The 120,709-nt window shown below is 46.5% G+C and overlaps 2 protein-coding genes across 7 annotated transcripts; one reads left to right on the top strand and one right to left on the bottom strand.

The window, feature by feature from the left end:
• Nucleotides 1-4,813: 4,813 nt before the first annotated feature.
• Nucleotides 4,814-22,023, top strand: TSLIG2 (tRNA splicing ligase complex subunit 2). Of its 3 annotated transcripts, none has more exons than XM_045771740.2 (5): nt 4,814-4,981; nt 7,136-7,302; nt 10,721-10,847; nt 10,994-11,096; nt 13,164-13,186. In XM_045771740.2, the coding sequence occupies exons 1-4, from the start codon at nt 4,883-4,885 to the stop codon at nt 11,075-11,077; spliced, it is 477 nt and encodes a 158-aa protein (XP_045627696.1). In that variant the 5' UTR covers nt 4,814-4,882; the 3' UTR covers nt 11,078-11,096; nt 13,164-13,186. The 3 variants fall into 3 exon arrangements, with proteins under 3 accessions (XP_045627696.1, XP_045627694.1, XP_045627695.1); XM_045771739.2 differs by having other exon boundaries at nt 4,815-4,981; nt 10,974-11,096; nt 13,164-22,023; XM_045771738.2 differs by having other exon boundaries at nt 10,721-11,096; nt 13,164-22,023.
• Nucleotides 22,024-23,074: 1,051 nt separating this feature from the next.
• Nucleotides 23,075-93,019, bottom strand: FHL2 (four and a half LIM domains 2). 4 transcript variants are annotated; one of them, XM_045771643.2, is made up of 8 exons: nt 92,890-92,979; nt 60,655-60,840; nt 60,206-60,404; nt 47,319-47,498; nt 38,830-39,004; nt 31,754-31,923; nt 29,524-29,710; nt 23,075-25,462 (listed from the first exon to the last, which is right to left on the bottom strand). In XM_045771643.2, exons 4-8 carry the CDS (start codon nt 47,472-47,474, stop codon nt 25,311-25,313), a joined length of 840 nt encoding a protein of 279 aa, XP_045627599.1. In that variant the 5' UTR covers nt 47,475-47,498; nt 60,206-60,404; nt 60,655-60,840; nt 92,890-92,979; the 3' UTR covers nt 23,075-25,310. The 4 variants fall into 4 exon arrangements, with proteins under 4 accessions (XP_045627599.1, XP_045627602.1, XP_045627601.1 ...); XM_045771646.2 differs by having other exon boundaries at nt 60,285-60,404; XM_045771645.2 differs by lacking the exons at nt 60,206-60,404; nt 60,655-60,840 and having other exon boundaries at nt 92,890-93,019.
• Nucleotides 93,020-120,709: the final 27,690 nt, after the last annotated feature.

The following is a 120,709-nucleotide window of genomic DNA, read 5'->3' as shown; positions in this document are numbered from 1 at the left end:
TTGCTTTGCGAAAGGATTTCCCGTAGGATTCTTAAATGGTAAGTTCAACATGTGCACAGGATTCCACCCAGAAACATTTGTTCTTCCTGGAACTTTCTGAGAAGTCTATTTCACATATGACACACACTTGGATGTAAATAACTATTCCATAAACAGGCAAAATCTGCATCAGGCTAATTCTAAATTCCTCATGTTGTTTTGATTGGTCACAGTGAAGAAGAAATATCAAAGCCATATGTTTTTCAAAAGAATTTTCAACTTCATTTATGAATATTTAATAAATATCCCTTGGGCCCATACTGAACATGTTAAGAGTATTTTATAGAATGTGCAAAAGATGAGTTCTAACAGATGAATGATGATTAGGAGTTGAATAGATACAAGTGAATCCTTTCATAGTTGTTAGCCATTCCCCAAACTTAATGTCCTCTACTTACACCTGCTCATACTTCTTCTGGATTCCTCACTTCCTCACGGGCTATAAGCTCCTGAGGGTAAGTGTGTCTACCATGTTCTTGCTGTGTCTATCTGAATGTAGGAAGCTCGTAACCAATTTTGAAAATTCCTGATGCTCAATATTAATAAACTAGGTTATCTTTAAAAGAGGCTTTTAGTGCTAACATTCTGCTACTCATTTATAAGCAGTCTTGTTAAGAGTATACCTCTTGAATGTTTGGGTATCATGGTGATAAGCAGAGAAAGGTTACATTTATTTTTTTAAGCAAACTTAGGTCTACATGCCATGTTTTAAGAGCTTTTGTGTATATTAGCTCATTTAAGGATATATGTACATATATTCATATATTCATATACCTGTAATCTTAGATTCAGTAAAATAAACTTTTTGAACTATTGCTCAAGTCAACTATTTCTTGAGCTACTCCCATGTCCCAGGTACTATGGCAGAGGCTGCCGGGAATCCTGAAATGAGGAAGACATAGCCCCCTCCCTCAAGCAACTCAATTTTGTACAGTGGTTTATAAAGTATGGTCGATAATCAACAGTATCAACATCACCTCAGAGCCTGCAAATGCAAATTCCCATGTCCCTACTCCAAACTTCCTAAATCAGAAACTGTGGGTCGGGGCCTAGCAAAGAGTTTTTCATAAGCTCTCCAGGTGACTCTAATACTCACTCAATTTTGAGAACCCCTGATTTAGTGGAATATGTGGAAGAGAGACCTACCTAATCATATCCTAAGGCAAAAAATAATGTGTTCTAGAAGTTTGGTCACAGGAGAGCTCAGTTAGGAAGTGCCTGAGGATCAAGAAAGGTTTGCTCATACTCATTCAGCACATGTTATTGGTCTTATACTGTGTTCCAGGCACTGTGCTGGGTACCGAGAACCCAAAGACAAAACACTGTTCCAAGGAGCTCGTGAAGGGGTGACCTATGGGATGAGTAGTTGAAGTCTGCGAATGCATCTTTATTACGATCTGATTGTAAAAGGAATAAGAAATGACAATAAAAAATAAAACCATCAATTATTATTGTGGTACTGAAAGTAGTTATTTAAAACTCAAAGCAGAAGTGTGGTTCTAAACACCTAAAAACACAGGTCAAAAATGTGCAGTACTCAAATATATTTTTGACAACTAATATTAAAGTATTTGTAACCTAAGTATCTTAAATATTGCACTACCAAGAAGAAGAAACAACACCCAAAGTTTTCAGTGCCTATTTTGTTCATGACTCTTTAATTCAATATTTACTGAGTACCTACTAATGTAAGCATCGTCTGTGCTACTGACCAGGTGGGAGATTCAAAGGAAATATATGGACCCTGTCCTACAGGAACTCATAACCTAGTGAGGTGATGATGCCAGGCATGGCAGTGTTTGTTGATGTCCCTCAGTTTGTTTTTGTCAATTATAGGCACCAAATAAAAATGTTAAAAAATGAAACCTCATGATCTTTGAGTAAAGGAAAATCTTATAACATTGAACATAAAGACTGTTGGTTACGATAGAATACTCACAGATAACAGCAGAGCAGGAATGAGCTTCGGTCTACAACTCAAATGTGTAACAAATAGAATTTTTTTCTGTAACTGAGTTTTCTTTTTTCAAGCCCCCACTCAGCTGCAGTGACAATAATCTTATCAACGGAAGCCCTCTCTCTTCCCCAGGGCTGTGTTAATCAGGTCGGGGAATTTCTAAAAGTGCCAAGATAGGAAGCAGGAGATGTCAGGTCCCAGCATCACTGGTCCCCACAGCGGTTTGGAGATGTTTTTTGTCCACTCTGGAGTTTGATTTTCAGTCTCATGGTTTTGGTGCTGACTGGCCTGGTCCTTCCAATCAAGGCAACTGCCTCGCTTGAGGGTCGGGGAATGTCTGTGGCTTTCTTGCCCTGTGATGTGGCAGAAATCTCTTCGAGGTGGCCCTTCTGCCTAGACATATTTGAAACGTTACCTCAGAACTTGTTACAAATGCAAATTCCCCCCACCCAAATTTCCTACATCAGAGACTCTGATTAAAGCACAGTCACCTGACCACAAATCCTCTGAGGCTCCACTCTTCCAGGCTTTGCCCAGGATGGAGTGGGGGCAGGCTTTACCAAATAGTCTTGCTTTCCTTTGGGGAGTGTTAGAATCTCATTCTACTTCCTCCTCTCTGAATCTTGATGTTTTTTCCTGCCCCAGGGGACACACCCTGTAGAGACTTTTGGTTTAGAGGCAACTGGAATTATCTTAATGGGTTTAGTTTTAAAGCAGAGAAGCACTTCTGGGAAATTAAAAAAACAGAAAGAGAGAGAGAAAAAAAAGAACAGATCTTACCTGCCACAAAACATTTTTGCTGATAAAAAGCTTGAGGCTTTAGGTTAGGTGATTGGTCTAGAAAACCACAGGGTAGAAGAGCACAGCAAGGCTGAATAATCATATTTTCAGACTCTTAATCTCAATTTTTTCCCCACCCACACCACCATCCTGCCACTTACTTTCTTTGATGACAGTCAATAGGCTACAACAAATCTCCAGGTAGTGGCAACAGAAGAGGCACTTTACATACTCTAGCTCCAACCTCACAACATTGTGGGGTGGCCTTACAATATCAATTTCACAGGTGAGGACACTGCAATGGGAATACATAAAATATTTGTCCTAGGTGAATGCTGGAGCCAGGATCAGAATCCAAGTCTGGGCCACTCCAAAGCCTGCCCTTTTGCCAGTGCTCTAGACTGTTTCATAATTATGGTCGAATACTTTCTAAAAACCAGCTACCAGTTAATAAGCACCATCTCCGTGCCAAGTGTGTTATATAATCTGTACTCCTTTGATAATTCTTCACAGATGTTAGTACAGCAATTTTTTTCTGAGAAGACTGAGGCTGAGAGACTTAAGTAACTCACCCAAGGCCTCGTTTTGCAGCAGAACAAAATTTGAACTAAGGTCTAGTTTTCAAGGCCAGGCTCCTTCCAAGACAACTGCTTTTGCCATTAAAATGACATGCCTTCTGGAGAGGAAATGAGGATAATATCAGTCACACTAATTTCACTATTGTTATGAAAATGTAATCAGATTTTGGAGGAAAAAAACCCCATGATCCTAATACCATGAAGTTAACGTACTTAACTCCAAATAAATTAGAACATCCAAATACCTGCCTCAGCTCAGGTCTAAAACTCTGTTCTATTTTGGGTGAGTCATTTAAATGTCTTTCAGGTCAGCTTCCTCAACACTAAAATGAAAGAAGGTTTTGCCCAGTTCTGAAATTCAATTTCTAGATAAAGTATCATATACATAAATGATTAAGAAAAATTGCAAAACATTTCTCAGCTTTATCTTTTTGATTTAGCATCTCGCTTATTTTCCAATGCTTCTTCAAGGATTATCTTTAAGCACCCTCAGAGCTGTTCACGTTTTACTGCAATAACTTTCAAGAAGATGATACATCATAGTTTGCAAACACTAAGCACTTAGAACATGCCCGCAAGTTTTAAATGTGTCTAAAATTTGGGATGTATATCCCTTCCACAAAAGATTAAAGAGAAGTAGAAGAGATTCCTTGGTGAATTATCAGGGATTAGATCATCACTGAAACCTACAAGAATTTGTTTAAACTGTTATTCATAGTAGTTATAACTGCAGAGAGAACGTACTTGAGTGGCAGTCTTGCTACTTCCTCATTCTCTGATCTTCAGCAAATTGCCCTATGCCTCAGTTTCCTCACCTGGAATATAAGCATTCTCGTAACATATACCTCACAGCGCTGTTCTGAGGAGCAAGAGTATTCATATTAAATCCAGTACCTGACACATCGTTAATGTCTAACAAATATCTGGCTGTTTCACTGGCGATTTTGTTATTTTCATACATGAGCAGGTTAATTCGGAGTATTATTTCAGGGAATACTTGAGCGCCTACTATGTGTGAGGCCATGGGGTTACAAGGAATTAAAGTGTCTGGCCTAAGATCATCATCATCTTGAAGGAGGATTAGGAAACAAAGAAGCCGGTTTAAAAAAGAAAACTAAGACAATTTCAGAAGCGACCAGTTCCATATATACGGTAACGGACATCTGGCTACCCCGCCTCCTTCCCGCGAGACTGCCCTAGGAATCCCTTTGGCATTGGCCACTGGACGTCACACGAAGCGCGACCAATCGTGGCCCGCTTCGGGAACTTAGTTTTTCTTCTCTCTTCTTGCAAGACGTCAAATGCCAATCGTTTTCTCTGCAGACATCCCTTCCACTTCTTTCGGGACTGGGAGTCTCCCCTCAGCAAGATCTATCCCAGCATCCCGGCGCGCCACCAGAGAGGCGGAGCGGTACGCCTGGCGCACCAACAGTGACGTCACACTCAAGGCCCCGCCGGTGCGTCACTTCCGGGACGCTTCCTTCGTGGAGCCTTGTGGGTAGCCGGCCGGGGTCTCCTGGCGACGACGATGGCGGGGGATGTGGGCGGTCGCAGCTGCACGGATTCGGAGCTGCTGCTGCATCCGGAGCTGCTGTCCCAGGAGTTTCTTCTCCTCACCCTGGAGCAGGTCGGGCGCGCCGGGGCGGGTGGGCCTTTTTGGGAGAGAGGTTCGGACTTGAGCTGGTCCCAAGTAATCCTCAGTGGCAAGCGGACACACCCGCCGCCGTCGCCCCTCCCGCCTGGTTTGTGTCACTCTCCACTCCACACGGACCGACCAGGTCTCCCCATGCCCCTATCCGGGAACGAGACGTCCTTAGAATATCAGGAATTCCTGGGAATTAGGACATATCCTTTTGGGTCTTTGATGGCCCCGACAGAGGAGTCTTGGCGACCCCCGCGGCCTATATGCGAGCAAGGGCCGGGGGAAAAACGTAGTAGAAATGAAGGGTAGTAATCAGGGACTGCCAGGGCTGGAAAGCATCGTAGAAATCGCCCTTTGTTCATATTCTCACCTCGTTTAAAAATGAAACTCAGTCTCAGAGAAGTGAAGTGGCTTATTTAAGGTCACATCATCGCTAAATGGTGCAGGCAGGCAGAAGTCAGGACTCCTGACTCTCAATGCAGCATTTCCTCTTTTCGAGCTAATGTGGCCTCAGATAATAAACAAAAAATAAGACAAAAGAAGTGGTGAATTTGGTTTAAAGTGGTGGAGAATTACTGAAAGTTTCCTTGTGGTTTTAAGTAGCATGTTTTGTTGCTTTCCCTGTGTTTTCCCCTCAGTACTCTTTCTCTCATTTCCTTAACCCCTGCTAAGTAGTTTTATTGACATCAGTTACCTTTCACCTGTGGTTCTCAAACTTCTTAGGTACATCAGAATCACCCCCAGGGCTTGTTAAAACACAGATTACCAGGCTCCATCCCCAGAATGTCGGATTCAGTAGGTCCAGGGTGTGGCCTGAAAATAGGCATTTTCAGCAAGTTCTCGCTGCTAGTCCAAGGATCGTACCTTGAGAACCATCACCCTGGAGCAGTGCTTCCCAAACCAAGGTGCCTATGAATTCTCTGTGAATGTTATCCAGGAGATTCTCACAGGGTTTTTCCATGTCTCTGAGTGAATAGAGGGTGAAAACTGATAACAAAGGGTGGTCAGGTATAAGAGAGAAAAGTAACATTTGTACTTTCAAAATTTTGAAGAAAAAAGTAATCGGGGTAAGTTTATCAGAGGACATAGATTAGGCTTGATTTGCTAGTTACACTGAGCACATATGTTTCCAAGCCTTTCTGAACTGCAGATGAAGAGTCCATGATCTTATTTCCATTCTCATTTTCCTTCTTAAATCCAGACTCTTTATCCGTAACTACTCCTTTTCCTTATGCTCATGTTTTCCGTGATGTTGAGAGCAAAATGGAACGTGAGGGAGAATGAGGTAATTTAGACACAGATGGTAGGACAGTGACTGGAAGCTATTTGAAAGGACTGGTGAAAACATGAGGGGCAGGTTGTAATGATGCATTGTTATCAGTACAGTCATCAGGTAGGGGACTGCAGTGCCCATCTGTAGGGCCATTTGAAATCTTGGTAGTTGACTTCGATTTAAGACACATTATTAGAGAAGCGTGGGAAACAATACTCGGGGTGAGACCTCTAGCCCACTACTTTGATCATGATAGTCACACTCTGGATAATTTTTTTGACATGTAGTAATTGTTATTGTTGTTGGCTTTTTTTTTGGTCTGGTTTCCCCAGGCAGTCTCCCATTTTCAGTTTACTTCATGGATTAAGATGATGCTACTGGAAATGGTCTCCATGCCTGATTACTGGCTAACCAGTTGTGGAATGCAGTCCTTGTCACACTGAGGTCATATGACCATTGTCTTTTAAGATGAGGCTGATCCTAATTTGCAGAGGTTAACTTCTGTAATACTACTTCCTACAGAACTATGTAGGACGGCAGTCCTTTTAAGTCCCTTTAAGACTTAAATAGCAAACTCAGATTTAAATAACAAATTCTGTAATTATAGTAAATACACAATAATTGTATAATTATAGAATTATAAATATAAATTATGAGTTAAGTTATATTAAATTTTATGTATTGTAAATTATAAGTAAATAAAATAAGTTATAATTATTAAATTGTATAGTGGTAAGTTATAAAATATACAATTATTAAACTTTGTAATTATTAAATTTGTTACTTAAGCAGGAATGTTCTACCCTGTTGGTAGGTAGTAATTAACATGAAGGATGTTATTTTGAAATTTGTTTCCTTTTCCACAGAAGAACATAGCTGTTGAAAATGACATAAGAATAAACAAAGACAATCTCACTGATCTTTATGTTCAGCACGCAATACCGTTGCCTCAAAGAGATTTGCCAAAGAATAGGTGGGGGAAAATGATGGAAAAGAAAAGAGAGCAACATGAGATGAAAAATGAGCCTAAAAGGTACTTTTTAGCAGTTCTGGTTTTTATCTTTTATGACTTAACAATTTTGCTTTTCTTTTTTTTTTCTCCAGGTAAACTTAGGTAAGAAAAATTCATTTACTCAATAACTATTTATTGAGCACCAGACACTGTGCTTATAGCATGAATAAAACTGACAGAATTCCCTGCTCATATTTTAATTGGGAGAAACATAATTTAAAAAGCTAGGTAAGATACATGGTATGTTACATAGTGATAAGTATAAATGCTTATAAAAGTAAAGTAAAAGTAAAACGGAGAGAGACTGCCATTTTCAGTAAAGTGGCCAGGAACAAGCTCCCTGAGAAACGGCATTTCAGTACAGAAACCTGTGGGTGATGGAGAGCAAGCTAGCATTCCAGACAGAATACAAGAGCCTGGGTCAGGAGTGTGCCCATCATAAACTCAGAACAATAAGGAGGCCATCAAGGCCAAAGTGGAGAGTCAAGGGGAGAGTGGAGAAAAGAGGTTTATTGGAGGTGAGTAGGGGAGATTGTTGGTTAGATCGTGTAAAGCTTTGTAAGTCATTGTAAGAACTTGGGCTGTGCTCTGAGATAAGAAGCCATTGGAAGATTTTGAGCAGAGTGATGACATCATCTGATGTGCATTTTAACAGCATTACTCTGGCTGCTGTACTGAGAAGTGATTTAAGGTGGGGGGAGGGGAACAGGGAAATCAATCAGGAGGCTGTACTGTGATCCAGGTGATAGATGGTGGTGACTTCGACTGAAGTAGTGAACTTGGTAAGAAGTTGTTGGAGTCTGGGCACCTGGGTAGCGGAGTCGTTAAGCGTCTGCCTTCGGCTCACAGCGTGATCCCGGCGTTCCGGGATCGAGTCCCACATCGGGCTCCTCCGCTGGGAGCCTGCTTCTTCCCCTCCCACTCCCCTGCTGTGTTCCCTCTCTCGCTGGCTGGCTGTCACATAAATAAATAAAATCTTTAGAAAAAAAAAAAAGAAAAAGAAGTTGTTGGAGTTTGGATGTGTTTGGGAGAGATTTGCTGAATTGTGAGGAAAAAAGTGGAGTCGAGATGTTAAGGTTTTTGAATAATAAAGAAATGAAGGAACTGTCAAATAGCTTCAGGGACACTGAGATTTTTAAATTTCAGGAAATTTTTCATAAAACCACAAGCAAATGAATTTCCTTTTTAAAAGAAGGTTATGTTTCTTTAACAATGATAGATGATTTAATGAGGACAAAGCATCCTAAGATCCCTGAGTGAGCTAGTTGTTTCTTTTCCTGTGTCTATTTTATCACAAGTGGGTGCTATTGATGAATTACCGAATGTATTTTGAGAGCCTTCTGTTTGTGAGGTGCTGTCATTGGGAGCGCAGCAGTGACTGTGGGAGAAGGTGGAATGAAGGCTGAGGGTGACGGAGGGTGCTGGCTCCGAGTTGATGAGGGCTGTTAATCTCTAGGTACAGAGAAGGACTCCTTCTTGATGGGGACAGTATTCCCCAAGTGCGAAGAATATAACCTGTGCGTTCATAGTTTTTAGAAAACAGTCTTTCTTTTGATCAGGAGCACATCCAGTTGGGATTGAGTATCATTTTAGCTTGCTGGTTATGTATTGGCACAGGCTCCGTATTTAGTGTCAGCTTTTGTATGTCTGTGGGTTATGCCAAATACATCTTTAGTTTACTTTTGTTGATTCATTCTTTTAAAAAGATTTATTTTAGAGGCGGAGCTTGAGTGAGTGGGGGGAGGGGCAGAGGGAAAGAGAGAGAGAATCCTGAAGCAGACCCTGAGCTGAGTGAGGAGCCCAGAGCCCGATGGGCTCCATCCCAGGACCCTGAGATCATGACCTGAGCCAAAATCAAGAGTTGGCTGCTTAACCAACTGTGCCACCCAGGCGCCCCTTACTTTTGTTGATTCTTAATAAGAAAGTATTTTCTTCTTGATCTGCACATTCAGGCGCATTATCCTAAGCAAAGCTTCAGTACTGTTTTTTCATATGACAATCCCTTTAAGCTCCTCAGTATCCTATTGGAAAGGATTTGTGACCTTTTTTTTTTTTTTTTTTTAAAAGATTTTATATGTTTATTTGACAGCACAAGCAGGGGGAGCGGCAGGCAAAGGGAGAGGGAGAAGCGGAGTCCCCACTGAGCAGAGAGCCCAACGTGGGGCTTGATCCCAGGACTCTGGGATCATGACCAAAGCTGAAGGCAGATGCGTAACCATCTGAGCCACTGAGGTGCCCTGGATTTGTGACTTTAAAAAAAAAAATCACAAATTTGACTCTTGAATCAAAACATTAAAGCTGGAGGATATAAGAGATCGTTAGGTATTGCTGAATTGCTTACTTTTCTGGAGGAACTGAGCTCCAGAGAAGTGGTGTGATGTGCCCCAGGTCACACAGAGCTCGGCCCAGATCAACCGTACAGTGCTTCTCGAACTTCAGCATGCCCCTGAGATCTTAGGTTGAACTCTCACAAGCTGGTGAGCCCTGCTCTCTCTGATGAGTCCTGTGTTTCCCTTCCGCAGCGGCAGTGTGTATGTAGGGAACTCTTTTTATCTTCTACCAGATGATGTTTAGTGGTGACTTGAGAATTGGTGAGTTTGGCCAGTCACCCAGGATCTGATTAAAATGCAGAATCTGAATCAGTACAGGTTGAAGCCCCAGATTCTGCATTTCTCAACAGGCTCCCAAGGTGATGATTATGCTTCTGGTCCCTCAACCACACTTTGAGTGGCAAGGCTGAAGTGTTCTATTAACTGCTCAAGTTCTTGTTACATGTTTAATTAAAAGGTTTTTCCCCCCATAAATCTGTTGTTTCACTTGAGGTATAATGAATAGTGGACAAATAAACGCTTTTATTATTTATCTTTATAATTCAGAGTGGAAATTAGGTTTTCAGAAGCTAAACATGAAGACTTGCCAGATTTTAAAATTAACATTACACAAACGTTATAGTTAGAATTAGAGAGTGCCTTGGCTTTAGAGACCATTGATAAATAGAATGTTCTCATTGTTTGTAGACTGTAACTGTGATAGTCTTGCTGTAGTTTTGTAGTTCATCGTCCTTTTTAAATAATAACTGATAACCCTATCAATTAGATGGGTTGATTTTTAAAACTTAAAATTTTTTTTAGTTACTAGGAAATCTTGTTTTAAGTTCTGGGGTTAATTGGTTGGTTGATGTTTTAAAAATAATCCATTTTGTGTGTATATTAAAGCTAACTTAAGTTTCTAGTCAATAAATATTTTACACTTTAAAGCATTAGAAAATTGTGATTTCATTTAGGGTGAACATAGACAATTTCATTCCCAGTAGTCCTACTTGCAATAGATCAAGTCTTACCAGTAAATGTTTTCTGGTCACTGTTTTAGCTTTGAGTTTCTGCAGACTGGTTTGCCATTGCAGATCGTATTTTTCAAGAATACATCTCTTTGATTTCAGGACTAGCACTGTAGATGGGTTAAGGAAAAGACCCCTCATTGTGTTTGATGGAAGTTCAACAAGTACAAGCATCAAAGTGAGAAAGACAGAGAATGGAGATAATGACCGGCTCAGGCCTCCCCCTCAGGCAAGCTTTACCAGTAATGCCTTTCGAAAATTGTCAAATTCCTCTTCAAGTGTTTCACCCCTAATTCTGTCTTCCAATTTGCCTATGAACAATAAAATGGAACACAATAATAATGACACTAAACAGAACCATGACTTAACGCATAGGAAAAGTCCTTTGGGTCCTGTGAAGTCCCCACCTTTGTCCCCTGTTGGAGCTACTCCCGTGAAGTTAAAGCGAGCGGCCCCTAAAGAAGAAGCTGAGGCTGTGGTAAGTGCGGGGCGGCTTCTGTGCTGGTAAGCAAGAGGGATGAAGTCTCTGAGCGGGGAGGCCTGGAGGCCTCGTGGTGCCGGAGTGGGCCAGCCGGGCCACAGGCAGCTCTTGAACTCTTACGGGTCCTCTCTCATGTTGACTCCTGGAATTAGAAAATCCATGATGATAAACTAACGTTTTTTAAGTCCACTCAATTTATTTCTGCTTAAAATATCTTAAGCACTTTTCCTAGACTTTTCTCATCTTGATCCTGTAACCATCTTTGGAACTAAAAGAGAAAAATACTCCTTTGTTAGTAAAGCTCAGAATGTTAAGCGATTTGTCCAGAGTCACATATTTATTAGGTAGCATTTGAGAGCTTGACCTTCAGTCTGTCTGTTTTACACTTACCTGAAAACCACACTAGAGTGTTCAGGATTTATCACAGACCTCCACTTCCCCTCCAATTTAACTATCCTTGGAGGGATAGGGGAGGTTTGGGAACATACTGTGTTGGGCTGTATTATAGTTAAGCATTTGGATGCTTGCATTTCATATACTGCAAATGGTACTGATAGGCGATGTACTTAGAGTTATTTAAAGTTTAATTTATGAAATGGTATATATACATATATGTACACACACACATATACATACTTGATTCTTCCCTAGGCTCCTCAGAAAATGATTTTACTTTTAAACATCCAGCAGTTCTATAGGTTTTATTCCTTGTCTTAGTCTCTTTGGGCTGCTATACCAAAAAATAATACTGACTAGATGACTTACACAACAGACATGCATTTCTCACAGTTCTGGAGGCTGGGAAGTCCAGAATCAAGGTGCTGGCAGGTTCATTGTCTGGTGAAGGCCCACTTCCTGGTTCATACTTGGCTGCTTCCCACTGTGTTCTCACGTGGTGGAAGGGGCAAGTAAGCTCTCTGAGGTCTCTTTTCTAAGGGCCCATTCATGAGAGTGCCTCTCTTGTGATTTAAGCACCTCCCAAAGACCCCACCCCCAATACCGTCACGTTGGGGATTAGGTTTCAACATATGAATTTTGAGGGGACACACGCATTCAGTCTATAGTATTCCTATGTTATACTCTGACTTTATTATCCTCTTCGAATTGTGTGTCAAAGGGATCAAAACTCAGAGTAGTTCAAAGATTCTAAAATAGTAGCAGAAAGAAGACTACCTACTGTAAATCTGACCAGCGCTGGGATCTTCCCTTAGTTTATTCTTTCAGCTACCCGGTGACATAGCACAGTTCTTTTTCTCGTTTCACAGATGAGGAAATAGAAGCTCTGATAGTTTAAATAAACTTGTCCAGGGTTTCAGAGTTAGTAAATGGCCAGGCTGCAGTTTGGATAGAGACCTGTTTGACCTCAGCGCACGAACTTCTAATGACACCAAGCTGCCGCTCTACTTATTTCGGTCACTTTTGTGGGAAGGAGGAGGAGGGTGTCAGATAAGAGTGGGGGGGGGGAAAGGATGGATAATCTCGACCTCAAATATTATAATTAAAGTGTTAGCCTTGAGGATCTTTTTTTCGGTCTCTTAAAACACATCTTTCTACTCAGAAAAATTTTACTCTTTCAGAGATGTGATTTTATTTTTATTTTTAAGTTTACTAGTATTAAGATCTTGGACTGTGAGGTTGAGGAAGGCGATGGGGTAGGCAGGGAAGAAGCAGGTCTGGAGTCCTCAGTGGTTTTCAATTCTGAATGCACCTTAGGATTACCCGGAGGAGCTTCCAGAAAACCCAGACAGAAGGCAGACTCTCATCCCCGCCACCTTGCGTGGATTCTGACTTAATTGGTTCTGGGATAAGACCCAGGTCTGGGCATGTTTGTAAGTGCTGTGGGTGATTCTAATATGCAAACTTTTGAGAACCACAGCTGGAAAAAATGGGTAGCAGGGGGACTTGCTTTTTTTCCCTAATCTCCTAAAATCTTCTCCCACCAGATGGCAGCAGTGATCTACCATTCGTATATTAGTAGTGAGCTTTGGTGGTTTAAAGTACTTATTTCAAGCTATCCTCTGACATTTCTGCAAGTATAAACTGGTTTCTGTTCATGTTTTTCAGAATAACCTGAAGCCCCCAGAAACAAAGAGGAAGATACAACATGTTACATGGCCCTGAAGGAAAGTTTCCAAAAATGTAAATATAACTGTAACTGTAGTTTTTCAAGCAAGTTCACATATATTGACAGTATTTACAGAGATCCTGATTATTGTGAAATTTTCTTAAGAGGTTTAAAATTAGGTTTGAAAAAAATAGTTTTTCCTCTCCCCTCCTCCCCCCGTTTTTTAAAAAATTTTTGCCTTTTGTGCCCTTATTAGGAAAGAATTTCTTTTTAAACAAATGACTTAGTTTAAGTCATTTATATTGATCCTAGTCAATCATTAGCTGCCAGTCTGATAAGCATCTGATGAATTTTAGGAGTTTTCATTACTGTTTCAGTGTTTGGGTAAACTTGAGATTTTGTTTAAACTCAAAATATTTTAGAAGTTCACAATTTTTATTTCTTTTCCCTAGCAAAAGAATTTAACAGTTTATCCTAATATTTTAGTAAATACTGCCAAACTCCTCCTCAAGGTTCACCAAAAAAAGCATATTTGTAGTGCTGCCAATAAAGTATTCAGAATATACAGATGAAATTGCTGTTCTTTAAGTGCTTACATTGCTTTTTCCCATAAAAATCAAAAGGGAAATCAGTGCTTGCTGTTGCTCCTTCCCTTGAAGTCATAACAGAATTGGTGTATTGGGAGTTGACTGGCCAGTCTCACAGCTGGTCCACCCTTAAGATGTCCTGGTCACGCAGCGGTCCTCACTGTTTTCATGAGCAGTCTGTGGTCTCACTCTGGGAGCTCAGGTGTCACTCGTTCCTAGGAGCTTCATCCTTTCCAAAAGAAGCCGACTTTAAAATCTTCTGGTGACATAGTCACGTTCGAGGTGGTGCCTGATGGCAGGAGGGTTAGAGAATAGGAGGAGGGGGATGGAATTCCAGCACTTCCGAGAGTCCAGGAGGGAGAGCGCTGAGGGGGAAGCTCAGCATGAGCTGGAGTAGGCAGAAGAGAGGGTGCGGAAGCCGGCAGTCACCGCAGAGTGACGGCGTAGAGGACGCGTACCAGCCGGACGAGGCTCCCTGCTGCGGTAACGGGCAGCTTCCCACGGGGCTGCCATGCACACGTTACCCACTGAGGTTTTGTGTTCATGTTAAAGCAATGTTACCATCCCAGTCGTACAGTGGAGATCAGTGGGAACATAGGGTATTCCTTATAGCCACACGCTCTCCTGTCCACTTTTTTGCCTTGTATTTCTAACCAAGTGCAGAGGATACTTTATACTTTTTTCTTTATGTGACTGATCTTCAAATTGGGGTTCACCTTTTCATTAACTTTTTACAGCAGTCTCATTCCTCTTTTGATTTGTTGAAACAAGTATTTTAGTTCAGCTATTAAATAGCCTTACAAAAAATTCATTCAGCCTGGCAGGTAAGTACTGTACTAAAACTTGAACCCTACAGTTTTTAGCCATTCTGCCTTTATTCAGACTATAAATCTGTACAAACAAGATGAAATTGATACATACTATGTGTTGCATAAATTATTGACATTATGCCAAATGAGTGAATATATAGTTATCTGCAGGGCTGATAATGTGTAATGTTATTGAGGGACGACTGTAACCCTTTACATAGCTGTATGTTAAGGAAGATTTTAAAAGTACAGATTTTAGGGTAGAATGACAAATTATATTTGATAATTCAGTTGTCCCTTCTGCTTTCATCTGCATTCTCTCTTAGTTAAGAGAGAGTTAGCCATTTGACAGTTTTAAGTCAGTGGAAACTTATTTTTAGTTACTCAAAATTAATTTTTAATTTGTATATTTAACTTACAGAGTAGGTTGGTAATAACAGCTGAACTGTGTAACATTGTTGCTTCAAATTGAAGTTTATATTATGAACCTTCAGAATCAGTGCTCATATAGCAGCATATTATTGAGCTATTTTGAGTTTGAAATGTGGAGAAGTGCTAACCCACATACTGTGTATTACGTAATACCAACATCTTAGAGTGCTGTGCCTTCTCAAGGTGTATAGATACAGCTTGTCTTGCAGTGTCTTCCTCCATGTCATGAAGCCTCCCGAATGATGAGAATCTGAAGCAGAAGTGTCGGGAATCTTACGATTTGAAGGGTTGCTTTGGTGTGCTTTCAAGTTTAGAAGGACCTGATTTGAATGGCAGACAACTTTGGCATACCCTTGACTCACTCACGTGGGTTAATGTTGTTGCTGTTGATTTCATATTCCAGCAGAGCCACCCTTTTTTATTATTGGGGTAGGCAACTGAATGGTCGAGTCCGTGAGTGGCTTCTGAGGTGTAGTTAACAGGCACTTTACCACTGCCTGCCGTTGGCGGGTGGTCTTGTTCTTTTCTTCCCCTCCTTCTTTGTCCCCCGTTTTCTTTTTTCTTATTCCCCTTTCCCATATTTTAACTTCTTTGGCTTCCATTCTCCATCTTCCTTTCTGCAGACCCTAAGTGTCAGGCTTAGGTTTGCGCGTCATAATGCATTCATTGAGGAGTTAAGATAGGCTGACCCCCGGTCCTCTTACATTTGAGGGATCATAGACTGCTGCGTGAATTCTGGAACTCTCAAGCCCCTGCAGCAAGGGCCCTAAATTGCTTCCCAGTGGCTGTAAAGGCAGTACAGTTTACCAAAATAGCTTTATTAATCTCGACAGCTACCAGGCACTTTGGAAAGTTGGTTCAACTACTACTGTGAGGCTGTAATATTTTTGCTAGTATTAAAATCCTTCAGAATTGTAATTATTATTTGAAATAATATTTTGGTTGACTTAAGTTTTGAGAGAGGATTCAAAAACTGATCTAGAGACTCACTCAATAGCAATGACCTTTTTTAAAACTTACATCAAGTAAAACTGCCAGTAGATGAAATCATATGTATGTAAGAGCTTCCTCTATTTACTACTGTGCCACTTCAGTAATTTTTAGAGGCTACGAAATGGTCAAAATGTTTAAAGTGTGCTCTTTTATTAAATGCTTGTGCAGGTTTTGTAATTCAGTACAGAAAGTTTAACCTTGTCATGTACATTTTTGTATGTAAAAGGTCTTTTAAGTAGCCTTATCCTTATTTAAATAAACTGAATAAAATTATTGAGTAGGTCTGTCATTCATAAAAAAATAAAGTGAAAAACCATTCTGTAATGACTTGATCTCTTTTTATTTGATCAGACTGTATGGTGGGAAAATTATGCTTTACAGTCCACCCTTCTGTAGCAGGATTGATTGGGATCAGGCATCATGCCAGTCCGGCCACGTCCCAGGGCCCGTGCTGTGAAGCAGTGATGGACTAGAGTGGCCCGGTGTTGGGATAGCCTAATGCCGCTGGGGCTGCCACGCTGACTGCCACTGCGCTTTGATGGGTGGAAACAAGTCCCTCGAACCTTAGCCCGAGGGAGCTTTCTTACAAACTTGGAGCAAATGAGAAGTTCAGTTGAAGGATCATATATTTGTGTCCAGGGTGGTCTTTAAAAAGTACACTTCTAAACTGGTACGTTAATGTTGGAGACTGAAGCCCTAAATTTACTGACTTGGAAACATTTTAGCTTACTTTCTACCTTGAATTTTAAAAAATAGATAATTTTTTTTGTCTGGACAGAAGAGACAAAATTTATTTTAATTGTTTTGCTCTTGCAGTTTTTGTTAAACCTATTTGTCTATCCTATTGTGGCAGAAAAAATAAAGATGTGAATTAATTATGTTCCTGCTCAATGACATGATGGGTAATTGTAATGACAGAAAGTCAAACCAAGAAATGAAATAGAGATGGGGACGGGAGGGTGAAAAGCTACTTTAAATGTAGTGGTTAGGAAAGGCCTCTTTGAAGAGATTATTTTAAGGGGAGACAGTTTTGGAAAGCTCTCAGGAAAAGCATTTTTATCGTAGACTTTAAACGTCTACGTATTTGTCGCTCCTTCCATCAGCAATGGAGTCTGTTTCTCACTACTTGAATATGGACTGGCCTTGTAATTTGCCTTCATCAAACAAATGCTTCTCTCACACTGGGACCCTGCTGCAGCCACCTGAAAAGGCCTGCTAGAAAAACATCCAGGAAACAGCACTAACCACCAGATGTGACTTAGCCCCCCATCCCCACGCTGGCTGCCAGCTGACCACAGCTCCATGAGTGGCCCAGGTGAGACCAGCCCAAACATCTGACTTAGAGCATCCTGAGTGAACAGAATAGGGGTTGTAATAAGCCACACCAAGTGTTGGGGATGGTTTGCTACCCAGCATTAGATAACAGCCACCAGTTAAGAGCGGAGTGAAGGCGCTGAGGCTTATTACTAGGATTTTAGAACAGAAAGAGCGTGTGGCTCCAATCCGCGAAAAGAGCAGGCGGAGTATATAAAAAGCCAAAACAGGTAGGCAGGAGCAGGATTCTGAGGATCTTACCTAGGCCATGGTAAGGACTTTGATTCTACAAGCAGTTGGAAGCTATTAACTATGTTCAGATTTAACCAAGCATTAGTTTAATCAAAAGACAGAAATAAGACTAGCTAAGTAAGTATATAATAGCCCTGAACTATTTTCTCTAGTAAAATTATCCAAGTTTTTTCGTTTTGTTTTTCAGCTTATTTGAACTAAAATATTTATATTTGCTTTGACAAATGTTAGGAGACTGAAACACCAATTATGGCAAAAGATATTTTTCGTAACTATAGAAACACCACATCTAGCTAAGCTTTTTGTTACATCTGTCTCGCTATGTAATTTTTAAAAATAAGCTTTTAAAAAATAAACCTTTTATTTTAGGGAAGTTTGAGGTTTGTAGAAAAATCACCAAGATAGTAGAGTTCCCATACACCACACCCCGAGTTTCCCCCATTACTGATACACATTAATATGGTATGTTCATGGAAGTGAATACCAGTACGTTATTGTTAGCCGACATCCATAATTTTACTCATATTTCCTTAGTTTTTACTTAATGTTGTTTGCCATCCCAGGATCCCATCCAGGACACCACCTTATATTTAGTCATATTCCCTGTGCTGTAATTACATCCCCATGACTGACTGACTTTATAACTAAGTTTGTACCTCTTAGTCCCCTTCACCTATTTTCCCCATCTCCCTGTGGCAACTACCCATTTGTTCTCTGTATCTATGAAACGGTTTCTGTTTTTTGTTGTTGTTGGCTGTTTGTCCGTTTGTTTTGGTCCTGGGAGATTTTTTTATTCATAGGCTTCTAATTGTGTAACTGCTAATAGGTGTCTGGGGATGAAGTTACACTGCTCTTATTTTTGTAACAGGGTTTTATTTGTTACTCTCTTTGCCGCTCTTAAAAAGGTCAGTTTCTTAGTTTATGCACATTTTGGCATATGCATTACCTGGACATTTCCTCAGGGTTTCAGAAAAATTTGTATGTATTCAGAGATGGCATTTCCCCCACAATCATCTCTACATGTAAGAAAATAATTTGTGTTTTATTTTAGATACCCTCCCTGAAATTTATCAAGTCACATTATGGATTTTGCTAGTTCTTCTCCAGTGGGGGTTATTTAGACTGTAACCACAATCTAATCCAACATTCTGATTTACAAAAGAGGACGCTGAGGCCTGGAGGAAGAGTGACTTCTCTAACGGCATGCAGTTTGTTGGTGGCAGAACAGTGACTAAAACCTAGATCTCTTGCTCTTCTGTGTGAAACCAGAGATAGGGCCCTTTCTGGAAGCCACCCCCTGCCCCGCCCTGGGAGTAAAGTGTACAGTGGTGCCAGCTTTTAGAAAAGCAGTCATTCAAAAGGACAGGCAACTTGGCTGCTGGAGAGAAGAGATGTAAGTATTGTAAAAATGTACAGCTGCTGGTTTTTACTGCCGTGGGGAAATTCTCAGAATGGACAGTGAGCTAGGAGTCAAGAGACCTGCGTTCTGGCCCGTAGGCCTCTGTGTCTTGAGTAAATTTTATTCTTTCTGCACCCCTGTGTCCTCCTGTCAGCATATGAGAGGCTTCCTCAAGTCTGAATGGGCTTCACTAATGACTGACAATTGATTTTATGTTTTTATGTATTTTAAGTTCCCAAAGGAATACGATGAACTGAGACACAAGTTAATTTCCCTTTTATTCTGCTTTAGTACAGCTAATTTTTTAAAAAAACCTTCTCAAACGGAATTCGGGCTTATTTATTAGGCTGATTTATGACGTGAGGACAGCCACCTGCTTACATATTGGGCTGTCCATTTGTGGCGAGTCAGTGATACGTTCTAAATATATTCTGGCTTCACCTGTGTTGATGACAAGGCTTTCTCTGCTCCTGGGTCTCTAGGGCTCTGCTTTACAGCAGCGCTGAGGTCTTTCACAGACACTTCTTGGAAGTTTTACCAGAGATTAAGCTGTCACTAAGGACAATATGGAGACGGTAGTCACAGGCCTAGCTCCGGGGTCCTGGTATCAGAGCAAGTACATTTACTGAGCTGCTTGCTACGTTCAAGGTCCATGCAAGGTGATGTGAAGTGGGGAGCTTCCCGGGTGTCATCTGAAACCGTCTGCCTTCGGGGGCTGGGAAGACTGAAGAGAGAGGCAGGCCGCCCCAGGTGGGTCGGTGGCAGTTTTAAGAAGCAGGGGGAGCTCACATGTGAGGCTTATCTTGGGCGGCAGCAAGACGGAATGGATCCCCGCACCCGCCCTCTCAATCTTAAAAGTTCATAAAGGGGCCTTAACTGGGTTCGTTCACGTGTACTGTGCAGACGTTCTCACCACCGCCTCACTGTCTGAGGGCTGTGTCCTTGGAACAGCCTCCAGGGGCAGGCAGGCTACATTCCCACATGCCGTGGACAGGGGAGGGGTGAGGAGCCTCCGAGCACCTGGGTCCGGCTCGTGTGTCAACTGGCAGTCCCTTCTCTCTGATGACTTCCCCCAACAGGGAAATGGGTTGCTTTCCGTTACTTCACTGACTGGAGTTCTACGGTTTGGGCTGAAGGTAGACTAGTTTATGAAGAGTTTTATAATATCCTAAATATTAAATAATACTGTGAAGTTTAAGTATATAATTCTAATAAATATATAACTTATTCTACAAGGTAGTTACGCATTTTAACATCAAAGCTCCAAGTTACTAAAATCAGAGGTAAAATCAACGTAAGTCTGGATTTTGTAGACTGTGACAAAGAGGAATTAACAATGTTTATAGTTAGGGTTTCTTATGCCAAACAGTAGAGGAAAAAAGCTGGCTCTGACTTTTTCAAATGTAAGGAACAATTCTGCTGGGAAAAAGTGTTGAAGGAAGAAAAAGCACCGAAGAGCTGACAGTCAAGAATCTAAGAGAACCCAAGAATCCAGAGAAGTCGGCCGCTTGGATGCTCTGGCGAAAGTGAGCCATGGGTTTGGTGACCATGACACAAAGTACAGAGAAGTCAAAGCCCCGTGCCCCCCAAGAAAGGAAACCTAATAGCTATGACCCCAAAGAGCAACCCCATGTGCTAGAGGTAAAGAGAAGTAAGCCTGGCCTGCTGAGGGAGGGAGGATAAGAGGGAAAGAAAAGAAGAAAGAACAGGAAAATAGGAAGGAAGAAGAGCTGTGGTGGAGGCTAGAAGCATGCAAGCCGGCTCTCACAGATTCCTGACCACACCTGACAACCCCCCCTCCCCGAGGATGGCCAAGGCAACACAGCAAGTGACTCAAGTCGTTCCAGGCTGGCGGAGGTCCTAGAAATGATCTCTGTGGGAAGACAGTTTCGTCCTGAGCCCGAGGAAACCCCCACAGATCATTTTTTTAACGTCAGCGACCAGCACTAGTTAAAATTATGCAAGCATGCAAGGAAACACGGCCCCAGGCATGAGGGTCAGTAGAAACGTCAGGTGGTACGGACACCCCCACAGCTACCATGTACTAGAATAACCACGTAAAGATCAAGTTTGCTTTGCTTCAAGAATAAGGTAAGCTTTAAAATAACTGTCCAGTACAGGGAATTATAGAACATACACGTCTTTATTGAGGGTCTCATAAATACCGTGAAGTTATAAAAATCCTATATAGAGTGAACTTACATATACCTAACTGTAACCGCTATCCAAAATCAAGGTTTAGAGCAAGGGTCGGCAAACTTCCTGTCAAGGGCCAGATAGGAAGAATGTCTCGTGGGCAGGATTTAGCCATGGACCATGGTTTGCCAACAATAATACAGAACGTTTCCAGCATTCCAGAAGCTTCTCTTAGGTCCCTTCCCAGAGAGGTAACCACTGTTCTGACTTCTATCTCTATAGTTTAGTTTTACCTAAAAACACCTGCGTTGTGTACTTCTTACATACATTTTATTTCACAACTTAAGTCTTGCTTAATAAAAAGGATTATCATAGAGCCATTCCGAAATAGCATGTAGTGTCATGATACACAACTGATAGAGGGTTGAGTAGGGTTGGGCCGGAGACAGACCCAGATTTTGTGTGTGGTTGGACTCAAACTTCAAACCCTCTCCTCCAAGTTTGTCCAGGTTCTTGGACGTGTTGTTGTTTTTTAAGATTTTGTTTATTTAAATAAATAAGAGCGCTTGCAAGCGGGCACGAGCGGGGGCTGGGCAAAGGGAGAGGGAAAAGCGGGTTCCCCGTTGATCCCAGGACCCTGGGATCATGACCTGAGCTAAAGGCAGACGCCTAACTGACTGAGCCACCCAGGTGCCCCTTGGATGTGTTTTTAGATTAAAAATTTTTCATCAAATTTGGGGAAGTGTTCAGCCACTCTTAAAAAATTTTTTTTCTGTCCCTTTTCTCTCTTTCTGATACTCCCATTCATTATACCTATGTTGGTTCACTTAACGGTATCTCACATTGCTCTGAGTTTGTTAATTTTTCTTCATCTTTCCCGTTTTCCAAATTTCATAATCTCTGTCGGTCTATATTCAATTGCACAGATTTTTTTTTTCTTCTCTCAAATGTATGATCCCCTCCTGTGGATTTTCCATTTCCGTGATGATACTTTTCAGCTCCAGAATTCCCATTTGATATTTTTATACATTTCTCTCTTCATTGGTGTTCTGTTTGGTAAGCATTGCTGTCCTGCGTGTTCCTTTAATTCTTTGAAGCTGCCAGCATTTGGGTAGAGGTTCTGCTTAAGCACTTTGAGTTGATGAGACTCCTGCTTTTTGCTTATGATCTGTGTGTGGCGTAGAGAATGCTTTCAAGTCCGCTGCATGTCCCACTCTGGTCCTGAGCGGGTGTGACCCAGTCCACGCCCACCGTATCCTGGCCCCAGGGATAAATGGGACCAGGAGGGCTCTTCCCAGCTGTCTCTTTCCCTGGTTCTCTGTTAAACTCCTGGCTGGTCTGCCATTTTGCCTTTTGCTGCTAGTATCACGCAGCTAGCAACCCCTTCTCAGCCGCTCGCCACCGAAATCCCCGTTGTTTTCGATGATCCCCGGAGGCATAGATCCCTCCATTCCGGGTACCCGAGAGTCCCTTCCTGTAGAGCTGCTGAGCTAGTTGCTCACGGCGCTGCCACTCCCACCCACAGCATCCTGCTTCTGGAGCAGCACTCCTCTGCGAGCAAGTGCTGGATGGGGAAGGCTGGGATTCCCCTCAGCAGAGTGTGCCGGCGTCGTCCCAGTAGGTGCCTTCACCCAGGCCTACTCCTAGCGCATGGGAGCCTCTGGTCTTCTCGGACTGCCCCTCATCATGCGGAGCCTCTACCCGATGGGCAGGCTGGGACAGGAGCGCTCGGAGCCCCAGGGTCTTCAGACTGTCATGCCTGGGGCACAGCCAAGACAGGAGGAGCCCTTACCTTCTTGGCCGCACTTGCCCAGAGTAGAGCTTCTGTCTCGTGAAACTGGGGGTGGGGGGGATGGGATCAGTCCATGGCTCAAGTGCCGGACTCTCACTCTTCTTCTTAGCATGTAGATTTTCCCGAATGTTCCTCCATTTGCTGCACGCGTTTAGGGTAACTTTCCAAGATTTGAAGGTATTTATTTGGTATGTACACACACACACACACACACACACACACACACACACACACACACACACACGTTGTCCCAGTTAAATGGTTGTCAACGTTGGGAAGACAGTCACTGAGCTCTGCACACCACCACCCTGAGGTCCCACCCACTTTGTTCTTCGAGCCTTAGCTGGGCTGCTCAGGGTCTAGCCTCTGCATGTGTGGTTCAGTTGTCAGCCAGAGATGGGTTGGGTTTTCATACAAAGAACTTGGGGTTCTTTTTCATACCACTTTCCCTCTTAACTTTCCAGATGCTGTTTGTCCCAAGCTCTGGCCTCCTGTTCTTCAAGCCAGTAAGGCTGCAGGTTTTCTAACAGAGTTTTACCTCCATTTTTGGGGCCTGCCCTTGGGTAAAAGCCATAAAAATGGGAAACCTACCCATTCTTCAAGTGTCCACTCCCCTCCCAAGTATTCCTGCTTTGGCTCATGCTCCAATGTTTTCAAAAGTTTTAAAAATATTTCATCTGGGGGCGCCTGGGTGGCTCAGATGGTTAAGTGTCTGCCTTTGGCTCAGGTCATGATCCCAGGGTCCTGGGATCAAGCCCCACGTCCTGCTCTCTGCTCTGCGGGGAGTCTGCTTCTCCCTCTCCTCTGCCGCTCACCCAGCTTGTGCTGTCTGTCAAATAAGTAAAATCTTTAAAATATACATATCCCAGAAGATTACTGGAGTCCAGTAGGAGCTACCTAGTAGAAGTGGAATCCCCCCTTCCATTGATTTAAGGTCGGGTGCATCCGTTGTATCTGTGGTTCTAATGGGGAACAAGAAAGCTGTTCCACAATGACATTTCCAAAGCATTTACCTTTTGTTTTGAAATTTGTTACTTTCACTTTAAAAAGCACACCTGCAAGAATGCTTTCACTTTTACAACATGATTAGGAGAAGGCAAGAGAACTACGAAGTCATGGAGTTCTCAGAAGGCCTGTCTCAGACATCGTCAGACACTTCTCACGTGGTCCAACACTCAGATTAAGAAACTGACTTCACACATCCTCAGCATGGCTAGGACTTGATTTCCACTCGATTTTTCTGTTGCACGGCCTATCGTTTTATGGTACTGCACTGTCTTAGAAAACCAAGGACAAAAGTCACTACTGTTAGCATTCTAAAAAGGGAAATACGCAAAGCTTAGCTCATAAATTGGCTCAGTGCTTTCCAGTGGTGTACGATGCTTTCACGGATGCTTTTACAGACAGTGCCAAACTAGGAGCTCCGCTCTTTATAGCTGTGAGTCTCTCCCTCTCTCTCCTTTCAGAAACACTGGAGGCTTCCAAAGCATGCTCTAAATTGCTAGGGTATTGGGAGTACACAGCAAGAGGTCATCTCTGACCTCGAGGTGCTTGTATCCTTTTGTGACCCTTCACTTTATGGATGAGAAGGCAGGTCAGGGTAGGATAGGGACCTGCGGCAATGGGAAAGCACCGAGCTCTGTTAAGAAAAGTGACCCCTAAACTGCCTCCGTGTCATTAGTTTATACTCTGCTGCTCATATCCTGGAGTTTCTGTTACGCATCCAATGCAGAGCATTAAATTCTGAGAGAAAGAAAGTTTGGGAGAGAGGAACAAAGAGAAGGGAGCCAGGAAGAGGTGGTGGTGCTGACTGAAGGCTTTCTTTGAAATGAAAGGTGTGCTGGATCTCCGTGAACGCTGCCCCAGCCCGTCTGAGCTTCATACAGTGATCGGTGGAACATACAATATAGTGCTTTATACTGCAATGCTCAGAACTTCAATGTTTAATCGTTATTTCACACGCTGTGTGTGGCCAAGGATTTTGTTCTGGATCACTTTATTGTAAGCTATATGATCTCGCTGTAGGTCTTACATGACAGGAAGCCACACAGTTGTAAATGCCCACTCTTCATTATCTCACGTAGTTTGGAAAACTCAAGTTCGTGACATGTTAATTGCACTTAAAAATTAAATACACAGTGAAAGAAAGATAAATGTATAAAGATGTCATTCAGAAGGATTTTTACACTTGGATTTGCCTTGCTTGATTACAAAATTTCCACACCATCTTCCCACCAAGGGTTTGCAGAAGGGTTTCCTCCTTCCCTGGGACTGAGCTACCACAAAGGATTAAAGGGTTTAAACAAGCGTGAATATCACTGAGAAGCACAAGAGGAAGGTCTCAACGTGGCCGGTGGAGAGCAGACGCAGTACTGCCTGGTGGAGAATCAGAGCGTCTAAATCCGTGCGTGTCACAGGCAGCTGTGGGGGCTTCAGATGTCTTTTCCGCAGTCGGGGCACAGGATGTCATCTCTTTCTGTGAGGAAGCCTCGCCCCACCAGTGAGAGGGAGCACTTCTTACAGTTAAAACAGTCGTTATGCCACTGCCGTTCCTCAAAGGAGATGTACTTTGTGCCACCAAGTCCTGTTAACAGAGAAGAAAGAACACCGGGGGGGAGAGAGAAAGGGAACATTGCTGGTTAGAACCCGGCCCCCAGGAGCGACAAAGGAGTTCTGGTTTGAGCCATTTCAAAGCTGGATTGTGTAGTCTGGAGAGTGTGAGTTTCTAATGGCTGGGTGCTGGCGACCCGCATGGAAATCAGAGACCCTGCACAGCCTCCAGGAGCTCGTAAGTATCAGCAGGAACAGCTGTATAAACTGGCTCCAAAACTACATGATCACTGCTGTAATTATGGAGGGACAACTGTGTCTCTTTGTTCCACCAGAATGAAATCTGGAGCTGATTTCTCCTATTCCTTCACTGGGTGCCTCATGTCTGATGCTCTAATATTTCGTGATTTAATGAATGAAGTACTGAAGGGAGGGAAGAGGAAAATACTAAGTTTCTCTGGAATGGCCAGGAAAGGCCTCACAAAAGAAATGGCGTGTGGACATATTGGGGGGGGGGGACATTCTTGCAGAGCGAATATCATATAGAAGGTACAGAAGCTACAGAAGCATGAACTTAGGTGTGAGGGGGGAAGGTGGGCTGCTAGGGTGGCTGGGAACGCAGACTTGGCTACACGGTGTGTAGGCAGGAGAGAAGACCAGCTTATATTTTAAACAAGAAAAGCAGTAACTCAGTTCAGTGCTTGACTCTTGTTTGATGACTACTCCTCATCAAATGTTTAAGGTACACTGGCCGCCTATTACCAAATGGTTGCTTGGTCCTGCCACTGAGCCACCTGAAATAAATAATCAAATACACAGGGTTATTCGGAGTTGTCGTTGATTCTAGTGAAATCTGGATCATGAATTCCAATTACAAGGAGTTCTTTCCAGAAATAATGGTTCGATCTACCACAGTAAAAAGAAAGCAACCACAATGACCGCTCCATTTGTAACAGCTTGAAATCTCAGGCGAACCTGAGATGTCTGTAATTCAACAAACAGCTAGTCCCTTTTGTAACGGACTTGGCTAGGCTGACGTGGGGCATGAAGTCTTTCACCTGGGGGAGACCTTCGAGCTAGTGCCCCTTAGCTCATTAGAGACTGAAGCAGTGCAAGTTCAGTGCTCCTTCCAATGCCACCCCAGCCCTGTGGCTGGTGGGGTATGCACTAGCACAGCTTTTCAACTCTTTTCCTGAATATCCCACAGCTTTAAAAGCAGAGGTACACTGAATACCCAGTGCTGCTAAAACACTTGATTGCCTTTACGCATCCCGGACTCCTAAGGGCTGCGATCACATCGGTCCTGCGCTGGCCCTGAGGTGGCACCAAGCCAGTGACTTAGGCCCGTGGGTCTCAAACTTTCCTGCAGCTTTGAACCACCTGGGAAGCTTTTCAAGCTTCAACAATCACCCAGGTCGTAGCCCCTACCAATTAAATCATGACCCAGGCAGCAAAAATCTTTTAAGCTCTTCAGGCATTTCGAATCTGTAGCCAAGTCCGAAAACCAGAGGTTTAGGCAACACTTGATTTAGGGCCAGGGACTGCAGAACACCTGAAAGGCCGTCGTTGTTCTTCTCAGCACTGAGCAAACTGAAAAGCCGAGAAAGCAGCTGGGATGCCCTAGCATTTCTACCATTCCATGTTTCTCCTTTCTCTCACCTCTGGTAAGTCCCGCTACACTGGAGATCTGGGGCGGGGAGGAGCACTGGCAGGGAGAGGATGAAGAAGGATGTTAGTGGGAGGTGCTATGTCGGGTGCTGTCCCAGGGGATGGCCTCATTTTAGAAACTCCACTCCTTCCTTGAAATGCTAGTCAGTGGAGCAAGTCACAGAAATGAGAGCCAAAAACAGCCCTAGGAGGATGAATCCTCCTAGAGGCAAAAGGCGTACACAGTCAACTATTGTTATTTGAGGTTTACAGCCAGTGGCCCCAGAACTCCAGCCTGGACAGAGCTCATGCACTAGGTGCCTTTTCTCCACATAAGGCACCTCACAGCCTGCCTGTGCTTAGGAACACAGACAGCCTGTCCGCACTGCCCCTTGGGAGCCATTTCCGGCAGCGAAACTGCCTACAAAAAGCACAAAAATGCCAACAACATGGCACTAAACAGACCAAGAAAAGGACCCTTGGTTCTAAGATGAGAATTGAAATGAGGAGGCAGAGTGTCCCCTCGCCTCATCTCCGCCGGGAGCGTTCGCGTCAGACGACTCAAATGTCTCGCCACTCTGTGGGTGTCTGGGAATGAGCAGGAAAGCAACTCGAGTGTTGAGTTTAGAGTTACAAGTCCATGTTAGTGAGTGGGCGAATTTGAAGATCTGGACTCTGAGTAAGGAGGACTGACTGTACTTATGTGCGAACTTCGCATCACTGCACACAGAGTGCTGCGAAGTAGAACTTCCGATTTGTTTACAAAAGTCATTTAAATTTTGCTAAAGAGAAAGTGCTAAGTAAGGATCTGTTAAAAATCCAGTCTAAAGTCACAGTCTCACATCATTGTTTAGAGATTTGGCTACACGTACATTTTAGCTGCAATTTCAAAATTCCTCTGTAGGTTCCAGAACGTGAGTCTCTGTGTTTCAGAGAAGTAACTCCTCTTTTGGAGGAAAGTGTCCATTGTTTTCCTCGTGTTGCACTCTTTTTTTTAGTGCTACAATGGGAGTAACAACACGTAACTGATACTTTACATTTAGAAGTGCTTTTATCTAATTCTATGGCTTTATAAAGTTTAACATCATAAACATTTACTTCTGTAGACGTTACCGTGAAAACAGCATGCAAGATTAATATGTTAGGGGAAAAGACTGCATTTCTTCCCTCTGAACGATTCCAATCTGGTATATAAATGGCTGGAATCGGGTTAGCAGAAAAATGTAAATGCTGTGCTTCTTTTCTTTGTATTTTAACTTCATATGGAATATGAGCTCTGGATTACACATGAAAGGATGATTTTAGTGACCTGGGGCTTCCCACATCTGGGTGAGTCGGCCGAGTTAGGGGCACTCAGTTCTAGACTGGAGGAAAAAGAAAGTCAGGGACAAGCACACGGGTTGTCAAATGTGTGATTACGTTGCAACGCTACCCAAGGATGCCATTTGGCCAGGCTGCTGTGCTTATACTGCACGTGTCCGCCATCTGCCATCGACAGGGATCAGCCAGTCACCTGAATGTGGCAAAGCTGGGAATCCCACGTCCGGAACTCTTCTGTGTCAATACGGAATTCTCTTTTCCTTCCAGCCCAGTCACGGATTTGTGTGGTGATGGGTGGTGCACGTTTACAGGACTTGAGTCTGACCAGCCATCTGTCCTCCACACTCAGTTTCTTGACACACTAACAGTTTAGTGCAACGCCAGTCTGCACCCAACCAGACCTTGGGCTCTCGCTCTGCCTGCACCTTTGGGCAATAAGAAAGAACCACCCAGAATGTTGCCCTTTGCCCTCATTTGGCTATAGCCTTGTGGTCAACAAGTCCCTCTAAGATGCTAGGGAGTGCCTTTATTATTCTTTTTTAAAAGATTTATTATTTTGAGAGAGAGAGAGAAAGGGAGCATGAGTGGGAGAGGGAGAGAGATTCTTGAGCAAACTCCACAGTGAGTGGAGCCCCACACGGGGATCTCACCACCAGGAGATCACCGTACCAAAGAGCCAAAAGCAAGAGTGGAGGTGGCCGGCACCGACTGCCCCATCAGGCGCCCCTAGGGAGCCCCTTTAAAAATGCAGCTCGGCGGCTCAGCCTGGACATGCCAGTTCCCGTGTGCTTACCCGCGGGCCACGTACTCACAGACTGCGGTTTGGGAGATAACCCAGCCGAAGCAGAAATACCAGACCTCTTGAGAACAGGCCCTGTGGTCTTCAGGGACCGGGTGAACTAGAGGGGAAGGGCTCCCTGCAGCAGCGTTCCCAGCGTCCCAAGGCCAGGCAAGCGAGGACGCAGAAACACCCGCTCCGTTCGGAACCTCAGTGAGGCCCCAAGTCTCGTCTCAGCAGAGACACCAGTTCAGGGGCCGAAGTCGTGTCCCTTGTGCACCCCCGGGGGTGGCTACGTGGGGAAGAGCCGCCGGCCCTGCGCGCCGAGCGGGAACCCTGGGGACGCTCACCGCTGATGGGGTTGGTGCAGCCGGCACACTTCTTGGCGTACAGGTCGCAGAAGCAGCTCAGGCAGTAGGCGAACTCCTCCCGGGACGTGAAGCGCTGGCCGGACAGCGGCTTCTTGCAGGCCGTGCACACGAAGCACTCCCGGTGCCAGGGCTGCTCGCGGTACGTGACGCCCCCGGTGGTAATGGGCTGGAGGAGGCAAGACGGCCAGGGTCAGCGTTCCGACGCCCCGTGGGCTCCGGATGGCGCGAGATCCCCATCCAGAACAGCCCGGGGTGCGTGAAAAAGGCACCGAGAAACGGCTCGGCCACCTCTAGTCCTTAGGGAAAGTACTGCCCGGACCCTCCAACAACACGGTTTGAAGTGCGCTGGGCCGTGTCTGCGCGCACTTCTTCCCGTAAACACAGTGCAGTGCTGTCAGTGGTGTTTCTCTTATAATTTCCTGCATAACCTTTTCTTTGCTCTAGCTTACTTCGTTGTAAGAATACGGTATAGGGTACGTAAAAACTACCACGGACGTGTGCATCGATCGTTTATGCCATCAGTGAGGCTTCTGGTCAACAGCCGGCTCTCAGTAGGTAAGTTTTTGGGGAGTCAAAAGTTCCACATGGGTTTTCAACTGCGCAGGGGACTTGGTACCCCTGGCCCCCGTGTTGTTCGAGAGTCAACTGTATAAAGGCCCTTACATAATATAGACATTATTTCCATTTTACAGGTGAGTAAACTGAGACCCAGAGAAATTAAGAGCCTTGCCTGAGAATTCATAACTAAAGACAAAGCAGGTGCTGGGTTCAGGACTCTTTCTATCGTATATTCTTTTCATTAAACTATAAAGCGTTAATGATCACTCTATAAATTTCCCCTTTGGAACAGAATGTATGTGACATATATTTGGCTGCAAGTTATCTGTGTGGATACAGAAGGCGTGTGTAGTAAGAGGTTTGCTCTGCCTGGCATACGTGCCCTTGACCTCCCTGTGTCTGGATTCCAGGTCCCCCACCCCACCCCCATCATCCGGCTAGCTCAGAGCTGCTCATGGGGTTACCTTCTCAGAGCATCCTCCTTAAACCCCAGCCTGGCTCCCACTCCTTGGCTTAGCTCAGACCATCCCCGTACACACTCTGTTAAGACTGTTCTCCAAAGCACACTTGTCGATAAGCACTTGAATGTTTGCCACTGGACAGCATTCCCCCCCCCCACCCAAGTAGCCCCGAGGGCCTCCTTCACTGCAGGGGAGGGGGATGGATGTTTCTGGCGTGCATGCTTTCACGCATCCCGGTGAACACGCACAAGGGTGTGCGTCCCAGAGGGTGCGTTACCTGCACTCCCGCAGCCAAACGGGGTGGCGATAAGGTGGGGAGGAACATAGCGGAAGAAAAGCAAATGGCATGAACTTTCTCCTTGGATCTTGATGAGAAAGAGCAACCGAACAGAAAGGGAGTGAGCAGAGAAGAGGCTTCCGGACATAAAGGCAGGAATGAGCGGGTCATCCAAGGAGGCAGGGATACACAGCAGATAACAGGATAATCTTACAAGCAGCAGTGGGAGAAGTGGAATTTAGAACCGTAGTTAGTACTATGCTGCCCTTTGAGGAGGTGCCAGCAGGACGGGCATTCGAGGCCCTGCTGACCTGCCCAGGGAATGGCAGCCGGAGGCCAGGCTGGGCCCCCACAGGCCCAACAGCAGAGTCCGTAATAGGGCCGGAGCCAAACAGGGTGTGCTCTACGACGGGCTCCTTTTCCCTCTTGAACCCAGTGCTGCGACAGGACGGCACCGGACCCAGTGGGCAAGCGTGCAACTAGCCGCCCGTGCCTTGTCCACGGGGCACAACTCTCCGTTGCTTCTCACATCTCTCACTCCCTCCCGTGAGGTTTGCTGTTCACTGACGGAGTGCAGTGTAACAGGACCGATTTGGGATGGTACGTTTTCCTCCCCTTGAACGTTATGTCATAAACAGGAGCAAATATTTGGCAGTGTTCTAGGAGGGGGGACACAGGATTTTATCTCCGGGCACAGTGGGGCGCTCGCGGGAGGGAGGCCTGGAGCAGGGGTCCGTCCGGTGGGTAAGTGCACAAGCGTGTGCAAGAGTCTTGGGCTGGAGGGTCAGCCTGGCAAGGACCTTGTGCCCTTCAAGTACGACGGGTGTCGGCCCTTGGGGGAAGGAGGGCTGGCAGCAGAGGCTTGGAGGCAAACGGACTGCAACGGACAGGTCCAAGGGGGGATGAGAGATACCTTTTGACACTGAACACACTGCAGGGCGTACTGTTTCTCATAGCAGGGCACGCAGAAGTTCTGGTTGTCTTTCGGGATGAAGCTCTTGGTGCCGATGGGCTGCTGGCAGCGGCGGCAGACGAAGCAGGTCTCGTGCCAGCTGCTGTCCTTGTACTCCATCTTGCGGGTACCTGTCACGAGAGTCGAGAAGAAGCAGCAGAGAGCTGATGACATGACTGGCTGGGAGTCCCCGCAGGCCGCGCCGAGAACCTGCCACTCGCTGGTTTTGGGATTACAGCAAGTCACAGTGGCTCTCAAAGGCTCGCCTCGGAATGGGACTGTTTTGGAGAGGGCGGGGACTCTGTCTTTCTGGGGTCGCAGCTGTACACGCCGCTCCCAGAACAGTCTCTGTGTGTATACTCGGTATGTATCTGTCCAGCAGGGTGCTTAAGGACGTGAAGTGGAAAAAGTATTTGTCTCTGTCTCTCAGTACTGCACAACAGAGAGAGAGTTCTGGCAGAGCTCAGACCCGTCCAGACGGAGTGGGAATTCCAGAGCACAGAGGCCTGTTAATGAACACCCTTCTGTTCTGCAACGGGATGGAAACTGGTGGGGCGGACCTGAACCTAGAGTCTCAAGCCTGAGTCCGCAAGGAGCCTCCACGGCACTCGCTTCCTGTGACCCGCCTTGGAAGCCAAGCTGTGGTGTGTCTGAGTGCTGTCGCTAGAAGTGATAACTGAGTGCTGTCACTGAAAGCCACACGGACGGGCGCCTGGGTGGCACAGCGGTTGGGCGTCTGCCTTCGGCTCAGGGCGTGATCCCGGCGTTGTGGGATCGAGCCCCACATCAGGCTCCTCCGCTATGAGCCTGCTTCTTCCTCTCCCACTTCCCCTGCTTGTGTTCCCTCTCTTGCTGGCTGTCTCTATCTCTGTCAGATAAATAAATAAAATCTTTTAAATAAATAAAAGCCACACGGAGGGCACCTGGGGGGCTCAGTCGGTTAAGTGTCTGCCTTCGGCTTGGGTCCTGATCCCAGGGTCCTGCAGTAAGCCCCATGTTGGCCTCCCTGCTCAGCAGAAAGTCTGCTTCTCCCACTCCCTCTGCCCCTCCCCCTGCTTGTGTGCACGCGCACGCTCTCTCTCTCTCTCTCAAATAAATACATAAAATCTTTAAACAAAAAAGTCATGTATAATACTCAGATGTCCCATTTAGCAATTTTCTGATCTGATCTTACGACATTGCATTTCCTTTCAAATAACTGTTATCATTTGATATGTTTACGTGATTTCTTCAAGTAGATCGAGAAGCTCTAGAGAACGGAAACGCTGTTTGGTTCACCCCCACCACCAAGCTGGAGTAACAGTATTCAGTATTTGTTGATGTTTTCCCCATACGTCTCCAAGAGAATAAAAGCATGTGTATTTATAGAAACAGATGGTTCAAGACAGATGGGTATGCAAGCCCTCTTTGCATGCAGCCCAAGGTAAGTTTGGGGGGGAAAGGAGGATAAGGAGAGAAAAAAACAAAATGCTCCCTCTACCTGAGCTAGCTCCGGCCCCGGCACACCGCCTGTGGCCTGCACGCTGTCTGTGCCATCCCGAGATACAGTCGGGGTTTCCGGGAGCACAGCCACACCTGTTCCCTTACTTCAATTGTCTACGGCTGCTTTCACACTACGATGGCAGAAACGGGTCATTGCAAAAGAAACCATGGCCCTCAAGGCCCTAAATATTTGTCTGGTTCTTTCTGGAACCATGTTAGCCAACCCGTGGGCTCACTTAAAGTTCGGAGCTGTAGTATGAAGGACACAGTGGTTAGAAGTCACAGCGGGATCAGGGCAGGGGGCAGTTAGGCGGCGAGCAGGAGCTCCAGCTTTGAACCAGGGCGGCGGCATGCTGGCCTGACGCAGGCAGCCAGACGCGGGTGTCTAGAAACTCACCTTTAGCTTAAGTCCAAAGGTGATATGGTCAAAATGACAGGCTAGGGGCTGCATTCTGGCTGCTTGCAAGGTAGACAAAGAGATGTCCACCTCTCAAGAAATTAGGATATGTGCAGAGAACGGTTGCAAAATTATTTTATTTGCTGTCACTTTCGGGTCCCTTTCTCAGCTTCCTGTACTTCCCAGCCAGGACATTTGGGCACCACGTCCCATAGAGTATGTGCAATACTCAGGATGTGTGTAGGTGCTGGAAGCTGCGGGTGTGTGTGCGGGGGGAAATTCACATAACGATCTTCAAAGCTGTGGAGTCCAGTCGTGGGGTGATGAACCCTGATACAAGGGGCAACTGAATTTCAAGTAAAGAGTGGAAGATTTGTGATCTGAATCTGGAATGATTTTCTTTGTCTCCAGGGGATTATCCTCCCATATGTATTTTTGCCACTTGCTGTTTTAATCTCTGACCTTCCCCTGATTAAAGCAGCTCAAAAACCAAAGAATCTTGTCAATGAACATAAGGCGATCGTATGCTCACTAAAGACGGCAAGCAGGACGGTGTGAGTGCCTCTCAGTGTGTTCGGGGATAACAGTCTCCTATCAACACCAGTCTCAGAGAATTATCTCGCGTCTAGTTGGAACCCGGCGGGCACTTGCAGCCCAGAGGGGTGGTGGGCGCACATCTGGACGGCACCGTTTCCAGCCCCCTCCACGGACCTGCATCGTTTATTGTACAACACTGCCAGCAGGTGGCAGCAAAGGTCCTTCTTCTGACAAGTGCAGCTTCTCCAGCTGATGGGAGTACAGCAAACAAGTGAGGAACCAGCAACAGTGGTGAAGGATTAGTTCCTGTGAGCCCGCTCAGAGGAAGCAGTGCACCTGCAGGAATCTTCTGCAAACAGAGGCTCAGCGCTTGGCAGCTGAGAAGCCCGGGGAGCCCTAGCGCAGAGGCTCCTGGAGGACTCTAGTTTCCTGACTACTTCGGGGGAGGGACTTTTGTCAGGTTTGGGGCCAGTGGGCGAGTTTGTCAGCACAGGCCTCTTGATCAGCCAAGCTGATGACCTGTGCGCCCATTCATCATGATTTCGTCGTAGCACTTTCAAAAATCAGACCAAAGAAAGGCAGCAGGCGCTATGATTCAGCACTTCCTCTCTTTCTTCTTTTCCTTTCCTTTCTTGTCTTTCCATCCCTTCCTTCCCCATTCCTCCCCTGTCCCTCCCTCTGTCTTGTCTCAATCGGTCTCACCAAGCTGCTTCTACACACTCAGTCTTTGGCGCTGAGCCCATGTCCCCTGCCAGAGTGCCCTTCTGGGACGTCTCCATCAGGTGAAGCCCAGCTCATCCTTTGAGACTGCTCAGATGTGACGTCCCCGGGGCCCCTGCCTCCACCGTGGCGGGTATGAGCCAGGCTTCTCTAGTGAGGTCTCGGTGAGCAGCAATGACCAGTGAAAGGTCAGAGCCAGGAAACAGGAAGGCTGACACCCAAACCTGTCGGTTTCTAGGTTTTGCCTGAGAACTGATGGTTCAGGGAAGGAGCGCCACAGTGAGGGGGAAGCCGGGACAGACACTACGGTGGGAAAATGACATTTGCAGGACTGCTTTTGAATTTTAAGTGACTCAGACTGGCAGGGGCACTGGCGGGGAGACCGAGGCTCCCCCAGCTCCCAAGTGGCTATGCTCACACAGCTACTGTGCAGCAAACAGGGGACCCCCCCCCCCAGCCTGTCGGCCCTGCATCCAGCGCTCTTGGACGACACCAAGCCGTTGAATTGGAGGACACGATGCCGACACTGCTGTTCTGTCCTCCTTCTAGGGAAGCTGTGAGCACCCCATTCCGTGAAGCTTAATCCTGCGTGTCCTGTTACTCCATCTTCTGAATTAACCTCCATCCAGACCCCCGGCTCCTGGTCCACCTTCTTGAGAAGGCCGATCAAAGCTCTGAGACCAGAGCACTGGACAAGGTCCTAATCCTGGCTGGGCCATTGACTGTAGGCAGGTGCCTGCCACCGAAACTTCTGGTCTCTTCAATGGTAGACAAGACAGATGAACTTTAAGGTCATTTAACCATAAAACTGTCAATGCTCTTACGATTTTGTGTTCCGTGATTCAGCTGTTTCTCATTACAAGCGCCTGAGCTGGGCGGGGGGGGGGGGGGGGTCTCAAGCGCCCACACGGGGCACCATCCAAACAGTAAACTTCCCCGGCTGTCTGAAGGGTCTGCGGCCAGCCCCGCAGGGGCTAGGTGTATGCATGACCTCCCACTGCACCCTAGAGTCCTAGTGGGGTGGGAGACTGTCCCCACCTGGTCCTCCAGGTCTGCTGATGAGGGCAGGGAGATGCCGACAGGCCGGCAGGAGTGCCTTGCAAAAGGCCAAAGCACTGCTGAGGGGGGCAAACGAGTAAGCAAGCAAAACCAAAAAAAGGTGCAGAGTGAGCATGAAGAAAGGGGGCCCCAAGAGCCCGCTGTAGGGGAGCAGGAGTCTTTGGCAGCCCGGGACCCAGGGAGGTGTGGCAGGGGATGGGGGAGTCTGCTATGAGGCAGAATGGAAAGTCCCTTGGGCTCTTGTCATGAGAACCTGGTAAAGATTTAATTTGGTTTTAATTAGTTTCGTGTTTCTCACCGTGCCGGGACCACTCTGTCTCTGTGGGTGACTCCCTGTGGGACAGGACCAGGGGTCAGCCGGCTTGATGCGGGCTCTGGTTTTCATTTCGCGGGCCCTCGTCACGCATCTGCAGTGCTGACACAACTCTGTAAGAGGCCTTGGTCTGGGGGTTTTGCTCCTTGTAATAGCGTGGAGTCAGCTATCTTTTCAGATGTCTCAAGCACCGAAACGTAGCAGCAATGAGAAACCATCTTAATGAAGGCCTAATTACGCCCTTGCCTTTTTAAAACGTACTCTTTCTTATCCAATCTCTCTCCCTATAATAACACTTCCCACACGTTAGTCTCTTGCTCAAAAACTCCTCGGTATCTCTTCACTGCCGACAACGAAGCAAACCAAAAACACAAGGAAAACTCCAGGCCACAGCCAGCAGCCTTCCACTACAGTCTGGCTCTAGATGACCGTGGGAGCCCTAATTCTCGTCACACGTCAGCCTGAGCCCAGCTACTGTGTGAAGTATGGTGACTCAGCCAGCTACTGCGGTTTTTAAAAATGAGCATTCCATCAGCTGATGCGACCAGCTCAAAGCCCTCAACCCCAGTTCATCTGATGCATCTTAGCATTCGTGAGTAGGGTGAAGTTTTAAAAATCACTTTTAAGGGACCTTTGTGTTTGCTTCTATTTATTAAGGTACAGACCTCAACTCCTCTTTTTTCTTAATTTAATTTTTCTAAAGGTTTCTTTATTTATTTTAGAAAGAGAGAAAGAAAATGCGCACGCACGAGAGAGCGAGCGAGCGCACAAACGTGCACTAGGAGGGGCAGAGGGAGAGGGAAAGAGAAACTCCAGCAGACTTCTCCTTGAGCTTGGAGCCTGACATGGGGCTCAGCCCCGTGACCCTGAGACCACGACCTGAGCCCAAACCAAGAGTCGACGCTAAACCGACTGCACCACCCAGGTGCCCCTGATTTTATTTTTTAGAGAGAGAGCGCGTGTGTGTGCCCGTGTATGTGCATAAGTGGGGGGGGGGAGGGCGGGGGAAAGAATCTTAAGCAGACGCCACGCCCAGGGTGGAGCCCGATGTGGGGCTCGATCTCACCACCCTGAGATCACGACCTGAGCCCAAATCGAGGGTCAGATGCTCAACTGACTGAGCCACTCAAGGTGCCCCCAGACCTCAACTCCTTTAAACCTACACTTGAAAGTTTCACATATTTGATATCCCTTTTAAAAACCTCAACCAACAAACCAAACCTTAAGTTCTTAAGTGAGTGTTGCTGAAATGAATTAAGCTTGTGAATACGATGAATCATAAAATCCCCTGAACATCACGACAGGTGATAAATTAAGGTAACTCGCCTTTGAAATCACAAGCCTGAATCATGTACACTTAATTTACTCTTCAGACCACATTTTTTTAAACCTTCCCATCTACTTCAGCAGACTGAACACCTTATTGCTGTGGGTTAGATTTCCTCCTGTGTCTGCCCTTAATTCTAAACCTCCCTGGGTTGAAGGACGTTTACCGGCCGCAGCCTCGGCCTGTCTTGAGGGTGGGCACCCTCCCGGTGACGTGGGGGGTCCCGGCCGGCTGACTGCAGCTTCTCAGCAGCTGGAAGGCTGGCCTGACCGGCGCCCCTCCTGCCACCCTGAGCCTGATCTGGGAGAAGCTCTGCCAGCGCCTGCCAACGGGAGGCTCACGGCAGCATCTCTCCAAGCCCTCCACGGACTCACGGCAGGCTGGGTCCCCAGCCACCTGGCTGGATTGCAGGGGCCTAGCCACGGCTTCATGCCAGTCTGTCTTCCATGAGGGCTACACCTGCCGCAGACGTTCACTGCACAGAGTTCTCCCCTGGGGTCCTGGGACTCTCTCGTAGGGACGCCAGCTTCAAGACGTCCCACATGGGCCAGAGGCTAAAAAATTATCTACAACCCAGACTGAACCGGGAGTCCGTATTTTTATTTGCTGACTCTGGCGAATCTACCCTCTGGTACCATTTAGCGGTGATGCAGACGACGGACACGCGGGTTGTCCATGGCTTGTGAGCCGGGTGCCGCCGGCACGCGAACCTCTCACTCGCCCAGGGTCCAGACCTCAGGCTCTTCTCCTGGTGGTTACTTTCCTTGCCCTCATTTCTGGATGTGGCAGACGAGACTTTTTTGATCCCGTATTTAAAAATTTCTATATAATCACGTTCACTCAATTTTTAAAAATAAGAGCTTCCTCTCTCCCACAAAACAGAACCAACTTCACCCAAGAAACAAGGGACATGGTCCCATCCTCCCCCCTAAGAACAAGTCACCTTATTACTTGTCATAACACTTGACCCAGCTGTGATCAAGTCTGTCTGCTGAGAATGAATGTCTGTCTAGAACATGGGGTCCGGGAGCACAGGGGAAGGGCTGTGCCCCCCACTCACTACTCCATGAGCGCCCGGCTCCCAGGCCAGCTCCGGGTGCGCAGCGGGGCACAGTGCCATTTGCTGAATAGCCCACCGAGGACGAGTTCAGCAAGTGGAAGGGAAGACAAGCACATGGTGAGGGAGAAGGGCCATTCCTGACCTGGCATGATGGTCTTCTTGCATTCCTGGCACTTGGACGAGTACTCGTGGGAGTAGCAGTCCGTGCAGAGCAGCTGCTCCTCCTTGGCGGCGAAGGGCTTGTCCACCAGCGAGCTCTTGCATCGCGAGCAGTGGAAACAGGCCTCATGCCAGTGTCGGTCCTTGTAGGACAAGTCCTGCAGACCAGACATGCGACACAGTGATAGGGTCGGAGGGGGGCCCGCGGCTGCCCTGCCTGACCCACAGGCTAGGGGAGTCCCACCCATCCCGGGGCAGACAGAGAGCAGAGAGGGGCCGAGGCCCAGAGAGTGGGCGTGCCTGGACAGTGACCCTGCTGGTGAAATGAGGAGGGCTGGGCTGCTTTCCTCCGGCTGTGTTTCGGAGCTGCCGTTTAGATGGGGGGAGGTGTGTGTCTGTGTGAGAAAGAGATGTTTTCCAAAAACCCAAGGATTTCCCTTAGGTGTGGTCGGTAAGAAAGAGGAACACAGAACATGCAACTCATGACTCCTGCTCGTGGGCAACTGGTGAGGGGCAAACAGAGCACAGGGCATGTCAGAGAAGCGGCTGCGAGGACAGGGCTCTGGTTTCAGCTGGGGAGAAGGGGGTCAGGAGAGACTTCCAGTGCACGTGCCACCACCTGAGTGTGGATGGCCCGTGGACAGCAGGGTGGGGGGTAGAAGGGGTCGGAGGGGGACTTTCAGGCAGAGACAGAGCATGGGCACAGCAGAGGTGGGAGTGAGAGGGGTCCCCGGCAGAGGTGTGGTCAGGCTGGAGGGACAGCCCAGGGCCTGGCGGGGGAATTCAGGTCCAGGCTGGGGCGGGAGGGCCCTTTTAGTTCTGCACGGAGGTTAAGATGATCCTGAAGGCAGCGGAGAGGGGATGAACTGTTTAAACGGGAGGGGGGAAAAATCACCCGTGCCCGACTCGTTATTTTGACAAATGAAACAAAGTATAAACTTCTATGATTTGACTTCGCGACTATAGAGGTAAACTCATTATACACCGTGAAGCCCATATATTTCCAGGAAGAAATCATTCTTTTTCTCTTTCTGGAACATGTGTCATGGTACTCATTGCCAGGCTGTGAGTTCAGGCCCCGTGCAGCCCTGCGAGGTAAATATTATTACGGAAGCTCAGTAGTGGGCCTGCAGTCCCACACCGGCACAGAGCTGAACCAAGCAAGCTTCGAGCTCGTGTCCCTCTGATTCAAAAGCTATTTGCAGTGAGCCATTCCAGGTAAACTCCTTGTCGAGCCTGCCTTACTCTTTGCTTTCAAAAACTGTACCCTTGATGAGATCTGTACATTTCCACTGAAAACATTCAGAAATAATGCCACATTTTGTGAATGAATGCAGCTCAGCACTGCCCCTGTTGAGACTTTGAATAAAGTCAAACAAGCCACCAAAGCCCTGTCCGATAAGAATGGGAATCAGCCTCATTTAAGAAGAGTTGGGAGGTTTTGATCATTATCATTGTGGTAATGTTGACTATGGAATAAATGCATTTAACCTTTTTTTTTGTTATGGAAAACAGTATTGGCAGTTCCTCCAAAAATTAAAGACAGGATTACCATATGCTCCAGCAATTCTTCATCTGGGCAGATGCATAAAGAATCAAAAGCAGGAATCTGTAGACTAGTATTCATAGAGTATTATCCACCATCGCCAAAAAAGTGGAAGCAATCCAAGTGTCTGTCAACGGATGCACAGATCAGAAGAATGTGGTACGTACTCACAAGGGAATATTATGCAGTCTCAAAAAGGAAAGAAATTCCGAAATGTGCTACAATGTGCAGGAGCCCTGAGGGCATGACACTTAGTGAAATAAACCAGACGCAAAACGACCAATACTATATGAGTCTGCTTGGACGAGGTACCTAGTAGTCCAATGCAGAGACAGGAATAGAGTGGTGGGAGCCAGAGGCTGGGGGAGAGAGAGACGGGGAGTTGTTTCCTGGACACAGAGTTTCAAATTTTGCAAGATGAAGAGTCCCAGAGGTTAGCCGCACAACAAGGTGAATGCGTGTGGCACTCCTGACCTGCACTCTTCAAAAAGGCAAAGATGGTATATTTCAGGTTATGTGTATTTCACCACAATTAAAAAAAAAAAAGGTTCTGACTATTACGCAGCCGGTGGAAAAGCCTTTACAGATGTTAGGTGGGTTCCCTCTGTGCAGACCAGACACCTTGGAAGGACCGCCCCTGTGGAAAAGCTGCAAGTATTTTCTGTGCTCCGTGCCTCGCCCACTGCCGGGCTGAGAAGAGAAGCCCGGGGAGGGCTCGAGGGTTGAGAAGAGGTAGTCCTGGGCTCAGCACCGTCTGTGGGCTCTACCCAGGGCATCGACATCGACAAACGGGCTGCGCTGCATGTTAGTGGAACAAGAGGGAAAGGAAATACGGGTTCAAGGAAACTTGCCTTCCAGGCTGGTCTTCAAAAACCTGAGGGAGGAACCTCTATGGGCGACATCGTGACAACAAAGGCACCAGATGTCACCACGGTCTCCACTTAGGGAGGCCCCAGATGGGAGGAAAGAGCGGCAGAGTGGTCAGTGCACGTGGACAGCCGTGACACAGTTCGTCTCAGGGTCCCCATGGGTCGGAAGCACTGCAGAAACCCGTTTTTCCTCCAGTGAACCTGAACGCACAGCAGCTGCAGGTTACGCTGATGTGCTGGCAGCCACGAGGCACTAGAATGTGCTCCTCCATGCTCGGGGTTCCAGACACATGACACTAGACCTTAGCCATCAATGCAAGACTTCTGGACCTTCCAAAGCCCAGCTCCCAACCCATGAGACCTCTGCGCCCCGGCCCACGGTGCGCCTGGCCTTGGAAGGCCCTTCCCCTCCTCTCCAACTGGCAGAACCCAGCCCGGCTGTATGGCCCAGCTGGCATGCCACCTGCTCCGTGAGCTGCCCCGGCCGGAGGGAAGTCACGCGCCACCCCCAGCGAGCACGCCGCGGCTGCGAGCCCGGGTCAACACCTTCTGCAGAATCCTGGTGGAAACCCTTATCTAACTCGCTACGCTATCAGGTTTCCCCGTAATTCCCTCTCTTGGGCTCTCGGCTTGTGCTGTCTTTGGAAATCGGAGTTAAGCTAATAAATTCATGTCACAGCTTCCTCTTGGACTCACTTCTTAAGAAAGCCCACAATACACAGGAAGTGAGAAAAGACTTTATGGCCAGAGGAAGGTAACTAAACACTGGTTTGCTTTCGGAGGGCACGCTGAGGCTTCTGGCCAAGACAACACGCTCCTCTGAGTCTCGGCGTGGGGCGGGGTTTTAGGCACAGGAGTGCGCAGCTGAGAGGTGGGCTGGAAACTACCACCCAAAGGCCCAGAGGCCGTTACAATGGACCACACCCGTGTGCGTGGACCCGAGCTTCACATCACACTGAATCCTTCTCTCCAACTCTTGGTACCTGGAGGTCCTTCTCCTTTCTTGCGTTCACAGCTCTAAACAGATGGTTAGTTTTCGTTCTTAGGACGAACTGAGTCCATCTAGCTTAATTCTGTTATGTATCGAGTATACTGTGTGGTCCCCAAAGGACACAGTTTCAGTGTTGGAAGTCACACGGTTAAGAAGCATAGACTCACTGACTTTGAAGAACCTCAGAGTGTCCGGAAATATCGTGGTTTTTAATGTCCTCTAAGTGAAGAAGGAAAGAGAGGAAGAAAAGAGAGAGAGAAAGAGAGGGTAGATCTTTTACACATTCCAGAAAACATACCAAGGCTAATTTTGTGCTCACGGAAATGTCATAAATTGCAGTAAAATGTTGATAAACAACGTAAGATTAGCCCCAAACACTTCCCTTCAGATTTCATGATTTTTCCACTTCAGAAACATTCTTAATATGGGAAGCACTTGCTGTCTGACTCTGAACTTGCACTCACTGAGACTACAGCCAGGGGGACGAGCAGGTGGCCTGGCGGGACCCTCGCCCTCTCGGCCGGCTGAAGATGGCCCCAGGCAGCAGGGTCCCTCTGACTGAGGCTGGTCCTGGCATCACCCCTCCCGGGCTGGAGGAAGTTCAGACACGGATTTCCCAAACCCACCCCTCCTCAAATCCATGGGATTTCACTTGATAAATAGATTCTCAGAACCCATCAGGCTCCGCACTTTGAAAAGATATCCTACGCTTTGAGACTGCCAGGGTATCATGTTTCCAACTCTATGTTCCTTCAAATACTTAAGAACAAAGGTCCCGAATAACGGACGGTGACAGAAAAGACAGCACTCGCTCTGCGGAGCCCCGTCTCAGGTGTCCCAACCGTGGTTAACTCACTTAATTCCTGTGACAGTCTCGATGCAGGCAACCCTGTTTTTAGAAACAGAGGCTTGTGGGCGCCTTGGTGGCTCAGTCGTTAAGCATCTGCCTTTGGCTCAGGGCGTGATCCCAGAGTCCTGGGATCGAGACCCACATCGGGCTCATCCACTGGGAGCCTGCTTCTTCCTCTCCTGCTCCCCCTGCCTGTGTTCCCTCTCTCACTGGCTGTCTCTCTCTCTGTCAAATAAATAAATAAAATCTTTAAAAAAAAGAAAAGAAAGAAAAAGAAACAGAGGCTTGTAGGAGACATCAACGTCTCCACTCCTCAGCTGGCTGAAGGTGGACCCAGGCCCGTGTGGCTTGAGGTCCACCTTGGGCAGGGGAGGTGTCACTGCTGAGTGTGGCGTGCCTTCTGGGTACCTCTGGTTTTTCAGGGCCTAAGAGGTCCTTCCTGCGTGACCCTCCTGGTCAGCCTTGTTCCCAGCTCTGAGGATCCTGCTTCCTTCATTTTCCTTTAGAAACAGATTTTTCTCTCACGGGAGGATGTCCAAATAAATAGATTTTCAGTGCTCATTACAAACTCTGTGGACAAATTACATGGAAACTCTAAAAAGATGATTCACTCACTAAGCACTTAAAAATCACTTCAACAAATAAAAAAGTGCTGGGTGTGGGAGTTGAACTGTGAGGACGTGTCTGGAACGTGTCTGGAATAGTAGCCTTTCTCACAAAGGCCCAGAGGGTGGGCGGGGGAGCCTGCGTCCCGCTCGAGGGCAGGACAAACAGGTGTTTCCAATTGGACCTCATGCCTCCTACACCGGCCATGGTTAGGAGCCTTGTAGAAGTATAGCAGAGACTGCTAGATTTCATGTGTTGGCGTAAGAGCCTCTGCCTCCCCTTTCAGTTCCCTGGCTGCCTTCTGCCCAAGGACCCCAGAGATTTTCTGATCCTTGAGAAATTTACAGACGTTTGCTGAGAAACTTAGTTTGGTGGGTGGCCTTGTGTCAAACTGATTCTCAGTTCGATGTTTCCCACTTAATTACTCAGAAGCTGGAAAGGATGTTGTTTTTTTTTTTTTTTTAAAGATTTAATTTATTTATTTGACAGAGTGAGAGACAGCCAGTGAGAGAGGGAGCACAAGCAGGGGGAGTGGGAGAGGAAGAAGCAGGCTCATAGCGGAGGAGCCTGATGTGGGGCTCGATCCCAGGACTCTGAGATCACGCCCTGAGCTGAAGGCAAATGCTCAACGACTGAGCCACCCAGGCGCCCCTGGAAAGTATGTTCTAGAAACAAACTGAGCTAGCCATGCGGCCCAGAGTTTGTTCAATCCCTGATTTGTGAAGTACCCAGTACTAGCAGCTGTCTCTGGAGTTATGGGCCCCGCCTACATTTTCCTTAGTTTCTTGATTTTTTGAAGCCCCGAACATAAGTAGACCCATCCAAAAATATCTGTCATCAGACCAAAATTCTTTTTGCTGGTACCCACAGACATCCGAGAAAAATTTCAGGAACGGGGCAATGTTAGAGGAGCATGAAATTTTATTTGCATTACCTGTTCTCACCTATTCCACTGGTCCTAAAATGAATGATTTCTCTCCTTTGAGAGCACAGCATATCCTCAGAGTAACTAAACAGAAATAGCAAATACCACTGCGTAAGTGCATAGAAACATTTTCAAACCTATGTGAGCTAACTGCCGAAACAGGTCCTGAAGTCCCATCTCTATCACACACAAGTCTCTCAATACCCACAAAACGAGCCCGATGCCCATCGACGTGCCCGTATTTTAAATCTATACCCAGGCACGTGTCCTTCTGAGGAGGAGCTGAGCGGGGCTCCTGGTGCTATTTGGAGACAAGGGAAGGGCCAGCAGCTCTGCCAGCTCAGTGCCCCGCCTGCCAGGACTTTCAGCTTTACTTCCTGAAACAGCAGGAATGTTTTTCCTATCATTGCTTCCTACCCAAAGTCAACAACATCATGACTTCTGAAAGTCAAGCTAACCGTTCCAAATATTGAAGAGCCCCAAGCAGCCAAGTCCAACTTCAAGGAAGCATCCCCGTTCCTTCCACAACGCAGAAAACCACATGGCAGAGCTCCACGTATAGTAACCCGTGAAGCGGGTTGAAAAGTTCAGCATGATTAACGCACGGCTTTGCAGCGGTCTTGTTGATTTTGGCCCCATCTGGGGGACTTTGTTTATCTGCTCAAGTGTGTGCCGAAGGGTAACTAGTTTTAAGGGTCTTTGCACTACATCGTATTGGAGAAATGAGGAGAGACTGCTGGTTTGTTTTTACTTTAGCCACTGGTCAAGGACGACTAGCCCCAGATATCCGAAATGTGTTGTTCTTTGTTGAAATAATATCTGAGCCTCTCACCCACTTAAGCCCATTCCAGGTTAAATTTTTATAAGAGATCATTTTTTTTCTTTTGTCTCTTAGTTCTTCTCAAACCGGACATTTTTATTGATGTTCCCATAATGCAAACAGAGAGAGAGCACGAAACTCCCAGGGGGTGTGTGGAGGGAACGTGTTGCAGAAAGAACAGGGAAGTAGTCCGCTGGAGTTTACAAGACCATCGGCTGCTATTCGGAGTGCTGAGGCTTGGGATCCACGTACTGTAATAACCCCATCACGTTGGCACCGGTTTCATTTGCATGTCATAAAGGCAAAGACAGGCACAGAAGGGGCGAGTCATCACCGCAAGCTCACACAGCTAGTGAGACACGGAGCCAGGACTGGAACCGGGCAGTCTGGGGTCGGAGTGGTTATGCCTGGCCTTGTAAATAAAGGAACAGGGACTAAGAGTCTTCTAAGAATCCAGGAGGGACAATGAGACATACATCAGACAACGCTAGAGACAGGACGGTATGTAGCTTTTTAGATCAGCGGTGTTCTGCTCAGGGCAGCCCCACCTCTGCACATTTTGAAGTTTATGCAGGACTGCTGCTGTTCGGTTTCTTTTAGGCAGGCTTCCCCTGTTGTGTAGCCAAAAGTTACGTGGCTGAGGCCCGGCTTCAAGTGGCCCAGGCTGCAGAACCTTTGTCTCTGCCTGGGGCAAAGGCTTCCCTCCACACAGAATGGAAGTTATTCCCCAACTGTCACCAAATACCCAGCGGCAGAAACTGACAGGGTAGCCCTCCGCGTCCCGCCATTCCTGGGAATGACGTGACAGAGGAAAGAAACGTCACACCCGCGCACTGGCAGGGTCACACGTGCCTCCTGCAGGCACGGCCTGACCCGATCAGGCAGCAGCTACGTACTGACGTTCGTAACCACGGAGGAGAGAGGCAAAGCTCCCAGCAGAGTGCAAGGGAAGAGAGCGGAAAAGAGACACCAACATGACCCGAATCGCCTTGAAGTCTGTTAAGCTGGGAATCCCTTAGGAGCTCCCCAAGGGACCCCAGTTTGTACCAATTCTGCAGCTCCGAGGAGGACAGTCCCTAAAGTCTTATCCAGTGTGTCTTAGCAACCGGTTAGCAGGTGAAGATATCAGAGATCTTATCGTCATGGGGACCTCCAGGGGGACTTCTGGGTGGTCCAGCTTGGACTAAGATGTGCTGAGAAGCACGGGCCAGGGTCCTCAGCACTCAACCCCAGCCAATCAGCACCAATGACCCTGCTGTTGCCATCCACAGCAGGGAAAGCTGGTCATCCCTTAGGCGAGAGCCTTTCCACGTGAAAAAGAAACACTACCAATCCTGATCTTCTCTCACTGAAAAGAAAAGAGGCCCTAATGTTCCAATGAAGTTAGTGTTTTACGTGCCCATTCATCTGGGAATCAGTTCCGGGTCACCCCAGTACACATTCCCTCCCCCAGTATTTACTCAGCAGCACCTGCAGCTCCTGAGTCAGCACGGGGTGAACACGAGTGAGACGGCATTGCCCTCCAGAAAGCCAGAGTGCTGCGAGGCAGGGGGTGTTCGGCCGGGACGCCAACAGCCAGAGTGTAGGAAGTGTGCTCAGAACGCTCGGCGCCGAGCGTCCTGGAAATGTACTCACTAAGCGCTCCGGAATCAGGAGCGGGCACAGAGCAGCTGGAGGGAGGAGGCTCAGAAAGGCTTCTTGGCTGCAGGGGACAAGCCCACCAGAGGGGGCTCAAGACACGGAATTTCCACGGGCAGGAAGGGTCAGAGATTCAGCGCAAACCACACAGAAGCCCGTGGTTTCTGGGGAGCACTGAGGGATCCCGGAGTCGCGGGCACGCTGCCCCAGGGGAGGTCCAGGGATACCTTGCAGTCACAGCCGATGGGCTTCCCGCACTCCTCGCAAGAGCTGGCATAGAGGGCCTCAAAGCACGCCACGCAGTAGGGGCTCTCCTCCCTCAGGATGTACTTCTTGCCAAAGAGAGATTCTTCGCAATGGTGGCAGTCAAAGCGCTCAGTCATCGTGACGCCGGGCTCTTCAACAACCTATCAACAAGCAGAGAAAGAACAGGTTCCCGTGAGCACGCTCGTGATGCCGTCCTGCTGCCTGTTGTCATCTTTAGCCAAGGGATGGGATCCCCTCTGGGTGAAGAAATGAAACTCACCCTTCCAACAGTTGTGACTTTCAGTGATACTGACAAAAAAAAAAATTAGCCTGGGGGCAGTTTTGTTGTTTGCACGCATTTCACTTCCTTGAAAGTCCCCATGTTGTGGACCGTGTCACGAAAGCTAGGTGGACCTTGGATACAGGGAGAGCCAGCATCAGAGCTCTCATCCTGGCAGGGCGGTGTGTCTGCTTCAAACATGTGACGCTGCCTTACACCTTCCCTTTCTCCCTGCCCCCAAAATAGAAAGGCCAGGATAGAAACAATATGTTCATTTCTATAAAAAGATTTTCCATGAGCTCCCCTTTATGATGCATACATTTGAAGAGTAAGAAACCACGGTGTCCAGAGGGATGGGGTGTCGGAGTTGGTAAACCTGAGAGGGCAAAAGAACATTACCCTTGTCCTTGACGTGACATTGAGAAGCACAACCTGCCCTAAAGTTTTCTGAAACTGCTGTATGTCTGTGGGGGGAGGTGACTTCTCCCCAACGAAAAGATTACCCTTCCGCTGCCCAGGTATCCAGAGAGCAGGATAAAGGGGAAGGCTGGCTTCCAAGGACAGAGATTATCACGCAGTGGGAAACGCAGTGACCATGGTCAGTGGCTCTCCAGGCAACACCTCAAGCCCTTCAGAGAGGAACAGGAAGGCATCTCTGTGCCAGTCACCCTGCATTTTTCCAGGGAGCGCACAGAGCGTGCAGGGGCGGAGGGGGGAGGAGGAGGAAGTGCAGGAAGGTGGGAGGAGCTTCTCAGCCTCGTGTGCTGTCCCCATACAAACAGGCTGGAACTGCCGGAAAAAACAAGGCCACCGTGGGCGTACTTGGTGTGGAGACGTGTCCCTGGGGTGTGAAAAACACGCCCTCAGTCTTCTTCAGACAGACGTTCTCCAGTGGCAATACTAATTTGCTAAAAGTGAAAAGTCTTACCAATTATTAACTAGGGAGACTGACTACGGAATTCTGAGCCATGTTTTGCGAACTCTCATTACACTTGGCTCGATGTTCAGTGCTTTCAAACCATTTAAGAGTGAAATTCTGGGATAGCTTGTGACTTGCTGCATGGTTTATGATAACAGCAAATTTGATAGTGTTTATTAATTTTGTGCTCTTGTGTATACAAGGCCCTGAAACGGTAAGCAAAGAAAGAAACATCCTTCAAGCATCCGTACTTGGTGATTTCTGTGTTTATAGAACAATTTTTTCCAAGAGTATTAAACATGCAGCTGGACCCATGTGGCAGGATCCAGCCTTCTAAATTGCTCTTCCTGGAGTTAAAGAAAACATTATCTGGACATTCTTGTGATAACAAGATGAGGCTCTTGTGCATTTGAATTATTCTTCTGAAACCCAAAGTATAAATATCCTTTGTACTCAGGCCATCTCGGGTTACGGCAGTTATGCTGGCAGAAGATTCAATGCTTTCCTGTAATTCCTTGGTTATTGGCCCTTGAAAGTGGCAACTGTTTATGTCATCACAATTGAGTGCTGTTTTTTCCAACATATATATTTTTCCAATAAAGGTTGCCATTTACCTGTGGGGAATGAGAGACTGATTGCCTGTTCTTCTCACAAAAATAGACGAATGATTTGAGATTTTGAAATACTAACAACAAAAGGAGACAGAACTATAAAGTAGAATTTTAAAAGCTGGAAACAATTCCCGAGATTATCTACTACGACAGCTACCTCATTTCATGGATGGAGAAACGAGAGCCCACGAATATTAGTGAAAACAGAAGATCCACATGAGCGTTCCCGAAAAAGCCATGTAAGTTACAAAACACAAACTCGAGATCGAAGTCAAAAACTGGTTCCGTGGGGGCTCAGACAGAGCCCAGATCCTGCTAGAAGGATACAGACTGGGGGCATCTGGGTGCCTCAGTCGTTAAGCGTCTGCCTTCGGCTCAGGGCGTGATCCCGGCGTTCTGGGATCGAGCCCCACATCAGGCTCCTCCACTGGGAGCCTGCTTCTTCCTCTCCCACTCCCCCTGCCTGTGTTCCCTCTCTCGCTGGCTGTCTCTATCTCTGTCGAATAAATAAATAAAAAATCTTCAACAAAAAAAAAAAAAAAAGGAGGATACAGACTGTACCAGTCATCTCCTCAGAGGCCATTTCTATGTTCCTGAGCCAGTGAAAAGGGTGAACTTCTCCCATCAACGTAATGACTATGATGGTGCTTGTGTACCTGGCATGTACGCGTTTTCTACCTCCTAGCTCCACGGGGCCCGGGACATAACTAATCGAAGGGAGTAAACTCTGAGAACAAGTAAGGCTCTGCATCTGCTCAAAGTATGACTGAGGCTGTCCAGAGACAAATGTCATCAGCCCTGACGCCTCGTCCTGGCAGGATAGTGCCGAGGCTGCCACCTGCCCAGAGGGGCTGAATGAGATTCTCATGATGGTGGATCTCTCTCCCGTCTTCTCTAAGAAGTCGCTGCAATTCTAAGGATTAGGAAAGAACTTCTGTCAAACCAGTGGGTTCGGGTATAAAATGAGCACCGGTCACTGATGAGGAACAGAGCAGAACACGCTTGATCTGGAAAGTCCTCTTCTAGATTCCCAGAGAATTACATGAAGCACATACCCTGAGAGTCAAAAGAGGTAGACCAAAAGCTAAAATGAAAATGAAGGCTTCCCTTCTATCACGAAGTATTTAACACCAAGTCTCCCTTAAGTAGATGCTACCAAATAGAATACTCTATTTTTAAAAAGTGTATATTTAGGGGCACCTGGGTGGCGCAGCAGTTGAGCGTCTGCCTTCGGCTCAGGGCGTGATCCCGGCGTTTTGGGATCGAGTCCCACATCGGGCTCCTCCGCTAGGAGCCTGCTTCTTCCTCTCCCACTCCCCCTGCTTCTGTTCCCTCTCTCGCTAGCTGTCTCTCTCTCTGTCAAATATATTAATAAAATCTTTAAAAAATAAAAATAAAATAAAAAAGTGTATATTTAAATGTACACTATCAATCTCAAGCTTCCTTTCAATGGGAAAAATGTATCTATCGCTCTACATTAGAAGGTCCCCATGACTTTGCATTTTTTAATCCTATGGAACACTGATTATTTATTCATTCCAGAAGCATCAGTTGAGCTGGAACTGAGTGTCAGACGGTATACAAAGTGCTGGAAATACAAAGGTGAATACGATACAGGCCCTCCCTGAAGGAACTCGTAGTCTAGGAGGAAAACCGATACCCAGTTGATCCCTGAAAAACACAGGAGTTGGGGCATGAACCACCTGAGCCATCAAAAATCCACATACAACTTTTGACTCCCCCAAAACTAGCTACTAATAGCCCACTGCTGACCTGCAGCCTTGCCAGTAACACAAACAGCCGATGAGCACATATTTGTATGTTATATATATTATATACTGTATTCTTGCAATAAAGTAAGCTAGAGAAAAGAAAATATCATTTAGAAAATCACAAGGAAAAGAAAATACATTTATTGTAGTGTACTATGTTCACTGGCTAGTACATCCGGGTATAAGGGGCCCTGCGTGGTTCACACCCCCGTCGCTCAAGGGTCAATGACGTATCAGACAGATTATAAATCTCCACACGCAGGACAGTGACGGAGAGACACAGAGGGTCCTAGGGGCAGGCAGGGCCGACAGAGATGTCTCCCTGTGCTGGAAAAGGACAAGCCGGGTCATCCTGCAGGCCGGTGGGCTCACGACGAAGGCGTGATGAGGAGCAGAGAAGGCCGAGCACAGGAAGCTGAGAAGGTAGTCAAAGTTCAAAGAAAGGAGAGCCTGTGCGCCTGACCTCGAACTTGGCTCTGCCCCGTAGGCAGTGGGTATCTTCACGAGCCTCAGCTGAGAGTTTACTCTGTGAAGTCCCGATTTCCATGTGGGGATGAGGAAGACAAAACTTAGGGGCAGTGACTCTTTAAACGTGTTTCCAGGGTGTCGGGGTCTACTTCAGAGTCATTTCTTTAGAAAAAAATAGGACGTCTTGGATCTGTAAGGATTCTCTTTCAACCTGCTGGAGTACTATCGCCTCCCCCCCGTCTGAAGCTCTGCATCCTCCTGATGGGTTAGACCAGGCTCCTGTCCATCCCGTGGGACCCAGAAGTGCTCAGAGAAGTGAGCTGCGGCGTGCAAGCAGGCACCTGGGCACGAGGCGTGGCTGCTGACTTGCTCCTTCCTTGAACCGACTCCAAATGACAGTGGCCAGGAGTTCTGCCTGAACTCCCCGCCCAGGGCTAACTCATCCTCTGATGTCATTCCCCTTCGGCTCTGAGCAAGCAGGGTACTTGACAGAGCTGGCTGGTAGGGGCCAGGCGTGGCTCCAGGCCCTGCTAACTGCTCTGGGTGAGGCGAGCCCCAGGGCACAGAGGGCTGGGAAGCAGGCGAGGAGACACCCGGCTCTCTCTCTCGGGGTTGGGGTCTCCTGCCGGCCCAGCTTTGGGGCAGGTAGGAAAAGAAAGGCTCCCTGAGCCCTGGAGCGGTGGTGCACAGGCTCACCTACCAACCACATTACTATTATTTTAAGTCCCCAGGCTTATAAATGCGGGTTATTTTTATCTCTGCAGATTTAAAAACTGTGAAACAAAGTTTGAGAGGGTGGAAGTGTCAGAGCTGGGAACACTGAAAAGAAACACAGAGAAGGGGAGGAGGAAGGAGAAGTAGAGATGGGAAGAAGCAGGAGAAAGACAGGAGGGTGAAGAAGGTAGAAAGACACAGGGACACTAGGAGCCAGGAAGCTCATGCACTTTCTTTTCTTTTCTTTTTTTTTTTTTTTTTACAGGAGAGCTGTCTTGGGAATACAGGGAGGAGGCTGGCGAGCCGGCCAGCCCATGAGTGCCAGGTACCTGGCCTGTCCTTCCCAGGAGGAGGCCTACTGGGCCCCAGGGCTTGCCTAAAAATGCCAGATTTGCAGAAGAGGTCTCCCTTGAGCCTCTTTATTCTTCATATGTCTTTGAAGCTTATGTCTTCAAAGCTCCCTTTATTCCACTACGGACTTTGATCTGACCCCAGATATGCCATTGTCGTCCTTCTCCTCCTCAAGACCCTCAGTATCACCCTGCTTTTCTAACGTAGTCAGTTCTTAAACAGAAATCTGCAAATATTCCCGAATCCTTCCCACGACACGAGCAGCCGCGTCCCTAAGTCAGTCTCTGCTGAAGCCACATCCATCTTTAAATGACGCTAGTGGGAAATTCCATTGCTTATCAACAGTCAGGACTTTCTGGAGAGAATTCAGAAAATCAGCCTGCTGCTCTTTTCAAAGAATGTTTTAAAAATGCAATGATTTCATGACATCATCTGACACCGCAACCACCTGTGTCCCCCACCAAACCATAAGCCCTGTGAAGGCAGGCATACTGCGGTGGCCTCGCCCCCAGGTGATAAACACAGGGTCAGCCGCTTGATGAATACTTGCGGAATGAATGGACAAACGGATGAGGGGTACAAACATGTGGGCAAAAATCAAGAATGAAAATGAGGAATGTTTTATGTGAACCATCCCCTTTGCATACCAAACCCGAAATGTAATGTGGTTTGGCATCCGACGCTCTGAACATTTCTAATGTAACAGACCGCGAGCGTCATCGCTTCTCCTGTGTCCCTGGCCTCTGTCCCCCTTCCAGATAAACCGCGGCTTCCACAGCGGGTAGACTCTCTCTTACTGTGTTGGGACTGCACACCGCTGTGAACACACGGCTGCACGGTCCCGGGGAGGCCTGGTCAGGTCAAGGAGCGGAAACCCACCGGATGCTTCCAAGCATCTCTGCAAAGAAAGCTCTAGATCCCCTGACACAGGCTCCAGATACCAGGGAAAAGTCCTGGATGTTCTGCAGGGACACAGCTTGCCTATAAATCCAAGATACTCTGTCCAAGGGCTCAGGTTCTCACACCTGCAGCTGTAGCCGGACAGCAGCCTGCACACTTTGCTTTCCTGTGCACGGAAGTGTTGGCACAGAAATGGGGCTCACCTCTAACACTCTAGTGTCTAGCTGAACTGTTTCTTTTAAATAAAAATCCCAGTGAACAAAAGAGAGGTGCAAGTACAAGGAGTTTGCTATTTGAAAGAATAAAAGTATGCATTTAGAATCCATTCGAAATTGATTGGTTTTAAAATTTTTATTTATTTGAGAGAGAGAGAGAGCATGAGTGGGGGAAGAGGCAGAGGGAGAAGCAGACTCCCTGCTGAGCATGGAGCCCGATGTGGGACTCCATCCCAGCACCCTGGGATCATGACCTGAGCCAAAGGCAGACACTTAACTGACTGAGCCATCCAGGTGCCCTGAAATGGATTTTTAGATGGTTGGTAAGGTGTAAAATTAACTAGGCCTACTGCTATTATGATAAATGTCTGGATTAATTTAATGAGACTTTACCAAGTATATGGGCAGGGATCAGGGATGTTTTACAATTTGGTATAGAAACAGGTAACTTTAAAAAAATTTAAAAAATTTTTTTATTTTTCTCTGATGGTTTTATGAAACGTTCTGTGTGAGGGCTGCCTGGGAGGCTTGGTCAGTTGGGCGGCACGCTCTTGATTTCAGCTGAGGTCATGATCTCTGGGTCCTGGGATGGAGCCCCAGCATCGTCGGGCTTCGTGCTCAGTGGGGAGTCTGCTCAGGGATCCTCTCTCTCCCTCTCTTTCTGCCCCCCACCCTCCTCTAGTGTCCCCTCCTTTCTAAATTAAACAAATAAATCTTTTTTTTTTAAAGGGAATACTTTGTATGAGAGACAACGCTTGACTAAGGAAAACTGCTACCTTCCCGATTACCTTTGGAATACTGAATAATGAAAAGAAATGGGAAAATAATAAATGCAAGGTTTTGGACCTTAAGTCCATGAATACAAGAATGTTGATGCTGATATGATGTATTCTCCACGTACTATTTTAGGCACTGGGAGAAAACTGGGAAAAAATATAGGATCTCTAAAAGAGTTCCAGAATAGTTCTAGCTCCAAAGAATTTAAATCACCTTTAAGATATTATCTTGTCATTTAATCTCAAAACATGTCAGTTCAGCCAACGAAAGACAAGCATAATTATGCAGGCGAGAATGGTGGGCTGACTCGGGCTCATAAATCACCCCAGGGAAGGGGCTTTGGGGGGGGCCCCACCCTAGAGCTCTACCACCGCCTTCCTGGGAACATGTGGACACATTATTTATGCTTTGCTTCCACAGGAGCAAAATGAAATCCACTCACTCTCATCAGTCTCCCCCAATCTCCAAAAGGCAGCTCATTGTTTGTTTTCTGTCTGCCCGGCCTTCCATCTGCTGTGAGCACCCCCAGCCTCCTCCTACGGCGACGCCCAACGTCCACGACGGACTGGCCTCTTCCCTCTCCCGGTCCTGCTCCTTCACGGTGCTGCTTTAGCATACGGCGTCGGGGGCCTGTCAGCACAGACTCGCACATCTCCGGCTAATCCTCATTGGTTCCAAAAGTTGTGTCATCAAACACGCACAGATCCATTTTCTTTTTGACTAAAAACCTAAATATTTCCACACGTCAAGGATGCCCTGTGACATTCGTTTTCCTCACCCACAACTCTTCTCTTCCTGGCACAGACATCCCCTGCCTCCCTTAGTACCACAAGCCTAAAGATCTTTAAGCCACAGACGGACTCAGGGAAGGAAACGTGCGGATTACAGAGGCCAAGGACGAGTGTGATGACACACGACGTCCAAGTTCAGACTTGGTGTGAGAATCACTCAGGAGAACTGAACGAATGGTCGGGAGGCCAGACGCTGCCCCCGGCCTCTCATCAGATCTCCAGGAAGGGGCCGTATTTTACAGCAAAAGGAAAGGCAGCACCACCAGCAGCCAAACAGTCATGGAATCGTTAAAAAGCAAGACCGATCGCTGGTGGGAAAATTTTTTTTTTAAAGATTTTATTTATTTATTTATTTGCGAAAGAGACAGAGAGAGAGAGCAAGTGAGCACGGGGAAAGGCAGAGGCAGGGAATCTCAAGCAGACTCCATGCTGAGCGGGGAGCCTGACATGGGGCTCGAATTCACGACCCATGAGATCATGACCTGAGATGAAACCCAAGAGTCAGACCCTTAACTGACCGAGCCACCCAGGTGCCCTGTTGGCAGGAGAATTTTTAAGCAAAGTTACTAGAGCACTGTATTAGTCAGGTTCTCTAGAGAAACAGAACCAGTAGGATATATACATATGTATACATAGATATATATATATGTGTGTATATATATATATACACACATATATACACATGCACACACACACACACACACACACACACACACACACACACACATATATATAAAGAGATTTGTTATAAGGCAATGGTTCACACTATTATGTCCCAAGACCTGCAGAAGGCCTGAGAACCAGGCCTTACAATGGTATGTTACAGTTCAAAAGCCAGCAGGCCCAAGACCCAAGAAGAGCTGAGTTTCAGTTCGAGCCCAAAGGCTGGAAAGGACCAACGTCCCAGCTCTGCAGTCAGGAAGGTCGAATACCCTCTTACTAGTTTTCTCTTAGCCTGAGTCTGAAGGCCATAAGAGACTGATAGCCCAGCCCAACAGTCAGGCAAGAGGGATTCCCAGCTGCTCTGCCTTTATGTTCAGATCTTCAACTGCTTGGATGAGGCCCACCCATATTGGGAAGGGTAGTCTGCTTCACTCAGTCTATGGATTCAAATGTTAGTCTCACCCAGAAACACCCTCTCAGATACACCCAGAAGAAATGTCTGAACAACTGTCTAGACATCCTGCAGCCCAGTCAAGCTGACATAAAATTCACCATCATAGGGCCCAAAGTCGAAATCCACAATTCAGGACTATAGAAGCACCTGGTGACTCCACCCCAAAGTCACAATGCTTGCTTGGTCTCCTGGAAGACCAGGTTCTTGGTCACTAAAGAAGAGCCTGGGCATTTTGCTCAAGTTGGTCATGTTTAGGAAGTGGCTTCTCAGTATGATTCCATGTGATAATGGGCTTTGATGGAATTCTCATAATAAAACTACACAGGAATTATCCAATATCTTTTTTGCTCACTCAAGCTCAAGGAGCTTTTTACCTCATGACATCTGGGGCAGAGAGAAGCTTACCTACTCCAGCCCCCTTGTTGACAAATGAAGCAGTCCTAGCCCCAGGGGCTGGGTAATAAATCCTTAGATGCAGAACAGGGATAGAACTCAGTCCTCCTAGGGCGCCTGGGTGGCTCAGTCAGTTAAGCACCTGACTCTTGATCTCAGCTCAGGCCATGATCTCAGGGTCATGAGATTAAGCCCTTCATGGGGCTCTGTGCTGGGTGTGGAGTCTGCTTAAGATCCTCTCCCTTTCCTTCTGCTCCTCCCTCCCCTTGTTCTCTCTCTCTCTCTCTCAAATAAATTTATTTTAAAAAAAGGAACCCAGGCCTCCTGATGTCCAGCCTGACTATTTTTCAATCTCCTATAAGGCTCTGTTTGTCTGTAGCTCAGACTTCTTTCAGTACCGGAGGTGGTTTAACAAGCGACTGTGGACCAAACTATGCATCAGAAGGCCTCCTTGAAGTATTCAGGTATGACCCCAGTACTTTAGTGATGGGAACTCAGCCTCTCCAGTCACGCTGCCTGGGGTCAGATCAAAGGGCCACCACGTACGGGCTGGGAAAGCTTGAACAAGTTACTTTGATCTCTCTGTGCTTCAGTTCCTCCGCAAAGACAAGGATGATATTGATATGTATACTACTTATGATGTGCAGGCTTGATGACACCCCTTCAAGCCACGATCGCCTCTCTGTTTCCCAGCTGAAGAAACTGAGGTACCAGGGATTAGGTGACTCAGTTAAGGTTGCACAGCTAGATGTGGAGGCATGTGAAGTCAGGCAGCCTTGCTCCAGCCACACATGCCCACTAGCCTCTCCCACCTGTCTAATAGCATATCTGTGAGGATTAAATGAGACTGTGAATGTAAGTGCCCAAAACAGTGCCTGGTCTATAATAAGCCGATTTAGCCCTTATGAATATGCTGCTGTGTGAAAAGCAATTTAAAGCATGGAATGATAATAACCTCTGTGGAAACCCAATTCTGTATACAGTTGGCACTCCAGCAACTCGGGTTTGAACTATGTCCACTTACATGTAGATTTTTTTGCATAAATACAGCACTGTGAATGTATTTTCTCTGATGATTTTCTGAATAATGCTTTCTTTTTTCAAGCTTACTTTATTGTAAGAATACAGTGTACAATACATATAACATATGTAATACGTGTTGACTAAATGTATGTGATTGGTAAGGTTTCCAGTCAACCGTGATTAAATTTTGGGCGGGTAAAAAGTTATACTTGGATTTTCAACTGCACTGGGGGGGGGGGTCAGCATCCCTAACCCCCATGTTGTTCGAGGGTCAAATGTATTAAGTGATAATCCTTCGGAATTCAGAGGAAAACACTGTGAAAAATATTTTACATAAATGCACAACTGAAATGTTCTTCATTGAGTTTGGTTCTATGGGCGTTTAATCATCAGGCTAGAAGTCCTTGTACTTCTAAGACTTGCCTGAAATGTTCGGTGTAAATCACCCTCAGGATATCAGAGCTTTCCCCCTCTAACATATTAAAACACAGGTAAGCAGAGCTAGTGCCAAAGCTCCATATGGCCTTGTGTTTCGAACACAGTTCTCCTGCTTATGAGCCCCAGCTGTGATTTATTACCTCCCAAAATAAGTGCAAGGCAGTGCACACGTAAGTGCACATTATGGAAGGCAACAGTATACATTTCATTTAACCTGGGTTAGACTAGTTAACGGAAACCCAAACCGGGATCTGAAAAGAAGCATGATTGATTCTTAATTTAAACAGGAAACAACATTTAACATTTCTTCCCAAAATTTCAGGTATGCTAAAATAGCACCCGGGTACCGCTAAGGAGGATCAGAATTTTTCTCGTTTAAAATAAGCCCACATTTTAAAATCTGATAGTTCAGTCTTTTAAGTTCTACCCGAGTCAATGCCTGAGGCCACATCGGGAGCTCCACATCTTTGGACCGCAGGGGAGTGCCCCGGACACCCCCACAGGCAGATGGCAACCGTGTTGCTCGCCGCTGGGACAACTCGCTCACACTCCCAAGTCTTGGTCCCCAGGGAGGGCAGGGGCGGTCACCTCCCCGCACTGGGACCGGCGGCCAGCCTTTGCCCAGGGCTCTCCCGTGGGTGGCAGTGACCCTGCTCCCACCCCGTGGTGACCTGCCTGGCCAGGACTCGCTGGGACTCGGTCTTCCTTCCTGGCAAGGGGCGGCGGGTCCCTTCTGCCTACAGCGCCCCCCCCCCCCCCCCGGCTCTCCCCAACATGGTTCAGCTCCCCTTCCCTCCGGTCTCCTCCAAGGCTTGGGTCCCTTCTCCCCGAGGCTCAGCTGCCCAAGGCTCAACTTCCCTCTCCTGCGCTCCCCCAAGGTTCGATCTCCTCTCCCAGGTGTCCTCCTTCTACCTAGCTCCCTTCTCCCCGCCTTTCTCGGGGTCTCCCCTGCGACTCCGTGTCCCTCTCCCCGGGTATCCCCCACGGTTCTGCTCCCCTCTCCCGGAGTCACCCCGCAGCTACGCTCCCCTCTCTCAGGTATCCCCACGGTTCTGCTCCCCTCTGCCTGGGTCTTGCCCAAGGCTCGGATCCCTTCTCCCCGATGTCCCCACAATTCTGCTCTCCTCGACCCGGCTTTTCTCGGGGTCTCCCGCGCGGCTCCGCTCCCCTCTCTCTGGGTAACCCACGGTTCTGTTCCCCTCTCCCAGGTGTCCTCACGGTTCTGCTCCCCTCTGCCCGGGGTCACCCCGCAGCTATGCTCCCCTCTCCCCAGATCTCTCCAAGGTTCAGTTTCCCTCTCCCGGGTCTCCCCCGCATCTCGGCTCCCCGGTCTCCGGGTCGCCTCCAAGGCCTGGATCCTCCTCCCCAGGTGTCCCCCACGGTTCCGCTCCCTCCCCCCAGGGCGCCCCCTCGGCTCGGTCCCCCTTTCCCGGGGTCTCCCCCGCATCTTCGCTCCCCTCTCCCGGGTGTCCCCCACGCCTCGGCTCCAGTCTTCCCGGCTCTTCCGCGGCTAGCCTCCCCCCACCCCGGGTCCCCAAGGTGTCGGCTTCCCGCGGGGGGCGCGGGCGGAGGGCACTCACCGCGCGGCGCGGGCGGGCTCTGGGGACCGGGCGGGCGGCGGGCGGGCGTCCCGGGGCGACGGCGGCGCGGGGCTGCGGCGGGGCGGCTGGCCGGGTGGAGCGCGGCGGCTCCCGCCCGCGAGAACCCCCGCCGTGTCATTTGACCATATAAGGAGACGCACGCCTCCGAGACGCCGGCGGCGCGGGCTCGGCGCGCGGGCCGCGGCGTGGGGGCGCGGGGGAGGGCGCCCGTCCGCCTCCCGGTGGCCGGGGCGCTCGCGGACCCCGACTCTTTGTGCGCCTGGGGCTCCGATACCCCCGGGTCTCTAAGGCGCGGGGTTACCGGGGCTCCGTCCCTGGCATGGGCTCACAGGGCCGAGTGGGGGCAAGGGCCGCGCGCGGGCCGCCGCGGCTGCCACCAGGGTCTCCCCACGCCGGGGCGCAGTGGCAGGGGTCTCCCCACGCCCTCACTCTCCACCCGGGTCCGGGGAACGCGACGCCAGCTGAAGCCTGAGAACGGGTGGGGGTGGGCTGCCTTACGGGGACCGCCGATCCGGTCTTGCAGGGGCAGGAGGCCGGCGTCTGGGATGTATCTGCGCCGTGGGCTTTTCCGCCTTACCCCGCAGACCCCTCTCGGTCACGAAAGGAGCCGAGCAGATGGCCAGAGAGAATGGATCGTGCCAGGTTCTTTGTTCCGCTAGGCAGGGGCCAGGGGGCTGTTTAGACGTTCTGTTGTTCCCTTGGGGCGAGAAAACAAAGGTGAGCTGGAGAGAGTGCCTCCCGGAAGCGCAGCCCCTGCGCGGGCAGCCCACACTTAGCAGGGACAGATGCACCCCTGCACCCGCAAGAAAGGGGGCATCGGGGTAGAAATGCTTGCTCTTGAGTGGGTGGCCAGCCTTCCCTGCCCCCCCCCCCCCCAGAAGATGGGCTGATGCGAGGACAGCAGCGGGAGAGAGCAGGAATACTGGGGGCAGACATGTTATATTTACCAAGCAGTGGGCCTCAGAGAAGGAAGAGCTACGGGCTTCTTCTCTCTTGGTTGACGCTCAGTGTCTGGGGCTATTCGAGACTCTGTGGGTCTCCATCATGGAATCACAGATCTTGAGAGTCCTATAAGCTACGCTCATTGAGCACGAGCCCCGCATGTGATATCCTTTGCTTCTCACCCCTTGAAGCTAAGGATTAATACCCCAGTGTTAAGGTGAGGAAATTTCAGCTCAGAGAGATTTGCTCAAGGCCAGCTGAGATTTGACCTGGAGTCTGTCAGATGGCAAAGCCCTGCGAGTAGCTTACAGGACAGGACATGCCCCTCATCCCACCAGTCACTCCGTTGCCCTCCAGAGGGCCGAGATGGGCTACAGCAGTGAGCCCAGACAGAGCTGGATGTGGGGAATCCAGCCTTCCTTCCCCCATTCCTCCCTGAACCTGACAGGTTCTCTCCAAGGACGAAAGTATGGGCTCCAGACCTGCACTCCCACCCATAGTCAAAGCAGGTCAGTATCTTGAGCAAAGCCTGTGTAGACAAGCCTCTTCCCGCTGACAGTTATCTAGACTTGTTGTCTGTATAGTTGCAGGTGACAGAATGATCTTCCAGAGAGAACAAGAGAGAGAGAGAGAGCTGAGGGAAAATCAAAACACTTAAGGAGCAGCAATGAATAGGATGGACTTGAATAGCTGCTGGAACAAAGAGCACACTATTTCAAAAATAAATTTTCATGAGACAGTCTGGGGAAGTGTGACACTAACAAGGCAGTGGATGACATTGATAAGTTATTATGAATTTATTTTAGGTGTGATAATGAAATAGTACACACACGCACGCACATATTCTTAAAGCCCTTAGCTTTCAGAAATAGAGCCAGAATATTTACCAATGAGATTACATTATGTCTGAAATTGTTGCAAAATAATTTGAGGTGGGGGAATGAATAGGGCCAATATATAAAAGAGTATCCACCATGGATTAATGGTAACTGGAAGCTGGGCGATGGGTGTGTGGGGGTTCATTCTACTAGTCTCTTTCCTTTTGTAGTGCTTGAAAAATTCTGTAATGGAACATTTTTTAAAGTACAGATGCACATACCATTTGACTTTGACCCAGCGTTTCCCCTTACAGGAAATTATCTTACAGATAGACGTGCTCATGTGTAAATTGATATACATACAAGAGTAAGCCTTGTGGAATTCTTCATAATAGCAAAATATTGGAGCATGTTATATGTTCAACAACAGGGACTAGTTAAATATTGTTTGGTACATTTTACAGTTATTTCTATATGCAGCTGTTAGAAAGAACAAGGTAACTAACTATATTTATTGATTTGGCATGATCTCCAAGTTCTGTCTATGGAAAGAAAAGTAGCTAGTAACCAAATATTTGTATTAAGAAAGGAAGGGAGGAAGACAATGTATACATATAATAGTGGTTGCCTCTGGGGAGATGTGGGGAGCTGGGGCCAGGAGTGGAAGGAAGATTAAGTTTCACTCTTTACTCTTTTGTTTCTTTTAAATTTTGAGCTATATAAATATATCATTCATTCAAAAAATAAAAATATTTTAGGGGCGCCTGGGTGGCTCAGTCGTTAAGTGTCTGCCTTTGGCTCAGGGCGTGATCCCGGCGTTATGGGATCGAGTCCCACATCGGGCTCCTCTGCTGGGAGCCTGCTTCTTCCTCTCCCACTCCCCCTGCTTGTGTTCCCTCTCTCGCTGGCTGTCTCTCTCTCTGTCAAATAAATAAATAAAATCTTTAAAAATAAATAAATAAAAATAAAATATAAAAATATTTTAAAAATTAAAGCAACACATGCTCCTTTAAGACAAATAGGAAACAAGTTTGTTAAACAGACTTTATAGAAAATCAAGGAAGTTTGCTAGAAATAGAGGCAGGAGGAATATAGTTCTGAGCTGAATGGTACATACTTTTGGGAACAATTTAAATCAAAAGACAAACTATTTTTAAATTAAATTTTTGGGGTGCCTGGGTGGCTCAGTTGGTTAAGAGTCTGCCTTTGGCTCAGGTCATGATCTCAGGGTCCTGGGATGGAGCCCTTGTGGGCTCCTCGCTCAGTGGGGAGTCAGCTGGAAGATTCTTTTTCTCCCTCTCCAGCTTCCCCTCCCCCTGCTCATGCTCACTCTCTCTCTCAAATAAATAAATAAAATCTTTTAAAAAACAAATTTTTAGGAGCATCTGGGCGGCTCAGTAGGTTGAACGTTGGACTCTTGATTTCAGCTCAGGTCGAGATGTCTGGGTCCTGGGATCAAACCCTGCTTCAGGCTTGTGCTCAGCGGGGAGTCTGTGTATCCCTCTCCCTCTGCTCCTTCCCCTGCGTGCTTATGCACTCGTTCTCTCTCTCTTTCTCTCTCAAATAAATACATACATAAAATCTTTCAAATAAAATAAAATATATTTTTAAAAGGCAGGATGGTAAAATGTATTTTGAAACATTCTATCTTTTATACCATTGTATTTGCAGGGCCTAACTATAGCGCATGGCACATAGTATGTGCTTAATTAAAACAGATACTGAATGAATGGATGGATCACAGAAGACTTGTTTAATATGTGGCAAGTCTTTCATTTTGTAATTGATTATTCTATAGTATAGCAGATAGAATATTATAGAAAATAGAATGCTATGACGATATAACTTGCTCTCTGGAATCAGGTCTGGATTTGAATCCCTGTCCTACCTAGGATTTACTGAGGTGGCCTCAGGCAACCACAAAATCTCCCTAACCTTCAATCCACTCATATGTAAAATGGGTGAATAACATATACTTTGCAAAATTCTTGAGAGGATCCTTTGAGATGACTCATGTAAACCACAAAGCAGTGTTAGTATAGTCCTTGGCACATAGTAGGGCCTCAGTAAATATTAGCTTTTATTCCATGGTATTTTGTTTGACAGTAAAGGGAAGATGAATTCAGAATAAGAAGGAAATGTGAAGGTGGTGAAAGGTACAATTTTCCAGTTATAAAATAACTCAGTCCTGGGGAGGTATGTACAGCATGGTAACTAGAGCTAATAACACAGTTTTGCATATTTGAAAGTTGCTAAGAGAGTAGATTGTAAAAGCTCTCACCGCAAGAAAAAAATGTAACTGTGATAGATGTTAACTAGACTTATTGTGGCGATCATTTAGCAATATCTACAATTATCAAATCACCATGGTGTGCACCTGAAACTAACATAATATTATATGTTCATTATATCTCAATAAAAAAGGAAGGAAAGAGACTTAATTCTCATCAGAAGGAAGGATTAAAGTTGAGATTGTATTCTAAAGGTAAAAGATTGTTTTTTTGACAGAAAAATTCTCTGCTATGGATAAAAGGTTAATTTGTGGAAGAAAAGAAATTAAGAAATTATATTTCCTGGGAAGGCATAGAGGCAACTCTGATAGATAATTCAAGCAATTCAAACTTCTCTTATTCATTTCAATTCTGTAATTCCCTCACCAGCCAGCATCACCCTGACTTCTTCCTCTTTTATGGGGGGTGGTTTCAGGAATGGGGTAACGAAGAAGCAGGGAAAGAAAGGGAAGGCTCTGTGGCATAGGCCAGTGGTTCTCGAAGTGTGGTCCAGGGCCAGCAGCATCAGGATTACCCAGACACTGATTAGAAGTAAAACATTCCCTGTGTTTTAACAAGCCCTGTAGGTAATGACTAATAGTACCTTGAGGTAAAATACTCCCTACTGATTCCAACTCTGGACTCAGTAATTTACCAGAAACCCAGATGTTAGTTTCTAGGGGGGTTGGGGAAGTAGAAACAGATACACTAAACACAGACAGGCCTCTGGAACTCTAAAATTCAATTACAAGCATTACTTACTCTGCCAGGTACTTCACCGGAGGGAAGCACAGGTAGAAATGAACTCTCAAATCCAATGGCAAGTATTACTCCGTGGGATACTTCATGGGAGGGAAGCACAAAGTAGAAAACTTAAAGGCAAATCCTAGCAGCCTGTGTTTCAGTGGTACAAATGCTGAAACCTAATTCTCTCCTCCGAGAGGGCCAGAGAGGAAGGCACAGCTTCCAGAAGTGTGGTCAGCTCTGGTGGTGGGGGAGCAGGTGGGAGAGGGGGTGGTCAGCCCGGGGTCTCCTCCTGACCGTGGCCACCTCGAGGGTACTAGGAGACCTCACCAGCACCAGGAAGAAAGGGAACACATGAAAACAGGCAGAAGTTCAAGACCTCCCTATGTCCCTTACCCTAACTGACAATTTCAATGAGGATTTTTACAGCACTCCTCCCATTTCAGAAGCAGAACTTCTCACAGGCAGTTCTGCCCACTCAAACCGTGGGCAGGAAGCTGTTGGAAGATTTGCCGTTGATTCAGAGGTAATCATTCTTAATTGCCTCAGATGGTTGGAGGGTGAGTGTCTAAGATCATAAAAGCTGGCGGTAAGACCTGAGTTCTTGCTCTGTTCCTGGGAAGGGAGCGGGGTGAGGGGCAGGTCTGTGCATGCCTCCCTATGACACAGCAGCACCTCAGTATGCTGGCTCAGACCCCTGGCTCACTTTTTTAAAGCAGGATTTGCCTGAATGGAGAGGGAACATTTCTAACAGAGATGACCGTGCAGGCAGGGCATTCACCTGCCTGTGCCCCTGAGCTTGGGAGCTCGGGCACCTCCATGTCCCCTGGAGCAAACCAAAGGAATTTGGTCTGGTTTACAGCTGTGTTCTCATAGGCGCCCAGATGTTGCCCCTGTGCCTGTTAAGACTTTCAGGAAAAACCTAGCCCTTCAGGAGACACAAACTCTTTTCCTTCTCCCCCCGCCCCCCAGCCTTGCTCTGATTGGGGAGGGGGGAAGCTTGGCTTTTTCTTAAGACACAGAGTTTCCATATCCTGGTTCTTTGTTCTCTCTTTTTCCAAACTGATTTAATGGATGCAAATAGTCACAGTGTTCAAAACCTCAAAACATGTCTGACTTCGAGCCAAATCCACACACAACTCCATGATTTTCTGAGTTTGCCATCATTGGTTAAAGCTGGTCTGGAGTATTTCATGCAAGTTTCCGTCGTGGCTTTGATAACTCATTTAAGAAGGGTTCTGTTTGGCAGCCTCGCGGCCAATAAAACGAAACCATTCACACTGCGGTTCGTTCCTGTGAGGCGCAGAGGCCAGTCGTGGATCAGGAAATGCTGCTGGACTGTTTCAGATGAAAACAATTTCTCATGTGGGCCCTGGAAATGTTTGCTGCTTCTCTGAGACCTTTTTGTCTCTGATTTCAGCCCTTTTCTGCAGTAACCCAGTCACTTCTCTGTTTGCCAACAGTTTTACTCTGTTTTTCCTCTGTCCGCTCTTCCAAAACCCATTGAAAAGAAGTGTAAATGTCCGAGGCCTGCGCAAACCTAGCAAAATTCTGTTTTGAATGAACCATGTTTGCTTCCCTACAATCCCTGAAGTGCTTTTCCCGGTGGCCTCTGCCAGTTCTTCCTGGAGGCCCTGAAATGGGAGCATCTCATGCCCACTTGGTTCTCAGAATGTGAGATTTGAACTACAGTGAAGTCACAAGTATTCATTGTGAATTAACTTTATGAATGAGCACCGCAACTTTAAAATCCCCAGTGCGCCCTCCCTGCCACTCAAGTCTTCTCTGTGCTATTTCCACTTTGATTAGGGTCCTTAACAGAAAATCCAGTGGTCTAGCTAGGAAGAGCCCGGGCTGCCAGGAGGGGCGGAAAGGACGGGGCTCCAGCCCAGGCGCACCTGCCGGGCTGTATGTGCGTGCCACCCGCCACCCGTGCGTGTCCTCTTTACTTAATTTCTGAAACAAAGGATGGCCCCTCTTCTCACTTTGAAGGGTTATTTGAAATTACGTAATCCTTCTTGAAGTTATTTTTATAGTTAATCAATCCCTGAAAAATTTCCAAAGTGTCTCCTGCCATAGAAATGATTGTGCATGGCACGTATTGCATGGAGCACTGGGTGTTATACGCAAACAATGAATCATGGAGCTTTACATCAAAAACTAAGGATGCACTGTATGGTGACTAACATAACAATAAAAAATTTAAAAGAAAAAAGAAAAAAAGAAATGATTGTGCAGCGTGGTATGTGACGTTTGTGGGTGACAAATAGCTGTATTTTATGTTGCTTTATGTTCTCCTAAAAACACAAGTGTTTCAGAAGGTGCTTTAACGTGGGGCCTGAGAGTCACGAGAGAGCTTCCTGGGACCGCCAGGCTTTGTGGGACAGCACTGCAACGGTCCTTGACTGCTGGGAACCAGGAAAAGATTTCCTAAAATGTCTGACCTTCGCTGGATCCTGGCAGTACTATTTGCCCCCCAAAGAATCTTTTCAAATTCTGGCCCATCCTAACCGCACACATATTTTTGGAAACTTCTGCACAGTTAGAGATGCTGAGGAATGACTCTGTAACTGTTCCAGATTCGTCATTGCCTCCTGCAGGGATGGAGGGGCTCCAGGGGCAAAACACTGTCAGATACCCAAATTGTTCCTTAGCTGTCTTTAAACTCAGTAAGTGCCTCTTCCTTTCCCTTCCTTCCTTCCTTCCTGCCTGGCTGTCTTCCTCTTTCTCTCCCTCTCTCCCATTCTCTCTCTCTTTCCTTCCTTCTTCCCTCCCGCCCTTCCCCTGTCTTTCTCTGGTTTCGTTTCAATAATCTGAAATTACGCTTTCCTCTTGCAGATGGCCTTACCACAACCTGGCTCCCTGATCTTGTTACCGTTTTAGGGACCCAGTTCTGTCTCCCACCCTGTCTGTGTGGCATGCCTATTTCCCTATATTGTCACCGGTCCCTGGAGTTTCCAGGTTGGGCTGAAAGCAGAGGAAAGAAATGCTTGGAGGTTTTCTGTTTTGAAGAGTATGTTTGGAAAGTCATCAAGTCAGGAGAACAGGGGCTTCCCACGTAAGTCGGGAGGTCCTTGAGACCCCTTTCCACCCGGTCTCTTGACTCCCTCATGCTCCGCCTCCTCCCCTGAGCAAAGATGGCTTTCCACACTCTGTTCTGCCCCGAGAACTCCTGAAACACAAAGTATCTCCCCTGGGAAGGCTGCGAGAAGTACCATCCCTACCCCTGTTTTTTGACCATTCCATACTGTCCCATCTTTCCCTTGTTTATGACAACAAAGGAAAGAGTGGGAGACCCTTCTGGACAAGGATGGACACATTCATTTTTATATTCTCTGCAACTCGGTCAGTATTCACTGAATTCAATTCAGGTATCGTGAAAATGCCTAAACCAAAATAGGGCTGCCATACAAGGGCTCATATGGGCCTACCTAAACCAAACAAATCAACCCTATTGCCCATTTGGGCAGTTCGGTTATCTGGGCTTTGCACGGAGATCCGACTTGCAAGCACTTGCATTAAAGCGCAGTGGAGGGACGCCTGGGCTGCTCAGTCGGTTAAGTGTCTGCCTCTGGCTCAGGTCAGGATCCCAGGGTCCTGGGATCGAGTCCCACATCTGGCTCCTTGCTCAGCAGAAAGCCTGCTTCTCCCTCTGCCTGCCGCTCCCCCTGAGTATGTTCACTTTCTCTTTTGCTCTCTCTCTCTCTGACTAATAAATAAATAAAACCTTAAAAAAAAAGAAAGCGGAGTGGGGGGCCTGTCCTCTCAGGCAGCGGGGGATGGGAGCCAGGAGCTGCTCTTTCTGCAGGAGCTGGAGCCCCCCCCCCCCCCCGCCAGGTGTACGTCCGGCAGGTGCCCTATGCAGCTGAAATCAGCCCGCAGGGGGTCAACCCGTGGACCTTCCTGGGGTAGCGCTTCTGCCCCTGAGAGTCTAGCTCTTCCCGAGGAGGCACCTGCTGCTCCGGACCTGCCCCTGCCACTCCCGCCTGGGCCCTGAGGGACGTGCAGAAAGCAGCTCCCTGAGGGACGACCTGGAAGTGGTCATGTCAGCGGAAGCCACCGCCTTCATCTTTAGCAAACTAAATGTAGTGAATTCACGTCTTAAAATTGGGGCTGGGGCATGCCTGGTTCGCTACTAAATGCTTTAAGACAGTCTGTCTGTACAGACGGGAGATTGCAACACAAAGCTTGTGTCTCCCAGGGAGACCGGTGAAGTTCTGTTCTCTGCCGCCACGTGAGTGTGTCCGGTGGGCCACTTGTCAAAGCAGGTCTAATTGCTGGAGCCTCTTTAGTGGGATAGCTCTGCTGTAGCCCTCGAGAGGGGCGTCCTCACCCCCAAAGCGGGGCTTGCGATCAGCGGGCTACAGAGATGGGCCCACGTAGGTGCACACAGCTCATCCCTTTTGAACCATATCTGTTTAATAGTGGAGTCACTCGGAGAGAAAAACTGGTCTATTTCCCTCACTCACTCATACTGCTGGTGGATAGTCCTTCCCAAAGGCAGACCAGATTCATAAGGTTGTACTTGCCTTCACAGCGCCCATCCACACTCCCAGAGACGACCGTGCAGCTTTCTAAGCCATGCGGTCCTAGTTTTGACTCGCACATCCCTGGCCAAGATGGGGACCAGCACCCTGCTCTTGCAGAATCATGCTTTCGCTGGGGAGAAGTACTCTTTCACATGGCCAGGTGGGCTTGCTCTGAGGACTCCTTTACTTTGGAGGGTGTCTCCTGTTCCCTTGCAAGGGGCAGGCACACGTGGCGGGGCAACAGAGTCCTTGCTTGAGCGAACTGATCGGGCTGATAGTCGATGAATGTAAACTTGACATCCCGGATTCTGGAATGCAGGGTCCGGAAGAGCTATCATTCGTTATCACTGTTACAACAGATGTTTTCTTTTCTTTCTGCCTTTCTTTTGTTTTTGACGGCTGATATGGTGGCATTTTTTGTGTAAGAAAGTGCGGTGGTTGTGGCTTTAGATAAAGAGTCTTTGGAAGACTCCTTTCTTCTTTCTGTCTCAGACTCTAGGAGGAGACGTGGTTTTAGGGGGCTCTGCACCCCACATAGCGCGGGGGGGGCAGAGCACTGGTGCAGGGGAGACCAGGAGAGCCTGCGGCAGCCCCCAGCAGTGCAGGACGCCTCCCTGCAGGCCAAGGAGGCAGAGTGGGGCTGTGGCTCAAAGGAGGAGAATGTCTCTGCAGCAAAGCTTTGGGACAGAGAGAAGGGGCCACAGAGGCCTGCTGGGAAAAATAGTGCCAGTGAGAATGAAAGGACACCGTCTGTAAGAAAACAGAAAAGTGAGGCAGAGAAGAAGAAAGAGACGGTAAAAGCAGGCTTCCTTCCACCTGGGAAATAAGCAAGGGGCCGGCACTTGGCTGGTTAATTCATGTGAGTAAATAAGGCTCAGGCTACTAGTCCCTGGAAGTCGGGAATGGTTTCAGAGGAAGAAGCTGCAGTTACCCCCAAACTCTCCATGAGCTAGCTGCACGCTCAGCTTCGGCCGTTCGGAGTGCGGCCACGGCCTTACAAGCCCAGCAAGGGAGCGAAGCAGGGAAGGGCAGGTGGGATCTTCTTAGGCCAGCCCCTGCGGTGACGGTGAATTGCACGCTCTGTTCAAGAGTTGTTCAAGGCAATGTGTGTAGGACTAGCAAAAGTTCCCGTTCGGTCCGCTACTCTCTCGAATAGAGCACTCTCTAGAGAGGCCTGTTTATGCCATGCCCTAGGTAATGTGATGTTATGGTCGAGGCTCTTGGTCCCAGAAAGGGGAGGCAGGGGGGTGATAGCAGAGTCACCCAGGAGCTGCCTCTGGTCCGGCGTGGACTCCCCTGGAGTGGACTGGAAAGGCACGCGGCGCCACTCCTCCGTGGGAGCAGGTAGCAAAGCCACAGCTCGGCAGGCAGGAGCCTTCCCCGGTGTCTCTGCCGGGAGAACAAGCCGACTCCTGCCTCATTCCTACCACAAGGGCTTGAGGCCAAGTTAACCAGAATGAAGGGACATTCCAGAGGATGAGGAATGCCAGGATCCCTGGCCTGGTTGCCAGGTTGGGGTGGGGACCCCGGAATGACCGTGTGCCCCCCAGTGGGGCTGGGAGCCGCCTGTGTGATTCGGGAGGCCGAGCCCAGAGATGAATGTTCACACCAGGGTCAGGACACAGGAAAGCGGGAGGGTGGCATCCGAGTTTCGTCTCCCAAGCAGAAGCAGCTTGCCAGCTGGAAGGAGATCTGAGAAGTTTTAAACCCAGGCCACTCCTCCAGCTTCTAGAAGCTGGGCCTGTCTGCCTCCTTTCTTGGTCCTGACAATAATGGCGTGTGCCCTGACGAGGGAAATAACCCCAAACAGACCCGGGGCCACACAGCCCAAGTGAGTGTGTCTGGTAGGGCTAGTCCTTCAGTGGATATGCTCTGGATGCTGGTCAGCTGCCTGCCAGCGGATTTCGGAGGGCGACGCCTTTTGAAGTCTATTCTAACTGCACATCTCTGGGAAACACGTCACCTATTATGACATTGCCAGCTGATGCTGGTGTCTAAACCCAACACGTTGGATTGTCTTGCTCAGACCAGAAGGATTTCTTGGCCCAGGGAAGCAGAGGGAGGTTTACGGTATGCGCGTCTTCTTGTATCGACTTGTGCTTCTGCTATGCTGGCAGCCAGCGGGGTCCCCACAGGACGAAGGAAATGCTGAAACACTCAGCAGGAGCAGTGAAGGGAGTCATTCGATGGGCTAAAAACCCACCAGCTACAGAGCCAAGCACAGGAGGCAGCCATCACAGCGTCGAGGGCTTGAAAAATGTACATGACAGAAGCATGCCTCGTTCTCTTGGGAAGTGGCACGCTGCATAGCAAGCCAACCTCTGGTAAGATGTCGTGGGACCCTGCAAAGAAGACTTTTATCCTCAGGTTTCCAACTGCCATTTCATCATTTACAAAATGTCCACCATTTTGGCCCCGAACTTGTGTCTTGTTGATGAAATCCTCATGAAATTGAAAGTAGGGGGGACAGTAATGGGAACGCCCATGGGAGAATTACACATGGACCCCCGTGAGTACGGTGCGCATATTGCCATCATCCCTTTAGATGTTCAGACTCATTCATTCTCATTTTGCTCACTACAGCTGATCCTAAAATTAAGGCAGACTGCCACCCCTGTGTCCTAAACCGTAGACAAGATTAAAGGCCATCAGTGTAATTTCCTAGTATTGTCTTTGAGTTAAAGTCTTAAGACATAACTTTTAAAAATAAAAACATAACTTTAGAAAGAGTATTATCAAAGACCAATGCTGTCCCATTTAGAGCAACTTTTAAGGAAAGCAAAGTGTAACATGCAACTTTTTTTTTTCTCAATTCTTTTCAAACACATCTTAATAGCCCCTGTCTTTCCTTCATGGTTTTAGTTAGAGTCCTTTTTCCCAGCTCACCCAGAATCCTAATCTTTGAAATGGAGAATTTGTGAATGATCCTGGAACGTGGGACTCTTCAGACCTTGAAAGTTCATGATGTCCTCCTCAGAGAAATCAGGTGGAAGGGGGGTGGGCACAAGGAAACTCCCGGGCAGGAAACTGTTATTTGCTGAGTGATTCACCCTCATGTCGCCAGCATGAATCAAGCTCAGCCCCTCCCTTCCAAAGCTTAAAGTCCAGTGTGACCGGAAGGGAGCGAGCCAGCTTGGACAAGATGAGATTCCAATAAGATTTGGTCTGAGTTAAGACGGGAAAGTGTATCCCAGTTCTGGGTATATATCCCAAAGAATTGAAAGCTGAGTCACGAAGGGATGTTTGTACGTGTGTGTTCACAACAGCATGGCCCACAGTAGTGAAAATGAGGAAGCAGCCTCATGTCCATCAATGGATAAACCAGATCTGGTGTATGCACGCAATGGACTACTACTCAGCCTTAAAAAGAAAGGAGGACACATCCTACACCGTGGATGAACTATGAAGACATTAAAGCTACATGAAATAAGCCAGACAAATCCTGAATGGTTTCACTTACATGAGAATCTTAGAGTCGTTGAATCCATAGACAAAAAAAAAAAAAAAAAAAAAGAATGGTTGCTGCCAGGCCTGGGAGCAGATGGAAAAGGGAATGGGGAATTATTGTTGAATGGGTACAGAGTTTCAGTTTTACCAGACCAAGGGGTTCTGGAGATCCATCGCACAACAATGTGAACACACTTAACACATTGATCTGTACGCTTACAAATGGTGAGGAAGGTAAAAAAAAAAAAAAGAATAGAAATTGTATGTGTAGAAAGCAGTGGGAACACAAGAAATGCCCTTAGGTCTGTGATGGTTAACTTCATGCATCACGTTGACTGGGCCATGGGGTCCCAGATAGTTGGTCAAACATTATTCTGGGCATTTTTGTAAGGGTGTTTTTGGACGAGATTGACATGTGAGTCAATAAGGCTGAGTAAAGCAGGTTGTCATCCCTATGGGATGGACCCCATCCAATCAGTTGAAGGCCTGCATAGAACAGAAAGGTTGACTCTCTGCAGAATAAGAGAGAATTTTTTCTGCCCCACTACCTTCAAGCTAGAACCTCAGGTTTTTTCCCTGCTTTAGGACTCAGACTGAAACATCGGCTCTCCTAAGTGTCTAACTTGTCTACTCACCCTGCAGATCTTGGGACTTCTCAGTCTCCATAGTATAATTCAGTTTCTCTGGAGAACACTGCCTGCTACAGGGTCTTAGGAAGGCTTCCTGGAAGAGGTGTCAATAGACCTGAGCTTTGACAGAGAGCTCAGTTGTACAGCAAAAATGGGACACAAAGGCCCCGGTGACACGTCAAGGTATATGTCAAGGATTGGGATACAGTTTGGTGTTACTAGAGTCAGGGATGAGGCTGAGAGGAGGTGAGGCCAGCCCACAGAGAAACTTACGTGCTATGCTGAGGAACTTTATCCTATAGGCCAGCACTTCCCACCCAGGTGTGCAGACAGAGGTGTGTAAGGGGTACCTCCCACAAGACACACACAAGTAAGCACTCAAGTTAAGGTCAGACAGGGCTGGTTATTCCCTGGCTGAACAAGTGAACAGGTTTCTTTACTGCAGCCCTTCTCAGAGCCCTTAATGAGCTGGTATGCAGCATGAATCTTCAGGAGACCATGGTGTATTTTAACACAGACGCCCTCCCCCTGTCTGATTCTGATACCTATTAGGATGGTGAAGAAAGCCATTTTCCACAGTGCTGCTAAAAGGTTGGAAGTCACTGAAAAGGTTTAAGTGGGAGACTGACCTGGGCAGTTCTTTGATTTTGGTAGATAAATTTGGCTGAAGTATAGAAATCTACCTCGAGCTTATCTAGGAGGTGTAAGGAGATGGCATTAGTGTTCTTCCTAGACCCCACTGGGTCCCTTTGGATCCCTTTTACTGTTTCTGTGTGGACTGCCCTTGGGCTACTGGGGCTCCTTTACTCCTTCTCCCAGTGTGTCCTTGGCAATGACTGACTGAGGTGGGAAAGCCCAGCTCCCTTCCTCAATTTGGGTCAAACCTGAGGCAGAGTCTACACTCAGGGACATCTCTGTGGGATCAGGCTGAGGCTGGCACTTGGCCTGAAACCGCGTCCTTTGTACCTTCTTCCTCTTCCCTGTCCCATTTTCCGACTTCCTCCAAGACTCTGCTCCTGGGAAACCCAACCTAGGACTGCAGGCTGCTGTGCTGGTCCTGTTCAAAGAGGGCAGGGTGATAGTAATAGGAATGGGGAGGTGGTGGCAGTTTCAAGAATATTTGATAGATGTCAAATCAGTAGAAATTGGTATAGACGATTAGATACAGAGGATGAGCCTAAGATAATTTCAGCCTCCTGATTTAGGTAACTGTATGCTACCACCATCTTCAGGAAAATAGAAAAAGTCAAATTTGATGAATTCCATTTTGACCTACTAAAACTGAGGCACTTTGGGGACAGCCATCCAAAGAGCTTTTTAAAACTTGTACGGACATAAGATTCAAGGAAGAAGGTAAGAACTGGAGATATGGACATAAGAACCAGAAGCCAAAAGGTCACTTAAAACAAACAATAAATAAGCAAAGTAGAATGAGTAAGTCACCCAAGAAGGCTTGTGGGTTGTGGGGAGTGGGTTAAAGGTCAAGTTCCCGCAGCCTCTCAAGTTTAAGGGGCAAGCCGAGGAGGAAGTCTGTAAAGACTGAGAGAGGCTCTCAGAGAGGGAGGGATGTGGGGAGAGGGTGGGTATGCTGAGCACTGAAGTGTTTCTGGGAGGAAGGCCAGTAGTGTCGAATAAGCTAGGGGCTGCTGGGGGTCCAATGGGCAAGACGAGATGGAGGCTGTTGGTGACTTTGGAAATCCACTTCCAGGGAGTGACAGGAAAGCCAAGTTTTAGTAGGTTGAGTCCATGGCCTTTGAGGATGTGGCGATGTCAGTGTTAAGAAGTCTGATGAGACTAAAGGAAACAACATAGGAGGGTTTCACAGGCAAGGAAACTTGGCCCAGAGGCTAAATGATGTGCCCAAAGTCGGAGGCAATGGTGTGGCCGGCATTCAGATCAGAAGCACATTTGACTCAGGTCCCGCCTGTCCTCTCAATTCTGTCCCCCTGCCTCCCAAGCAAGTCATTTGGCTGTTACCAGTTTCTGAGCACGCATTGCCTCTCCTTCTAGACTCTCCTTTTCAACTAGCACAAGAAATAAACTCTCAAAAGCGAAGGGCAAAGCTCTCCATTGCCCCTTTCTCTCCAGGATCTCCCTCTTGCTTCACCCTTTGACAAAAATGGACAGAAATTTTCCAAGATCGAGAACCATAGAATCTGATTTTTTCTGCTTGTCAGAAGGAGGAAACTTTCCACTCTTTCTAAAAAAATTTCCACTTGCTTTTTAAAGAACAGAAGAACACCATGTCTCCCTGGAGACACTCTAGCAGTTAGCAACTAAGCTACACGCTGCTGACCATAGCTTCTTAAGTTCTCGGTAGCCGATGGCTTATGGTTTTCTGTGATACGACTGTAGTTTAAGGGATGTCATATTACATACCTTGTACCTGAAGGCTGTCCTGGTATATATTTGTTGTACACAAGGCCAAATGCTCAAAGATTTTTAAATTCTATTTATTTAAACTAGGAAAAACTCCAAAGCAATTCATCGATTTCTCTTACTCCCCACCTCTGACAACCAACAGTCTGTTCTCTGTATCTATAAGCTTAATAAATACATATATACATATATATATGATATATTAGTAAATATATATAAGATATAGGAAAGATATATAATGATATATAAAATATATAAATAATATATAAAAATAAACATAAATATACATAATAATAAATATATATATATTTAGATTCCACATAAAAGAGAGATCATATGGTATTTGTCCTTCTCTGTCTTATATCACTTAGTATAATGCCCTGAAGGTCCATCCATGGTTGTGCAAATGGCAAGGTCTCCTTCTTTTTTACGGCTGAATAATATTCTGTTGTGTATATAGACCATAGTTTTTTTATCCATTCATCCATCAATGGACACTTAGGTTGTTTCCATATCTTGGCTATTGTAAATAATCCTGTGATAACCACACGTGTGCATCTATCTTTTTGAATTAGTGTTTTTGTTTGCTTCAGATAAATACCCAGAAGTAGAATTAGTGGATTGCAGGGTAGATCTATTTTTATTTATTTATTTATTTATTTATTTATTTATTTATTTTAGATTTTAGATTTTATTTATTTGACAGAGAGAAAGAGCACACAAGCAGGGGGAGCAGCAGAGGTGGGGGGAGAAGCAGGTTTCCCGCTGAGCAGGGAGCCCAATGTGGGGCTTGAACCCAGGACCCTGGGATCATGACCTGAGTCGAAGACAGACACTTAACCAACTGAGCCACCCAGGCGCCCCTCTATGTTTTAATTTTTGAGGAACGTCTCTACTGCTGTCCTCAGTGGCTGCACCAGTTTGCATTCCCACCAACAGGGCACAAAGGTTCCTCTTTCTCCACGTCCTCACCATCGCTTATTTCTTCTGTTTTGATAGTAACCATTTTCACAGGTGTGAGGCGGTAGCTCGCTGTGAGCTTGATTTGCATTTCCCTGATGATAATTGACATTGAGCATCTTCTCATGTGTAAAGACTCAATTTTGACCCCAGGGGGGAGAAAACACTTGGCAAGGCTTTGATGCTGTCCTGTGGGTACAATATATGCATTAAACCAGCTTTCGGTATGTGCTGCCTTCTTGCCATTGGCCAAAATACATAGATTTCAGGAAGAATAGGGGTGGCACATCTCGCGATTAGACCTAATGTCTGGAGGGTGGCCGAATAAATCACTCAAAATATACCACTTCGGCATAAGGATTAGGTTAAGCCAAAGGCACTTGAAAAACAGCAGGTGCAGGAATGCTCTGCTCGGTTTTCTTCCTGAAAGCAGATGTGCTCCCCATGTGAACGTTGTTCCCCCTATGCCAGGAGTAAAGAAACATTCTCATCACCAGCTGGGGAGTCGAGGCCCAGAGAAATCTATCCAAAGAGACCGTGTTAAAATACCTCTTATCTCCCTTTAAGCTCCCCGCATGTTTTGTTACTTCTCCACAATTGCCTCTCTTTGTTCAACCTGGTGTAGAGACACAGGCTCAGCACCGTTTTGGGGGTTCATTTCTTCTATGGAGGCTCCCACGGAGGTGTCAGAATCTGTCTGCTTTGCTCCTGTTAATGTCTTATGTCGATTTAATTCTCAGGCGCAGCTGGAGACCCTACGAGGTAGAGGTGAATTTTGGTCTGCTCTGCAGGGGCCGCCACGTCTCTTCCTGCTAAGGCACAGGAGATCCCCCGCCACTGCTTTTGTGCCCAGTATACACAGCCACACAGGGAACAAGTGTGAAGAAAATAGCTGGGACTAGGCTACCCCTTTGAAAGGGACGCAGGGAGCAGGAACCACACATCGAGAGCCACTGAACTGAGCCACTATCTGTTGGGCAGTCATGTTTTGTCACAGAGGTGGGGGTGGGGTAATTTCAATCATGCAAGTGAATAGTGGAGACGTGTAGCTCGCGTAGCCACGTATAGCTCGTGACTCACGTCTGTTCTCATTTTTGACTCTGCGCATGGCCATGGAAGGCTGGTCAAGCATGGAAAGCTGGTCAAGGCTCATCGTGGAGATGGTGTCAGGCTCAATGAGCCGACCTTCCCGAATCCCTGGCCTTCTAGTGTGGAAGGTGAGCTAGCCAGGTAGGGGAGCATCCAAGCGAGCTGCCTGGACCATAGGGATACATCCCCTTGACAAAAGCCACCTAATTTCTTCCAATGGAAAATAAGCCCTAGAGTCCCATGGGTTAAACACCGCCACCCAGAACCAAGAGAGCAATAGGAGCTGAGGATCGGGCAGGTCAGAGCGGCAGGTATCAAGAGAACCGGGTCCATAAAACCAGATCCTGTTACCTGTTCGTTTCAGTTAGGATGACGTGGGGAGCATGTCGCAGGTGTGCACTTGGCCGTGCTTATGGCTTTCACTGTGGGTGAGGTTTGGGTTGATGTATAGAATTCTGCGTCTTTAAGGACGGATTTCTCTGTAAGTATATTTCTACGTGTAGTTCCTTGTTGTATGTGTCTCTGGGTCTTTTGTCCTTTGGTTTAATGCATGTCTATAAAGTAGGTTGTTCCATACTTGACACGTGGACCTGCAGAAGGCCGCCTAGTCCAACCTTCCTGGACGCACACAGTCCCCAGCGGAGACTGTCCCGTGGAGGGTGGTGGGCGTGCACTGGCTCAGGTTTGCAGAGGAGCGTGCCTCACCTTCTGAGAGATGCCCCCTGAATTTGCTTGCTAGGACTGCAGGAACAAAGTGTCACATGTCACAGACTGGGCGGGGGGGGCTTAAGCAATGGAAACTTGGTGTCTCACGGTTCTAGAGACTGGAAGCTCAGGATCAAGGTGCTGGCAGGGTGCGGTCCTTCTGAGAGCTCCAAAGGAGAATCCGTCCCTTGTCTCTCCTCTGACTTCTGGTGCTTTGCTGGCCGTCTTTGGTGTTCCGTGATTTGTAGACACATTGCCTTAATTTCTGTCTTCGTGCTCACGTGGCATTCTGTGTGTATGTGTTTGTGTGTCCAAATATGCCTTTTTTAAAAATAAGGACACAGTCCTATTGGATTAGGGCCCACCCCTAATTTATCTAATCACATCTACAACAAAAGTATTTCCGATCAAGGTCACATTCTAAGGTACAGGGATTGGAACTTGGACATATGAATTCTGGAGGACACAATTCAACCGATAACACCTCTACTAATACTAGGAGCAAATTGCTCATAACAGTAACATGAGGAAGAATCGAAGGGGTGGCTGAGGAGGAGCTGGAGGGGCAGGATCTGGGAGGGAAGGGGAAGGCATCTCTCTCCCAGGGCTACGGAGCCACCCAGATGCAGGGGCCCCATCTATACCCAAGCATGTGGTCCTTGGGGTGGTGCAGAGCCGGTGGTGTTATATGTAGGTCAGACTCATGGCAGAGTTGTTGATTCTGGTTACAATAGTCCATGTGGTGTGGGCTCCGTTGATCAACAAGGTTTTCAAGGGAGAATCAGTGTAGTCCCCGTCCCAGTGATACTATTAGAACGATGGCCAGCTTCACATGGAATGCCTAGGACGCAGTCCTCATAAATCCGGTTTGGCACTGGTGATCTGGGGCTTTGTGGTAGTGTTCTGCTCTCCTTGAGGTTACGGGCGAGGGCTTAAGAAGGAGGAGGCCAGCATGCCTGGTCACTGGATGGAGGGTGTTGGGCAAGAATAGTCACAGTGACTTCGCAGAAGGCCAATGCTTCTGAGCAGCAGAACAAATGTATCCACGCCTCATTACGTGGATACGGTACTGTTACATCAAGGCATGTCCCCCGTGCGGAAGGCACGGCTCTGGGCTCATAAATCATAGTCCCTGCCATCAGGGACTCAAACGTGCTAGGATCTAATTTTCCAGATTTGTTTCTTTGATTTAATGGAAAATACATTTCTATTTCCTCACCACACTATTTTTATATTTGGACCAGGAGTTAGGTACTCAATCTTCTTGTTCCCATCGGCTTTCTGCTTCTCCTGGAGTCCGATCGTTGAGTGAGAGCCAGCCAGAGGACCTGTCCAAGCGCGGAATGACAGCGCTGTTCTCCCCAACACAGGAGCAGGCCCCCAGGCCGGGCCCGTGAAGAGGATCGAGAAGGAGGGGTGATAGCGAGAAATGGCTGTGTGGGCTTCAAGTCGTGTTGGTGTCCTCTGTGTGGGCTTCAAGTCATGTTGGTGTCCTCTGTGTGGGCTTCAAGTCGTGTTGGTGTCCTCTGTGTGGGCTTCAAGTCGTGTTGGTGTCCTCTGTGTGGGCTTCAAGTCGTGTTGGTGTCCTCTGTGTGGGCTTCAAGTCGTGTTGGTGTCCTCTGTGTGGGCTTCAAGTCGTGTTGGTGTCCTCATTAGTGTCGCTTGCTTGCTTTTCTGCTTTGGGTTTTTCAGGCACCCACGTCGCGGGTGAGAATAACAAGAAGTCGTCTGAAGTATAACTAATTCCTGGCTTTCCCAGGTAGGTGGCCAGAGGGGTGTGGAGAAAATGTTATATATGGCCACGTGCTTGGAGATTGCTGGGCCCAGTGCAGATGGAGAGTTGGTGCTTCTCAGATAAGATAAAGCTACCAAGAAAGTGAAACTGTTATGGGAACAATGAGTCACATACACGGATAAGCATGATTATGATTATGATTTTTTGATTTATAGTTCCTCATGGCTTGATTTACTTTTTTTTTACAGGACTATAACTCTAGATTAGACATGAATCTACATACTGAACCACAAGCCACTTAAAAACATCAGGACTAGTAAAAGAAGTTTTTCTGCCTTTTCTTTTTTTTTTGGTCCTGACAGGTGTGACTTATCTTTGACAACCTAATGGCCCAGACGAAAGAAATCTCAATGAAATGAAATGCGGACTGCAGTGCGATATTGCTACCAAATTACATCTTTAGGCTGCTGTTCGTGTCCTCTTTGCTAGATCGACTGATTGATTGGTTGAGAAAACAATTGTCTAGATCAGCTGTCAGGGCCAAGATGCCAAAACCATTGCAAAAGGACCCTTTTTCAATTCTGATTTTTCTCACTCAATAGACACCATGCTTCCCAGACAACTAGGAAACCAGAGTAAAGGATTCAGTCAACAGTGTCGGGCTCTGCTCTTTTTCTCTCTCTTCTTGCCTCTTCCTGCAGCTTGGATGACATGGGGAACCCACAGAGTCCCCCTGTAGGCTGACACAAGTTGGGGACAAGGCGAGGTTTTGCACTGGGCCAGACTCAGGCAGCGGTGTCGGGGGGCCCCGGGACCTCCCTTCCCCTTCCCTCTTTGATCTCTGCCCACAAAGGAAGGAAGATTCTTCTGTATTTTGCCACAGCATGGAGATAGCTGGTGGTCCCCAGATGTTGCCAAGGGCCAACGGAGCAACATGGCTCCAGCGGAGGCAGGGAGGGGGAGGCTTTTGAATGATTGGAAATTGCAGCCTAACTGTCAGTTATTTAGATGCCACTTAAAGATTTCCAAAGCAGTTTTCATAACCTCTAACAATAGCCTTTTTCCAACGTAATTATCTGCATGTTAGAGGAGAAGAGATTGCGGTACAAAGAGAGGAAGTCCTTGCTGCCGACCTCAGATGAATCCACCCCCTTTCTGTAGCCGGAAGACTGGTTATCTGACATCCTGTCCCTCTGTCGGCTCCCTCCTTGGCAGTATCAGGGCCACGCCATTTTATCCTTGGGGCTGCCTTTTCCTAGCTGATACAAGGTGCTCTGGGCCCTGTGGACACAGGCACTCACCACTCCCGTAAGGAAGAGGGAGCAGAAAACATTTCCAGCTTTCTGAAAGGCAACATGGTTTCTGTCTTGGCCACTTACCATCATCCCCAGCCCCACCCAAGAAAGTCAGGCTTCATTTTGATATATAAAAGCAACTGCCTCTAAGTTACCTTAACCAAGAGACAGAGTCCCATAATTCAAGTCAAAGGGAACCGAAAACAGAATGAAAAACACATGGTAAAGAATGGAAACAGCGTGTCTATTAAAATACCTTTGCAATTTGCTTTATCTCTCCTTCCAGGCATCCTGCCTAGAGTGGTTTCCTTCTGCTCTGCTCCAACATCCCCTCTTCCCCCTTTCCTTAGGCAGCAGTCATGAAAAGCACCCTTTGATGTGGGGCTAACCACTTAACCACCCTCCAGCCCTTCTGCCAAATTACAGGACTAGGCTGGAAGCCCAGGGCCTGCCGCGGAGACCCCGAAGCAAGGCAGAGGGGCCAGGTCCTCAGGCTGTGATTTGTCTTACTTCTTCTGTGGCAGAGAAGGGAGGTGGAGTAGACCACACTACGTGAACGGTGTGCACTTCCTCACTCAGACACAGATAGGGCGGGGGTGGCAGATGCTGCAGGAGAGGCCGCGGGGTGCTGGATCATTAGCCAAGTTGTTTTTTTAGCTTCTCAGAGATTTCTACTCACATGTCCCTTTCACTTTTTGGTGAAGGCACAGAGTTCTGTTTTCTACCTCCTTTCTTTCTTTCTTTCTTTCTTTCTTTCTTTCTTTCTTTCTTTCTCTCTCTCTCTCTCTCTCTCTCTCTTTCTTTCAGAGAGCGGAGGGGGGAGAGACAGAAAGAGAGGGAGAGAGAGACTCAAGCAGGCTCCACACTCAGCATGGAGCCCGACTCAGGGCTCGATCTCACGACCCTGAGATCATGACCCGAGCCGAAATCAAGAGTCGGACACTTAACTGACTGAGCCACCCAGGCGCCCCTCTTTTTTCTTTTTTTCACAAAGACTCCCATTCGTACAGCTGATCTGTAGGTAACCATTTCGTTGGTTCTAGCCTAAGGGATCACGGAGCCACCTGCAGAGAGAGAAGGAGCTCTGAGGGGCAGGTAGGAGGAGGTGAGGTGCCCTGGGCACTGTGAGGGTTTAGGAGAAAGGAAATCTGCAAATATGGCTTACAGCAGTGAATGTCTACCACTCTGAAAGCAACCCACATCACATAGCCCCACACGTAGTGCGGACAAAATGTGCCATGACATAATGCTTATCCTTATGACGAGAGATGATTCTTTTTCTTTTTCTTTTTTTTAAATCGAGTCAATGTGGTGTTATTGTTAGGAATATGCAGGTCTCGATCCATGACATAGGTATCAGGGCTCACTGTGAAATTATGAAACGGACGCTCGTTTGAACAACTTGCATTTAGAGCAGACACAGGAGAATTTCCTGTGAACTCATGGTTCCCGTATGAACTTGGGGAGTGACAGCAGAGAAGACAGGCACCCGTTTCAGGAAAATGTCACAAAGGGAAATCAAGCTACAAAGTGGGGCCTGCAGCTCTCAAACGCTCATCATCTCCTGGAGAAAGAAAGACATGCGACTTGAACTCAGCGGCCATTATGTGGGCATCACAGCCCAATACCTTATCAGAAATCCTACTCTGAGGTTTCTTATCTTCCTGGAGAAAAGAATTAAAATGTCCGAGGTTTCAGGAAGCTTATCCGCATTGAATAATCCCTCTACACGGTTTTGTGTCTGGCCCAGGCGGCTCCCCCAGGGACCTTGGTGCCTGTGACTGAAGCTTGGGGCTCGGAGGCTGGATCTGCCTGTTGACCTGGCGTACTTAGTGAAAGCACTCCCTTTCCCTTTCAGGCTGCCCCAGTTTGGACCATGAATTCTACGGTCATCCTAAGATGGATAATTAAGCAACGTACATCTATAGCACACAATCTATATTATTATTATTATTATTATTTTTGCTTGGTCACAAAAACAAAGAGCCCATGTGTTTATTCACCTCTAATTTCTTTTTTTTATATTTATAATGATTTTTTATTATATTATGTTAGTCACCATACAGTACATCCCCGGTTTCCGATGTAAGGCTCGATGATTCATTAGTTGTGTTTATACACCGAGTGCACCATGCAATACGTGCCCTCCTTACTACCCATCACCGGTCTATCCCATTCCCCTACCCCCCTCCCCTCTGAGGCCCTCAGTTTGTTTCTCATAGTCCATAGTCTCTCATGCTTCACTCCCCCTTCTGATTACCCCCCCTTTCTTTATCCCTTTCTTCCCCTACCGATCATCCTAGTTCTTATGTTCCATAGATGAGAGAAATCATATGATAGTTGTCTTTCTCTGCTTGATTTATTTCACTTAGCATTATCTCCTCCAGTGCCGTCACCTCTAATTTCTAACCTGTGATGTGTACTTTCAGGTAAAGTGTCAGAATAATGCAAATGAGTACCTGATTCTAAAGTTCAAGGTCATGGTAGGTCATGACCTGTCACGCGGAAGTGCGCTTGCGGCCTTTTCCTCGGTCCCGCCCAGCTGGAGGCACTGGGCCCTTTCTACCCGGCAGCTCCTGAGCTGGCCTCCTGTGGAAGGAGGGAATATGTGTATATTTTGGGGACAGCCCTGTGCCGCTCGAGGTGAGGTCTGGACATAGTTCAACTGCCACAGATTAGGGAGCCTTGCTGAGCTGTGGACACCTCATCTTCCCCAAATTGCCATCCGTTCTCAACTTCTGGTCTCCTCCAGCAAGGCCGCTTCTTCTGTACCCACATAAGGCTTCTGCCCCAAGCCCTTGCCTCCCAGGTGGAGTAGCGCTCATTGCTGGGCTGAGGAACTTGTCTCCCAGCTCCTTCCAGACCCTGAGAGGTTGAAACCCTCAGAGGCCACCAGCCTGACTTGGGGTCCTGCCCATCATCTTGTGTGGCTGCCACGTGGTCTCACAGGCCCCGTCCCTTTGTCTCCTGGTGCTCTGCTGCTTACTGACATTTCCACAGTCCTTGTTGTTGAGACCAGGGCCACCTCCCTTCCTGTCCCAGGTCATCTGGGTCACAGGGTGGGGTGTGCCTCACTGGAGCACCTTGAGCTAGGACCTCCGAGACTGGCCCAGCACTGGGGGGCCGTCAATAGGCTCTTCTTCACCTGCCCTCTTACCACGGGGTGTCCTGGCTCCAGGTCCAGCCTGGACTGCCCGGGCCCTTCACCCCCATGCGAGGTGCCTGTCTCCAAGCAAGGCTTTCATTTCCACTTCGCAACCTACTTTTATCAAATGTCTGTGGGCTCTTGAAAGTCAATAATATGCTTGAGGACAAGGTGAGACTGATTATTCTTAAGATAAAGTGACTGAGAGTGAACTGTCAATCTTTGGCACCCCATATCACAGGGAGCAGGGCAGAAGGGGCTGAACCTTCCTGTTTCATGTCCTATCCAAAACCCGGATCTGGGCCCCAAGCTTCCCATTTTCCCTTCATTACAGCAAAGGACAAAGATTTGCTAAACACCAAAAGCCCTGCTGTGTACTGCAGAAGTGTCGTGGCCAAGAAATCAGCGAGGATTCAGATCCCAGGTCTGCCGCTTCATAACGGGTAGGTGGGATCATGGCTTCCCGAAGCTGTTCATGTCCTAATGTCCAGAATTTATGAAGGGATTTTGCAGATGTGATTAAGTTAAGGGTTTTGAGATGGGGAGATTATCCCGGCTTATCCAGGCAGGCCCAATGTAATCATAAGGGTCCTTATAAGGGGAAGAGGAAGCAGGCGAGTCAGAATCAAAGAGAGATTGAAGATGTTGCATTGTTGGCTTTGAAGGTGGAGAAAAGGGCCCTGAGCCGATGACTACAGGCGGCCTTTGGAAGCTGAGCCCTCCTCCCTGTGGACCCGGAGAACTAGACTTAGACCCTAACATGAACACTTTGTGATGGCTGATGGCGTGAATTACAGCGAAAGAGTTCCCAAGGATTCAAATGAAATACATAAAATGGGGTTATAGGGCCTCCATCCTTCCACACATACTTACGTAACACCTACTACACACTGCCGAACGTTGCGGACGATGGGGACACCTCAGCGAACAAAACAGAGCCTCTGCTTTCGTCCCAGCTCATGTGTTATTAGGCGAGAGACAGACACCAATATACGTGGCACTTTGTGGGTGTGTGTATGTGTGAGATGATAAGTGCTTTGAAAAGAAAGTAAATCAGGGGCGCCTGGGTGGCTCAGTCGGTTAAGCGTCTGACTTCGGCTCAGGTCATGATCCCAGGGTCCTGGGATCGAGGCTCGTATCAAGCCCCGGGTCAGGCTCCTCACTCGACAGGGAGTCTGCTTCTCCCTCTCCCTCTGCCCCTCCCTCACTCCTTCTCTCTCTCTCGTTCCCTCTCTTAAATAAATAAATAAATAAATAAATAAATAAATAAATAAATAAATAAAATCCTTTTTATAAAAGAAAGAAAGTAAATCAGGATAAGGAATAAATCAGGGCAGTGAGCTAGAGAGTGTAATTTTAGATGGGATCTTCAGGGGTGGCGCTAGAATTAGTGGGAAGGAGGTGTGTGATTTTCTTGGAGGAAAGCCTGATCAATTGGTGGCACCAGCAAGTGCAAAGGCCCTGGGGCGGGGCAGCTGCATGGCACAGTTGGTGAAAGGCAGTGTGACCAGAGCATCCTCCCTGGAGGTGAGAAGGGGGAGGAGATGAGGTCAGATTTCAGGGCCTGGATGCTGTCAGGCGCTGTCGGTTATACAGCATTAGGATTTTATTTTGATTTGGGAAGCCCTTGGAAGGTTTTGAGCAGGCAGGTGACACGGTCTAATTTAAGTTACAAAGAAGATACGTTTTACAAAAGGACTTGTGGTTCAAGCGAGCTCATGCTGGCCTCTGAAGCTGCCTTAGCTGCTCCCGCCTGAGCCTGGCGGAGATTTGCAGGCGCTTCCCAGGAAAGAGTGAAGTGCCGTGTCCGAAAGTAGAAACAGCCCAGGGCCGGGTGCCAGGATCCTGCCGGAGCTCATTCACAGCCAGACTGGAGAATTCGCTACTGCGCTTCTTAATAATGGTGTCTGAAGTGTTTCTCAATACTTCTATCCAAATTTGATTATTAAACGGATGTTGAACACGCCACTGTGACTTTCCAAACCTTCTGACTTATTGCGAGTTCTGTTCTATTGAGAAGATTCTCGGTCTGACCTCCTTACTGCCGTCAGAGTCTCCCATCTGAGAGGATTTTAGAAATGGTACTGTGGTCTTGAGGGTTTCCCCCTCACTTGGATGATTGCCTCTTCTGGTTAATTTGAGTGACAACACATTTGCAACCGTTCATTGGATTTTTGCATTTTCAATTTGCACGAACAGAGAGAAGGGCGTCTCAAAGGAGTTTGTCTTAGGCACTTTGAAAAATCGCTTGGCTTCCCTGACATTGCGTGCACATTACTCTTTTTTCACAGAAGCTAACTGGAAAATCTCGTTGACCTGTCTTGATTTAGAGATTGGAACGGCATAATATTTGGTTTATTCAGTGTAATTGAAGTTATGGTTGTGAAATAAAGAGATGGTTCTCTCTCACCTGCTTTTTGTTCACTAAATTATATTTAAAGAGAGCAGAATTAACCGCACTGTTCATAACAGCATTGTCTGCAATAGCTAAACTGTGGAAGGAGCCGAGATGCCCTTCAACAGACGAATGGAGAAAGAAGATGTGGTCCATATATACGATGGAATATTACTCAGCTATCAGAAAGAACGATTACCCAACATTTGCAGCAAAGTGGATGGGACTGGAGGAGATAATGCTAAGTGAAATAAGTCAAGCAGAGAACGACAATTATCATACGGTTTCACTCATTTATGGAACGTAAGAAATAGCAGGGAGATCAGTAGGAGAAGGAAGGGAAGAATGGAGAGGGGGTGAACAGAAGGGGGAAGGAACCACAAGAAACTGTGGACTCAGGGAAACAAACTGAGGGCTTCAGAGGGGAGGGGGCTGGGGAAATGGGATAGGCCGGTGACGGGTAGTAAGGATGGTACATATTGCATGGAGCACTGGGTGTTACACGCAAACAATGAATCATGGAACACTACATCAAAAACTAAGGATGTGACTAAGATATCATAATAATAATAAAAAATTAATAAATAAAGAGAGCAGAATTATTGTTTCCTAATAAATTAATCAAGAGATTCTGAACAAAGTCGGAGAGATTTTGAAGAAGGAAACTCATGTCTGGAATTCACCCAGCACGTCTTTCCCTTCCCTCAGCACACGCACCTCACCCTTACACGCCGTGCTCCCGTGTGCGCACACCGCACGGGCTGCGGTGAGCAAGAACTTCCAAGGCAAAGAATTTACTCCTTAAGGGTATCTGATCATAAAATTAGTGTTTATTGCCCAATGACTATCCCGTTTAAAGAGACACTATTACAATCATTAATTACGTCCTTGTGCATCAAGGATGAGAAAGGAATATCAAACCTGTCTCCAAGCCAGTATCACAGAAGGAAAAGTACTACCCAACAAGGAAAACTTATGGCTCCTTCCTATGCATCTCGACACCTTTTCCACCTGAATTAAATACAACAATTTAGTCCAGCAAATATCTATTAAGCAACTGCTGTGTGCGAGGCACCCTGCTCGCTTTCAGGGGTCTGACGAAGAAGATTAACACCTTTCCCATGCTCTTGAGAAGGCGCTGGGAATAAAGGAAGAATTTTAAGAAGAAAAACAAGGGGTCAGTGGAAAGTCCTCACTCATTTTTAAGGTGAGGTTCTTTCTCCCTAGTGGAGGCTTTTCCAGTAATCTCTGGTCGGATTCCTGCCAGTCTTGGACCTGTAGGGCCTAGATTCCAATCCCAGCTTCCCCACCTACTGGTTCTGATTGCTTCTCACAGCACCTGGCTGGCCTCTTCTATAAGCCGGAAGCCAGAAGCACTCCTCCCAGAGCTGCTCCGCGGATCACACAAGCGTGTGTGCACACGTGTAGTACTCCCAGCAGTGCTGGCCCAGGCAAGCACTCAAACTTCAGCTACGGTTACCTCTCCAGCCCAGAGCTTCATTCTGTTTTAAGTTTGGAATGGAAATTAGTCCCCATTCGGATTCTTTGTAGAGAGGTCTGTTTTTCTTTTTTTACTTTGGGGAGCCAGTACACCTCCTCGTTATTTTTTTAAAGATTATATTTATTGATTTAACAGAGAGAGCAGGAGAGCACAAGCAGGGGGAGCAGTAGGCAGAGGGAGATAGAGAGACAGGCTCCCTGCTGAGCAGGGAGCAGGATGGGGGGCTCCGATCCCTGGACCCCGAGATCATGACCTGAGCCGAAGGTGGATGTTTAACCTGTTGAGCCACCCAGGCGCCCCAGGACACCTCTTCATTTCCTCTTACAAAATGTGGGTTTGTAGAAATGTTCGAAGAGAACAAAGAGCAGCATTGTCCCCAGGTCATTACCGCTATCCCTCCCAGCCCTACGCACACATTTAGCTCATCTTGTACCTATAAGACACGCCCTTCAGTCCGCAGGCGATTCCCCTTTATTCCCATCTCCATATCCTTCACATTCTTTCCCACCTGTCTCTGCTTTCATAATTCCTTACTTCCTTTCGGTTCCGTGCCCTTGTCAGTGTACACTTTACCCGGGTATGTCTTTCCTACAAGAATATCACCCACCATTCTTACAGGGTGCACGCCTGCCATTCAGACCACACTGTTCATTGCATATGGCCTGAAGATTGCTCTTTTGTTATTCTAATGCCAAATAGAGGGTCCTGAAAGCCAGACCCCTTTAAACTCGGTTGCATCTTCTGCAGGGGATAACCCTGTTTTAAGCCAGCTTCCTTATCTGAAAATAGGAATAATGCCTGTAGCGTGGCTGGGAATATTATTTGAACTGATACTAGTTCCCAGAGAGAGCCCTCATTCAATAAATTGTAGCTATTGTTTTTTTGAAAGGCTACCCTTCTGGTTGGTTATTTACAGTTATAATCGGCAGCAATAATTACAGTGCTTTATGTTTCCATGGAATTTTGCAATTAAAAAAAAATGTCCATGATTTGTCTCCGTGTAGGAATTTAGCAAACTTTAAAATGCAGAGAAAATATAAAATTACAAGGAATCTTAACCCACAGAAACAACAACTTTGTATATTTTGGTATATTTTTTCAATATATATATATACATGTATATTACACAGTTAAGATCCTATATCATAAATATAGCTTTGTGTTTACAAATTAAAAGTTCTTTGCCAACTTTATTTCCAGTATTGTGTATATTCCATACAATGGCTGTATCACAATTTTTTAACCATCTCAATTAATACATATATGTTGTCATACACCCCTTTGTGCCTTCATATTATCCCGTTTGGTTTACCACAAGGGATATGAATTAGAAATAGAATAATCAACATCATGGATTTTTCTTTTTTGTGTTCATACTAAACCATGGACCGACGGTTTGAAATTAGTCTAGATTTATCAGACAAAACTGAGCCCAGGCAGAAAGCACTCTAGTACCTTTTACTTAACGTTAAAATAGTTCCTTTTGCCTTTTCAGATACCTCTATGCACTTCATGCTGATTAGATGGGTCTCAGGCGGGGAAAGAAGGCTCACTTCCTAAAAACCGAAATGAAATTCTTGCACTTTCCCCTTAAAATCTAATAACACACGCCTTCTTAGTAAAACACATGGACTATATTTTATGAGTCGTTGGCTTGGTATGGTTTCACTTCAGTGTAACTTTTCAGTATCACTTTTTAACTGTAACAAAAGTCTTCTGTTAAAATGAATTTTTATTCCTCTTCTATCTACAATTGATCTTTTAAATTCAACAAAGCCCCAAATCGTAAAAATGTACTCAAAGTTAAAATTGATATTTGCAAGCTTACACTTAAGATAATTAATGATACTTATGAAATGCATCCGTCAACATCAAATTGCTCAGAATTTATGTTAGTTCTTTTCTATTTTTCATCCGTATTTTGGTATATGGGAGACTAAATGTTAAAAGGCTGATGAATCAGTGATAAGGAAAAAAATCAGTAAAATAAGTTTTTCGGGGTCATTAGATCAAGGCACGAATCGGTTGTATATTTTTACTATTCAGTAGGATGCAGTAATAGTGCAGAAGTTCGCAGATTGTACTTTAAAACGAGTTATATTCTGATAAAAATTGCTTATCTAAAGCTCAGTTTATGTTTTTTTTTTAACTTCCCATCAGTATTATTCCCAACTATTATGGGTATTTTAATATTCTGGCTAATGAAAGAGGTCGCAATGTCATATAAAGATAACTAATTTTCAAAGAATTAAAGTTTGAATACACGGTAAAAGGACAATGATCATAAATTGAACAAAAAGTAGGTTACCAAGTAACCTGATTATATATACGGTCTTTCTTAATTATAATTTATAGTTCCCCTTGTAATTTGTTGTTTTTGGGTTCATCTTAAAATACATCAATCTGGACAATATAGCTAGAATTTTTTTCCGTCTCTTGTAAAGCTAGTATTGAATTAATGGTCGGTCTTAAAATCAAGGACCTCTTGGAATCAGGAAATAGTTAAGATAAACAATAAATGTAGCAAGACTACACATAATTTTTCATTTTCTTCTCTCTGCTGGTCTGTATTTTCTATGGTGAGCTTATCTTTGTACAATAAGAAAAAACAAAACATATAAACACATGAATACAACCGCACCTCTTTCTTCGGTGGTGTTAAAAACAAGACAACAAGCCCCAAATGGAGTCACTTTTACTAAACTCCATGTCACCAAACAGACCCAACTTAATTACAATTTTGGCCTCTTCCAGAAATGGAATTTTCAACCAGTCAACCGGGAATCACCTGATCAGCATTAGCTGGGTCATCTGCTGGACAGACCCCCTGCCATTCTCTAAAGGAAAGTGACCTTGCAATGACCAGTCCACTTGTTAGTCTGCTGTAACTTCCTTGTTCCTGCTCCCTTCTGTCTACACAAGTCTTCCGTTTTGTACAGCCCCTCAGAGCTCCTTTCTGGATGGGCTGCTGCCTGATTCATGCATCATTGAATGAAACCAATAAGATCTTTCCAATGTACTCAGTTGAATTTTGTTTTTTTGACAGTGGGAAGAGGATGATTTAAACTCAGTTTCCTGGCCACCTATTTTAAATATGAAATATTTTAGGCACCAGTGGATAGAGACTGTGTAGGTCCCTCTGTTCAGAGCTATCAGATTGCAGAGAGAAGTAGGACGTGGCCTAGCCTCAGGGATTTGGAACCAGTGGAAACTCTGGAAACACTAAATGGGATGATGAAATCTAATAGTGCAAAATGGATTAAAAAACAGGTGAGATTGAGTGAGCAGGCAGGGAATGTTTTAGGGGAGACTATGCAACTCTTCATGGAGGTTATACATTGAAATATTCTCTTTTTTTTTTTTATTTATCTATTAGACAGAGATAGAGACAGCCAGTGAGAGAGGGAACACAAGCAGGGGGAGTGGGGGAGGAAGAAGCAGGCTCATAGCGGAGGAGCCTGACGTGGGGCTCGATCCCAGGACCCCGGGATCACGCCCTGAGCCGAAGGCAGATGCCCAACCGCTGTACCACCCAGGCGCCCCTGAAATATTTTCTTAATATTAGAGGAGGCCTCCAAAATATCACCATGTGAGTTGAGCAGTTGGCTACTTCAACAAAAACTCTCATAAGATGGGGTGGATCTCAAAATGTAATAGATTTGATTACAGCACATCTTGTTATAAACCTAGCAATAAAACAAAATTCAAATAACATTCCTCAAGAAACAAGTAAAACGAGAACAAACCCATACGGAGCAAGCACATGATAAAATAACATCAGCCAATAATGCAGGTGTTAATACTATCGTTTGACCTCAGAATTATTAAAAAATAACTGATCTGGTAGTATTTTTTATTAGATTGGACCTGATAAGGGGCCTTGCATAGAGTAGGACTATAGGACGTTTATACGTATGACCCCTATTATCGTAATAGGTCATCCTATCGGTATTAACATTATTATGCAATTGGCCCCAGCATTACTCAGTACTGTGCATTTGCTCATATCCTGCTCTAGAAATCAGTGAAATATTAATGCATTTCCTTTAAGCACACAACAGCTATCTGTCCTTTTGAACCATCAGCCGTAACAAGTCATCTTGTATAAACATACTTTCCCAGTGTAATCAGACTCGTCAGTAATTCCCCTTCTCACCCCCAGGCCATCCGGAAATTCTGTCAGGGAGCAAAAGCTCCAGAGCCCTGTGGTTTCCCCCCTTCCAAAGTTTATTCTATATATTTTTTTCTTTTTCTTTTTCCTCTTAAAAAAAAAATCTTTCTGGTGTTCAGAACTCAGTGTAATTCCTGATTCCCGCTCAAGAAGGTCAGATGAACAAAGGGTTCTCTCAGTGTTCTTTATATTCCGGAGGCACCTGCTGTAGATTTGGGGAGGGCGGGCTGTGTCCTTTCCCCGCAGCCATGGGGCAGGAGCTGGCTGCGGGGGGAGCCCCCTGCCAGGGCCACCTGGGTCTGCACTTGGGGTCTGCAGGTCCACAGTGCCAGAGGGCTCCCTCCCAGGGCACGAAGGCTGCAGAGCTGGCAGCTAAGCCTGTGTGGACACAGGGAAGGAAGGATGGCCAGGGAGAGGAGAAAGCTTACCTGTCCTGTCTTCTGCCCTCCAGCCCGACCAAAGGGGACAGCGGCAGCGCAGGGCCGAGCGCTCTGCTGGATGGCCCCAACTGTGTCTGCAGCTGCTGGCCAGCTGCCGCCTCTTGTCAGCAGGGCTATAAATAAGGCGCTGTCCCCAGCTCGGGAGATAAGAACCCAGCCCCTCGCTCCCGAGAGCCTTCTAAGGTATCCAAATTAAAGGAGCCTCGGCCCCAGATGGGCGGGGGCTGCCAGCTCCCCATTGGCCTGTCCGCCTCAAGGACATCCCAGGCCAATCCCAAAGAGCAGTGGAAGGAGAAAGCCATGGTGCCGGGAAGGGATCTCACTTCATCAGACAAGTGGCAGAGCCTCTGGGTGGGCTGCCCGCGGCTCCATTGCAGGGAGCCCCTCAGATTAGGGGGCTGGCATTGAGGCCCAGATGGGGAAGGAAACTTCCCCCGGTCATACCACAGTGCTTCTGTGGTGTGGGGTGGATTTTTGGCACTGCCTCTGGGAAGGAGCACACGGACCCTCTATCCTGGCTTCGGGGCATTTGTTTGGCTGAAAAAGATTTAGGGAAGATTCTAAAGGATCGGCTTTAGGCTGGGCATGTGGAGTGCACTTGAGAAGCCCTCTCCCCCCATCTTCCCTTCTCCCCCTGATTAAAGGGGACCCTTGGGCTACAGATCACCTCTTTTTATAGAGCTAACACAGAAGCCTTATGGAGCTTTTTAAAACCATATGGTAGAAGAGGAGACAGAAGACTAATTTGGGGGAGCAACCATTCCTGATTCACCCCTAAATTTCTTATTTCTGGAAGTCATTTCATCAGGGGCTGAGGGTGGGGGAAGGCCAACAGGGTCAGCTGTTTGGCAACTGCCGTCTGCGTTACCCACAGACGTTCCGTGTCTGGGAATTTATCCTGAGGAAAAAGTAGGGGATGTGGCCGGAGACAGAGCTCCAGGGACATCTCTTACAGCTCTTTCAAGAATCGGGGAAAGTTGGAAACAACCAAAATGACTAACAAAAGAGACTGGTAAAGTGAGGAGTAGTATAGCCATAGAGGAAACACTGCGACCTTTGGAAATGGCATAGAAGAATATTTAATAACATAGAAACCCTATGACGACATATTGGTAGTGAAAAGGCAGGGCAACTTTAAGGGGACCTTGACGTACGCACAGTTCCCTCACACATACACTCTGAAAGGATAAGCGTCGGATGTGGAAATGTGCTTCCGGCTGGGTGATGGGATCGTGGTGATGTTAGTTTCTTCTTTGGCGTGTATGTCATCTCTGAATCGTTTGCAATGAACTTGCATTGCTTTTACAATAAGAACATTCATTTCATTTCATTTCCAAATTTCTGAAAATCAGAAGAGAACTTTCTGTGTTTCTGCATTAAGGGACCCAAATTTATTTTAGGATGACAGAACTCCTTGGGGTCTCCCCAGGCTTTGGAAAGACCTATGTTGGGGTCAGCAGCTTTTTTTTCTCATGCCAGTATCAACAGTATGGCTGATAGAGTCCCTGAGTGCCCCTGTGAAGGCAAAGGTAAGCCAAGAAGAGAGAAAAGGAAAAAAAAAAAAAAGCACAAGAAGAAGGAGGAGTCTGAAAATAAGAAAGGTTATGTCATAGAGGTGACAGAAAACACCCATACACTCAGATCACCTCTATCTGACCTGATGTGCCCGTTTGTGCTCTGGCCAGGACGTAACAGAGTCTCTATGTGTAAAGAATAGGTAGGTCCTGAGATGCCTTCCTTTTCAATTATATTTGACTTAAGGAATGACCTCCAACCCTGAGCGGCCATAGGGGAGCACATACCACTGATACGTGTAATTGGAAAGGGGCTGCCCTCTCACTGGGCTCCCAGGGCTACAGGTACCGAAGGCTACCCTTCTGCGTGCAAACACTAGAGGGGGGTCCCCTCCATGAATAGGACCTGGACAATAGCCCACATTGAGGTAGTTTCAAAGCTTTTGTGTCGAGTACCTCTTCCAGGAATAGGCTCTAGATCAGACAGCACCCAGGGGCAGAGCCTGGAGTCGGAGGCTGGACTACTCTTTGGAACTTGGGGTGCCAGAGCTTTTCCTGGATGGTCCTCCTGAAGCCCCGTCTGTGGGAGCTCCGACCACCTTCCTCACGTTTTGGCTGGCTTACTCCCTGGCACGTGCCCTGCAGACATCTGCTGAGAAGGGTGACTCTGGCCTCAGGTCAGCCCCCATGTGGGGGCGTACAGCTTCCCGATGCGAGGGAAGACATCGGTGTAGGGGAGGCTTGAAGGGGCTCCTCTTGGACAAAGCCAGACCTGAGGCAAGGCATTGAGGGCCTCATAATAGGCGTATGGGTCCACTAGCCTGTGGGGTTCTCCCTTGACCCCCAGGAAGAGCTGTTGGAAGCATCCCCGTGTGACATTCTCCCTCCTCCAGGCTGACTCAACCCCCCCACTTCAGAGGGGCCTACTGCATGCACACAATCTTGGGGGGACAGGATGTACCATGCCTGCTGACAGTCACCCCCGGAGCAGTCATGTGTAGGAGGGAACAGCATCTGCTTTCGGGGGCTGGGGCCCAGGATCTGGGCTGTGGTCAGGACTGGGTGTGACAGGGAGAATTGTGGGTACGGCACTTGCTTCTCTCCCACAATATCACAGAGAAAAGGCTGACAGGTGTTTCTTGGTCCTGTTGCCAAAAACTCAGAGACACAAACCAAAGGACATATGGGTCTGGAACAAACATTTTGATTCAATTCAGCAAATAGGCATTGAGTCACCCCCTCAGGAACCAGCAACTGGTAGGCACAGGACAGCAAGAAGCTGGAGACCCCCAGATGGCCCGAGTGTTCTAGGAGCTTACCCCTGGCCACTCCACCCCACCAGTGCCAACATCTCAGCTCCCCAGGCCCATGCTCACAGGGGTTTTGCCCCCTGGGGTCATGAAATTTCATTCATCCATCAGTACTATTCTCTTTCACTCTCTTTTTTAAAAATAAATATTCACTGAGGTTCATCCATGTTCCAAGCCCCATGGCAAGATGCTGGGGCCTCAGCTCTGAACAAGATAGGAGAACCTCACCTTGAGGAACTTACCATCTCTCATGTGTTGTATCCACATGGCGTGAGCCTAGAACCTCACCTGGAGTCTGGAGCACTTTCCGTCCTGCTCACTGTAGACTGCTGCTGTCCACAGTCATTGTCACCAGTGCTCCTTGCTTCACTTTGGACAGGCTTGATCTTTCTGTGAAGCTGGTTCTGCTACTCTTGGAACCTAGCAGAGCTGAGTTTTGTAAGTGGGATGGGGTTCCTCTCCCCACCACCTGAGTGCCATGCCTGGTCCTGCGGAGCCTGGAGAAGGAAGTATGTGCCTCTCATCTGTCTCCAGGGCCAGTAAGGCCTATCTAGCTTGACTGCGGCTGGGACTGCCTTTTCCTCCTCACCCTCCCTGGTTGGGAAGGCATGGGGAGCCTACTCACCTGCGCCCAGCTAGAGGGAGCTCGTCTCTTTCACCCCACACAGATTTTTCCCTTGTTGGATTAGTCGATTCCGAGACAGAGGAAGATGAGCTAGTCAGGGAGCCAGAAAAGGAAGAGCAGATCAGGAGAGGAAGCTCTTAACAGAGGAGAAAGCAGATCAGGAGAGGCAGAAGTCCGGAGAGAACGGTTTTGGGAAAGGGGGCATAGGACAGCATCAAGTCTTATAGACTGGGAAGAGCAAGGGGGAAGGAGCCCTGTTTTTCTATACTGAGAAGTCCTCAGCTGTGGACCCAGGGTGCGTCAGGGGTGCAACGGAGAGTGGTTTATGAAACGTGTTGCCTCCAAAGTGTTTATCCGCAGAAGGTAGGCTGACGAGCTCGATACCTGCTGCCGTCCTAGTTTTCAAATGAGTACCTTTTGTGACCTAACTACTCCATTTGCTGTCACTGAAATCGCTACATAAACATTCCCTCTGCACTTCCCAGAATCATAAATAGGCAAGAAAGGCTGCAGAAATGTCCCACAGTGTAAATACGTCTGCGAATGGCTCTGGGAAGTTTCAACCTGAAAAATAGCATCACCATTTGTTGGTGTGATAGAGTCCAGGCCTCTCTTCATTCTGAACTTGACTTATGCTGAACAACTTTGGGTGTTGAAATAAAGCCAGTTACCGAGTCAGAAAGCTAACGCAGGAATGACGGGGGGCTCTGGGTCTCGTTGGCTAGCACAGGTGCAAGAAGAAAGCATGTGGGGGCCGAGAACCAGCCGAAGCTTTTCTCAGCTAGGATCCCCTGGATCCCACACGTCACTCTGCTTCAAGACACATGACAACAGTACACCCAAAATGCAGCACAGCAGTATGCCAGCAGGTTGGCGCTGCCCCCGCCCTTCGGAGGCTGTGGGTTCTCTTTCTCTCCCTCAAATTCCTACCAGATCTGCTCTTGGAATCTTTATCCCGTGGCTCACATTGTGGATAACAGCTTGGTGATTCTTTGCCTCAAGTTACTTGTGCCCCGGTAGGGATCGACATTTTCAAAGGGACGAAACTTTAACCGGTGGCATGTTGAGCCTTAATTAGAAGCTGAAGGAGAATTCGGGGCCCTTCCTAGGCCCTGCATCGATACAGAAAGCCACGCCCAGGGCTGCTCCAGCAGTTACTGCAGATAATGGACTGTCATCTGGTCAGCAAGCCTATAATTCTAGAACCATTTACAAGTACCACATGGTGGAACCATCGGAAAAACCTTACCCTCCCGGAGAGATGATGCTAGGACAGACTCCTTGGGGTAGAAGAGCCGAGAGACATCTTCTGTTTGGCTCCGTGACCCTCTGCTCTGTGCCCAGGTGGCTGATGTGAACAAGCATCAAAGAACTTCCTTGTTCTCTGGCTTCTGCTTGGGTTTAGCTAATAGAAGGAACCATCAAGAGATCAGAAGACAGGACAGTGAGGTCAGGTCCTTGGTGCTTGGATCTTCCCTGCAGGGATGCTGCGGGATAGTTGTCTCCCTCTGGGGAAGGCCACAGCACCTGTTGGGGCCCCTCTCTGGGCTCTGGTAACAGTTTCTTCTCCTTGACTGAAGGATGAAGGGCATCATGGCTTCCCACAGTTGCCAGCTCCAAGGTTCTGCACCTCCCTTCAGTGGTTTCCCTAAATGGCTGCCCAAAGCTTTGTAAATAGTTTCTTTGTTAAAACTCTCCTCCAATTACCTTGTTTGGGTGTGGCATCTCTTTCCTCCTGGGTCCCCTTCTGGTGCAGAGGGGAAAGATCAAAGTCTTCAGAAGCTGTTAGAGACAGAGAATTGGTTCCATGTCCCACCCCCAGCCCTCACCCCATGGAGCTGTGAATGTAAAGGGGGGGGGTTCTCTGAGTGAGGGAGCACCTCTGTGCTCCTGTCACTGATGTGACTAAGAGATTGCTTTGGAAGATGGGATTGTCTGGCACTCCCCGTGTGGGCCACATAAGCCTCCAGATTCTGGTGTTGTAAAGGTCAGGGGACAACCCAATAATGCCAACGGAGGAATTTCCCACCATGCTGGTGACAGTGGGTACCCAGCATCCTAATGGAGTTGTTTTTAAGGGAGATCAAGCACTATTTCCTGTAACCTGAATTTCTAGACTGCAATACACACATGCTTTCGTCACAACATACCTGCCATTTATTGAGATCTTAGGATGTGTGAGACACTGTCTGGGGTGGGGGGCTGACATATGTGGTAGAGATCGGCCAGGTAACACGCGGCCTTGAAACCCACATCTCCCGATTGCAGATGCCATGCTGTCTGTCCCTTTCAGTGGACACGTGAAACCCCTATAACAATTGTTATGGTAAACTAATCTTTGGGAAGCATGGGGTTAATGTTCAATGTTAGTATTACACAGTTATTCTACTCTGTTTGTTTATTCTTCTTCCTGCAGAGGGACGGTGGGGACCTCTAAGCTGCAGGAGTTTGAGGGTCGGAAGGCACATGCAGCTTGGACCCAAAGACACGGGTTTCTAAGACCAGGAGCCTGGCCTTTCAGCAGCACTACCCAGGCTGCGGGAATGTTCTGTTTTCTTGAGTGCCAGTCGCTTTCCTCAAGTGACTAACATCCTAAAGCCCGACTTGTGGGCAGAAAAGGCAGAGGGGAGAGACAGCGGACCTTCAGCCCCCCTGCCCGTCAGCGGATGGACGCTCTCTTTCCTACCGCCGAGCAAGCCAACCCTTCAGGGCTGCTCGCTCATAACAGTGGAAACTAAACAGCACAAAGGAAGTGAGGAAAAGAATCATTTGTCTTCTGCGCCCTCACTCCTTTCCCAGATGACCGATGTGCTCTTGGTGTTATTAATGCGGTGTCTTCTGTCAACCTAAGCGTGTCCAGCTCTCCGATCCAGATCCACCAGAGTGGGCCTGCCTGCCTTAGGATCCAGGGTGGTGTCACCTTATTTCAACAGGCCCCAGTGTCCAGCCAACTGTAAAGCAGGATTGTGTTATGAGTCACTCAAGCATGACGACCCTCCCGATCATAGTGGACTTCCAAAGGTTATGTGGAAATGTCCCCAAAGCCCGGCTTTATGGACCACGTTCTGGGGAAAAACCACTAGATAAATATGTATATTTTAATCTAAATTTTTTTTAAAGATTTTATTTATTTATTTGACAGAGATAGAGACAGCCAGCGAGAGAGGGAACACAAGCAGGGGGAGTGGGAGAGGAAGAAGCAGGCTCATAGTGGAGGAGCCTGATGTGGGGCTCGATCCCATAACTCCGGGATCACGCCCTGAGCCTAAGGCAGACGCTTAACCGCTGTGCCACCCAGGCGCCCCTTAATCTAAATTTTTTAATGCAGTAAAATACGCACAATATGAAATTTAACATTTTAAGTGGACAAGTCTCACCTTGTGCGACCATCACCACTGTTTGCCTCCGGAACTTTTGGCCTTTCCAAACTAAAACTCTGTGCCTGCTGACTAGTGACCCCAACCCCCAGCACCCCACGTCTCTCTCCCCCAGCCCTCGAAGCCACTGCTTTTTCTGTCCCTGTTCCTTCTGTCCCTGAATCCAGGACCTCATACAAACAGAATCCTACAGGATTTGCCCTGTTGTGACAGCCTGGAGGGAACAAACTAATTCCCCCCTTAATATGCTCACAACACTTCACTTCTGACACCAAATGTGTGGGGTTTTCTCCACACCACCCAGTTCTTCAATTCTCTGGGTCACCCACTGAGTGTCCTGTAATCCAATTCAGTTCCGACACCGTCCACCTAGAGTTCATAATGCCAGACCCCCCGGGTTAAGGGCCCAGCGCCACCAGACTGTCCTTACTTCAGAGGCCGGTCACAAGGCAGCGCCTCCCTACTGACTTCTGACCACCAGGCTGTAAATCAGAGGTTCCTGTGCCCCTTTGCCTGGGTTCTACAATTTGCTAGAACAGCTCACAGAACTCAAGGAAACATTGTATGTTTATCCGTTTCCTACAAAGTACTCAACTCAGGAACAGCCAGATGGGAGAGATGTATAGGGCAGAGTATGTGGGAAGGGGCACAGAGCTTCGTGCCCTCCCTCCCTAGGGGCGCCACCCTCCCAGCACCTCCACGCATGCGTCTACCCAGAAGCTCTCTGAACCCCATCCTTTTGGGATTTTTCCGGAAGCTTTGTTATGTAGACACAATTGGTTAAATCACAGCCAAAGGGTATTAAGTCAATGTCCAACTGCCTTTTCTCCTCGGAGGTTGGGGGGTGGCACTAAAAGTTCTAACCCTCTAATCACATGATGGGGCAACCAGCCCCCTCCCCCACCATCCTTAGGGGCTTCCCCAAAGTCACGTCATTAACTTGAACTCAGGTGTGGTTGAAAGGGGCTGGTTATGCATAAAAAAGATGCCCCAAAGGAGCCATTTCAGGAACCGAGGACAAAAAGTAAATATGATAACAGAAGATGCTCCTTTTGCTCGTATCACTTAGAAATTGCAAGAGTTTTAGGGAACAAAGAGAGCTGGGGACAAACACACTGGCTTATTTCACGTAGCGTAATGTCCTCAAGGTTCATCTGTGCTGTAGGTGTCAGAATTTCTCTGCTTTTTAAGGCTGAATAATATTCCATTGTCTGGACAGAACACTTTTTGTTTATTCATTTAGTGCATGGACACTTGGGGGGCACGAGATAATATTTGCTTTCTTCATTAAGTCATCTCATACTCTCGATATTTATTTATTTATTTTGGGGGGGGTGTGGAGGGAGAGAGAATTTCATGCAGACTTCCCGCTGAGCATGGAGTCCAAGGTGGAGCTCGATCTTATGACCCTGAGATTATGACATGCGTGGAAACCAAGAGTCGGGTGCTCAACTGACTGAGCCACTCGGGCACCCCGATCTCATACTCTTTAGAATAAACACCCATGAACATAATTTAAGGATCAGAAGAGTTCTGCCCTTGTGGCTCAGTTAGGACAAATGTTAGAAGAGTGGGTGTTTCAAGAATATTTCCCTACCTTAAAGTCTCCAGTACCAGGTAGGGAACAGAAACCAGTTTGTTTAAAGATACACCACGAGGGGCATTATCTCTAAGACCTTGCTTAGGTAAGTATTCTGGAAGGGGAGGTGAGACTGCCATTTTTTCAATCCAACAGACACCGGCGCTCCCTGGCCCCCTGCCAGGCCCAGCGGCAGAACCGGGGAGGAGAACAGGCCTCACGCTCAGGCAGCTGGCCATGGGCTGTCCCGCAGCATGTTGTCCTTACTGGTCCAGGCAAGGGGGGGGGCTGGATACCCCAGGCCCCCTCTCAACCCCTCCCCTGCCCGCTCTGCTCTGCAGCACTGGGGCCCTGTCACTCTGGCTCTCGAGGGGCCTTTCCCAGCTGCTGTCTAGGGTTGCAGCTTCCACCTGCTCAGCTGGGGGCTGGGGGAGGCTGGCTGCAGGAAAGGGGGAGCGGGTAGTTCTCCCCTCTGCCCGTGGCAGGGCCTAGGGCAGGGCAGCAGCTGCAGCTCTTGCTCCCCGTCCCAGATCTGCTGGGCGTCCCCAGCTCCTGGGCGTCCCCAGCTCCTGGGCGCCATCGTGCTGCCTCCCACTGAGGCCCAGGGCGGCCTCTTCCTCCTCATCCCAGCTCCTCTGTCGCCCTCCGCTTTATATTTCCTCTGGTGAAATTACTTAACATAGACTCTGTTTTCCTATTTAGACCTTTTAAACTGTTTTGAGGAGGACACAGATTTATGCTAACTAAAGTTTCATTATATACAAATGTCTGGACAAATTAACTGAAAATGTATCCCAGTCCTCTGAGCCGACCTCATTTATCTTTTCATATTTAAGTGAGCTCCTCCTCGAGAGATGATTTGAGAAGGTCACTTCCTTAGTTTGCCCTAACCAGTGCCTAGTACGTCCTAGGCAGAATTAGCTAAATGTATCCTTAGTGAGGGAGGAACGGGGAGGTGGGACCGTGTATTTGGAAGGAGCAAGAGTATATTGACTTGAAAAAAGCAGCTCAGGTGTTTCTAATGAATCTTCGCCTCCACATCCAAGCTCTCCGTTGGAGGACTACCCTACCCTCACAGGCATTTAAAACAATCCTCCCCTCAGAAAAAACCAGAGAGCAGAATCCCTTGCGTTTCTTTCTCTTGAACTGCGGTAGGTACATTCTTGAAGCCTTCTGTACTCAGCAGTAACGACTCGGAGAGTTCTTTTCCTTCGGCCATTTGTTCATTAATGCATTCACACAGTCATTCATTCAACAAAGTCATTCGGCTGGCCTCGTAAGTGCAAGGCGCTGCGTCATTACACACGACCCTCGGTGCTCATTTCACGCGGTGGCTTCTCCTTAGCTTAAGCAACCTCTGTGTTTGCCTTATTAAGGAGAAATTTCCAGTTGAATACATGTGTAGTGATTCATTCCTGACCCCCGCGATGGACTTGGAACCACCTCGTTTTCTCCTTAGTCACTCTTTCGCTGTGGTGGAGTAGAATGAAAAGTTTGGTCTGTCCCGTTTGGAAACTACTAGCTCACGTAGCCGAAACAGTTAAAGAAACAAACAGCTTTCAACCAGCAGCTTTGAAGCCCCAGGAGGGCTAACGTTTCAGACGGCCGTCGTGGACATCAGCCTGGGCTCAGCACACGCACGCTGTTCCAGACACGAGGACCCAAGTCGGAGAGAAGTCTTGCAAACGAGGCTCAACAGCTGCTGTGCTGACTGACGTGTACGTTCTGTGACCGTATCGGAGTCGCTCCTGGCATCTGTGACCCGAGGCCCTGGCCCCGGCCTGGCCAAGTGCTGGTGGCATCTGTGACCCCAGGCCCTGGCCCCTGGCCAAGCCCGCGGGTGGCGGGCTTCTAGAACTATGGCGGGGGGCATAAGTTTATTCTGATCTGCTTAGCACTATGAAGAGAATTTACGAACGGGAGTGGAGACCAGTTCAAGAGGCAAGGAAGAGAAGCGGTGAGTTACCAAGTAAAACACACGGTCTCTGGATTTGGAAGCTGGATGTCCAACTAATTGTCAGGTGCTGAAACTCAGCCAGCGGTCTCTGTTGGTACCCCCGAGATAAGGGAACACACAAAAAATTGAAACTGTAAAAGAACACGCTGAGTGGTAGAAAATGCCATAGACGGAGGTTGAAAGGTAAACACAAACTGAAGGAAATATTTACAATCGCTATAACAAAGTATTGATATCCTTAAAATAGACTTGGTATAGATTCATATGATAAAGGGTAAACAATCCAATAGGAGAGTGGGTCCACTGCATAAAGCTGGTAACGGACCATGAAACAACACAGGAAGAGCCAATGGCATTATTAAAATGTGCCCGACCTCATTCGTCATAAAAGAAATGCAAATAAAACTAAAATTGATATGTCATGTTTTTCCTTTAGATTGGGTAAAACCAAACGTTGGCATAACTCAGGGCACCTGGCTGGTTCCATCGCTGGAGTGTGCGACTCTTGAGCTCAGGGTTGTGAGTTCGAGCTCCATGTTGGGGGTGGAGTTCACTTAAAAATAAAATCTTAAAAATCTTAAAAAATCTTAAAATCTTAAAAAAAATCTTAAAAAAAAAAAAAGCTGGCATGACTCAGTTTTGACGGCACCCTGATAAAATGGTAAGCCCTGTGCGTTGTGGGTGAGAGTATATCAGCTCAGAATTCTGGAAAGCAGTTTAACAGCGTTAGCATGTAACACGAGCATGCCATTTGATGCAGATAGTCCTTTTCTAGAACTCTGTTCTAAGGAGATGTCTGATAGTTTTGATAAGGTTTAGATGCAAGGATTTTCATCATAGACTTACTCACAGTAAAAAAAAGACAGGAACAACCTAAAGTCTCATCTAGAGTTTTACTTAAATGAATTTTTATACATTAATGACAACGTAACACCTTAAACACAATTCAGTTCTTAAGATGAAATAGAGCTATATATACTGACCGAGTAAATACCTGCAACATACATGAAGTAAAAAAAAAAACATATTCTAAAATAGCATGAAAATCAGGATTCCACTGATGCAAGATAGTGTCTTCTCTGCTGTGTGTTTAGATGTGTCCAGTGGAGACAGCTGTCCAGAGATGGGTCCAGTAGAATGTGAACATTAAATCCAGTGGGTTTTCTGTAGAGGATGGAAAATTGGGTAGTTTTAATTTTATGCTTTATACTTTTCTGGAGTTTGGTTTTTTAATAATGAGTGCATATAATTTTTTTTAAGATTTTATTTATTTATTTGACAGAGAGACAGCCAGCGAGAGAGGGAACACAAGCAGGGGGAGTGGGAGAGGAAGAAGCAGGCTCCCAGCAGGGAGCCCGATGTGGGGCTCGATCCCAGGGTCCTGGGATCAAGCCCTGAGCCGAAGGCAGACACCCAGCAACTGAGCCACCCAGGCGTCCCTATAATTTTTGATCAGAAAAAAGAAAAGTTATTTTAACAGAATAATAAATCCTCATAGAGATTCAATGGCTGGATTAGAACATAACCTCTACTTCCTAGATTCTCTGTCCCATTTTTTCCCCACATTTGTGCTCCTCTGCTTTACCTTCCATCACCAACCCAAAACCTTTAGGTTCTCCCTCTGAGTGGTTAGTATGGTGGGAGGTAAGGGATGCTACACCAGAAAATTCTGGGGCTCCCATGTGGAAAAATAAGATGGTTGCCGGGGTCCCCCTCCATCAGTTTGTGGGACATTTCCCCATCCTCTTCTGAACACCACCATACCAACAATGACAACAACAGCAAAGTGTCTGCCATCCAAGAGGACACATCATTCCCAGCTCAACACTCTGTGTTCACAGAAGCACCAAGCTAATAACTGGAGGGTGCCGCCATCTTCCTTGACATCAGCCAAAACAAACAAACAATGTCAGTCATATTGCCCAGCATCCAGATTTCCCTTAATGATCCATGTTCAAGCTTCCAGATGCCCACATTTAAAAAACTGCATCTTTTAAAAAATAACTTCTATCTATCTTGATGAAAATTCTCAGTTGTATTCTGCTTCCTGTGACAACCTCCCAGTTACCTGATTCCAGTTGCACTGAGTCTTCTTTGAATTGTAGCAATGAGGATTCCCGAAGACAGCATTCACCAGGATTTGTGTGGGAACGATGTTAAAGATTTGTAGCACTAACAGTCATGGCTGCAACTAAGACAGAAGCGTGTCCAGAGGCTCCTGTTGTGTTACTGCTGGGTGCCCAGCTGACTGGATGATGTGGCAGCCAGGAGACACTTGGGGAGCTAGCAAAGTTGCTGCCACCAATAGATAAGGAATTTCAGCATTTTCATATCCAGATGATATGCTTTGATTTTGTGTTTGGAGGCTGTTTTCCATCCTATTGTCATAATTGTACAGTCACCAGGCTTGCATTTTAAAAATGAAGCCTATCCTTTCTCTCTCTCTTTCTTTCTTCTCTTTCTTTCTTTCTTTCTTTCTTTCTTTCTTTCTTTCTTTCTTTCTTTCTTTCTCTTCCTTCCTTCCTTCCTTCCTTCCTTCCTTCCTTCCTTCCTTCCTTCCTTCCTTCCTTTCTTTCTTTCTTTCTTTCTTTCTTTCTTTCTTTCTTTCTTTCTTGACTTATTTATTTGAGAGAGAGAGACAGGGGCAGAGGGAGAGAGCCAATGCTAAGCAGACTCCTCACGGAGCGCAGAGCCTGACACGGGGCTCAATCTCATGATCTTGAGCTCAGGACCTGTGCTAAAACCAAGAATCGGACACTTAACCAATTGCACCACCCAGGCACCCTGAAAACTGTATTTCTAATTCAGATTTCTCACTGAGTACTCAGTGGGGAATCTAGTCAAGTAGAATCAGTATTTCGATCATTTCATAGAATGTGAGTCAAATGGGTCTCAGCACCTTGGGTCATTAATTGCAAACTTGGAACCACTTCCTCTAATTGTAGTCACTAATCTTAACACACAATATATTTGCTTCAAGTTTCAACACATCAAAACCTGTAAGCTGATGACGTTAGGCTGGGACTAAAAGAAGTCAGGCAGTGCGTAGACAAGTGTTTTAAATACAATTGAATCTATGATCCATAACCCTGACACATCATCTGATCTCCAACAACCCCAAATATCATGGATTGAACAAAAGAAGTTTCTATTCAGAAATGTCTGTCCTGATTTGTTCTGCATATTATTTCATGTCGGTTTCCTGTTTTGCTCATTTCCTTTTTAAATTGTGAATCTTTACTTCATCCCCGCCCCCAGCTTTATCAAGATATAATTGATATATTTACATTGTATAAGTTTAAGGTGTACAATGTGATGATTGATACACCGCAAAATCATGACCACAGTAAGATCAGTTACCCATCCATCGCCTCATATAATTGCCTTGTGTGTGTGTGGCAAGAATACGTCTGATCCGGGGCGGCTGGGTGGCTCAGTCGTTAAGCGTCTGCCTTCGGCTCAGGGCGTGATCCCGGCGTTCTGGGATCGAGCCCCAGATCAGGCTCCTCCACTGGGAGTCTGCTTCTTCCTCTCCACTCCCCCTGCTTGTGTTCCCTCTCTCGCTGGCTGTCTCTCTCTCTGTCAAATAAATAAATAAAATCTTAAAAAAAATGAATACGTCTGATCCATTCTAATAGCAATTTTCAAGTATAAGACATGGTATTGTTAACTAGAGTTGCCATGTTGGACATCAGATCCCCAGCATTTATTCACCTTATTCACAAAAGTTTGTACCCTTTGATCCCCATCACCCCATTTCCCCCACTCCCAGCCCCTGGCAACCATTAATTTATCTACTCTCTGTTTCTATGAGTTTAGCCTTTTTAGATTCCACATATAAGTGAGATCATGCAGTATTTGTCTTTCTCTAACGTATTTCATTTAACATAATGCCCTCCAGGGTCATTTGTGTTGATTTGCTTTATCCATTCAATCACTGATGGACACTCAGGTTGTTTCCATGTGTTGGCTATTGTGAATAATGCTGCAATGAACATGAGGGTACAGATATCAATTTGAGATAATGATTTCATTTCCTTAAAGCCATTATAAGTTAATTTTTGTAAGTGGTACAAGATAGGGGTCCCATTTCATTCTTCTGCATGAAAATATCCAGTTTTCCGCACACCATTTATTGAAGAGACTACTCTTTCCCCATTGAGTGTTCATGGCTCCCTTTGTCATGTTAGCTGACTGTAGATACATGGGTTTACTTTGAGGCTCTTGATTCTGTTTCATTGGTCTGTGACTGTTTTTATGCCAGTACCCTACTGTTTTGATTACTTTCACTTTGTAATATAATTTAAAACCAGGAAGCGTGATGCCTCTAGCTTTTTTTCTCATGATTCCTTTGGCTCTTCGGGGATGTTTTGTGGTTTCATACTAATTGTACAATTGTTTTTTCTACTTCTATAAAAAATGCCTTAAGTATTTTGATAGGGATTGGATTGAACTTATAGAAAGCTTTGGGTAGTATGGATATTTTAACAACACCAATTCTTTCTATCCATGACCACAGGATACCTTTCCATTTATTTCTGTCCTCAATTTCTTTCATCAAAGTCATAAAGTTCTCAGTATATTGATCTTTCATTTCATTGGTTAAAGTTATTCTGAATTATTTTATTGTTTTCAATGCTGTTGTAAATGGGATTGTTTTATTTCTTTCTCAGAGAATTTTTTAAAAAATGAGATATAGCGCTTACCCCATTTCTTTTTTCTTTTTTTTGAAAGATTTTATTTATTTGACAGAGAGAGAGACAGCCCGCGAGAGAGGGAACACAAGCAGGGGGAGTGGAGAGGAAGAAGCAGGCTCCTAGCAGAGGAGTCTGATGAGGGGCTCGATCCCACAACGCCGGGATCACGCCCTGATCCAAAGGCAGACGCCTAACGACTGAGCCACCCAGTCTCTTTCTCAGAGAATTTGAGTATAGAAACTCAACATAGGTTAGGAAGTCCTAGCCAGACCAATTAGGCAAGACAAATAAGACATCTGAGTTGGAGAGGAAGAAATAAAATTGTCTCTGTTTGCAGATGCCACGATCTTAGAGAAAATCCTAAAGTCTCCATCAAAAATCTGTTAGAACTAAAAAGAAGTTCAGTCAAGCTGCAAGATACAAAATCAACATACAAAAATGTGTTGCATTTCTTCACTTGATTTTTATTTTCCTATCTTCAGACACCTGCCATAAGGGCCATTTACCCTCTTCCTATATTTCCATTCTTGCCATTTCCAACGAGGGTGTATATCTTCAGGGCAGCATCATGGGCAAGACACACAGGAGGCGGGGAGTTGCCAAGCTCCAGGGAAAGGCTCTCAGGACTTTGAGGAAACAAATGTCAATAAAAGCATCGGTGTGAATGATTTTCCTTGGAATCCTTGAACAAATACCACTCCTCTCCAGCCTTTGCCTCGCCTGTGCTTTTTGATAACTGCTTCAGAGGACAGAGATCTGGCTGCTCACCATACCAGAAAGGGGAGATAAGAGGACAAGAATTAGATTCTTGGAGGACTGGAGAACAAAATCCTCCCTGGGATTACAAAATTCAAACTACCTGGGGATAGCCCTGAGCCTCAGGTCACACAGTGACATTCCTCTTTCTTAAGATTGGAATAATTGTGCTAACATTTTAAAGTCAGCTTTTGGCCCTTTTGTGGGATGGAATGAAAGGCATGTTGGGTTCATGGACACGTGGGAATGGATAGAAAACGTTCTGTGTGCTGTATGTGTGTGCGTGTACCTTTGTGTGTGTGTGTGTGTGCATGCATGTGTGTGTGTGTGTGTATGTGTGTCTAAGCACACACACTTCCAGAGTACAAAGGAACGCTCAAGGAATTAAGTGTGACCCCTTTCCTAAGTGTGTTGTTGACACACATAAAAAGGGAGTGTTTTGACCAGAATCACTTTCCACGAACCTGCCAGCCAAGGTTTCTGGCAGGAGAATACACTTGCTGGAGGACCCCAGAATCGTCCAGCGGGGTTGAATTGAGGACCCTGTATCCTGTCCTGGCTCAGAGATGAGCTGTGCAGGAAGGAGCTAGCCAGTCAGCTGGATTGTTAAAGAAGGGTAAAGATTCGACGCGAGCCTTGGAGAACGTGGTAACTACCACCTCCACTTGATTAGATGCACAAAACTTTCCGATTAAGTCACGTTATTTAAGGGAGCGAAGGGACATTAGGAAACAGGCCTGATGGAAGGCTGCAGGGAGTGTCCGAAGGTCTGTGTATTTGATGATCCACTGCTTTTTCTTAGCCATGCTTTTTATATTCTCCAGAGATACCATGAAAAGTGAAAAGAGGGTTGACGGTTTTTGACACAGATCGGTATATCTATGCAGGAAAGTTGTTAATTTGAGTTTTTAGGTACCTAGGTCTTGAGCAATAGTAACATGTCAACAGAATTGTGGAATCGTTAGGCACGGAGAGTATTGAACCTCCCAGCATGCAAGATCCAAGGGAGTGGTCCCCATCAAGCAATATATATTATGTATAATATATTGGTCATTTAATATATACAATATATTTGTGTGTAGAGAGTTGATTATAATGTACATAATTATGTATACAATTATTTATAGGCCATATATGTGTATATATTATGTATATATAAGATATGATTATGTTTATATGTATAATAACCTAGATAATTATAAACTTGTTTGGGAATTTCACATATGCACACTTTTGAACCAGAGGGAACAGAGCACATTTTGTCAAAGTTAGAAGCCTCTTCCATCATGCTGGGTGCTTGGCTGAAGCCACACTTGAACTTTGGAGATGGTATTTGTTCACCCTTAGTAAAATACGATTTCCTGTTTGGGGGCCCGAGAGGAGGAAAGACTTTTAAAAGAGGCTTATTAAAATCTCTGAAAGTGTTCTTGGACATTAAAAAAAAAAACACAGTTGGCTATATTAAGTGCAAATGCAGTAGAAACATAGAGGTTATGTTTCACCTAAGATACACATGAATTAGAAAGTCCAGGAAGGGAGAGATTTGGTTTTGCTGAACAGAAATAGTTGAAAAATAATTGGTGACATTTGACAAAATCAAGATGTTACCATATTTGTCAACTTCCCCTTGAACCGAACCTCTTACCTATATAAAACCAGAGGCCTTAATCTCTAACTCACTTTATGTTGCTGGATCAGTGTAATTTATGAAAACATGGAACGTTTTAAGGCAACACAAATTCACCAGTGAAACTCTCCAGACACACAGGATGTGACCTTGGCATTGACTGACTCATTGGTACTGCAGTGAAGACATTTTAACAGAGGCACAGAGAACGGACACGTCACCCAGGGTGGTGAGGGGTGGGTGGTGAGAAGAGGTTAGCAATCATTTTGGGCTGGACCCCCACCATCAGGAGGGGCACTGTGACCTTAAGGTCTAAGGGAGGGAGAGGAGATGAGGAAGGGGGAGCGCAAAGAAAGGATGTAGGGGAGGAAGCAGGAGTGCGAGAGGAGAGGATGGGGAGAGAAGAGGGAGGGAGCTGAGGGAATAAGAAAAAGAAATGAAAGACACACAGCCAGGAGGAAGTGGGACCAGAGCTATCTCTTACTGATTTACAAGGTAGCCACAAAATGAAATGTGTCAGGAAAATTCTATTAAACTCCCCAACCATTAACTTGGCAAGAAGATGAGGCTCCTTCTCAAAGAAAAATTTAAAAAGATAAAGGAAATTGTGCCCTTTTCTACCTAAGGGTACGATAAAGAGCTAACCCAACAGGTCCCCCTTTCTCCACACACCCTTGTTTTCTTACATCTGGGTTTTGTACTGTGTCAAAAAACAGGGCAGCAATTTAACAAGTGATAGCTACCTATTATGACACACATACTCTTAAAATGCATGATAGTTTACCCTGTGCCTTCATCATCATCTAGTTTTGTCCTAAAAAATCATGAGGAAAGAGGCATCCCAAATTACTATTCTATTTGGGGCGGGAATCAGCGAGACTTTGAGCAAGGAGCCAACATTTGTCTTCTGTCGTGAAGAAATTCATGGGTGTTGAAGCTCTTCGGGCTGGCAGGATGTAGAGGAAGATGAGATGAAAGCAAAACGACGACAAGATGAAAACATCTTAGTTCTCTCTTTTGAAAACCTGTCTCTGCAGAAAGGGTCGGGCAGCGCGTCGGAGGCTTCGAGCAGCGCGGGAAGGGCCGCTTCCGTGTGCTCTGCAATCCAGGATGGCAACGCCAGCTAACCCGTCGAGAAGTGAGGCTTTACCTGTTTGGAATCAAACCGCACACTTACCATGCTACGCCGGGTGTTCAGTTTGGTATTGTTTTTTTAATTTTTCATTTCACTGTGGTAAGAATGTGTAACACAACACCTTCGCTCTTAAAAAATTTTTACGTGTACGATGAAGTTTTGTTGCCTTATAGGGACAATGTTGTACAGAAGATTCTAGAGCTTAGTCCTCTTGCTTGACTGAAGCTTTATGCCTGCTTATAAGTAACGTCTCCTCCCCCACCCCTGGCAACCACCATTCCACTCACTGGTTCTGTGAAGTTGACTATTTTAGCTCCTTCATATAAGCAGAATCATGCGGTATTTGTGTTTCTGTAACTGGCTTATTTCACTTAGTATAGAGTCCCCAAGGTTCGTCTATGTTGTCACACATGGCAGGATTCCCTTATTTGTTACGGCTGAATAATATTCCGTTGTACGTATATCACACAGTTTCTTTATCCGTCCATCTACTGGTGAACATTAAGGTTGTGTCCACACGTTGGCTATTGTGAACAGTATTACAATGGTGAGAGGAGTGCTGATATTTCTTCGAGATCCTGATCTCAGTTCTTTTGAACAAATAGTGAGAAGTAGAATGCTGAGGCATATGGTAGTTCTATTTTTTATTTGAGGATCCTCCATGCTGTTTTCCTTGGTAGCTGTATCTACCAACAGTGTACGAGGATTCCGATTTCTCCACATTTCTTGCCAACACTTCTCTCTCTCTCTTTTTAAAGTAATAGCCACCTTGACAGATGTGAGGTGATATCTCATTGTGGTTTTGATTTGTGTTTCCTTCATGATTAGTGACATTAATTGCTTTTTCATATACCTGTTGTCTATTTGTGTATTTTCTTTGGAAAAAGCATCTATTTAAGACTGTGGCCCTTTTATTTTTGGAAGAGAGAGAGAGAGTGGGGGGAGTAGGGGCAGAGAGAGAGGAAGAGAAAGAATCTTAATCAGGCTCCACGCTCAGCACAGAGCCTGACGTGGGCTCTATCTCACCACCCTGCGATCACGACGTGAGCTGAAACCAAGAGTCGGTTGCTTAACAGACTGAGCCATCCAGGTGCCCCTCTGTGGCCTATTTTTTTAATTGGGTTATTTTGTTTGTTTACTTTTGAATTGCAGTTCTTTTATATTTTGGAAATTTGCTCCTTATCAGATGTATCATGTTAAAAAGAAAAACCAGAGGCCCCAAAGAGTGTCCTTTATGTTAAGGCCCCATGGCAGGTAAACCAAGACTTACTACTTAACATAACTACAACTTCAACCACCCCCCTCCAGCCGTGCCTGCCAGGAACGTCATAATCTCTAACCAGCCAAACTGGAATTTCCTGGTCAACACTAGATGGCGATTACCCAAAAGACCCCTTCCATTCTCCTTAGGAAGGCAACCTTGCCTGAAACAATGCATTCCTTGCTAATAAATTCCTTTTCTCTGACTCCTCTTTTCTTTTAAAAACCTTCCATTGTGTACAGCTTCTTGGAGCTCCCTCCTGCTTTCTAGATGGGATGCTGCCTGATTCATGAATCTTAATAAAACTGGTAAGATGTTCAAATTTACTTGGTTAAATTTGTTTTGTTTTGTTTTGTTTTTTAAAGATTTTATTTATTTGACAGAGAGACACAGGGAGAGAGGGAACACAAGCAGGGGAAGTGGGAGAGGGAGAATCAGGCCTCCCGCTGAGAAGGGAGCCCGATTTGGGGCTTGATCCCAGGACCCCGGGATCATGACCTGAGCCGAAGGCAGAGACTCTTAAGGGCTGAGCCACCCAGGTGGCCCAAATTCTGTGTTTTTTTTTTTTTTTAACAATGATTTGTAAATATTTTCTCCCATTCCATAGGTTGCCTTTTCACATTGTTGATTTCCTTCACCGTACAGAAGACTTTTAGTTTGATATAGCCCAAGGAGCCTTTTCTTTATGCTTTCTTCTAGGAGTTTCACAATTTAAAATCTTGTGTTTAAGTCTTTAAGCCATTATGAGTTCATTTTTGTGCGTGGTTTAAGATAGGGGTCCAATTTCCTTCGCATGTGAATATCCAGTTTTCCCAACATCATTTATCGAGGAGACTACCTTTCCCCCATTGAGTGCTCTTGGCTCCCTTGTCAAATATTAGTTGACCATATATTCATGGGTTTATTTCTGGGCTCTAAGTTATGCTCCATCAATCTATACATCTGTTTTTATGTCAGTGCCACACTTTTTTGATTACTTTAGCTTTGTAAACTAGTTTGAAATCAGAAATTATGATGCCCCTAGCTTTGTTTTCTTTCTCCAGGTTGATTTGGCTATTCATCATCTTTCGTAGTTTCAAACAAATTTTTGAATTGTGTTTTTCTATTTAAAAAATGCTGTTGTGCTTTCGATAGGGGTTGCATTAAATCTATAGGTTGCTTTGAATAATGTGGACATTTTAATAATATTAAGTCTTGGATTGGAATCCGTGAAAATATGATGTCTTTCCATTTATTTGTGTCTTGCTTAGTTTCTTTCATCAATGTTTTATAGTTTTTGGTATACAAGTCTTTTATTTTCTCAGTTAAGTTTATTCCTAGATATTTTATTCTTTTTTTTAGTGCTCTTTTAAATGGAGTAGTTTTCCTAATTTCCTTTTCAGATAGTTCATTGTTAGTATGCAGCTCTTCCTTGACTTACAATTATGTCCCAATAAGTCGAAATGTAGTCAAGTCGTAAGTCAAAGTGCACTTGATACACCTGATGCCCTTGACACACCTGTAATACACTTACACTGCTGAGCATCATAGCTTCATCTAGCCTACCTTAAATGTACTCAGAACACTTCCGTTAGCCCACATGGGAAAAATCATCTCATACAAAGTCTATTTTATAATAAAGTGTGGAATATCTCATGTAATTTACTTAATAGTGTACTGAAGGTGAAAAACAGAAGAGTTGTCTGGATACAGAATGGTTGTAAGTGTATCGATCATTTACCCTTGTGGCGGTGGGGCCGGCTGGGAGCTCCGGCCGGCTGCTGCCGCCCAGCCTCGTGAGACAGGATCATAGCACGTATCAGTAGCTTGGCAAAAGATCAAAACTCAAAATTCAAAGTACAGTTTTACTGAATGCATAGCACTTTCACATCATCATAAAGTTGAAAATCATAAATTGAAGGACTGTCAGTCGGGGACCACCTGTATCGGAAAACAACGGATTTTTATATGTTGATTTTGTATCCTGCAACTTCACTGAATTTTTTTTATTACTTCTAGCAGTTTTTTTAGAACGGAGTCTTTAGGGTTTTCTATATACAACATCATGTCTGCAAACAGGTACATTTTATTTTATTTTATTATTATTTTTTTTATTAATAATGATTTTTTATTATATTATGTTAGTCACCATACAGTACATCCCCGGTTTTCGATGTAAGGCTCGATGATTCATTAGTTGTGTATAACACCCAGTGCACCATGCAATATGTGCCCTCCTTACTACCCATCACCGGTCTATCCCATTCCCCCACCCCCCTCCCCTCTGTAGCCCCCAGTTTGTTTCTCATAGTCCATAGTCTCTCATGTTTCATTCCCCCTTCTGATTACCCCCCCTTTCTTTATCCCTTTCTTCCCCTACTGATCATTCTAGTTCTTATGTTCCATAGATGAGAGAAATCATATGATAGTTGTCTTTCTCTGCTTGACTTATTTCACTAAGCATTATCTCCTCCAGTGCCGTCCATGTTGTAGCAAATGTTGAGAACTCATTCTTTCTGATTGCTGAGTAATATTCCATTGTATATATGGACCACAACTTCTTAATCCAGTCATCCAAACAGGTACATTTTAATTCTTTTTTTCTGATTTGAGTGCCTTTTGATTATTTTTCTTGTCTAGTTGCTCTGGCTGGGACTTCTAGTACTATGTCAAATAGACGTGGTGAGAGTGGCTATCCCTGCCTTATTCCCGATTTTAGAGGACAAGCTTTCAGTTTTTCTCTAACATTAAGTGATGTTATTAGACTTTTTATATATGTCTTTATTTTATTGAGTTAATTCCCTTCTATTTCTAGTTTGTTGAGAGTTTTTATCTAAAGATGTATTGAATTTTATCAAGTGACTTTTTTGCATGTATTAAAATGATCATGTGTGTTTTTATCCTTCTTCTCTTATCGTGCTGTATCACATTAATTGATTTTCACATATTGAACCATTCTTGCATCCCAGGGAGAACCCTTCGTCATGGGGTATGATCCTTTTAATGTATTCTTGAATTAGATTTGCTAGTATTTTGTTGGGGGGTTTTGCATCTGTATTCATCAGAGATATTGGCCTGGAGTTTTCATGCGGCATCTTTGTCTCTGGCTTTGGTATCAGGGTAATGCTGGCCTCATAAAATGAGTTTGGAAATGTTTCCTTCTCTTTAAATTTTTGGAAGAGTTTATGAAGGATTGGTGATAAAGAGGATCCTAAAAGATACTATGAACAATTATATGCCAACAAATTGGAAAGCTAGAAGAAATGGATAAATTTCCAGAAACATAAAACCTACCAAGACTGAATCATAAAGAAGTACAAAGTCAGAACAGACCTGTAACTAGTATAGGGATCAATGACTGAATGAAATCAATTATTGGTTGACTCAGTAATCAAAAACTTACCAACCAAGAAAAGCCCAGGACCTGATGCCTTCACTGGTGAATTCTATCAAGTAGTTCTTTGTTCTGGAAACTTTCTGTTCTCCAGCTGTGCTAACACATTGTAGATGGGTAGGTGAGGTTTCAAGATAAGTCATTTTTCCTGCTTTAATCTTTTGTTTTGTCGTATTTAGGCATAACCAAAAAGAGGAATTTTAATCCTGAGTGTCATCAACTCCATGTTCTTTATGTGAATAATAATTTTTCCTCCTTCCTTTGTCGGTGGGTTCTGGAAGGATCGTGGATTGCAAACTCCTTTGGCTTACGGAATTGTGCTCAATTCTCTATAACTGATGTGCAGATCTGAAAAGAACGTGTGCATTGGATGAGCACTTCCCTGAGAAAGTCAAGCAAACAAAGAAAAACAAATTAGGAATGTCTGCAGCTTTCCAATTATCATCCTCGCTCGTTTGGAAAGCAGTGTATTTATGGAAAGTAAGCTTTTCTGAGTAAGCTGTTTTCTGTAACATTCCAGAAACAAGAAAGTCAAGGTCTGTTTTGCTTAAACTGAAAAGAAAAATGTAGGAGGGGGGGAGTAGGGGAAAAAGTTGAGCAAACAATTGAGCAAAATGCTGACGGATGTAACCTGATTTGGTGGAGCTAGTATTCTGCCCAAGGTTTTGTCTGGAAACCTTGATGAGCACTGCTGGAGCCAATGCTCCAGTGCTGGCATGATTCTCCAGTGACTTCGTGATCTGAATTGATCAGACGGGTCTTGGAGTCTCCTCCAGGGCTGCCTCTCTGTGGCTGGAGGGCTGAGTCCTGCCGCACATGGTTTCTGTAGGTCTATCTGTCCAGCTCAGCGGCAGTCCACTGTCCCGGATTGCCTTCAGCAGTCCGCTTTGCATATTCATGCATCTGCCTGGCTGCTTGAAGCATAGCAGTTTGCCATCCCTGGATGCTCTCTTAAAGGCTGTAAACTCAGTCATGAGTTCGGTCTGAGAAGCTTCCAAAGAGACACAAACAACAGGGACAGAAAGTTAGCTGCCTCCAATACATCCCAGAGTTCCCCGGGCACCTAGCTGGCAGGGTTTCTTGCACACATAGCTTTGATTTTGTGCAGTTGATCAAGCCACGCATGCCCACCCCCCAGCGACTCCTAGCCTCCTCCACCCTCATGGCGTGAGAACTTACAGGATCCTCTGGAGACTCCTTGGTCAAAAGAGTCTCGAACTAGGGCTTTTCTTATGAACTAGAAGCAACACCTCCCATCCCACCTGTCACAGCTACACCTGCACTCTGAGTATCAAACTACACACATCGATTTCCCTCCCATCACTCATGGAGAACGTCCATGACTTCTGTCTTGCTAGTCAGGGGTGATTTCAGACTCTGACACAAAGACGACAGTGGGGACCATATTGTCTAGGAATTTGGTAGAAAAGCAGTTTATGGGAAAGCAGTCATTCAGGGCTTTGACTTGCCTCTGGGACCAGGGCATGGGTGTTGGCAGATAGCCACGTATCCACGCCTCGGCTCTGTTATCACCCATTACTCCCATCCGAGAACTATAGAGACCTAACCGATGGTCACTGGGGGGGAGGTCGAGGGGGTGGGTGAAATAGGGATGGGGATTAAGGAGTGCGCTTATCACGACAAGCACTGAGTCACGTATAGAACTGTTGAATCACTACATTGTACACCTGAAACTAATATAGCACTGTATGTGAACTATATTGGAATTAAAATTAAAAACCCTAATTAAAAATCTCATATACTACTGAAAATTTCTTTCTCTGAGAAAAATTCTGGCACCAGCTCTTGGGATAATTTTTTTTCTGATTCTAAAAGTGATATTTTTTCTGATTTTACTTTCAGAAATTAAAAATACCAATGTTCTCCCCATCCAGAATTAGCCATTATTAGCAGTGTGTTTTATGTCTTTCAAATATTTTTTGCAGCATGTTATAATTAGATACATGAAGTACACTGAATCATACTGTACAGTACAGTTGGTTGCTGAGCGACTCAGGACATTAGGGGTGCTGAATCCCAATGGAGTAAAAAATCCACATAGAACTTTGACTCCTAGGGCCGCCTGGGGGGCTCCGTTGGTTGAGCATCTGCCTTGGGCTCAGGTCATGATCCCGGGGTCCTGAGATCAAGCCCCGTTGGGCTCTCTGTTCAGTGGGGAGCCTGCTTCTCCCTCTGCCTGCTGTTCCCCCTGCATGTGCTCTTTCTCTGTCAAATAAATAAATAAAATCTTTAAAAGAAATAATTTTTGACTCCCAAAACTTACCTACTAACAGCCTACTGGTGACTAGAAGCCTTACTGATAACATAGTCAATTAGCACATATTTTGTACGTAATATGTGTTGTACATTTTATTCTTACAATAAAGTAGGCTAGAGGAAAGAAAAAATTTAAGGTAAATCATAAGGAAGAGCAAATGCATTTACAGTACTGCACTGTATTTACTGGAAAAAATCTGTGCACACTGGAGCTTGTGCATTTCCAACCAACACTTGTGCAGTGCTGTTCAAAGGCAACTGTATTCTGTTTTAGATCCTCTTCTTTCCACTTAACATTTGGTGAACAGTTTCTTCTTAGAAAACAAGACTTTAATCATGAAAGCAATAAGGGCAACTCATTAAAAAAATCCAATAAAATAGACCGCTAATAAAGAAAAAGTCAAAGTATCCTGGTTTTGCTTGAATCCCTGCTTTACGTGCAACGGCCCTCCCCAGGGAGAGACGTGTTTACCTGCCTGTTGTTCTTCTAGAACGACGAGAAAGCACCTGTTTAAGCCTCTGTGTGGTGATCTATCAGACTTAGACTGTATCTTCACTCTCCATAGTGCGGGGGAGGGACCCGGCTCCGCGACGTCTCCCCCATCTTTCCTGCCCTTCTCCGTTTAAAAAATACTTATTTTTAAATAAGTACCCATTCTACTTTTATAACTTCAGCAATGCCCTGAAACTTCACGTTCTTATTCCACTGCATTTCCTCATTTCCTCCTGGGTTTCCAGGAAGTAAGCGGAGGAAAATAAAAGCCACACGCCGCCTTCCACGCCTGTCTGTCCTTCACGGCTCCAGTCTCAACCAGTCCATTACTCCTCTTTTGGGGTTCATAAGATTTGCATTCTCTTTCTCAACGCTATTGAATTGGTACACCTGTGTTTGGCCTATAGGTTGATAGAAAATACTGAACATCCCGCAGTTTTATAATACTCTGTAGAAGAAACATTATTAGTCAAAAGAACAGAGTAGGAAGGTTGAATATGTGTAAGAAGAAAATGGGCAACCTATCTCACTGTGCCTCTTGAAGGAGAAAGACCGAAGTTGTCTGGTCTGAAGGCCTGGTTCCCAAACCCTGGATGACATGCCCAGGTGTCCTGCAGCAGCCTCACAGGGCCCGTGGGCTCGTCCCGCTTCTCCTGGGGGAGACTGAAGGCTTGACACCTGGCCCAGCCCACGCGGACAGCTAGCTCAAGGACATGGGTAGTTCTAGTGCCACACGGAGTTCCGTTCTTCGTCAAAGTCACTGCAATAAAATAATAAAAGAAAGGAAGCAAACGATGGTGTATTAGTTTGCAAAGGCTACTGTAATACAATTCCATCGTTTGGGTGGCTTAACCAGCGGAAATCTATGGTCTCAGTATTCTGGAAGTCAGCGAGATTGACTTCTCCTGGGGCCTCTCTCCTTGGCTTGCAGGTGACTGTTGAAGGGGATCAGGATAGGTCACCCCCAAATATGCCACTTTGAACATGGTCTAGTTTAAGCTGAAGGCCCTTGAGAGTGAGCAGATGCAGGAAGAGTGGTCTGCCCTCCTTTATTCCCAAAAAGCACGGCATGCGTTTCCCTTTGTGAAAGTGTTCCCTCCGGTGCCCGCTATGAGGGAAGGGCGCTCTTAACATCAGAGATGAAGAGTCCCCCGAACATGGGTTTTCATGAAACAGATCTTGTTAACATGACCCTTATCTTCCATCAGCTCTCCCATGTATTTCTTGGTCGCTTCCCTGCTATTTATCACCCCTTGAAGCCAAAATGCCCCTTCTTTTGTTAAGATGAACTCTTCTCTGAATGTAAATATTAATAAAAATTGTGTAACTTTTTTCCTGTTAATCTGTCTTTTGCTCGTTTAATTTGCAAGCCCTAATCACCCAACCAAAGAGGGTAGAAGAAAGGTTTTTCTTCTCTGACACGATCTTCTTTCTGTCCTCCCGTGAACTTTTCTCTGTGTACACACATCCTTGGTGTCTTCTTATCATAAGGACACCAGTCCTAGTGAATTGGGACCTTACTCATATGACCTCATTTAATTTTACCTCTTTAAAGGTCCTGTCTCCAAATATAGACATATTGGGGGGTAGGGTTTTAACGCATGAGTTCTGGGGACACAGTGCATAACAGATGGTGTCCAATCTGATTCTGATGTTTGAAAAGTTGTTCAGTGCCCAACTGACACACAGCTAAATAATAAGAAATTGTGTTTATTAAAGAATGAAATAAAAATTATTTTTTCTTTCAATATGTAAGTATTCTTTTTTTCTCAAATGGCTACTGTGCTTTTAGGGCATGAATACTTATCAAGTTTTTTTAACCAAACT

This window comes from Ursus americanus, chromosome 7 (assembly GCF_024610735.1).
Source record: "Ursus americanus isolate L20-20 chromosome 7, mUrsAme1.1.p, whole genome shotgun sequence".
Lineage (NCBI taxonomy): Eukaryota > Metazoa > Chordata > Mammalia > Carnivora > Ursidae > Ursus > Ursus americanus.
The sequence above is the reverse complement of the archived record's forward strand: the minus strand, read 5'-3'. Positions and strand labels throughout refer to the sequence as shown.

What these genes read in the sequence shown, in the direction of transcription:
- TSLIG2 (XM_045771738.2), top strand. Translation starts at nt 4,883, where the DNA reads ATGGCGGGGGATGTGGGCGGTCGCAGCTGCACGGATTCGGAGCTGCTG. An exon ending in TTCTCCTCACCCTGGAGCAG is followed by an intron (nt 4,982 to 7,135) that starts GTCGGGCGCGCC and finishes CCTTTTCCACAG; the next exon opens with AAGAACATAGCTGTTGAAAA. An exon ending in AAGAAGAAGCTGAGGCTGTG is followed by an intron (nt 11,097 to 13,163) that starts GTAAGTGCGGGG and finishes CATGTTTTTCAG; the next exon opens with AATAACCTGAAGCCCCCAGA.
- FHL2 (XM_045771645.2), bottom strand. Translation starts at nt 47,474, where the DNA reads ATGACTGAGCGCTTTGACTGCCACCATTGCGAAGAATCTCTCTTTGGC. An exon ending in CAAGAAGACCATCATGCCAG is followed by an intron (nt 31,924 to 38,829) that starts GTCAGGAATGGC and finishes CTCTCGTGACAG; the next exon opens with GTACCCGCAAGATGGAGTAC. An exon ending in CTGCACCAACCCCATCAGCG is followed by an intron (nt 25,463 to 29,523) that starts GTGAGCGTCCCC and finishes CTCTGTTAACAG; the next exon opens with GACTTGGTGGCACAAAGTAC.